The following is a 141,659-nucleotide window of genomic DNA, read 5'->3' as shown; positions in this document are numbered from 1 at the left end:
GCAGAGGGAAAGCATGTGCAAAGGCCCCGAGGTGGATGGCTTGTAGGGGAATAATAGGGCAGCTGGAGTAGTGGGAGATGACGGAGCCCCTGTTCGCACCTATGCGCACCCCTTGCACATGCCTGCTCACACGCCGTTGCACAGTCCCAACCCCACATGCCCCCTTTCACCCCTAAGTCCACACACCCCAAATAGGCATGCACACAGCGGGGTGCAGAAGCAAGGGCCTGCATGTGGAGTGGCTCCCAGGCCCAGGCGCGTTCGCAGCGTGCTCCACGCCCACTGGGGGCCCGGCTGCGCCATGTGGAGTCTGCACGGCCTGTTGACCCACAGCGCCCTCTAGTGACCAGTCCTGCTGCACGCGAGCGGTCACTCCGTGGAGCCCTGAGCGGAGCCAGCGACCCTCTCTGCTCCCCTTCTCCGCTGTGTTCCCTGCCTGCACTTCCTCCCCACTTCAGCCAGAGAGAGCCTTCCAACACACAGGCTGGCTGAGCCCCACACCCTGCCAGGGCTCCTAAGTGGCGGACCGCCCCCCAGGCCAGCCACTCCCAGCCCAAGCTCTCCTCCCTGAACCTTTCTTTGCAAAGGCTGTTCCTTCCGCTGGGAATGCTCTTCCCTGCCTTCTCCAAGGACTCACTCCTACTCCCCCTCAAGGCTCAGTTCTGAAGCCGGGAGGAGGTTCTCCATGACACCGCCCCCCCCCCCAGGGCCAGACCTAGCCCCCCTGGTCAGGGACCCCAGCTCTGCTAGTGGCTGCAGCCCCATCTGCCTCTGTGTCCGACTCATGCTGCTCCAAAGCAGGGGCTGGCGCTGGGTCCTTCTGGCCAGAGGCGGTGCTTTGGGGCAGTAGGAAGCTGGCCTGGAGGAGCTAGGAGGGGGCGGGAGCCTCTCACTCAGGGTCAGGCTCTGAGGTTGCAGCTACAAAGAGGAAACCACAAGGAAGGGCGGGTCCCACCTGCTCTATTTAAATTGCTGCTCCTCTGGAGCGTCCGAGGGTAAATTCACACGAGTTGGATGGCTCCACTAGCAGAACTGCGAGTGCCGTTCTCAGAGCACCTACTCTGCTGATCTGTGGAAGCACAGCTCTTGCGGCCTCACTGTAAGGCAAGCAGTGAGGGGTAAGGATTCTGCTTTGGTCACTGCCGTGTCCCCAGCACACAGCAGGTGCCAGTGAACAAGTGGGGAATGGAGGAAGGCTCACCAGACCCCAGCAAGGTGCCTGCTGTTATCACCTCCAGTTGTTAACAGCTGAGAAAATCGAGGCTGAGCGAGGTGCCACCGCCGGGAGCAGCCGCACCGTGGTTAGGTGGAGAGAGCTCTCCTGGCCTCTTCCTGCCCAAGTGTCCATTAACATGGTCTCCAACACCCTTCTTCTGAGCGAAACAAGTTGCTTTCCGGAGAGATCCAAGATCTGTGCTTCCAATGGAACCCTCAGGGCTGTCCTGCCTGATACCCTGCAGAGTTGCACAGAAACCTTGAGGCTGCCCCGGGACCCTGTCCAGGTGCCCAAGGCCTGTGGGCATCCCAGGAGTCCTGGCCTGGAGCTGGTCTGCTCTGGGTCCTCATAAAAGCTCCCACGTGGCCCTTGCTGCCCAGGAGGCGCAGGCAGGTGTTGACTGTCACCTGCTGCACCCCAAGCCCAAGACTTGACATGACCCAGTGAGGCCAGTGTGGTTAGACCTTCATCTAACAAATGAGGAAACTGAGGCCCGAGGCTTCAAGCAGCTTGCCCAGGTCCCACTACCAGGAAGGATGAAACCGGGCATTTAACGCAGATGGTCAGAACCGCCTACTATGTCTCGGCATTTTCCTGGAAGGCTCACGCTTGTTATCTGGACTCCAGAACCTCTGTGTTCTTCTTATCACCATGGTGCAGGGAGAGCACAGCGCAAACCCAGAGACAAGCAGCTCGCCCCAGATCACATGGGCGGGGAGGAGGGGCCGGGCCACGCGGCTGAGGCTGACTCCAGACTGCGCGCGGCCCAGTGTCTGCCAGCAAAGGGCTGTTTTCAGGTGTGAGGGGTGACCTGGCCCCCCAGGAAGTAGCTGAGTGACCGTGAGCCAATCGCTGGGCTCAGCCAGGCCATGGCGATCCTCACATCCATTCTTATCAGCGTTTCTGTTTGCTTTAAGCCACCCCCAAGCCTGGGCTTACATCCCTCCCACGACAAGGGTCTCACTTCTCACTGGCAGTGTCTTCCATTCCCAGGAGACTCTGACCATTACCATCTTCTTCCTTAAGTTATGCTGAAGTTTGCCTCTTGGAGAGCCCAAGCTCAAATCCATTCAACTTATATTTGCTGAGCATCTGCTTCTGCCTGACACCGTGGAGACAGTGAAGAGACGCTAGACGGTTCCCTGCCCTCCTGGAGTAGATCTTCTGGGGGAGGTTGAGAAGGAAGGCAAATGCATTGATGAAAGTAAATGTATTAAATAATATCAAATAGTGATAAGGGCTATAAACAAAAGTAAAGCAAGGTGATGTGGCTCCGTTGGATGGGGTGGCCAAGGAGGTCTTCCTGGAAAAGGTGTCTTCTGAACTCAGACTTGGATAACAAAAAAGAGTCGTGTGAAACTGGGAGTGGAAGCTGACTTCAAATAGCCCATGGCACACAGTAGGTGCTCAGAGAGAAGGGCAGGGGGACTTCTAGTTAACCATGAACTGAACAGGGATATTCTCCCTTCCCTCCCAAAACCCCACTAAAATGACAGTAAAATAAAAAAACTTTAAGGCACCAACTTGTATGGACAAAAAGAACAGGAAAGTCAATGACAGAGACAAGAGGAATCTCCAAAATTTTCAAAGCTGGAAAATGACTAGAAAAATGGTAACCAACTTAACAGAGTGGTGGAAGTGACATCAAAGTCTGCAGGGGAAGGAGCCAGACCACCGACACGACAGCCCTCGGGAACATTCACCAGGGCCCTCTGGACGTGGAGGGGCGGATGGGGGTGGAAATGACATTAGTTAAGAGTTTGTAAAAAAAAAAAAAAAAAGGCAGTTACGCCTTCCAGCCTCTCAGAGCCGAAGGTCGTGTCTCCAGGCTGAGAGGAGCCCCTGGGTGCCCAGCGTCATGTCTCCAGGCTGAGAGGAGCCCCTGGGTGCCCAGCGTGGTACAAGAAGAAGCCAAGGCGATTACTAACTTGTGGGAAAACAAATGACACAAAATAAAAAATGTCGCCGTAAAACCCTGCACAGCTCAGCTGGGAGCAATATTTACATAATCATAACATCGTACACACCAAACACTAATGCATCCAAAATCGGGATGAAGTGCCAGCGGGCAGTTGGGGGAGCAGACGTGCAGGGATCCAGGTATGAGAGAACTGAATCCTCATCTTGTGCAGAGCAAAGCCATCAGACACTGTCAAGATGGAAAAGAGAGAAAGAAAAGAAATAGCAGTATAAGCATGTGACTGCTTATGAGGAAGCGTGAGAAACAGGGAAAGCAGAGGGCAGAGGGCTGGAGGCGGCCACACGGGACGCCAGCTGGCCGGGCCTGGGTCTGCCGGCACGCCACCACACCCCACGCCTGGAACAGAGCCGGGCTCACAGGAGACGTTCAGGTCCCATCTGCCCAGGGGTGTGAGCAGGAGGCTGCCGTTTTCTGTTGCTGTTCTTATAAGCCTTGTGGTGCTGTTAATAAAAATAACAAGTAAACTTTAAGGAAAAAAGAAAAGGCCAGTGTGTCCAGAGTGCAGCTCTAGCAGAAGGGGAGGGGAGGAGGGGTGGGAGGACGTGAGGTCAGAGGTCAGCAGGCCCAGGTCGTGGAAGGCCAAAAATGGAATATTTTTAGAGCATGTTGTGTCATTCAGGGTCTCTCCAGCCTGCCAGCCACACACTCAGGGAAAAAGGTACAAGTCACTCCCCAGAGCCACGTGGACGAAGACAGAGTGGCGGCTGCACTGCTGGGTCTGGCACTGCAGCCACACCCCGCGTCCCTCCCCGACAGCCAGCTTGCCCTGCGGAGTCCAGGCGGCCATCTGGCTGGGGGCGCCCAGTCACACGGCACAGAGTGGGCTGGGACTCCAGGGCCTGGCGGGGTCCCTCCTCTCCAGGGGTCACGGCCCCACCCAGGCTCGAGGGGGTGGAGGGGCCCCCAGGCCGGAGTTGGCTGCGAGGCAGGCAGAGGGGCACGTGTGTCCACGCCTGGTCCTGGCAGGTCCTGGCAGGCCCGGGTGGGGAGGCTGCTGTGTGTCCACTGCTGGCCCAGGGCCTCGCTGAGGGGCCTGCAGGGAGATGTGGGGCTGTACAGCCACCTGGACGCAAAGTCTGGCCCCAGACCTGTCCTGGTCGGTCCCCTGTGGCGTGCTGTGACAAATGCCATGGAGCAGAAAAGTGCTATGAGGTGTCCGTCTTCTCAGAGCACCTCCCGCCTCCCCAGGCTAGCGTGCGTGTCTCCTCAGGAGAAACCTCCTGGGCCCAGCTGTGCCCCGAGGGCCAGGCCTGGCCGGGCACTGCCCAACCCTGGGCTTGGGAGCTGCGCCTCCTGCAGTGCGCTGGCTGCCACCTCAGGCTGCTCCTGTGCCAAAGGCTCAGCCATCCCGCCGCCTTCTTTCCCATTCCCGCGTTCTTCAAATGTTCCTGTCTCCAGACCCTTTCCAGCAACCGACAGGTCTTCCTCGGATAAGGGGAGAAAGGGTGTTCACGCGGGTGATCTTGGGAAACTGCCATCTGGAGGGTTGCAAACATTCTTGGGTGGAAAGAAGAATTTGTCCCTGCAGGGGAGACGGGCTGCGGGAATTCATTTCCTCCCTGGCGCCCAGGGCGCACACTGACTCAGACCTCTGCTGGGCCGGCGGCCAGGATGCCCCCAGCACACTTAGCAGCTTCCTTTGCCTCCTAAGCATACATTTCCACTGCCCTGGCTCTGGAGGTATTGTCTGTGCTTGGGGGTTAGAGAGCCAAGACGTAGCAGGAAGGATGTTCTGTCTTGCAAACTCAGAGGTGTCCCCCGACAGGGTTGTTCTGTGAATGACTTAGAGCTGGGGCTACAGCAGGCCGAGCTGCCGTGGTGACCTTGTCCTTGGCAGCTGTGCAGGGGCAGGGAAGGAGGGCACCAAGCTTGCCCTCGCCTGGGGAACCACATGCCCAACACGTGGCCTCTTTCGCTGCTGGTGGGAACTCTCCCTTCTGCCAGCAGGTGTCTGCCTTCCTTGAGCCATGGGGAGTCTGCTAAAGCTGCAGCCTGGTCCGCATCACACGGTGGGAATGTAGGAAACACTCCAGCTGGTCGGCCTGGTGATTTCTGGGCATTGGTATTACAAGAAATGTGTTTGTCTTCTGTATGCTTTTTCTGTCAAACATTTCTACAAGAATCATGTGTTATTTTTAATATATATTAATATATAATATTTTAATATGTTAATAAAGTCAACCAATATAATTAGTTACCTTAATATTTTAATATAAACAAACAAAATGTCATCATTATTTTTAACTCTGCCTATTCTTTACAACTCAAACCCTGCCTCTTACTGGCAGCCTTCCTGGATTACCCAAACTAAGATCTTTACAGGACTTGACCCCTCCAGTGACTCCAGACCCCGGTCTGGAGTGTCCGGGGCTGGGTGTGGGGAGTGGTCTGTGGGAGGCAGAGGGCCGCAGCCAGTGCTCCCCGATCCCGGCCCAGCCCCGCTGCTCCACAGGGTGGAGGGGCACAGTGGCTGTAGGGTTGACAGTGGGCCGAGTTCCAAGCCAGCGTTGCCTCTGCAGCCCCCGGCCCCTCACAGGTCCCAGCAGATATGTGGGGGGAGGAAAGATGACCAGAGATGGAGAAAGTCGCAGAACACCCCCCCCCCGCCCCGCTCATCTCCTGCTGTATTACAAACCCCCCTAAACTCAGTGGCGTGAGCGACTATGTTCCAACACTCAGGGCACAGCAGGGGCGGCCCCTCTCTGTCCCGTGGCATCTGGGGCTGGATTCCTCTGGGGACCCCTTCCCTTCCGCAGTGGGCACCTGGGCCGGAGGACTCCAGGGCTGGCTCAGCTGGGCGTGAGGACCGGAGCACCCACACGTAGCCTCTGTGTCTGGCCAGGGCTTCCTCACACCAAGCACGAGTGTCCTAAGAGAACCAGGCAGGAGCCTTGTGGCCCTTTCACACAGTGTCACTTCTGTCTCATTCTATGGGTCAAAGCAGCCATCTAGTTCTAAGGGGAGGAGACATAGACCCAACCTCAAATCGGGAGGAATGACAGAGAACTTGCAGCCATTTTTTTAAAACCTCCGCACTTGTTCTGCAATTTATCGTGAACAGTGACCATTCACAGAGCCACCTACAGCACTTTGCAGTGTGTCAGCATGTCTCCCAGGGCAGGGCCCTTGGCAGGGACTTCCTCCTCCAGTGAAGCCAGAGCAAGTCCAGAGGGGACAAGTGTGGGAAGGAAGGTGGGGGCAGGATCTGAGAAAGGTTCGGAGGCCTTAGTGGCTCGCTGGAAGAGGATAGAGGCCACGAGAGGAGGCCAAGGAGATGGAGAGCCTCCAGGCGTTCTCTGGGCTCAGGAGGAGGGTGCTAATCACAAAGATAAAACCGGGCAGGGCAGCAGGTGTGGGGAGAGAAGATAGCGAGCTTAGTGGGGAACATGTTGAGTGGAAGGGTCTGTCAGCCACCTCATCTTTCTAGGCTGAACGCCAGCACCACCTCCCCCAGGAAGCCTTCCCTGCTGCTCCAGGTAGAGTTACTGCTCCCTCCTCTGGGCTCCTGCAAATGCTGTGCTGCCCTTATCACACTGGATCAGAGACCACAGGCCCAGGCCTGATGTATCTTTGGGTCCCCTGTCGGATCCAGGGCAGGAGAAGGGCACTCCCAGGCAGAGGGGCCCGCAGGTGGGTGGAAAGCCAGCATCCCTCAAAGGTGCTGGCCGCTTGGCCTACCAGTGTCCCCCCCCCGGGGGAGCAATGGGATTTCTTAACTGCTCTGAGCCTCAGTTTCCTCCTCTGTCAAGTGGGGGTTTTATTGGTCTTCCCTTTAGAGTTGGGGTGAGGATCAGCATGTGCCTGGCACAGAGGCAGAGCTCATTGAGGCCTGGCCATGCATTCAGCCCCTCCTGAGGCCCCAGGGCAGGAGGAGGCCTTGGGATCCAGGCCAGTGGCCGCCTAGGCTCCCGAGCTGGATGCGTGGGCCCCTCTGAAGGACAAGCCTCAGCCAGGCACCTTCCCTCGGGGCATCCAGTCTGACAGAGACGGACAAGGGGAGGGCTGGTGGGAGGCACCCACCTCCCAAGAACTCGTGGCAGCCAGATTTAATTTAACTCAATTACTTTAATTCAAAATGTGACAAGGTAGAGAGTGAAAAGTGCCCCCACTCTGTCCCCAGCCGCCTGGCGCCTCCCGGGACTTGGCCGTGTGTCCCTGCAGGGGAGACACTGTCAGCTCTTCTCACTGTGCTGCACAGCCCTCAGTGACTTCACACCTCCCTTAGATCCTGGGTGGCCTTCCCTTCAGCGGGTGGAGGGCTGCCTCACCCCTTCGCGGCTGTGCAGTGTCCACAGACTGGCTGCCCCGGCGCCCTCAGCTGGCTCCTGTTCCCAGGCATCTGGGCGCCTTCCAGGTGTTTGCCTCTACAGGGAACATCCTCGGGCGAACACCGTTTCCCACACGTGCGAGTGTCTGAAGAAGACAGTCCCAAAAGGCGGCTGGCGGGGGCACAGGCATCGAACATGGCCGGCCGTCCCCTCGCGGGGCCCCACACGGGGCTGAGGCAGCTGTTGCTTCGGCGGGGAGGGCAGCGGGAGAAGCCGCCCTGCGTGGGTGAGGGTACAGAGATGGGAGCAGGATGGGCTTCAGGATGGGGGGAGGGCATGGGTGAAACGAGGACAGCAGGACCGACTCTCGAGAGGTATTGCGATGGCCAGTGAGGACGCACATGAGCCGCTGACCGCACGCAGATGGGGCAGGCCCCACGGAGGGGAAGAGGCCGAGTTCAGTGTGGGCTAGCGGCCAGGCATTCAGGCTGACGCGACAGGGTGCCTGCGTGCAAATCCTGCTCTGCCACCAATTCACTGAGTCAGTTGCTCGGTCTTTCTAAGCCTTAATTTCGTCTTCTGTGAAATGGGGCGATATCGGCACCTGCCAGGTGATCAGTAAATAGTCCCTGTCTGCCTCCGGCTGGTCTCTGCTCAGTCCAGCAATATGTGCGAGCAGGTGAATGTTCGATGAATGAGAGTGTGAGCAAGTGACGATGTCTGTGCAAGAGGACCTGTGGTCACATCTCAGTCCCCCCTCTCCCGGGCAGTGGGACTTCGAGCAGCCACACGGCCTCTTTGAGCCTCAGCTGTCTCATCCGGGGCTGCCGTGAGGCTGGAGTGAGGGGACATGTCTGTGCACAGCCGGCATGCAGGGAGCGTGGGTGTGGGCTGGGGTGGGGAGGTATGTGGCTGTGTCCCGCAGAGGGCAGGAAGGGTGAGGCCTCCGGGCCCAGCCAAGCAGCTGAAGCCAGCTGGTCAGTTTTGATAAACGAATATTATAAACAACAAACAACACAGAGCTGTCCCGGGCTCCAGGAGAGGCTGCGTCTCCCTCAGGGAGTTCCAGAGGAGGGGACCCGAGGGTGCGACTGTGGCCCCAAGGACCCTCTCTGCAGGTGCTCCTGAGAGTTCTGGGCTGAGAGGCAGGAGGTCCTGGCTGTCCACAATGACAAAAGAGAGGAACCAAATAACAGTAGCACCGAGAAAAGCCATGACATGAGCACTCACTCATGAGCATTTATGACGCTACCGAACCCTCAGAACTGGCCCAAGAGGACGTATTTGCAAAACACACCCCAGATAAAGGGCTTGTACCCGAAACAGACAAAGACTTCATACAATTCAAAAGTTAGAAAACGAACAACCCGATAAAAAATGTGCCAAAGGTCTGAGCAGACTCCTCAGCAAAGGAGACATCCAGATGGCAGGTCAGCCCATGAGAAGACGCCTGGCACCCTCCGTCGGCAGAGGAGCGCAACCAAGACTGGAGCGAGACTGCACTGCACGCCTTCCAGAACGCCGACGGCTCCCGGTGTCAGCAGGCTACGCAGAACCCAGAACTCTCACACCTTGCCGTGGGGACACAAAATGGTACGACCACTCTGGCAAACAGCTTGGCAGCCTCTTGTAAAATTAAATGCGCTTGTACACCTGCCTACAACCCAGCCGTTCCACTCCCAGGAGAAATGAAAACCTATGTTTAAACGCAAAAAACCTGTATGCAAACACTCAAAGCAGCTTTTTCTCATTGTAACTAAAACCTGGAAAGAACCCAAATGTCCATGAACTTGCGAACAGAAGACAAATTAGGGTGTTTCCACCCACGAAATACTCCTCAGCGACAGGGAGAGGAACAAACTGCAGACACGGCAGGGCCCGGGGCGAGGCCCCCATGTGCTCTGCTGAGTCCAAGGGGCCGGGCCGCAGGGCGACGTCCGGGTGGTTCCATCCATGTGCTGCTCTGGAAAAGGCACACTCCGCGACACGACACAGACCAGTGTCGCCCGTGCTGGGCAGCGAGTAACCGCAAAGGTGCATGAGGGGGATTCGCGAGAGAGGCAATGTCCTCTCTGATGCTTGTGCTGGGTGGTACATAACCGTATACATTTTCCAAAATTGTGCAACTTACGCTTAAACGGGTGAATTTTGCTGTATGTAAATTATACCTCATTAAAGCTGAGGGAGGAGGAGGGAAGCCTGTTTGATGGAGAAGAAAAGCCCTGAGAAGTTGGGGCCTTTCCTGCTGTGTTACAGACAAGGAAACTGAGGCTCGGAAGGGTGACGCAATGGCTCCAAGGCTTGTGGCAAACCCTGACAGGAGGGGAACACGGAGCCGTGCGGCGAGGCTGGGGGAACAGCAGCTAGATGGTCTGGGGCTGCAGAGCGAGAAGGCTTGAGGGGGCCGATGGCCCTGGGGGGTGGCCTGGGTGGGCACGGTGGCTGGGGTGCATAGACTTTAGCAACTGCAGGGGCACAGGCACACGTGATAGCACCCACTGTGTCCAGGGCTGTGGGTCGGGCGCTTTCTCACATGCCACCTGCCATTAACTTCTCACCCAAAGCTGTGCTCAGAGACGTTAGGTGAGTCCTTCAGGTCACACAGCAAAGCTGGTGACAGAGCGGGGCCTGCTGAGTCCAAAGCCGGTGTTCTGGCTCTGGGGACAGAAGGGAAGATGAGAGGCCCTGAGGACCAGCTTCCGTCTCCAAAGTGATATGCAATTAATCAATTCATTTCTTCCTTCTGGGCCCCACTCTCTGCCTCTGTGGAACGGAGCTAAAACAGCATGGCTCACAGCGCTCCCCTGGGAGAGAACACAAAGCACAAGAGGGTGCCTCAGCCTCGCCCCACAGCCCAGCACCTGCCTCTCACGGGTGAGGGGACCAGTGAGGACAGGAAACAGCGGCCAAGAAAAGGACACTCCCTGCTTCTCTTTAGGCCTCAGTTTCCCCAACTTACAGTGGGAATGAATTGGGCTACATGACAGGTGGCAACTGGGGGCCATTTCAAGCACCCACATACATTCTGTTTCACCCCCATGGTTGCTTTCTTCCCCAAATTTTTATTATGAAAACTGTCAAGCGCACAGGACGCTGGAGCCTGGGGCAGGCGGTTCACGCCTGGCCCCGTGTGCTCCCCGCCGCGTGGAGACACAGGCCGCCTTCTGAAGCATTTGACGTAAGTTCCTGACATCATAACCTTTTGCTCTTAACCCCTCAGCATGTTCCCCTGATAACAAGGACTTTCTCCTCGTAAGCACAGTGCGATGACCCCACCTAAGAAGAAAGCTGTCACCCCATAGCCATCATACGCACGGTCCAGTGCCCCGTTATCCCCAAAATGTCTTTTATGGCTCAATTTTTTCTTTGAACTAGGATCTAACCAATATTCACATATTCTATTGGTTTTATCTCTTTTTTCCCTGCAATTTTTTTTTTTGAAAAAATTTCCATCTCCAGAAAAATGGGCAGAACCCTGCAATGAATACGCATGTGGACTTCATCTGGTCCATCACCTGTTAACCGTTTGCCAAATCCTCTCTCTCCCGCAACCATTTGAGAGTTAGCAGCATATAATTGTGTTTTTAAATCAATTGCCCACATTTAAACACTAGGAGATCTCACTTTATTCTCTGATTTCCAGCTCCTCTGACAGACAAGAAGACCCAGAGCTGATCTCCCACGTGACACCGTCAGCTGGACGAGCAGCTGCCCCTTTGGACAGGCAGGTAGTCCCTACTTTGCCACATTCCACACCACTCCCTTTTGTCCGACACCCAGCCCATCTCCCTCAGCCCTGGAACCTGTCTGGGCTCTGCCCCCACCACATTTTTGACCTTTGATCTACTCCAGATGACCTCTGGGGCCTCCAGGGCTGCTGGGGAGGACACCGTGCCGCCCTCGGGACACTCCTGTGGGTCAGGCCCGGCCCTGCAGCTCTTCCTCTGCCCGGCGGTCAGACTCTGGACTGAGCCTCAGCGTTGGATCTCAGCCCCACTACCCAGCGCCAGTCTCTGCAGAGCCTAGTGCCCTCGCTTGCGTGGTCCCTGCTCTCAGAGGGGTGTGGGGCTGGAGGAGGCCGAGCTCCTGGAGCGCCCGGCACAGCGCCTGGCGTGTCAGGACTCTGTGTCTGTCCACACAGTCTCTACCATTTCAGAACGAAGAGCACACAGCACACATGACAGGGGTACAGACTTTTTCCTCAAGGTTTCAAGGAGGCTGTGTTTCCAGATAGCGCGCACACAGCGAGTCCACAGGGTCTCGCGCTGTGGGAGGAGGCTCAGCTGCGTCGCAGGAAGGGCGGCATCCACGCGTCTCCCTGAGACACTGTCTCCGGCCCACGGTGACAGGAGGCCCCTGTGGGCGCGTGGTCACGGCGCAGGGCGATGGATGCTCCACAGGCGTGAGTCAGGCCTCTTGAGCCCCCGTGACACTCAGGCCGATGCGGGCATAAAGCAGAATGGCTTCCCCGTCATAGGTGACACGTGAACAGACCGTAACACGTGAACACGCCCTACTCGGTGTAAGTCTTCTGAGATGCTAACAGTGCAGTTGAGCACAAACACCTGCACAAACACTTTCGTCTCAGGGCAGCGAGCAGCTGGGAACTGACCTCAGTGCCCAACGACCGGGGCTGCTGAGACAATCCCCGTGTCCTTAAGAGGGAAGGAGGAGCTGCTGAGGCACAGATACTGCATTGAGAGATGACTCGAACAGCCACAAGAAAGGACTCCGTCAAGAGACCGGTAGGGTCTGTCGTCTGTTGAGGACACTGCAATGTTCACTCAGCAGGAGACCATGTGGCCACGGAAGAGCGTGGAGGCACCACGGGCACCATGGGCAGAGCTCCAGGACACACACTTAAGTGACACGCTTAACTTTTGGGTTATATGCCAACTTTTGGGTTAAAAATGGGAAGAAAGAAAATATATTTGTGTTTACTTGGGTTTATGTGCGGAAAACGGGCAAACTTCTTAAGAAACAAGTAAAGCTGCTTCCATGTGTGGTGGGGAGGGCAGGCAGGAAGGAGCGGGTGAGCCAGACGGGCCTCGGTGCCCACACGCCTTCTGTTCTACTTTCCCAAACGTGCATATATTACCTAATCAAAACTTAAACAGAAAATATTCTTAAAGAATGATTCTGTGGCTTTCTATACATTAACAAAGGAAATTGTTCATAGTATATTGTTAAATGGAAAAGAAAGACTACAAAACAGTGAATACGATTACATTTTTGTTGGAAAAAATAGTATCTGTGTGTAAAGAGCTCCAGGCGAGTAGCTTGGCCTGCCTTATTCATGAACATGTTCCCAGAATCCAGAGCACATAGTGGGTCCTCAGTCAACACTGAACAAGCGAGTGAATGAATGAATGAACAAACAAGATGTCCAGAAGGAGACACAGCCAAACTGTGAACGCTGGTAGACTCTGGGGGTGGGTTTATGAGGGATTTTAAAATCGTCAGCGAGCACCTCTCGCACGTCCAACTAGGAAAGGACAGAGGGGCAGTGGAGGCCCTGCGTGGGCACCAGGGTGGCTGGGTCCAAATGGGGCAGGGGCGGGGCTCCCTGGGAAGAACACTGGGCTAGTGACCAAGGCAGGCAGCCACCGACCTGCCCACCTCATTCCACACAGGCCTGGCAGAGCAGCGGTCCCAGGGGGAGGGAAAGTGAGGCCCAGAGAGGGACTGCCACTGGCCCTCGGTTGCACAGGAGGGCCTGCTCAGGTCTCAGCCTCCAACATCAGGACGCTGGGACATCAGAAGTTATTCGTACTCCTTAACTCTATTTCACAGATGAGGAAAAAGGCCCAGGGGTGGAGAGTTAGATGGACCAAGAGCAAGGCCCTGGTGACATGGTTCAAATTCTCAGTCTGTCACTTAACCTCTTGGGCTCCTCCTCCTCGCGGGCTTCAGTTCCCACTCCTACAATGGGGAGGTGGCATCGCGGCCCAGCCCACGAGCTCCCCGCACGGCCGGTGCCCAGGGGCTGGCGGTGCCTGAGGTTGGCCTTTAGGACTCTGAGGTCAAGCTCCGCCACCTCCCTGGAGCCCTATAGTGGTGGGTCAGAGCATCTGAAGAAGTCCACGGAGCCTGTCAGGGTGCCCTGCAGGGACCGTCCCACTCTTGGGGAGAGAGCAGGGAGAGGCTGGGCTGGAATCTGACTCTGCCCTTGCCAACTGTGCGACCCAAGGAAGTTACTGAACCAGCTCTGTGAAACGAGGCTGCCAGCAGCCACTTCCAGGCAGCGTGCTGGGAGGCCTGAGGAGCTCAGGACAGTGGGCACAGGCCACCATTGTCACTGCTCGTCTGGACTAGAGCAGGGGCCCCACGGCTGGTCTTTCCCGTCAGCAGTCCATCCCCATGCGGCGGGCGGAGCCACACACATAGGCCGTTCCAGCCGCCACACAGGCTGTTCCAGGTTCCACGGAACAGAAGGCTGACACGCACAGCGCGCACAGATCGCAGAGGCGTGATGCGGGTGGAGGGCAGATACGGACACCCTGGAAAAGCCAGAAGACGGGGCAGAGCCAGGCGGGGTGGGCTGGGGGAGGGTGGAGGGGGCGAAGGGGATCAGGGCTGGTGGGCGGTTCTATAACTTGGTTGTGGGGGTAGCTACACGTGTCAAAACCATGTGCCAAAAGGGGTCATTTTTACTGTGTGTAAATACTACCTTTAATTTTTTAATTAAAAAAACACAAACAAAAACCTCAGCCATGATGGGTGCACTGGACTTCATTTTATTATTCTCTCTGTTTACGTGTGTTTGAAATTTTCCAATATTAAAAAATAAAAACAAAACCTAAGATCACGTCCCTGGTCTGCTCGAAACCCTCCCATGGCTCCTCCGGGCTCAGAGTGAAAGCTGGAGGCCCCACTGTGGCAAGCGAGGCCCCTCATCCGCCCTCGGGCCCCTCAGCCCCTCCCCACTCCCCTGGCTCATGGGTCCCCAGCCACACTAGCCTCAGTGTGTTAAATACACCTCAGGGCCTTTGCACTGGCTGTTCTCTTGCCTAGAGAGCTCTCTCCCGACATCTCCTGACTCCCGACCTCACCTCCTTTAAGCTTCCCATAAAAAGAGCCGACATGTCAGTCAAGGTCTGCCCAGCCACCTTGTCTGAAACCCCCAGAAGCACACCCCCCATCGGCTGAGTCTCTCTCCAGGGCACTTCTCTCCACGAGATGGACCATGTGTTTACTGCCCTCTCTCCTTATTGGCTCTCCCTCCCCTAGAATGTAAGCTCCTGCCGGGAGGGAATGGTGTCTGTCTTCTTCACGGGTGTGCCCCCTAGAACAGTGGCCGGCACAGAGGGAGTGCTTGATACACGTTTGCTGTGTGAGGTATTGATTGACTGAGTAAATGATATCCATGTACATTCGACAGGTCTCCACACAGCCCCACCAGGCCCGGCCACAGGAGCTTCCAGCACCCACGGCCCATCTATCAAGACAGTTGGGACCCAGCTTTGCTTTCTCACCTCAAGAACCACACATTCATTCAGCAACTCCTCCCCAAGGTCTCCTCCGGGACCAGCATGCTTTCGGTCCATCAGCAGTCCTCAGGCAGAGGAGAACCACGCCAGTGGGAGGCCACTTCACACTCGCTGGAAGACCGACAGCGCCAGAGGTGCCCCTCCACAGTGTAGGCGGAGTACGAAATCCTACAACCACTTCGGGAAGAGATCTGGCAATTTCTCATAAAACTCAAGGAACGTCTGCTCTAAGACCCAGCAACCGGCTCCTGGAGCCACCCAGGAGGAGCGCGCCAATACAGGCACCAAAAGACCCGGTAGGGACCGTCCCCAGCCGGCTGACTCATCCCAGGCCAAACCCAGAAACAGCCAACGCCCATCCCCAGGCGGGCAGGAAAGAAATCGTGGCCCACGCACACGATGGAATACTACTGGGTAACGAAAAAGAGACTTGCAACAACACAGATGAATCTCACAGGTGAAATGGTGAACAAAGGAAACTGGACAATAAAGTGCATACTACACGATTCTGTTTATATGAAGCTCTAGGAAAAGCAAATTAGGCAATGATGCTAGAAGTCCGGGAGACTGGTTGCCTCAAGGGGTGGGTCACTGACTGGAAGGGGCTGAGGGGAACACAAGCCTTCTGTCTCTCGATCTGGGTGATCATCAGGTGTCAGTAAATGTTAAGCTTACACCTTAATCAACAAACCAGTAAAACGTAAGGTATAGTCATGCGATTCAGTGCGCAGCTAAGATGTGAGCAAGTGGCTGGGGGCGGGGAAGAGCTGGTCAAGTCTCCTTTCAAAAAAGATTGGGCCCCCGAGAGTCCTGTGTGTCCTCAGGCAAGTCCCTAACCCTCTTGGGACTCGATTTCCCCATCTGCAGAGTGGATCCAGGGACTGCAAGCCCTCTTTGTGCACTTCTGCCTCTTTTGGGGAGAGACGGCATTTCACCCCTATCCCAAACGAGGCTTCTCGGCATAATGCCTGCGCAGCAGCCACGGCGGCACAGCGTGGGATCCGCGGCCCCCATGCTCCCAGGGCCCCTGCTGTGCGCGCCCTCACGAGGCCTTTCACCGCCCTGGGCCTCTATCTCCTTCTCTGTCAAACGGACTCAAGCACTCCCACTTCTCAGGCTTGTGATGAGAATTTTCAGCGAGCGAAGGGCGTCCTCACTGAGCGCTCCCTGTAGCTTCCCAGAGCTTTGCTGTGCACACACGCGGTGCACGCGGCCTGCGCTTAATACATGGCGGCTGCGAGGGGATGCCTAGAATTCCTCTACAGGTCGTTACGTCTTCTGCAGAAAGGCTCCGTGTGGGGTCCCCAAACGTGCCTGTGGGTCAAACTCAAGAGGCCGAAGGGGCCGAGGGGAGCGGCGCGAGTTATTTTGTTTGGAGTTGGAGGGAACGCGGCCTCGACACGCGCGGCCCCTTTAAGAGTCGAATGGAATGTATCAAAACAAGGCTGCCGTGAGCACGTGACCGCACAGCTGACCCGCGGCCGGGGCTCCGGGGACCCCGCCCCGCCCCGCGCCCCGCCCCGCGCCCCGCCCCGCGCCCCGCCCCGCCCCGCCCCGCCCCCCGCCCCGCCCCGCGTCCGCCCCGCGCCCCGCCCCGCGCCGCGCTCCCGGCGGCCCCGCGCCCCGCCCCGCGCCGCGCTCCCGGCGGCCCCCTGCCCCCGCCCCGCGCTCCTGGCCGCGTCCGCCCCGCCCCGCCCCGCGCCCCGCCCCGCGCCCCCGGCCCCGCCCCGCGCCCCGCCCCGCGCCCGCGTCCGCCCCGCGTGCTCCCGCGCCCCGGCCCCGCCCCGCGCCCCGTCCGCGCGGCCCGGAGCCGGCGGGTCGGAGCGCGCTGCCGCGCAGATGGCGCACGCGGCGGGCGCCGGGCCGCCGGGCGCGCCGGAGCAGGGCAGCCCTATCCGCGTGGAGCACGACCGCCGGCGCCGCCAGTTCACCGTCCGGCTCAACGGTAACGCGGCGTCCGCCGCCCGCCTTTGTTTGCGCGCCGGGCGGCCGCCCTGGCGGGGCGCGCAGCCGGGAGGGGCGCCGCGGGCGGGCCTGGGAGCCGGGCTGCCCCGCGGGCCCCGGGGAGCGCGCCGACTCGCGGGCGGGCCGGGCCGGAGCGGCCGCCGGGCGGGCGGGCGGGCGGGCGGAGGCAGGGGCGGGGCGGCGCCGGTCCGCTGCCTTCAGCCCCCGCCTCGGCCGGGGAGCCCGCACCTGCGCAGGCCCGGCCGTCTCCCGCTGGCGGACACCGGCGGAGGGCTGCTGGTTGAGAGCCCGGCGAGCGGGGCCGCCCGCCCTCCCCTTCCCTCCCTGGTGCTGCGCGGCTTCTTGCTGCCCCGGGACCCTTCCCCGCACCGAGGCGGAGGAGAAGCCTGTGGGCAGACCCGGGGCGGATGGAGGGGGCCTCTGCCCGCGGGGCGGTGTCGCCGGCGGACCCCAGCGGCTGAGACCTCGGCCAAGTTGTCTCGTCTCCGTGTGCCCCAGAGCTGCCATCTCTAAAGCGGGGCTGACACCTGTGCATCCCTCTTGGCTAGTGGTGAGGACCCACGGTGGTCAGTGAGGACTTAGGACGGCGCCGGCAGCGCTTAGTAAGTGCGGATAAACGCGAACTGGTCATTAGTTTTCAAAACACAGAGAAAGCAAAGTCTTCATTTCGTATAAAGAAAAGTTCTCCCACTTTCTAGCCCACACACCCGCACCCTAAGAGGTGTGGAGGATAGAAAATACGACTATAAAATCGAGGACTGTGAAGTCCCTGAATCCCGCACCTGTTAATAACTTTTTCTTCCCACCCAGCTGGGCCCCCTGTGGCAGTGTCCCAGCTGGAAGGGCCCGCAGACGCCTCTGTGCCCATTTCTGAGAAGGGAAGGCAGAGACCCAGAAAAGGAGATGCTTGCCTGAGGTCAGGAGTACGCTGGGACAGGCTGCTGCCACCTTTCTCAGACCCCCGTGTGGGCTGTGCTGGCTGTTGAGCTGGGCCTCAGCACACACCCATTACAGCATTCGTGTGATGTCGGCATCACCACCCCACATTACAGATGAGTAAACTGAGGCTTGGACCACAGGGAAGAAGTGACTTGCCTTCTTGCATCATGAAGTGCCAGAGCCACAACTCAAACACTGTCTTCTGTCCACGTGGAAGCAAGTCCTTCTGCCACCATGGTGCTGGCCATGGCCCAGCTGGCCGTGACACGAAGGGCCCTGGCCACTGTTGTGGGGAGGGGCCTTGTGGATTTTCAAATCCTCTTTTCTGAGGTTCCAGAGAGGCCTCTGGTTCCCTTGGCTCAGGAGGCCCTATACACTCACAGAGACAGGAGAAAAAGGGACTGTTTGGGGTTTTCTTGCCCTCTTCCAAACAGGGAGAGCAGAGGACACCCCCTAGGCTTGTGTGGTTGGGGCTGGGCTCCCAGCTGTATTTCCAAACTTGCCCCCTTCCGGAACCTGCTGCCCAGATGGCTGGCTGTAAGGTGGACCGGGATCCACAGGGACGCCCGGGGCAGTCCGCAGGGCCGGGGCGGTGCAGCCGGGCCCAGCCCCGTCTGCGTGGGGCCGAGAGAGGGTAGTCTGCGTCTGGGCCCCACCCTGCCTCAGCTGGGGAGGGGACCCGCCTGTTGGTGTCTCCTGACTAGTTGAGCCTGGAGGCCGGCTCTTGTGTCCCTTGAGAAGTGAGCACTGCGGCTGAGAGGTGCAGTGGCCCTGGGGCTCCCGGCGCAGGCCTGTCCCGGCCGTCCCCATGGCAGAGCGAGGCTCATGAGCCACCGCAGCCGCAAGGGTCGATGTCTGAGCAGCTGCGTTTGCGCGGTCCTTGTCGAGGTCCAGGCAGGCCCCAGGCACAGAGGCGCTTGCTGTGTCCCCATGGCACTGCTGGCTGCAGTGAGGGGAGCTGCCCTCCCTGAGTACAGTTGAGGAGACTGAGGCACGGCGAAGTGACTCATGCACCCAGCGTCCTGCACCTCGTAGGTAGAAGAGCTGGGATTCGTTCCCTAAGTCCTTACTGAGCACCTGCTGTGTGCCAAGCATTATTCTCGGTGCTGCCGACGCATGGGACTGACAGTCTGGACAGTGCTGGACAATGAATAAAGTGTAAAGTGTCCTAGGAAGCAAGGGCCTGGTGAGTCAGAGAGCAGGGCGGGGGAGAGCATGTCGGGAAAGGGCTGCTGTTTAGAATCAGGTGTCCAGGAGGGCCACCCTGGGAACGTGGTATTTAGGTAAAGACCTGAAGGAGACAAGGAAAGGCGCTCTAGGGAGAAGAGTGTTCCAAGTGGAAGGAGCAGCCAGTGCAAAGGCACTGTGGTACTGGTGTGCCTCAGGGAATGGAGGAATGGAGAGAGGAGGATCATAGCAGATGTCGTCAAGAAGTCATGGGGACAGATGGTGAGGGACATTGTGAGGACTTGGCTTTAGCTCTGGTACCTGGGAGGGTCCTGAGCAGAGGATGGACAGGATGTCCCAGGCTCCCTCTGGCTGCTCCGAGGGAAACAGACTGTGCGGGGCAGGACAGAGCAGGCGGGTGGCTACTGCACTAGTCCAGGCCGTGTGAGTCGGGGTGGGGAGAAATGGCCCGCTCCTAAACTGAGGTTGAAGGAAGCGTGGGTAGGTCTTGCTGACACGGGGTGTGAGAGACACTGCAGCTCAGGCTTATCTGACCCCCAAATCCAGGTTCTGAAATGCTGGCTTTCATATCACCATTTCATAGGTGGGGAAACCAGGGCCCGCAGCCAGCAGGCGGCTAAGCCAGGATTGAGCTGTGGGCCCTTCTCTCCCCTCCCCACCAGGGCTGAGTGTCCGCCTGCTGCAAGGAGGCTCACTGCGGTGCCAGAGCCCCATGCTCTGTACCCTCCACACCCCGTCTAGCAGGTGGGAAGACAAGGCCCCAGAGGCAGCAGGGCTGAAAGTGCAGTGGCCGGGCTCCTGGCGCTCAGATCCCGCTCCTGGGTGTGCAGCCCTGCTTGAGCCATGTGGCTACCCCTAGGGACCTCATGCCCCGTAGCAACGCCTGGAGCAGTGTCCCTGCGCAGAGGGCAGGAGAGCGTGCCTGGTGTGACAAGGAGACCAGCTTGGTCTGTGGGTGGCCTTTCCCGGATGGGCCCCAGGGTCTGCCTGACGCGCCTCCTGGCTGGGCCCCTTGAGCTTCTCCAGGCCCTGGCCCCTCTGCCTAAGCCACCTCTGAGCCACCGACACAGTGCCCTCCCAGTGCAGGTGCTTCTGAGGCCTGCCACCTGCTGCCGCGCTCGTTCTCCGTCTGCTGCCCAGCCCCCACGGGGAGCAGAAGGGCTGGGTTCTGCTCTCCTCTGCCTCAGGCTTGTCCTCTGTCAGTGGGTGTCTGAACCCACTGGCCCTCCTCTCAGGGCCGGTGCAGGCAGCGTGGGGATGGTGGCAGTCAACGCCCTCTGCGAAGACCCCACACCTCCCACCTAGAGCCCTGCTCTTCCTCCCTGGCTGTCAGGGAAGATGGGTTCTCAGTGACCACTCCCCCTGCTAACTTCCTGGGGCCTTTGGTCCTGGGGTTGGGGCCGGCGGAGGGCCCTGGGGTGGAGAGACCCAGGGAAGGGTCCTTCTAACGAGGCCTTCGGCTCAGAGGTGTTGGGACTGGTCTGTGGTCACCTGGCAGAGCTGGCACTGGAACCCAGGGCCCCACCCTGCCTTCGGCTTGTTCCTGCAGCCCCCGAGTGGCAAGTACTGACCCCCTTTGCTAGTCTGAAGCTTGGGGTTCTTGGCAGCTCATGGAATACAGCCCAGAGGGGCCTGGCATCCAGCCAGGCCATGCCCAGGGGCTCTACCCACAATGCCCGTATGAGTGGAGATAGCAGTATCCATGGGCCGAGCCACTGGTGGCGGGATGACGCTGGTGCAGGGTGAGAGAGTGACCCGTAGCACTGTCCTTGCCTTCTGCTGACAGTCAGGGAGGCCTCGGAGGAGGTGACATTTGGGCTCACCTGGATTAATGAGGAGGAGGCAACCCTGGGGGAGAGGCGCCAGGTGGAGAGAGCCACCCAGCGAAGGCCAGGGAGCCAAGAGCTGTGCTGCCTGAGGGGCAGTGGGGTGGCCCGAGCAGAGAACAGAGGGGTCTGACTTGGCATCCACGGGCGGATGAGGGGGCCCGTGGAGAGGTGAGCAGTGGCTGGATTCCGGGCATGTTTTGGAAGTTATGCCCGTAGACCTGCGAAAGGATCAGGTCAGAGTCTGAGAGAAAGACAAGGCAAGGAGGACCCCAGGAACTTGGCCTAAGCCGCGGGTGTCGGCCGTGTCCTGGGCTCTCCAGGCAGGTTTCGGGGAGGGGAGTCAGACCATGTCAGGTGTGGGCAGTTGGGACTCGGTGGCCTTTGTGGACCCTCCAAGGCTGAGATGCCAGGCCATAGGCCCAGCACTTGGGGGTTATCTCCTGGGGGTCCGGTTCCTCCCCAGCCCAGCATGGTGTGGTCTGGCCAGTGGGGGGTCATTAACTTGCTTTTCTTTCCCGCGTCGCCCGTGTCCACCCTGGTGGCCCCCCTCCACTCTGAGGGCCCCTGATGCCTCTGCTCCTCTTTCAGCCAGGAGACCCTTGTCAGTGAGCTCGGCCTGTCTGCAGCCAGCCCCACACACCGCCGAGCTGTGTGACGCCTCTTGGAGCCTCAGTCTCCCAGTCTGGAAACTGGGCTCTAAGAGCCGTCCCCGTTTGGGGGGTTCTCCTGGGGATCAGTGTGTGCAGAGAGCTGAGCCAGGCTGGCCGTGGCGGCCCTGGGCCAGCTGCAGCGCTCCTGGCCTGCCTCCTTGCAGGCGGGGTGACCCGGGGCGGCCAGCGTGCTGGCAGCGGCAGCCTGCAAGTCGCCTCGCCCGCGTATGCATCTGGCAGCGGGAGAGCAGCAGCTGGTTGGGGACAGATGCTTCTTGGGTGTCTGCCCTGGGCTGCGAGCTGGGGGTGCAGGAGTGTTCGAGCCCACGTGACCACAGGGAGCTAACAGGGGCGAGGCGGGGCAGAGAAAGCCCAGGCTGTCCCGGAATCTGATCCGTTGACAGCCCGAGTGGCCATTCGGGAGCATTGCTTGAAGGAGGGAGTAACGAATGGACAGAGGAACACTAGCAAGCTCCAGGCCCTACTCCATGATGGCGGTGGGGCAAAAGTGGAGGTCTTCTCAGTGGCCTGCAAGGCCCCGCGTGGTCTGGCCCCAGCATCCCCACCATGGCTTTCTACTGCTCTCCTCCACTCATTCGGGTCCAGCCCTGCCGGCCTCCTCACTGCTTCTTCTACCCCAGGGCCTTTGTATGTGCTGTTCTCCCCACCTGGACTGCTCATCCCCCGCATCTCCTCTTGGATCCCTCACCTCCTGCAGGTCTTTGCTCAGGAGAGGCCTCCCCTGTGCACCCTCTCTAAAACAGCAGCCTACCCCCACCTTCTCTGCTGTCTTCTCTCTACCTCCTCACCTGCAGACCCTGTATTGCATACGATCACATTACTTATTGTCTGTCTCCCTCTAAGAGGGAGCATTCTGTCGGTTTTCTTCACTGCTATGTGCCCAGTACAAAGACCCTGCCTGACACATGGGCCCTCAGTGAGTTTGGGGTAATTAAATGGCCAGGGCAGGCAGGCAGCTCCTTCAGTGACTGGTGACCGGGCCAGGCCCAAAACAGCCTGCCCCCCGGCCTCGTATCCTGGGTGAGCTGGATTAACCCAGCAGGTGCGGGAGCTGAGAGCCGAGTCCCATGGTGCACAGCTGGGCCCTGGCCAGACGGTGGGCGCAGCCGGCAGAGGAGCAGTCAGGCCGCGAGGAGGGGTGCTGGGGCCCCGCAGCTGCGCCTGCGAACGGGGGAGGGTGTTCCTGGCAGACCGAACCGCAGGGCAAAGGCCTGCAGGCAGAGCGGGGGCGTGTCGGGTACAGCAGTGGGAGGGAACTGGGCTCCGGGTCTGGACACCTGGGCGCCGGCTCACCTCAGACCTGCTATGGGACTTGGTCTCTGGATCTCAGTCTGCCCATCTGGAAGAGGGGAGGTGAATTGAGTCTCAGTCCTGGAGCTTTGGGGCGAGCCAGAACTCCTCCTAACTGGGGTTGCACCCTGTCCGCTTTACCGTGAGACCCTGGACTGGCCACTGTATCTCTAGCCTGTCATTCTTCCCCTTGGCAACACTCTCCTCAGGCTGGGAGCCGGGTGGCATTCAGAAGCAAATTCTCTGTGTTGCTTTAAAGTGAAAAAGACACGACAATTTGCTTTTAAAAATCAGGGAAAGACAGGTGACCTTGACGTGCTTTCTTTTAGGGACAGTGACTTGTCTGCTCTAACCGCAGAGCCTTTGCGCTGGCTGTGACCGCCCAGGACACTGTCCCCTAGGTGTCACCCAGCCCCCTCCCCCGCTCCAGCCCTGCCACGCCGCCCTGAACCTTTTCCTTGTCCCTTCTCTGCCTGCTCTCCGGTTGGCTCCACAAAGACAGGGCTGTTTGTCTGGCTGTCCATTGGTGTGTCCCCAGTGGCTGAGTGGAGTGGATGGATAGATGGACAAATGGACGGGGTGACGGCTGCGTAGGTAGATGGGCAGGCGGATGGGGGACGGACAGACGGATGGATGGATGGTTGGATGGATGGACAAACAGGGAACTAAAGACTTTGGTTGGAGGAACGCCAGTTAAATGTTTTTCCCACAGGCGTTCAGGGTGCGCTGGTGAGCTCTGGGCTGGGCAGGCCTGTTTGTTCCCTGCTCCCTGTGCCCGGTGGCACTTTCCCGGGGGGCTGCTGTTGCACTGTCTCATCCACGGTGTCCACGGTACGGCGGTGGTCCTGACGCAGCTCACGGCCTGCCCCCTTCTCTCTTCGGGCTCCAGTTAAGTGGGGGACTTGCTGAGCCCTGCTCTGCAGCCAGCGCTGGACCTCGACCCCACATCCTTGGGAGGGCGCTCAGATGGGGACGCAGAGCTGGGCCGTGGAGAGGGTGCTGGGGGCCCTGGGACGGTGAGACTGATTATACAGCGAAGGCTCGCCTGGGGCCTGTGTTCTGGGCGCTGCTCTGAGCAGCTGAGGGAGGTGACCCCACCGAGTGCTCCGAATGCCGCCAGGAGCGTTTGACTTTATCCACGCTTCGGGGATGAGAGCACTGATGCTCAGAGAGGTTATTCAGGGTCCGCCTCCAGGGTCCGCTGTCCGCCCCTGCCACCGTGCCTCTCAGGCCTCACCTGTCCACTACCCTCCCGCAGGATGTCACGACCGGGCTGTCCTGCTCTACGAGTATGTGGGCAAGCGCATCGTGGACCTGCAGCACACCGAGGTCCCTGACGCCTACCGTGGGCGTGGCATCGCCAAGCACCTCGCCAAGGTAGGGCTGGAGGTGGGGCGGCGCTGCCCTCCCACTCAGGAAACCGCGGCCCTGGCGGCCGACCGGCCTGTTTGTCCGAAGCGCAGACGGGCGCCCGCCTTGCCAACAGGTTGCAACTGGGAGCGGGCGACTGTCAGGCAGCCCCTCTGGGGCTGGTGGCGGGGTTCTGGGCCCAGGCCCGGGTTCTCAGAGTTCAGCCTCTGGGCCGCTGACACCTGCTGTGAGTCAGGAGCTCATGGCTGGGCCCCAGTGCCTGGCAAGTACGTGATAGGTGCTCAGGAAATCCTTGTCGAACGAGTGCGTAAATGAGGATTCAGGTAAATTGGCTCCTGCCCCACTCGCTGTCCTCCTCCTCTTCATCCCCAAAGGACCTCAAACCCCAGGCCGCTGGGAGAGCAGGTTTGGGCTGAGGGAGGGCATGGCGGCCAGGAGCAGAGTGGCCTGCATTCCCCAGGGGCCGGCTCTCCCTTTGTCCCGCTCACCACTTGGGTGTTGCTTCCCTGAGCGCTGCCCGCCTGGGGCCTGAGGCCGCTTCTCCCGTGGCCTCTGACAGCACCTTGCTGGGCCTTCAGTTTCTTTTTCTGCACCATGGGAGGGTAGCCTGGAGTCTTGTCACCAGAGGGTCTCGGGTTGTAAACCCTGGGGTTAGGTGTGGACCGTGGAGAGCAAAGGCGGCTTGGGGCTGTTGGAAGGCCAAGTGGGCCAGCCGCGGACGGGCCAGCTTCGAGGGTGCTCAGTCCAGCTGCTTCCTGCTCATCAGACCAGTAACCCACCAGGCTGTCCTCTGCTTCATGTTGGCAAACATTTATTAAACACCAGCTGTGGGCAAGGCCCCAGGGCAGGGAAGGGCAGCGGACCGTCCTTGCGCCCCATTTCTGGAGCTCACTGGAGACGAGGATGACAGCTGTGGACTAATCCCACACTGGCCCCCCTCCCCCGTGTCTGTGGGAGGCCTACGGTCACTCAGTGGGGCCTCTGCTGGTGTGGGACGCCCTGGGGGTTGTGGGGCCCTGGGCAGCCCTAACCCAGCCTGCAGGGGTGGGCCAGGAGGCCTCGGAGGAGCTGCCTGGGAAGCAGGAGTGGGGAAGGGACGTGTAGGCAGGCACCCGAGGCGCTGAGACGGGAAAGGGCACCTTGTCTTGGAGACAGGCGGCCAGGGTGGGCAAGGGACGGACAGCACACGCAGCAGGGGCGGTGCCCGCGTTCAGTCCTTGCCCGCGTGCCGCTGGGTTCTCTCAGCCCCCCGGCAGAGGCCACCTCCCGGGGCCTTTCGTGCAGGTGCTCTGGGTCTGGTCCTGGCTCGTTCTCTTCCATGCAGAGTGCTTCAGGCAGTTTACGAAAGCCGTCTGCCTCAGTTTCCTCAGCCGGAATATGGGGTGGGGACAGCACCTCCACTGCAGACCGGGTGGAACAAGTGGCTCTGGGCAGCCAGCTCCCGCCCTCGGAGGGAGCAGCCTGGGAGGCGTGGGGGCTGGGCTGCCGGGAGCCCAGGGCCAGGCTGCAGGCGCTGACCACTCTTCTTTCTGCCCGCTGCCAGGCTGCCCTGGACTTCGTGGTGGAGGAGGACCTGAAGGCCCACCTCACGTGCTGGTACATCCAGAAGTACGTCAAGGAGAACCCCCTGCCGCAGTACCTGGAGCGCCTGCAGCCGTAAGGCGGCCAGCCTTCTCCTCACGGCCTTCGCCCCGGCCCTGCGCACTCTCAGGAAACCTGGTCCCCACGGGGACGCTTAGAGTTATTTTTGTAAGGACTCGTTTCTGTAGCCCCTGGAGGCGGCTGGCCAAGGATGGGCAGAGGTCCAGCCCCCATGGTGAAGGGCCGGCCAGGTGGCCACGGCCCCAGCAGCTCCCACTCTGCAGACACTGACCAGCTTCTCCGAAGGCCGCCCTGGCCTGTTGTGGGTGGGCCTGGGAGGGCCCGAGGCCGGGGCTGGCACATGGATGGGGGCCTCCCTGTCCTGGGTCCCACCTGCTGTTTCCTGCTCTGTGATTGGCATGGGGGCTGATTTGGGGCCCCCTGCCGCCACTGCCTCTGTCTGTGTCCCTTCTACAGATGAGGAGGGTGCTCCCCCAGCCGAGAGGAGCAATAACAAGCCTTGTGTGCCAACTCCCGAGGGCATGGTGCCAAGCTGTGGCTGCCCCCTCGCTGCCACTTCTCTTCTGCCGACTCATGTGCCCTGGGGTGGCTATGGCAGGGGCAGCCCTTCCTGACGTGCGAGGCCAGGAATGGGCACCAGCCTGGGGTTGACTGTGCACACGCACACACATGCACACACACACTGGACGCGAAGTGAGGAGCCGTGCGTCGGTGGAGAGGTTGGCAGGGGAAGCACTGAGTGTTTTCTCCTTGGTACCCGTTCCCCTAACTCCCTGCCCCCTTGTCCGTCAGCTCTACAGGAACCAGGGTCCCCATCGCCCTTGTTTGCCCGTCTGCCAGGAGCCAGCTCCAGGTGCAGCCGCAGTATCTTGGGGGTGTCCCTGCCCCTCAGTGCCTATTGGGCACCCTGTGGGTGGGCTTCCTCAGAGAGGACCCTTTGAAGCTGGGGTGGGAGGGAGGCAAACTGTCCTCAAAAGACCAGCCTCAGTGTCCAAGCAGAAGAATTGGTTCTGTGCTCGGAGGGACTCCCCCTGCAGCTGGTGGGTGTCAGCAGCGTCACCTTTCATGGCGAGCTTGTGGCTGGGCATGTTCTGTTGCCTGTCGGGGTCCCAGGGCCCCTCCCAGATCAGCCTTCCTGGTAATGGCCTGGGAGGTACACCCCAGCCTTTCTGAGGGCCCTGCGGGCTTCCTTTGGGGGGCTGATTAGGGCTCAGGGCCCTGACCTCCTGTGCTCCGTTCCCCCAAAGGTCAAGTCCGGGCCTGCCCCTCTGTGGGCTGAATGGGAACCCAGGAGTTGGGGTCCCTTTGGAGCTAAGATGTCAGTTAACAGTGAGTCCCTGGCCCTGGCTGGGGGTGGGTCCGGGAGGTGTGGGTGCTGGGGCACCGGCTGCCACGATGACCTTTCCCTTGGTCTGACCTCTGCCCCAGGCGTTCGCCTGTGGCCTCCTCTAGTCTCACCTCTTTGCTCCCAGTCTCAGCACTGAGCTGCCACCACGCCCTTTGTGCACAGACACCCCCCCCAGTGGCAGGAACATCTCAGTGTACCAGCACCTGCAGAGGCCTGGCAGCCTGCCCCATGGGGTCCCCGAGCCCCAGAGAGTCACCCAGCATCCCCCACCCCCCACCATGTCCCAGTCCCCAGCCCCGGTCTAGCCTCCAGGAATTTCCGAGGGGGCCGAAGACACCCCCACCCCACCCCTTCCCACGGGGCTCCCCAACTCTGTGTGCAAAGGACTGTTTGAGGGGCCAGGGAAGTTGTGGGGCCTTCGCCATGCCAGGACTCCTAGGCCAGGAGGACATCACCGTCAGGAGGTGGGTTCAGCTGCTGGGTCCCTTCCAAGGCTGGGGCTGTCGCAGTCCCGGCACAGTTTAAGGAGAGTGAGTTGTAGGCCCGAGAGGACGGATGGGCCAGCCTGGGGTCTGCACCTTTTCCCTCCCACCTAGGACCCCCTCCCCATCCACACATCCCTCCGCAAGGTCAAGCACACACTCCACATGAAAACTTCTCCCAGTGACTCAGCAGGCTGGTGCTGTACCTGCTGCAGCCTCTGGGGCAGGATGACCAGGTTCCAGGAGGGGCTACCGTGGGGGGTGCCCTGTAGTGGCAGCACAGGACCCCAGGGGAGCCAGGGCAAGCAGGCTGTTGAGCAGAGGGCCAGGTGGCACCAGGGGGGACCGTCCGCATCCCCACTATGCCCCAGCCTGAACCTGTGTTCTAATGGCAGGTGACTGGCTGGCATACACATGAAACACTTAGTACTTGAACGTGGAGGCACAGGGCGTCTCGGGGGCCCTGTGCAGTCCTGGGCCCAGGAACAGCTTGTCCCCAATTCTTGCAGCTGCAACCTGGGCCTCCTTGCCTCGGGCCGCCTTGAAGTGCTGCTGCCCCCGCTACAGGGGCCGGCTGCTATGGCCAGCCTAGCCCACAGGTTCCCACAGAGCCTGTCAGCAGCAGCAGTAATGGCGTCTCCCAGGCTGGGGCCCTGGGTCCACTGCAGATGCCCTCCCTGCAGCCCCAGCCAACCTTTTGCAGCTGGCCTGCCCCCCTGGTGCTACCCTGTCTGGTGTCTCAGGGTCACCTCCACCTGTCCCCAGCATGCTCCAGGAGCCCTTGCTCAGGAGACAGATCACCTGGGGCTGTTTGTGCCACCGGTGGGGGCCAGATGCCACTTGGGGACCCACTGGGGGCCCCTCCCAGCACATCACCCCGAAGGCCCCACGCTCTCCTGCCACATCTCGCTTTGTGGGTTTCTCTTTCTTGCCTGGTCAAATCAGTGGTCACTCACGTGCCTTCCCTACTCAGGACTTGTTCCAGGTGGTTCTGGGCCGAGGCTGGCCTTCAGACCTCCCTTCGTTATTTTTCAAACTCCTGAACAGACTGCATGACATACATTTCAATAAAAGGTGTGGCCCAGTGTGGCTCTGGGACTGCTTCTAGAAAAGGGGCGGCGGGCACTCGCGGCCGGGTCCCCATGCCACCCGGCTCCTCCCCACGCCTATCTGATGGCCCCCATTTACTGACGAGGAAACAGGCACAGGAAGGGTCTGGGCCCACAGGGTGTGAAGATGGAGGGAGAAGGCAGGCCCTGCGGCTGGAGCTTTCCCTTTTTTGATTGGCAGCACAACCCCCCTCCTCAGGAGAGGAAGCGAGGCTCTGAGGGTCACGGGGCCTGGCCAAGGTCTCACGGCAGGACGGCGGTGGTGTCAGGATCTGGGGACTTTGCCATCTGCGCCCGTTCGCGTCCTTCACTTCTGCCAACTGGGGCCCCACACCACAGCCCCCGCCTCCTCCCCAGGGAAAGGCCCCTCCAAGGCCACAGTCACACTCTCGCCGCCCGGCTCCAGGTGCCTGCCTGCGGAGCAGTGATACCAGGCTGACGGGAAGAGGCTGTCACATCGCGTCAGCTGCTGCTCTTGGACTTGTCCCTCTCCCCCCAGAAAGCCTTCCCTTGGGGCCTCTGGTCCAGTGGAGGGAGGTGGCTGCCCCTGCAGGCCAGTGGGGTGAGTGGACACGGGTGCCCTCCAAACGCCCGGGCTGCCAGGGAGGGAGGGGCTCCCGGCTGGGCTTCCCCCCCAGTTCCCACCCTGGGGATTACAGCGCTGCCTGGACGGAGGGGCGCGCGGCCGCCTGGTTCTCACGGCGCTCTGCGAGACGCCACTTGTTCGGCCTATTTTACAGATGGAGAAACGGAGGCTCAGAGTTGGGGAGTCGCTGGGTGGAGCCCACGCAGCTCAACAGCAAGGGGAGCACGCCGCGCGAGGCCTGCCCTCTGTAAAGTGACGCGCAGCGCGTCACGAGGTCCTGTGGCCACTTTAGGTGACCGTTGGTCTCGCAGGGCGATACGTGGTGACACTTCCAGCAGCTTCCCCGCCCGCTTGGAGGGCGGCCGTGGTTCTGCCTCAAGCTACAAGGTGCGTGGTGAACCACGGGGGGGCCTGGTGGGTGTGGCAGAGGGAACACTGTGTGTGAAGCTGGGGTCGTGGCGGGAATACTGGCAGACGCCCAAGCCTGTGCCTGTGCTGTTCCTGCCTCAGTTTAGGATTCTCGGATTGGCTCACGTGCACCCACATGCCCTATACTATTCTTGGGGCTCCACTCCTTCCAGGTCAGGGCCCTCAAGTCCACGTCGCAGGTCCGGCTCTGGGTTGGGCTTCCAGCTGCCCCTTTGTTAGGACTCCAGGACGTCAGGGGTTCTTTCTGCGTCACAGCCGCTGTCGGCTTTGTCCCTGCACTTGGAGCTGAGTCCACGGGTTTCTTTCTGCTGGCTCCGGGGCGGTCTGAGCAGCCACCCCACCCAGAGGCTTTGCAGGCCTGTTGTCACCATTACAGTCCTGGTGACGGGGCAGCCACCCATCAGTCTCCCAGGCTTTGCCTTCAGGGGGTCCTCACCCTGGGCTCTCAGAATAGGTGGGATGTTAAGTAGTGGTTTTGCCTCTGCGCACTGTGAGCTCCCAGGGCCCCACTTTCTCCGGGCAGTGAGGTCATTACTGTGACCCAGTCAGGTCAGATCCCAGACCCCAGGTTTCTGTGTTTGAGAGACCGTTCGTCAGAGGCCATTCCTGCCGCCAAGAACAGTCGAGAAAACAAACTGCCCTGGGTGCTTTGAACAGAGGGTGTTCAGTCCAGGGCACTAGGCATGAAAGCAAGGATGGAGGAGCGAGAGCAGAAGAGGGGTGACCCGAGTATTGGCAGATGCAGGAGCAGCTGTACACGTCGGCATGCAGAAACTCTGCTTTACTGATGCGGGGTCGGTGAGCCGAGGAGTCGGAAGAAAGATTTCTTGGACTCTCAAGGTCTGGCAGTAGTGCTCTTTTATTTAGAGAACAGTGTGGGATAACATGGGGACAGGACCCATGGGCAGTCAGAGCTGCTGCTGCTGCAAACATGGGTGGAGAGTAGGGCTGAATTTAAGGCACAGGTATGTGAGTTATCTCTTTACAAGACAAAGGAAAGAATATGTAAAAAGTTAAAAATGGTATCAGTGCCAGCAGGGTCTGGTTATTGGGTGGTCCTATAACTTTTAGATAAGAATCAAACGGATTAAGTAAATGGCAGAAGCCACCGCTTAAATATTATCCTCAGCTAAAGACAAAGGAGGATGTTGGGGGGGGGGAGGTCAGTTACGTGAGGTTGCCAGACAGTAAACAACTGAAGTCCTTGCCTTCCCCATTAAGAGTTTCCAGAGATAAGGCCATCCTGCCTTCCTCCTGCTGCAGAGGGAGACACCCCCACAGATGGAGACTTCCTTCACAAATGCGAACGTCTCTCAAAGGACAAGCAAATTCCAGTCCACAGAGCCTCCCTCTCATCTGCAATTTTTAAAGTAACCAGCCTAAATCCTCATCATTTACTCCTCGGCTCCTGCCAGGGCCTCCTGGGGTCGGGGGAGGGAGGCATCTGGACACCAGCAGACAGATGGTTGGGATAAAATAAACCGAATATTCCTGCCTGCAGGGGAGGGGCATCCAGCCTTGCGCCGGTGCGTCCACACCGGAGGCTGGGAGCTGCTGACAGAGCGGACAGCCCTGCTGCCAGAGGCGTGGTGGCTGCGGCCACAGGTGGCAGCGGGGCACCCTGAGCTGGCCGGAGGGTCGCGGGGACTGGCCGACCGTGAATCGGGGAGTCTTCCCCGTGAGGTCGGGGAGGACCTTGAGAGGCGTCCTTCCGCAGGCCGTCCTGGCGCGGGGGGAGGCTCGATGAGGACGTCACGCGTGTCGGGCGGGAGCTGGCCTCTCCGCGGTCAGTCCGCAGTCGAGGAGGAGACTGGGGAGTGAGAATTCATTGGTGTTTTTTCTGCCTTCTGAGGCAAAAAGGCCAACCCAGTGCGTGGACGTGGACTCGGAGAGAGGGTGAGGGCGTCTGCTGAAGTCGGCGCGGCTGGAAGCGGAGAGCCAGGCGCTGACCCGGGGCGCTGGCGACTCAGGCCGCCCGGCTGGGCCTGCGCCCCCCTCGCGGCAGGTGCGGCAGGTGTGCGCGGGGGCTGGCTCCAGCCGGGCGAGTGCGCGGGAGCGAGGCCGGCGCCCCCCAGGCTCTGTTCTTCCCATCCCACTGCCGGACGCAGTCGGTGACAAGGCTTTGGGGACGGTGAGCCAAGTGGCTGTGGAGAACTCGGGTCCCTGAAGCGCCGCAGGGCAAAGAGCCACCTGCCAACAGCAAACTCTCATTGTGGCTTCTTGCGTGAGTGGGGGGCACGTTTCTCTCGTGTTTTAAGCATTCTACATCTGGCGGTCTGTTGGTTGCACCGGTAGTGTCCTGAGTAACCCCTGGAAGCACAGCGCCTCCATGGCTTCCCCGAGATGCGCAGCGCTGGCCTGGAGCTCCGGCGGCGGGGACCTGGACGTGCAGCCCACAGAGGACAGTGGAGACTCACGTGATGCAGGGCAGAATGTTGGCTAAAACTGTAACCTGGGGACCGGCCCAGTGGCGCAGCAGCTAAGTTTGCACGTTCTGCTTTGGCGGCCTGGGCTTCGCCCGTTCGGATCCTGGGTGTGGACATGGCACCGCTTGGCACGCCATGCTGTGGCAGGTGTCCCACATATAAAGTAGAGGAAGATGGGCACGGATGTGAGCTCAGGGCCAGTCTTCCTCAGCAAAAAGAGGAGGACTGGCAGCAGATATTAGCTCAGGGCTAATCTTCCTCAAAAAAAAAAAAAACCCTGTAACCTGTTAAGTTCATGCATTCCGCTGCGGCACCCCGGAGTTTCGCCGGTTCAGATCCTGGGCTGGACATGGCACCGCTCATCAGGCCACATTGAGGTGGCGTCCCACATGCCACAACTAGAAGGACCTGCAACTAGAATGTACAACTGTGTACTGGGGGGCTCCGGGGAGAAGAAAAAAGAAAAAAGATTGGCAACAGATGTCAGCTAGGTGCCAATCTTAAAAAAATAAACAAAAGAAAGAAAAATAAGAGGCTAGAGGAAAAGTTAAAAAAACAAAACAAAACTGTAACCTGCAATAACTTGAAGGGCAGACCTGGGACGGACTGAGCCTGTGGCTCCAGGGGATGTCGGCACCAGCTGGCTATTAATGCGCTTTGGCTGTTCCTTCGGTGTATAACGGGGCAGGAGAGATGTCTGCAAGCAGTTTGCAAACAGAAGAAAGGGTTTGAGGCCTTGCAGTCCTGGAAAAGGCAGTGGCTCCTGGACCCCAAATAGCAGGAAAGAAAACTGAAAAGGTTTTAAGCAACAAAGGCCCATGAAAACATTCTCGGTTCTGCAGACAAAAGCCTCAGCCCCAGGGCAGAGATCAGACCCGGCGTCAGCTGGGCCCCTGAGCAGCCTGAGATGCTCCGCAGCAGAGTGGAGTGCCAGGACTCGACTGGCCCAGGCCCAGCGAGTGGAGCAGGCCCAGAGGGAGGCCCCTGGGTCCGGAGGGAGCCGCGTTGGAGGAAGCCGCCCGTGGTGGGCACTGCGCCTCCGTTTCCTTCAAGTTCAGAGTGCTGGGAACTCGGATTGTGGTAGACTCCAGGCTGCTGTGGAGATGGTAGGATCCGGGGCCGCGCGTAGACCGCTGCCCAGGCCACGGGGCGGCGCAGAGGGGTAACAGGCAGCGTCCGGCCGGACCCCTGGAGCCTTTGGCGTGGCCAGAGTGGAGAGGGTGCTGGAAGGCGGAGGCTGGGCCCGGGTGGGGCGGGCGCAGGCTGTGTAACAGGCCCTGGGTTGGCTGGCAGGGGCGGGGCGGATGTAGACTGGGGTCTGTCTCGGGGAAGAGGCCTGCGTGCGTGTTAGGGCACGTGCGTGTACCCATGGCCCCAGGCTCCCTCCCCACACCGCCAGCCTGGGCCATGGCCGGCACCCCTCCCCTGACCTCTGGTCTGTACGGCTGCTGTGCCCTGTGGGCTGCTTGCCACACAGGAGCCAGCCGGACAGGCCTTCCTAAAGCCTCTGTCAGACCACGTCACTCTCCCGCTCCAGCTCCCCACGGCCCTCCCATGCACTAAGGGGAGAACCCAAGTGGCCTGGTGCAGCCCTGCTCCCCTGTGTCCCTCAGCTCTGTCACACTTCAGCTGCACTGACTTCATTTTTGTTCTTCAAATCCTTCAAGCTTGTTCCTGCCTCAGGGCCTTTGCACATGCTGTTCTCTCTGCCTGAAATGTTCTTCCTCCAGATATTACTACAGTTTAATCTTCTTTGTCATTTAGGTCTGTTTTAGCTAGACATGTATTCAACTGCTAGAAAAACCCAGCTCACAGTGGCATTTATGTGTCACAAAGTCTGGAGGATGAAGTCTGTCCTGGTGCACAGATGTCACTGAAGGCCCAGGCTCTTTTCATTTCCCTTTATGTCATCTTCAGTATGTTAGCTTTCGTCCTCATGCTTCTAGCCTCATGGTCACAAAATAGCTGCTGCACCTCCAGGTATCACATCCGTATTCCAGGCAGGAGGAAAGGTGGATACTGCCCTCCCTGACCTCCCCATCTAATGTTGCCTCCTTGGGCACTCTTTATCCTATTACCCCATGTTAGTCTGATCTTATATCACTACCTGGAACTTTCTCACTTGTTTCCTAGCTTGTTGACCATCTCCTGCCACTGCAATCAAAGCTCCACTAGGGCAAGACCACACCCATCTTGTTCAGCCTTGTTCATTACTAAAACCCCAGCCCTGGCACAGTATCTGGCACGTAGGAAATGCTCAATAAATATTTGTTGAATGAATGAATAATAAAGTCCCCTAGCTGGCTTGGTGCCAGAGTCAGGACTCAAACCCAGACCTTCCACCTCGTGGACCCAGACATCTCCCAGTGTATCCTCGGGCCTCCCGGACTCTGCGAGGACTCCAGGCAGTCACAGGCAGCAGCCCAATCCACCTGCAGGTTCCAGGCGTGTGAACAAGGAGCCTGTTCTGAGGCCTGGGGGCAGGGGGAGAGGGAGTCGCGCCCAGCGGGCTTTGTGGGGTGCCCCTTGCTCATAGTGGGCGGCCGTGTCTCCTCAAAGGCCAGCTGGCCAGCAAGGCGATCCGGGCAGTGCGAAGCCCGGAGCTAAAGGGCAGCCCGTCTCCCGTGGGCGGTGCCTCCGCGTCAGGGGGGCCAGAGGAGCCGTGATCTCTAACTGGAATTGAGGAACATTTTCTTGTTTCTGCCGGCCCACGAGCCAGACATTCCGTGTACGTCGTCGTGTAAGAGTTTCCTTTATAAATAACCACGTTTCAGCTCACAGAGTGAACCTACTTACAGAACAAGATGAAGAGTGTTCTGAGGGTCTGGCGCAAACGGCAGATCCAGGTCCCTGCTCCTTTCCTACTGGGGAGGCGAGGCGCAGGGAGGGGGCAGCCACCCCAGGGCCACTGCAGCACTTGCATTACCGAGGCTGGGCCCGGGCCGCTCACTCCCCATCTAGGGGAGTCCTTGTCCTTTAGCGAAGGGGCGGTGTTTTCTGGCTGCAGCCTCCAGAAGCCTAGATGCTCGGCCGGGAGATCCCGCGGCTGGTCGCGCCAGCCAGTCCTTCCCAGGGCAACGTGTTTTAGGTGGAGGGTCTGCCTGCCAGAAACGGCCCTGCTGGACGAGATCATGGTCCTCTCCTTGGGCCTGACGGGCGGGCGGGGCTGGGGGTGCTGCTACAGACTCCCAAGTCTGCCCCTGCTGGTGCCCTCCTGGCTCCCCAGTGACAAATGGCAGCACGGCAAGCCCAAGCCCAGGGCACAGGCCCCTCTGCGCCCCTGCGGCGCCCACGGGCCACAAGGGGCAAGCACTGCTCCCGGGGCACTGGTCCTCTGAACCCCCGCGGTCCCAGCGAGCTGGCCCTGTGGCTCCTCACACAAGGGGGACTCGCACGCAGCTGGCTCTCGGTGTCGGCTGAAAGAGGCTGTTGAGTGGACAAATCTCGGAGAAAACTACACTTTTTTTCCTGATTAAACAAAGGTTAAATGTAGCAGATCAGACCCCTTCCAACACAACTTGACCTCTGCGGGCTGAGGGTGTGAGACAAGCTTCGGCCCTGGGTTTCCCAGGCACGCAGCCTGCACGCACAGCACCCCTCTCACCTGGCCCCAGAATGGGTGGAAAGCTAATCTGGAGTTACACCGAGGAGAGCAGTTCTGCCTGACGCCGCCCAGAACACTCGGGAACAGACGAGGCAGAGCGTCCACCGGGAGCAGTGCACTTAATGGCTGAGCAGTGGCCTCATCTGCGGGCGGCGGGGCCAACTGGGCCTCCCTCAGCCTTTCGTGGGCCCATGTCTCCCCTCACCTGTCTCCTCACCGGACCCCACCAGCCCTAAGCTCCTCAGAAGACCCCTCCCCTCCATCTCCTCCCTTAGATCCCGCTTGTCAGCCACAGATGTCCAGGTCGGAGGCGGCCTCCACCCACCCGCTCCCATCCCCCCACTCGGGCTGCTGTGCATCGGTGTGACGTGGACGCTATCAGCACAGTTCTGGTCCTGGCTATCCCAAACTGTAAGGCAAACTTCTGGAGTGAGAACCAGGGAGCCTCGGGCTGGGATGAGGGGGTGTGACCCCTAGACAGGAGCTGGAGAGATGGCAAGTTGACCCCTTCTACCGAAAGCTGACCTTAACTTTCAGGCAACAGAAAGAGACACAGACACAAGAGCCACAGGGCCAGGGTCAGAGGCGGCAGCTGCTCCTCCCTGGGCTGCAGCATGGGAGCCTCCCCTGGGTCCTCTGCACCTCGAGTCCCCAGCCCCGCCCACCCGGGCCGGCCTGCAGGGACTCCCGCCTCAGGCACCTGCCCGGTGGCCGCAGCAGAGTCTTTTCTTCATGCTGAGCTAATGATTTACCCCCATCACTTTGTAGCGGTTGAACGGTGATCCTCCAAACGACATGTCCACGTCTGAACCCCTAGGATCTGGGGGTGTCGCCTCCTTTGGAAAAGGGGTCTCGTAGATGCAATGAAGTGAAGGATCTTGAGACGAGGAGGTTGTCCTGGATTACCCAGGTAGCCCTCAATCCAGCAAGTGTCCTTGTAAGAGAGAGGCAGAGGGAGAGTCGAGGCAGAAGACGAGGCCACGTGGCCACAGAGGCAGGGCCTGGAGTGACGCGGCCACGGAAGGCCACAGTCTCCAGAAGCTGGAGGAGGCGGGCGGGACTGCCCCGGAGCCCTGGGTGGCAGCCCTGCCTGCACCTGTGTTCAGACTTCTGCTCAGTGTCTGTCGTTTTCAGCTGCCTGTTTGTCGTCCTCTGTTACGGCCGCAGGGAACTAACGCTGAGAGCACAGGTCCTGGGGCCCCCCTTGCAGCCCCGCAGAGTGAGTCTGACGCCCCCACGGCAGCCGTCCAGTGGGGACGGGCCTCTCCCGCTTGCTCTCCTTCTCCAGGCGGGGGGCCCAGGCCGCCTTCGCCTGCCTCCTCCCCACCAGCTCCTCTTTTGTTCCAGGCGCTCTTCCATCTCCATCCTGAGACCAAATCAGACAGAGAGACTCAGTCTCAACCGCCCCTTCTCTCCTCCTTCAGGCGAGCAGCTGCCCTCAGGGGAGGGCGAGGCAGGAGAGGGAACCTCAGCCAGGAGGCCAGGAGCCTCCCGGGGGGCTCCCAGGTCCTGGCTCGGAGCCTGCTCTCTTTGCAGACAGCCACTCCTGCTGCGTGCCTCCCCCGCCTCGGGCACCCCTGCCCGCTGCTGTTGTCAAGCACCCCGTCACCTGGCTTTCATGTCCCTCCTGCTCCAGAGGCAGAGCTGGGGCCGCCGCCCGACGCCTGAGGGGTGACGCACCACGGAGCCCAGGAACGCGGGGAGTGTGACCCAATGGTGAGTCCTCAATTTTACTCCATTTTAACTTATTTAAATGCAATTGTTAAAACCGATACTCAATTCAGTTACTGGAAATCTTTTTTTGAGTATGTTTGGAACAATGGGGTACATGAATCTACTTGTCAACCGTAAACTTAATGAGATCGAAATACAGATCAAGTGTTCCTGATGAAAGCTCAGTGTCCTGATGGAAACGTGTCTAAGTGTGAAAGAACACAATGGGTTTTGAAGACTTAATATGGAAAAAAAAGAATTTAAAATATCTCCTTCATAAACTCTAACGTAATCAAAACGTAATCTAAATGTAATCAATCTAAACATGTAATCAAAAATTGATTACATGTTGATAGGATAATTTTTTAGATACACTGGGTTAAATAAAATACACTATTAAAACTCACCTGTCTCTTTTTACTTTTTAAAATGTGGTTACTGGAAAACTACACTGTGGGACTCTCAGAGTCCGTCTCCCCTTCATCTCGGCCCCGCAGAGGGCACCTGGCACATGGTTTACAGAAGCGAGCGAGTGCGTGGGGCGGCCAGCTTGTGATTCTCCACAGCCTGCCATCTTGGGGGACGGGGTCGGGGAGGGAGGCGAGCGAGGGGCCCAGAACTCTTTCTTGGGCTAAGGCAGATGTTTAAAGCTGGATTTCACTCTCATGGTCACTGTTTTTTAATTGAGGTGAAATCCACATCACATAAAATTAACCATTTTAAAGAGTACAATGCAGTGGCGTTTAGTACCTTCACACTGTTTCACGACCATCACCAATACCTGGTTCCAGAACATTGTCTTCATCCCCGAAAGAAACCTGGACCCATCAGTGGTCCCTCCCCACCCTCCCTGCTGCTGGCACCACTATCGACTCCCTGTCTCTGTGCGTTTCCTATTGTGGACATTTTGCACACAGGGCATCATGTGCTATTTTCCCTCTTACGTCTGGCTTGTTTCACTTGGCATCCTATTTTCCAGGTTCATCCACGTGGTTGCGTGTGTCAGGGCTTCACTCCTTCTTATGGTTCGATAATATTCCATGTGCAGTGGGCCCCATTTTGCCTCTCCTTTCATCCATGGATGGGCATTCGGGGTGTCCCGCCTTCTGGTGATAATGAACAGTGCTGCTGAAGCATGGCTGTGCACAGACCGGTGTGAACACGACGGTTGACGGTCACCTTTGTGCTCTCTGAAGAGGCCCCACCACGAGGCACTTCTGATTCTGCTTCCTGTGACAGCCGGCCTTCCCTTTCTTTTGACCCCTAGGCATCTGGTGGCCCATCCTCCTTGAGGGGGCCCATCGCTCTCTGTGTCCCGCCACCTCAGGTGCCAGGGCAGCCTTTCCCCTTCAGACCAACCCAGGGGACCCAGAGCAAGCATCCTCGCCCCAAACCAATCTTTCCCCACGACCTCCACCTCCTTGTAGGCTGGAGGTCCATGACAGTCGCCAGGGTGCGGGTGATGTGGAGGCTTGATTCATTTTGTGGCCTCTGTCCAAACTGGGAAAGTGTGTTCTGGGCTGAACTGTGTTCCCTGAAAATCCATCTGTTGAGGTGCTAAGCCCCAGTATCGCAGAATGTGACTGCATCTGGAGACGGGGGCTTTACAGAGGTGAGGAAGCTGAAATGAGGTCATGGGGTGGGTCCTAATCCACTCTCACTGGTGTCCCACAAGAAGGGATATGGACACCCCAGGGATGTGTGCGCGCAGGTGGACGACCATGCAAGGACACAGGGAGGAGGCGGCCGTCTGCACGCCAGGAGGGAGGCCTCGGAAGGAACCCGCCCTGCCAGCACCTGGTCTCAGACTTCCAGCCTCCAGACTGTGAGAAAACAAACTTCTGAGGGTGAAACCCCCAGTCTGTGGTCGTCAGGGCAGCCTTAGCAAGCCCATGCAGTGACTGCTTCAATGCCCCGTGAATAGCCTAAACCTCCCCCTTTCCCTGGGCAGCCCCAGCCCCCGCTTGTGAAAGCAAGACACTGACAGCAGTCTCACCCACCTCACCGGCCTGTCATGAGGGCCGCACGTGCTGGAAACTGGGCTATAAAAAGGCACAACTATTATCAAACCATCTTTGCCTTCCTCATCACACTCTGGCGTGACTAACTTGGCCCAGGACCCTCCTCGTACTAAACCTGAAATTCCCAGGTCCCCTTGTGTACCCCTGCTGTGTGTTTGCCCTGACCCCTGACTTAGGGGTGGCCACGCGGCTGCTGGCAGGCAGGGTCTGGGCCCTTTCTTCCTTATCTCCAGGGCTTTTCCGGGCCTGGCGCAGAGCAGGTGTTCAGCGAGGGTGTGATGACGAGCAAGTGACACCCCTCCCACAGTCCCCACGACTGTGGACGGGGCTCCCCTACTCTTGCTGACTGCCACTGGGCCCTGACGAGGAGAACGCTAGGATGAACTGGGGGCAATCTGTGCCTTTCCCAGGCTCGTGCTGGACGACTGCAGCCATTGCTTTATCTGGCAGGTGGTGGGCATGTGCTCAGGGCTCCCCAGGAGCATCGCTCTCGCATGCTCCCAGGGCCTTTCCCGCGTCCAAGGGGGGACGTTGAGGGGCAGGATGACTGAGGCTCCCCAGGGGCACCTTGGAGGGACACTGGCTGACTGCACTTGGGCCAACGATGGGGCTTTTGGGCCACTGAGCACTGTGAGGCCAGCTTCTGTCTCAGCAAGTGGACAATGTCTGCTGCCGGATTCTAGGAAGGGTTGTTTCCACATTTTATTGCTGTGTAATGAGCCACCTCGAAATACAGTGGCATAACTCATTCTATCCTGCCATGGTGTCTGCAGGCCGGGAAGCCAGATGGGCTGCAGCAGGAGGCCTGTCTCTGCCCCTCAACGTTGGGGGCTTTGGCTGGGAGGTCATGAACGTCTTGCTGGCAAAGCTGCAGGGCAAGAGGCACTGTCCTGTGTGGTGGTGGGAGTGGGGGCAGCTCGACAGGATTCATGAGAAGCACACGTGCCCTGCCCTCTGACGCAGCGGCTCTCCTCGGGACAGGCCCGCAGCAAGTGCCGGCGCATTCCTGCAGGTCTCTGAGACAGGAGAAGCCACTGCGGGACTGGCTGACACAGCCAGGGCCTCTGAACACGGAGTGTCCCGGACCGTGTGGACGGACCAGACGTGTGCTGGCAGCGACCCTGGAAGGCACAGGTAAGAGGAAAAGAGTCAGAGCAGTGTGCACAGGACGCGCCCTGTGGGTACAAGGAATCAGTTTGTCAGTCCGTGTGTGCACGCACCTGTGTGTGATCAGCTGCAGAGGATGCAGAGCGCAGCACCATGTGGCCCAGGGCTGAGGACCAGGGAACACGAAGACAGGACAAGGGAACCTTATCTTCACTGCATATTGTTTTGTAATTTGAGTTTTATACCATGTGAATATATTACCCATTCAGAATTAAAATTCCATTTTTAAAATGCTCATTTTTGATGCTTTTAATCATAAGTTCAAACCTTTCTATAGAAATATTATACCAAAGATGTTTTCGGAGGATGTGCCTTTCCCAAACGCCTACTGTTGCTATGAAGCAGAAGAACAGGCATGACTTGTCGAGTACACATGCATTTCTGCTCCTCAGAACGGTCCTGCAGGGTGGCTGGTGTGGGAATGGTGTCTGCTGCCTTCATCCCACTTATCTTTCTAGACTCTTCTCTGCAGCCAGGGCTGGCAGCTCGTGAACTACGGTTCCCAGACCTCCAGGGCTGACTACGGTGGGAGGCACTGGCAGTGGTTCGGAAGATGGGAGGGCGGGAAAGCCAGCCCAGGCTGGGCTTCTGTGGGCACCTCAGGCCACAGTAGTGGCAGCAGCTGCATGTCAGCAGCGCCCCCAGCAAGTGCAGCTCTGGTTCCTGCTCAGGCAGCAGGAAGCACGGTTTCTGGGAAGCACTACTTCTCCTTTTGCTCCTCCGGCCTGAGGGGCCAGTCCCCACCAGGGACTGGTCTGTGGGTGTCCTTATTGCCCCCTGGCTTCTCCTGCCCTCCCAACACCTCTGCAAACAACGCCTTGTATTAGATTCCCTCTGTTTGAAATAACTAGGGTGGCTTTTTCTTTCCTAATTAGACACTGATTAATATAGGTAAAATTATCCCCATTTTACAATTAAGAAAATTGGAATTCAGAGAGAAGTGACTTAACCAAAGGGAACTCCGTCCCTGTCTTCCTCACTGTGCTCCAGCCACCCTGGTCCCGTCGCTGGAACACACATCAAGCTCACTGTACTCCAGAGTGTTCACACCTACTCCTTCTGTGCGGAACATTCTGTCCCCTGCTCTCCACACGCACGCTCTTTCTCTTCACTCAGGTCCTACGCCACGTCGCCTCTTGAAAGAGCCCTTCTCTGGCGACCCGTAATCTCCACGCGCTCTGCTGCATCACCCTGCTTACGTTCTTCTTCGTACTTAGCATTCTCTGAAGATATTTACTCACTCAGTTGTCTTCTTGCTGGACTGGAGAGCTCATGAGACCAGGGCAGCATGTGTCCCCTCAGCGCCTGGCACTGAGTGTGCGCTCAGTGATTGTTTGCGCTCAGTGATCGTTTGCTGTAAGAAGGAATGAACGAGAAGGGTAGTCGGGAAAGTGGCAGATTATTCTGAGCGCCATTCAGGACCTGCCTCGCCTGCTGGCTGCCTCCAGGCCACCGGGAGCCTCCACTGCGTGGGAGCCCACAGGAAGCCCAATTTCTACCATGCAGGTTGTGCCCTCGGTGGCTGCTCAGTTGCTACATGCTGAGTAAATCACCCTGCCTATGAACCTTCCAGAAGGTGTCTGTGCACGAATAGTGATCAAGAGGCAACTTCTGGGGATCTCAGCTCCAGTGAGCAGACTGGAAGCAGATGGCCTGTTAGAAGTCAAGTGCAAGAGCTGGGGGGGATGGGAAGAGCATCCCAGGTCCACAGCATTTGAGCACTTACGCTGTGTGTGCACCAGACACGGGCCTGGGACCTGTCCTCCTAAACAACGACAACAGTTCCGGGGCTCTTCCTTAGATGCACCACAGCACAGTGTAACCCTGTAACCAGACAGCTCAGGTTCAAATCCTGCCGCTATTCCTGACTGGCATCGTGACCTTGGCAAGTCACTCAGCTCCTCTGTAACTTGGTTTCCTCATTGGAAATGAGGAACCAAAGCATGGTTTCCTCTCAAAATGAGAATGTTGATGATAACAGTATCACCTTCATAGGGTTGTTGTGAAAATCAAAAGAGTTAAATCAGGGGCCGGCCCCGTGGCCCAGTAGTCAAGTTTGCACGCTCCACTTCAGTGGCCCAGGGTTTCGCCGGTTCTGATCCTGGGCGCAGACATGGCACCCCTCGTCAGGCCATGCTGAGGTGGCATCCCACATGCCACAACCAGAAGGATCTGCAACTGGAATATACAACTATCTACTGGGAGGCTTTTGGGAGAAGAAGAAGAAAAGAAGAAGAAAAAAAGAAGACTGGCAACAGATGTTAGCTCAGGGCCAATCTTTAAAAAAAAAAAGTTAAATCACTTAAAATATTTAGAACAGAGCTTGGCATGACATACCTGTCAGTGGCCATTGGTACCTTGTATGCTAAGTTCCATACCTGTATCATCTTATGTAACCCTCCTAGCAGTCCTGGGAAGGGAGGCAGTAACATTACCCCCACATTACAAACAAGGACGCTGTGACACCGAGGTTAGAAAAGCAGTCTTGGATCCAGAGCCTGGAGCCATGCTTCAAACCCAGCTGTGCCAGAATCCCTAGGAACCCTCTTAATCACACCAGTCCAGAGAAAACAGACCTATCCATAGGCAGTGCCAGGGCAACATGGTAACATTGTAACTCTAGCATGCCTACACACTGGCGCTTGGAGGTGGGGCTGTGCGACCCCACAGAAAGAGGAGGCCCTGCCAGGGGATCAGACAGGCCCAAGGTCCAGGAGCATAGCTGCTCAGAAGGGCACTCTAGGCAAAGCATGGAACATCCGAGGACCTACAAACCCTCTGACTCTGCTAGCCTGGCAAGTTCCAGGCAGGAAAGGGGCTGTTGAAGCTGGAGAGGTAGACAACCTCCGAACCACGGAGGGCCTTCTAGATTGTGCTAAGGAGCGTGAATTGCATCTTGTAGGTAATGAGGGACACTTACAGCTCTAGTAGGATGTGAGCTGGAGGGAAATCCTAAGGACTCCTCAGCGATGAGAGCCCCTCCTGCCCTGGCTTGCCCAGTTCCACTAGACTTGGGTGCTGACAGCGGGCGCCCAGCTTCTTCCCGTCTCTGAATCTGGAGGTTTCGGCATATGAGAGCTGCTCCAGCACTCAACGTCAACTATGACGTCTAGTAACAATGTCTGCGGAAAGCAGGAGAGGGACCAGAAGTTTCAAAACTGCAAAGGATCGCCCCCGAATAGGCCCCAGGTCTGAGGGAGCAGCATCCGGGACCACTGGGCCCCGTGTGGTCCACCCTCCCTGACTCGGCAGCAGCGTCCGGGCAGGGCTTTGCCCCGCACACGCCTCCAGAGACATCGAAGGATGAGAGTGTTCCCTTCACCGCGGCCAGGACAGAGGCGGGACGAGTGCGGGGACTGGAGGGGCCTAGTGGCCCCACCTAAAACGGTCTTTTCTCTAGGGCAGAGCCTATTTCTCTCGGAGGAAGGGTCGCATGTTGTTCCTCCTCTTCCTTGCTGTCCGCCTCCTCCCTCCAACAGCTCGCCCGCCGGGGCCCCCGCGGCAGCGGCACCGCGGCTGAGTCCCTGGGGAGCTGGGGGAGTGGAGGCGAGTAGCGACCCCCTCCGAGCGGGGCCGGGCGGCGCCTCCAGCCCCCGGCGACCTCAGCGAGCACAGCGGCCGTGAAGGGCAGGTCGGGCCGCCCCGCAGAGGGCGAGGCCGAGGGGCAGCCGGGCGGGCGGGGCCGGAACGCGCTGAGCGCGGCGCCCTCTGCGGCGGGGCGGACGGCGGGACGCTCCCGCGCGGCACTCTGGGAGTTGTAGGCGCTTTCCTTTCCACGCTGCTTCGGCTCCGTGCTCTCGAATTCCGAGGACGTACAAGCGGGTGGGCGCCTGTGATCCCAGGCTGTGAGCTTTGGGGATCGTAATTTCTAGAAACGTGCAGTGAACAAGACTGTTGCCGTGGCATCCTCCTCTCTGCCTGGTTTGAGGACTGCATTTCCCAGGCGACCTAAGGAGGAGGGGCTTCCGGCGCGCGGTGCATTGTGGATATCGTAGTCCCGCGGGGCTCGGTCTCGGCCTCCCGGGCTGTCCGGTGCCGTGGTCCGAACTACATTTCCCTTCCGCCCGCCCTCTCTCCCGAGGCCGCCTTGGCGCGAGACATTGGCGAGCAGAGTGTCTCCAAGATGGCCGCTTGGGGAAGGAGGCGTCTTGGCCCGGGCAGCAGCGGCGGCAGCGCCCGAGAGAGGTAAGATCCAGGGCCGTGTTGCTCCTCTGAGGGCGGGCGGCTCAGGAGCCGGGAGCCGGTGGGGCCTCCGGAGGTTGCAGCGCTCTCCCTGCCGTAGCCCCCGGCTCCCCCTTCTCGCCCGCCCCCTCCGTCCGCCCGCCGGGCACGCGGGGTTCCAGCCCGGCCGATCCGGGATTGATTGGGAGCTGGCGCCGCTCGGCCTGGCCAGAGCGGCCTCCCAGAGTGCTCAGGAGAGGGGGCGACGGCGGGCCGGGCGAGGCGGGCCGCCGCCGTGCAGGGTGGGGGCCGAGGCCGGGCCGCGCGTAGAGGACCTGGCGCCCCGCGCAGGCCCCAGGGACCCGCCTGGCTGCCCGCGGGCCGAGCGGCGTGCGAAGCTTTCTGCCCGCCTGGCCCCGCGCGTGGTCGTCTCGGCCGCGGCCCCTGACGCGGCGAGGAATGGCTCCCGGGAAGGAGAAGGAAGGGGAAGCCTTCCTGGAGCGGGCTGGCCGCGGGGAGGGCAGTGCAGGCTGCACGTTTACCGGGGGGGAGCCTCAACCTTCGCCACTTGGGTCTCCCGGGCCGGGAGCCGGCCGCTTCCTCGAGGGGCGATTCTTGCGCCCCTGCCTTGGAAGTCCTTTGGAGTGACCTTCCCTAATGAATGATGTGTGGGAAGGGAGCGAGGAGCTGGTTTCTTCCAAGGTGGGTGTCGATTTGGAGAAGTGATTTCTAGAAGATGAGATTTCGTGTTTCGTATTGAATTTACAGTTTTTGCTTCTGGAAAGCGATTTCAGCTACTAGAAGCGACTAGAAGCTGTTCAGCCACCAGAAGTTTGGGAAAGGATGTGTGTTGGTGGAATCACCCGGATTAAACTGTCCTATTCTATCATGGTATAGCAGAGGGCAGGCAAGGTTTGTGTTGGCTTTTTTTGTCTTTGTGGTGAGGATTGCTAAACAGAACAGTTCTCTTTCTCTCCCTTTGTCCCGTCCTCTCTGTCTTTCTCAACTATTCTGCATTGTTCCTTTTCCTTGACTGATTCCATCACATCTTCATTGCTGTTGCCGGCCGCTGGTTTTCGCAGCCCAGAAGATTCCTGTTTGGTGGCTGCGATAGACCCCGTTAGCTTGCATTTTATTCTTGAGCCCCGAGTCATCCAACATCGTCTGTTCTGCATTTCCTCTTCCTTGGAAAAGCAGTGAATGGCAAGCAGATATTTTTGTTTTTCCATCTCCCACCTGATATTTCTTAGATTGGGCAATAGAAGGAAGTTAAAGAAGTGACCTCGATGATTTCCAGACGGCCTTAAAAACTAGCAAACATTTTCAAGATCTTTAATGCAAACAATCCTTTAGTAATAGGAAATGACCTGTTTGGAAAACTGAGTATGAGAGAGAAAGGCATTCTTCCTTACTGGATAGAAGCAACGGAAAGGCCCCGTGGAGAGGTCCAGGCATCATACAGGGCGATGCCAGCAAAAGTGAAGCTGTTACTGATCTAAGAAATTAGATATTGGGGATTTTTTCTCTCCTTGGTTCAAGATGAGCGTTAATTCAAAACAGAGTTTGCCAGTCAGCTCATAGGCAGAATGCAGTCCTTGACCGTTGACCCTCACTTTTTAAGAAAATTTAAATTAGTTGCCGATGCTTATAAATGGAAAGATTTCACATAAAACTCTCCTCCGAAAGCTGAGCAGGGCTGCCTTTTTGGTCAGGACATGTGCTCTTCATCGTTCCTCACCGGGCAGCTTGACTTGCTGCCACCCAGTCTCCTTTGGGGCGCAGGTGGCAGCCTTTGGCCTGGAACTGAAGGTGCTGCTCACACATGCAGATGTTGTGTGTCAGCCAGGAATGGGGCATCTGGTTTTGTGGTTTGGGTGGCGCCGTCTCTTCTCCTTCCAGATAATGTGGGGTGGCCAGGGGTACCCCTGTTTTTGCCTTTGCCGTGGGGCCCTGGCTGGGCTCTGCTGGAGGAGTCGCGTGTCTGAGCCCAATTTCCCTAAGGTTCTCCCACACTGAGCAGAGGATCAGAACATAACCCACTGCTGGCCAGCTAGCTAACTTCTGGGCACACCTCCACTCCTGCTCAGCGGGTGGGGACTGTTCGACTGGGGCAGGCCGGATTAATTGATTGCTCAGCACTGTAGACCCTGAGGCCTGAGTATATTATTGGCTCTTATGACTGAAGTAGGCTGTTTGTGTGTCTCTTAAATGACTTTGTTCCCTGTCACATTTGTGCTGACTCCAGTCTCAGCTCCACGTTGTGACACCACTTTCCTGAGGTGCTTTATGCTGAAGCTGAAGGAAACATTGTCTGGTTCGGGGTGGGCCTGAGCAGAGCGATGCTTTGGGCAGACTTTCCAGATTTGCCAGCGGCTGCAAACTGCGAACCGTGCCTTGTATTTAAAGGCCCTGCCTGGTGCCAGTTGTCCACAAGAATTAGTGTCATCAGCTGTGTGTTAATGATGGTCTAGTTTAGAATACACAGTGTGTGGATTCTTGCTTTACCCGGTTCTCGAGTCTAGAGCTGTGTTAATTCAGTAGCCACTAGTGACATGTAACAATTAAATGTAAATTAATTAAAACTAAGTAAAATGAAAAATTCAGCTCCTCAGTCACATTAGCCACATTTGAAGTGCTCAGCAGCCACACGTGGCTTGTGGCTTGTGGCTACCATAGTGGATAGCCCTGATGTAGAGCATATCCACCAGTGCGGAAAGTTCTGTTGATAGGGCAGCGCCGGTCTAGGCCAGAATAGGAGAGGGGTGGGAAAGTACAGTGGTGGCTGCTTGAGTGTTGATTTTTCGCTACTGCATTAAATCTAGAGAATCAACAGTGTGTGTAACGGAGAACATCAGACTCTGAGCTGTAACCTGAATTCTTGTCCAAAATTCAGCACACGGGCAGTGAGCACACAAAACAGATTGCCCCTTGTCCCACTGGCATCTTTGAGACACACTTGCCCACCTAAGAAGGCGCAGTGCAGGTACCTGTGTGTTTTGCCACTTGGGTGCCAGCATGGACCAGCTCACAGACGGTCCTGCCTGTCCCATTGGGCCGCTTGTCTTCACTCCCTCAGGACCCCTGAGCATCCCTGAGTTCTCCTTGATTGGTGCACTGTGAGTATAGCCACGTGCTCTGAGCTCCTGCCTGTGTCACCATGTGAAGATTACTTGATCTGATGCTGACCGTGCTGTGGGACAGCAGCACTGTTGAAGGCCTGGAGCGTTTCGAGGGCCGGGTACACTGGGCCGAATACTCAGGGTTTAGGGTGAAGTCAGTTTTTGTGGCTTGCCCCTCCTCTGACTTGTGCAGCCAGTTTTCAGGCAGCCAGTTCTGTGAGATGCTTCCACATCTTTCTGTGCCATGCTTTATTCCCCAGACCTTGGTCCTCCTCTTTGACAGCTTTGCTTTAATCTGTGGATTGGACTAGCAGGGTCTTGGATGGCCCGTGGAGGGTTTAGTTTGCAGTCCAGCTGAACAGATGGACCGCAAGCCATCTGGGCAGGTGGCTCACATTTCTGGGGTGACATTCCCCTTGTTCTGATCTGATCCTTTCCGTTTAGAGCTGGGGACCCTTAGGGGCTGGGTATTTTATTTCTCTCGAAAGATTCCCATTCTGGCTCTTGTGGGTATTGGAAATCCTTCTTTTCTCCGGGTCGGGATGAGCCACGCAGGGACAGCATCTTCACCCGTCTCTAGGTGTGCAGCCCTCAGGATTGTGGGTCCCGCTCAGCTGGCTGCCAGAAGGTCGAGTCGCACTTGGCTGGGCCACACACTCCAGTCCTGGAAGTTGGGTACTGTGGGTTAGATCTGCTGGGCTTCATCCTTTTGGGTGTGAGTTTCTGTTTTCCTGGCCTCACTGAGCAGTCTGGATTCCAGCTGCAGTGACTTGGGCCTCAGCGCTTCAGTCCTTTAGGCCACATTCCATTTCAGGCCTAACTTTTTGAAGAAGGAGGGGATGATATTGTGTCCAGGGAGGTGAGGAGGAGGCTGAGGCCAAGCCTGAGTTGGACTTCTCAGGCCTGGTGGACACCAGGTCTGGGTGTATGTGTGTGTGAGTGTGTGTATGTGCACACGCATGCTCTTCTGAGTGAGGGCAGTGGGAGGAGGTGGGAAGTACTCCACAGAGCGAGCACACACAGGGACCTCCCAGCTGCCACTTTGTTCTGTCCCTGGTGCCAGCAGCAACTGCATGGGCCACCGAATTCTTAGGAAAGCCAATAATCCCCTAGTAGTCATAACAGTTCTTCAGCTCAAGGCTGTCCAGTAGGACTTTCTGCCGTGACACAAATGTTCCGTATCTGCACTGCCCGTTAGGGTAGCCATTAGCCACACGTGGTTGTCGTGCATGAGGAATGCAGCTTGTGTGTCTGAGGAGCTGAATTTGTTATTTCACTTAATTTTAATTAATTTAGATTTAAACAGCCACATGGCCTTGGAGTGGGGTGGCACTTTGCTGCTGTCATTTTGGCTTGCACGGTGGCCCCACCCAGTGAGCGACTGAGAGGGAACTTGAGTCCAGGCCTCTTGGCTCCCACACTTGGGGCGCTGTGTTCTTGCTCCCAAAGCAGAGCTGCCCTGTCACCAGAGTGCAGAAGAGGGGCATGCCGTCCTGCGCAGGCTGTCTCTGAAGCAGGTGAGCATGGCAGGGCCCTGTGGAAGTTCCTTGGCCTGTGTGGAACCCTCCCCATTATTCGGGGCGACATACCTGTCCCTTTCCATCCTGACTGGCCTAGAATGTTACTGCTTTCTTTGGCTCCTGAGGAAGCAATTTTTCATTAGCCAAAAGTGGGTTTCCTCTGCCTGGGGCTGGAACTGGAGTCCACCCCTCACCTGTCCCAGGCGGTCAGGGACCACACGCTCTTCAGGCAGGAAGCAGCCTGACATAGGGGCCTAGTTTAATTTTTCAGCCACCAGTTTTCTTAATTATTGTAACTGTTTTTCTTCTCCTGTCACTCTTCAAACATACTTGCAGTAATCCCTGTTGGGAACCTGTCACATTCAGGGCCCGTGCTGGGGATCCTGTGATGAAAACGCAGTCTGTCTTCAAGGAGCTCGGGATCCATGTCCTTCTGTATTTCGGACGGGAGCTCTCGGCTCAGTCCCGCCCGTGAGCCCAGAGCCCGCTCCCGGGAGTGGGCCCAAAGCACCTGCTTCCTCTACAGTCGGATTTGATCTTCTGGTTGTAGCATGACCAGAAGACAATGGCAGCTGGGGCAGTGCTTGCTTCAGTGAAACAGGGCAATGGAACTCTCCTCCTGGCCCTCACGGGCAGGCCTGCAGGGGTGTCAGAGCAGAGGACCCCTCAGCGCCGAGAAGCCGCCTGTGCCCAGACTCGGCTGCAGTGGCGGCTCGTTCCCCGCGAGCGTGGGCTTCTCTGCCAGCCCCAAGAAGCTGCTGGAGCTGGAAGTGGGCTGCCTCCTGCTCCCCTTGGCTGCGGAGGGCGCATGGCTGGCTGGTCTCTTCACCCCAAAGAATACAGGGCTGTTGAACAAGATTTTTGTTTTTAAGAAAAAGCTTATAATTAATTTTCCCACTACAAAAGAAGCACGTGTTTATTTTTATTTTTTTTGGAAAATACAGAAAAACGTGAAGAAAACTAAAATTTAAAAGTCACCTGTTAGGCCGCCATCCAAAGAAAACTATTGTTGACCCTTTTTCCTGTATAGCACCCTTTGATACTTCCCCCCAGATATTTTGTCTTGGACTTTTAAAAATTATATGTTCAACACATCAAAAGTGTGTTTCTAACATGTGAAAAGTCACAAACTTGCTACTAGACGGAAACCATGCTGAATGAAAGAAGCCCGTTACAAAGACCGCACGCTCTCTGATGGCGCCTGGATGAAGTGCTCAGACGAGGCGCGTCCGTGGAGGCGCGTCCGTGGATCGGCGGCTGCCAGGGGCTGGGGAGGGTTGGGGAGAATGGGGAGTGACGGGGTTTCTTTTCCGGGTGATGAAAATGTTCTAAAGTTGATTGTGGTGTTGGCTGTACAACTCCGTGAAGATGCTGAGCCACTGAATTGTACACTCTAGTGGGTGAATTGTATGGTATGTGAATTTGATCTTAATAAAGCTGTTATTTAAAGAAGTACAAATCCGGGCCGGCCCTGTGGCCGAGTGGTTGAGTTTGTGTGCCCCACTTCGGTGGCCTGGGGTTCGCAGGCACAGATCCTGGGTGCGGACCTACACACCACTCAGCAAATCACGCTGAGGCGGCGTCCCACATGGAAGAACCAGAATGACCTACAACGAGGGTACACAGCTAGTCTGGGGAGAAAAAAAAAAGAGGAAGATTGGCAACAGCTGTTAGCTCAGGGACACACTTCCTCATCAAAAAGCATAAACAAAAAAAGTTAAAAAGTATAAATCAAAACCACAATGAGAGACCACCTCACACCCATCAGGATGGCTACTTTTTTTTTTGAGGAATATATCATTGTTGTAGGTCATTCTGGTTCTTTGTGGGACATCGCCACAGCAAGGCTTGCTGAGTGGTGTGTAGGTCCGCGCCCAGGATCTGTGCCTGCGAACCCCAGGCCACCGAAGGGGGGCACGCAGACTTAGCCACTCGGCCACAGGGCCGGCCCCAGGATGGCTACTATTAAAAACAAACAAAGCAGGAAATAACAAGTGTTGGCAAGGCCGTGGAGAAATTGGCAGCCTCACGCCCTGCTGGCGGGGACGTAAAATGGTGCAGCTGCTGTGGAAGACAGTGTGGCGATCCCTCACAAAAGTAAGAATAGCATTACCATATGATCCAACAATTCCACTTCTAGGTACACAGCCAAAGGAAATAAAAGCAGAGACTCAAACCGGTATCTGCACACCCATGGCAGGATTATTCACAACAGCTAGAAGGTAGAGACAACTGGAGTGTCCATTCACGGATGAACAGACAAAGAAAATGCATGTGGTCTGTCCACTCAGTGGAATGGTCAGCCTTAAAAAGGAAGGGAACGCTGACACACGCTCCAACGTGGATGAACCTTGAGGACATCACGCTGAGTGAAACAGCCAGACACAAAAGACAGACACCGTATGATTCACTTATGATTTACCTAAAGTTGTCAAATCCATAGACAGAGAGTAGAATAGTGGGGGTGGAGTGGGGAGGGAATTGTTGTTTAATGGGTACAGAGTTTTAGTTTTGCAAAATGAAAAAGTCCTGGAGATTGGTTACACGGTGTTGTGAATGTGCTTGACACTGCTGTACTGTCACTTAAAAATGGTTGATAGTAAATTTTATGTGTATTTTACCATAATTAAAAAAATAATAATAATAAACCTGTGTGCTCACCGCTCAGCTTAAGAAGTCGAAAACTAGCGCTCCCCTGGCCCACGCGGCCCTCCTGCAGGCAGAGGGCACCTGTCATTCCGTGCTTCTCTTCACAGTTGCCAGTGCCCCATCCCTAAACAGTGCCTCCTTTAGCCCCGGGCACCAGGCGTCGGCTGTACCTGAACATGAGCGACTCCATCCTCACTCTCGTGGAGAACATCACGATTTCTCTCTTCTCTTGTCAATAATCTTTTGCTCTCACCAAACAGTGCTGCTCTGAACATTCTTGTGCCGCTCTGAATTTTGGGGAGGTGTCCCCAGACTTTGGGGATCCCACGTTTGAGGCTACTTCTGTAATCCCAGGTTCCTTTGAGACTGGCTTCGAGATGGTGTGGAGAACCATGGGGCCGGAGTGTAGGCAGGCTGCCGGCTGCACACACAGGGGGCCCAGATCTGGGGGAAACGGACTTTGTCCTGTCTATTCCTCATGGCCACCTTTCCACTGAATGCCTGCGTTCCCAGGGGATTCCTCTGATGACTGCTCCTCAGGAAAGAGAGGGGAGACAAGGGTCTCAGGCCGACTGGTGGGAGGCAGGTTCAAGAGCCCCAGTCGCAAGTGGCCATGACCCTGAGGCAGCGTCTGAGCGGCCACTAAAGCTCAGACATGCTGCCGCCCTGCCCCCCAGGCTGGTTCAGGGCCCACAGGCACAGCGGTCTCTGTGTGGGCACACGGTGTGGAGAATGACCCTGGTCCGTAAGGACCACAGAACGTGCCCAATTCTGAAGGTTCCAAAGGGGCCCCCTTTCTTTCCAGAGCCATTCCGTTCCTCTCCCCAGTGACAGGCACAGCTCTCAGGGATTTGTGTACCCACCCGGAAATGCCCTGTGCACGTGAAGTAAACATGCGCTAATACAGTGCCCCGTGAACACTGCTCCATACTCGCCTCGTCGCTTTACTTCTTGGAGACTTCTCCGTCATCAGTGTGCTCGCCCGCTCTCCCCCTCTCCCGCGCATGCTCTCCCTCTCTCTCTTTTTAACACAAACTCTTTTTATTATGCTCTCTTATGGGTCATTTCATACCTGCAACGCAAAGCAAAAATACAGCCCCTTAGGAAGCCCAGGGCTCACAAGATTCCAACTGGCTATTCCTTACTCTTGTTCTTAAATCTGCTTTTGTGTACCAGGGTTCAAGTTCGGGGCTGGCTGGTGATACTCTGAAATGGTTCAAGGCAACCTTCTACCTGGGTTCTTTCCTTAGTTGGATTCCATTTGACCTAGAAAGAAAAAGCATGCCACACACAGTGGGTGCTGGCGTAGCCGAGCAGTGGCGGACGCGGCTGTCCTGTGAGGACTCAGCCAGCAGGCTTGTGAAGTAACAGTTTGTCAGCCGTGAAGAGCTGAATCCGGTGGGCTGGGCAGCCTGTAAAGCCTAGTTTGCAGAGGCAGGTGGCGCCCCAGCTGCTGCAGCCAGGGGTGGAAGGTGGGTGCTGACTGCTGGCTGGGGTGGCCTCTGACAAAGGGGGCCCCTCCTCCTCGTGTGTCTGTGTTGAACCTTGGCGTCTGCTTCCTGTCCATCAGGTGGAATCCTGGAGATCACTTCTCCAGACTTCAGACCTCGCCCTTTCCCCGTGGGAACTGCGAATCCCTCTCCTGAGTTGGGTGTAGTGGGTTTGGCTTTGAGAGCAGAACTGGTGAGTCTTAGGGCAGTGACTATGACTTCACCTGTGAAGTGCCTGCAGTGCGGCGTCTGCTCTTTTGTTTTCACCCTGTGGCTAGCTGGCTGCTGGTGATGGATCGGCGTGGGGTAACCTGCGCCGTAAGGCCTGGAGGCGCATGGAAGCTGCGGCAGGCCTTGGCAGGCCCGGGGTGCCTGCGCTGGGCGAGCCCCGTGTCTGCACACACTCAGAGCTGTGGTGTGGTGAATGGCTCCCGGCGTCCATTTGCCATCACTTCTGTGCTGTCAGGGCTGACTGTGCACCTGAGAACAGCAGTGAGATGGGAGCCCGGAGGGTACTGGCCTTTCTCTCACTTCCAGGCTCCATGGGCCCCATGGACACTCCCACTAATCTGTGTTAACAAATGATGGCAGCTCACCGAGCCCACTCCGCCTGAGGAGTTGGAGCGAGCCCGCCCCCGGATGGGCTGGGAAAAGGCGGGCCTGGGGGCTTTGGCTTCCGGCTGGGCTTGCAGAGGCATGGGCAGCAGGGAGCTGGGAGGGCTTGGTTGACAGAGGGTGGGGCTTCAACTAGCATTTTCTCACCACATTTGGGATGGCTAGTCTGCCGCGCAGAGAAGGGCACTGCGCGAAGGTAGATTTGGGCTTTGGCAAGAACATTCTGTAATCCAGCTGTGACACCCACGTTTACTTTGAACGTAAACGTGGGCCAGAAAGTGTGCCTCGGACGCTGACAGCGAGGCGGCGTCCGACCTCGCCTTGACAGTCAGCAGGACACAAAGCTGCCCTGGGAGCGCCTCCTCTTCAGGCCTCCCCCTTCCCCTCTTTTCTCTCCCCTCTTGTCTCTTGCCTGACAAACTGGAGAACACAGCAGTTCTCTGGGCCAGGAATGCCCCTCCCCGCCCACACACTGGGCGACAAGCAGCCTTAGCAGTGACTGTCATCCTCCTGCGACTCGCCCGGTGAGGGAGCCCCTGCCTCTAGGTCCGCGTGTTCGCCAGCGGGGCCTTGGCAGTGCCGAGCCTGCGAGGAGCCGCTGATGCCACCTCCCTCTGAGTGAAAACCCCATGGGGGAGCCCCACAGAGGCCCTTGGGTGGCAAGCCAGATTTTCCTCATTTCATCAACTTGCGGTGGATTCCTACAGAAAGAGTCGCTAACCCATGCTGGAAAGACGGCCCTGGCCACACTGCACTGTCGCGAGCTGCTTTGGCAGCATCCTCCGGTCAGGGGGCTTCTTGTCCAACCCCCAGGGAATGACTTCTCGCCAGTGCGCCTGGTTAATTAGGGCCTGTGGTTTCACCGGGAGGCCTCCCTGAGCGCGGCTTCATCCTGGTTCCCCTTTTTCAGGGGCAGAGCTCCCTCTGCCGAGTCCCAGCCAGTGCCTTTGTTAAGTGCCCCCGTGCTCCTCCCCTGCGCTGGGGCACAGTCAGCCCTCTACCTAGGACTTTTCACTTCCGATTTGACCACAGGAGAGCATTAACCAGGCATTTATCCCATTAGAGGGAAAGCCTGCCTCCTAGATTGGCTTATTTGTTTGCTAAAAGTAGCTTTTATGGCCCCGAGTCCCGCCTGAGAGGAGGGCCTGGAAGGAGTGCTCGCTGGTCTGGCTCTCCGATCACCTGTCCGTTTCCCTTGACGTTTGCCTGACAGTCCAGTCCCCACCACCCTCAACAGGGCACTGTTTTCATCTGTGCAGGAGGGCTGGGACCACCCTCATGCTGGGCGTAGGCGTTTTGGGGGGGACCTTGTTGAAAAGCCTTTGCTGGCCCCTAGTGTGCACGGTCCCTGCCCAGGAGGCTCGGAGCCAGCGCCCAGTGGCTTTACACTCAGCAGCCGCTTGGTGGCCATGCCGGCTCCGCCAGGCCCCTGGGCCTTGTGTCTGTGAGCATGCAGGGCTCAGGCGGGTGCGCCATGCTCAGCTGTGTGTGCCCAGTGCGCCGCTCCAGAGCCCTGGCTGGAGGGCTGTGGACTCGGGCGGGGGAGAGGTGATCACGAGGAGCCAGATGTGAGTCCCGGGGCCTCGCCTCCTGTGTGACAGTCTGACCGCTGGAGCCTAGGGGTTGCTGAAGGGGCGAGGCTGCTTTTCACTGAGGCGTGTGAGCAAAGATGGCTCTGCGCAGCCTGGTAATAATAATACAAGTTAAAACACCTGGCCCAAGCCTCCAGAGCCGTGTCCAGCAGTGTCCTTTCAGGCTGGATAAAGAAGGCTTCTTATCAGATGAACAGAAGACACAAAGCAAGGGGAGGCGGCACATGCTGGGCGGCAGTGTAGACACTCCACCAGCCCTGGGCAGGCTGGGACCCCCCGGCCAAGACGACGGGGCCTCTGCAGGGCTGTATGTAGGTCTGCCCATTGCAGGGGTGGGAAGTTCCCCCTGGAGAGGCCTCCAACTGAGAATCCTACAATGGCCTAAACTGCCCCCTTGGCCTGTGGTCACTGCCAGGTGGAGCCGGGTTGCTGTCCGGGCGCGATGCAGTGCCAGGCCTTCCAGAAGGCCGTGACTTGTCCTCCGCTAGCACAGGTCCCAGCAGCCCTCCCTGGGCCAACTCAGCCTCTTGAACTGGGTCTTCGTGAACATTGCTTCCTACGTGTGTGAGCAGCGTTTCCTGGGCCAGCAGGGGCAGCATGGGTGAGAACATTGGGCCTCATGTGACCCCCCCCCGCCCAGTGATTTCAGTCACTGCTGTTCCTGGGGCCCTGTCTTTGCTCACCCAATCAGAGGGCTGCGTTTTCTGAGCAGTGAGCCAGGTTCCTGGGGCTGCCGGCCTGGGAAGGGCCTTGGGGGCTGTGGGCAGCGTGTCCTCCCTTGAGGACCAGAGGAGTTTGTCCTCAGTCCCCCAAGGCGAAGGTGACCCCACTTGCCTTCTGTTCTGCAGGCCAAGGAGGACTACTTGTGAACTGTGCCAAGGGCACGGTGTTTGGCGTTATCTGTCTCGGGTCTGTTTCCCTCGAAGGATCCTCCTGCAGTTGCCCTGATGACCCCAGGGCAGAGCTCATCCTGCCCACCTCAGGCTTCGTTCCGTCCGTGCTCATGTGACTCGGGGCGGAAATCATTTTCTCAGGGCTCCTCTGCTGATGCACAGATCTGTCAGTCCATGCTCTAGGCTAACGGCCAGGCCCGGGGCCTGTTGTAAGTTGTCATCTTCTTAGAGGTTGGGTCCTCCTTTTCTGTGTCTTTTTATATTTCACTATTTTATTCTTTCAGAAAAAATAAATTCCTTACTGATTATCATGTACACAGAGTCTAAGGGAGATAAAAACATGAGTGAGGCATGCCCACAGGAGCTCAGGCCCTCTGCAGCCTGAGGCCCAGCCTTGCCCTCAGGGCCCTTCCCGTGCGCGCCCGGAAAGACGCAGCAGGTGCTTCTCAGCCTAACCATCTCCTCTCTCTCCCGCCCTCCGCCGCCAGGGTGAGTGTGTCAGCCACAGACTGCTACATCGTGCACGAGATCTACAATGGGGAGAGCGCCCAGGACCAGTTTGAGTACGAGCTGGAGCAGGCCTTGGAGGCGCAGTACAAGTACATCGTCATCGAGCCCACCCGCATTGGCGACGAGACCGCCCGCTGGATCACCGTGGGCAACTGCCTGCACAAGACCACCGTGCTGGCAGGCACTGCCTGCCTCTTCACGCCATTGGCCCTGCCCCTGGATTACTCCCACTACATCTCCCTGCCTGCCGGCGTGCTGAGCCTGGCCTGCTGCACCCTCTACGGGATCTCCTGGCAGTTCGATCCCTGCTGCAAGTACCAAGTGGAGTACGACGCCTACAAACTGTCCCGCCTGCCCCTGCACACACTCACCTCCTCCACCCCGGTGGTGCTGGTCCGGAAGGACGACTTGCACAGAAAGAGACTGCACAACACGATAGCCCTCGCCGCCCTGGTGTACTGTGTAAAGAAGATTTACGAGCTCTACGCCGTATGACTGCCGCCAGCGGGGAGCCGCAGACCAGCCACGAGAGACCGGAGGGCTCCGACGCCGCAGCCCCAGCCTTGCTCGGAGGCAGCAGACCTGGGAAGGTGTTTGGTTTCATATTTGTTATTTTAAATACTACCACAGATCAGTGTACCGAGGGTTTCAGCTCATTACACTAGGACGCGGGTGTCTGTCACCCCCGGGGCCTGAGGCTGTGGGAGTCTGCCTGGGCGGCGGGGTGTTGATGGGAGCCACGCAGAGGGGTGTGAACGCGCTCGGGGGTTAAGTGTATTGTTTAACTGTACCATTCAGAGCCAAGCAGAAGCTGTCGACTATTAAAATGACGAGAATTTCAGTGGCAGGTGTGTCCTCTTTCCCTCACTGTGCCTACAGCGCTGCTGCACGCTCTGCTCTGGGGGCCGCGTGCAGTGGAAGGAAAGGCACGCTCCCTGCCCCTTGCTGCAGCCTGATGTCACCACTTGCAGCAAGAACAGGCCTTTGAACAGTGGTCCTGGGGCCAGACCCCTCCCAGAGCAGTCTCACGTCTCCCCTGGGCCCTGTTTGCAAGGCCAGCACTGCTCAGAACTGTTCAGGGTCACGTAAGGATTGGGAAGGAGACCCAGGGGCCAGTGCATCTCCATTTGGGTTCACGTGAGGACATGGGGTCTAGGACCTCTTGTCTAGAAATTCTGATGTAGGAAGACACAGAGACTAATGTCTGTATTTTTCTGAAAGCGCTGAAGCTGTTCGTGATGTGGACTGAGCTCAGCCCACTGCCCGAGCCAAGGGGAGGGCCGAGAGCAGCCTCCGCGGCCGCACTCCAGCCTGGCGCGCCTGCACCTCTCCCACACCAAAGGGCACACTGTGCACTGTCTCTCACATTCCTTTTAAGGCTCTGGATAAATGGGAAATTAAGGCTCTGGATAAATGGGAAATTATCCCCTCCACAAAGAGGCCAGGCCCCCCTAACTGCAGCCTTCCTGAGACCTCTGCCCTCGGTCGTCCCTGAAGAGCTACACAGCACGGCCGTCTGAAAGGCCCGTCTTTAAGAGACAGCCAGATTGATTTCTCTCCTAGTTTTAAAGGATGCACCAGGAAGAAGTGACACCAGGGAGTGCCGAAGGGGTGTGAGAAGGCATCAGAGGACTCAAGGGGGTGGCTGGACCAATTTTTATAGGGGGAGATCCAGAGCTTTTAAGATCTCAGAAGGGACCCATGGCCCACAAAGAGTCTGACAGAGTTTAATTCCAAGGGCGCTAGAGATCACTCGGTGAGTGCGGGCTGCTGCATGGGGTCAGGCACACACTGCTGTTTACAGAGCAGTCTGGCCTTCTGGAACAACAGTAAACTGGTAGTGATCCCAGACAAACAGACCTTGTCTCAACCATGCAGTGCCCACAGCCCCTTGGGTGTCTGCTGGCTCCCAAGCCTGCTGGGCAGGAATGGTATGTGTTTTTGCAATAAACAGCCCAGATTTGGAAGGGGAGCCCCATGCTCTGCCTGCAAATCAGATTTCATGGGGGAGGTGGTTGGAAGCAGACACGCAGTGGCCATCTCGGGTCATCTAAGCAGAAGCCCTCACCAGAAATAGAAGTCAGGTGCAAACCGGCTGGCTCCAGTGCCGTGAACAGAGTGGTTCTTGTTGGGCGGACTAGCCGAGATTCTGCGGTGCCATCTTAGTTACACGTCCCTGCCAAGGAGGTGAGGACATGGTGCTGCTGTGGGCCACAAGGCGGGGGTTTGTGCTCCAGGCCCCTCTACTTAAGCAGCGCCGAGTCGGCTAGGAAGGAGAGTGGCAGAACACCTGTGTCTGGATGGCCTTCCCTTCTGTTGGCGCCGGCTCATCTCTGCCCCCTTCCCACTTAGACGTTGCTGACAAGTGGGTTATGCTCATCTGTGACATGCCACAGAGCTCTTGAAGAAACAGCACAAAATAACTGCCAGTTGAGAGCAAAGGCCACGTTAGCTGGGTCCTGTGAGTCCTGTGTGTCCACGTCAGTGAGTGGATCGTGCTCTTCATCTAGTACATGAGCCTCGGTTTAGCGGCCCGTCTCACCCTAATTTCAGAGACGAGCAGAGAGCCTTCGTACAGGCCAGCCCGTCAGGCGACGGAGAGGAGTGGACCTGGCTTTGTCTCCTTGTCAGCCCATCAGCTCCCTCCAAAGTGATCACGCTGGCTTCGCAGCCATGGCCCCTGACAGGCAGGGACAGGAGCCACCTTCCTTGGGGCCTGCTGGAAGTCAGGGGGTGTGCCAGGCAGCATACACTCTGTCATCTGGCCACCGTGAGCTGCGGCCACTCTACAGCGAGCACACCAACGTGTAGTGCTGCTGTCTGGAGAAATGCATCTGGTGGTGGTGGTTGAGACTTTAACTTTGGCACGAAGCCCAAGAGAGTCTGCTCTGCCCTCGGCCCAGGGAAACAGCAGGCGGCTTGCAGAGCAGAGTGGAAAATGCCTCTGAACTTTATCTGAAGGCAGAACCAATTGAGAAGCGTGCCTTTACACCAACCCAGCAGAATTCAAGGACGAAAGATAGGGGAAAACAAACCTTTGAGGACAGAAAAGAGAAACTGGACCAGCAGCAACACCACTACCCCTGGTGGCAGGTAGTCATCCTCAAACACTGGCTTGAAACTCCACAGCGAAACGCTGAGGTCAGGTCCTGGCCCAGCTCCCTCTTCGGGATGCTTGCGCACAGCGCGGGTGGGCGCCTGCCCTCAGGACGGCGCTGCGGCTGCATCTAAGTCACCAGTGCCAGCGGGCTCCCCAGGCCCGCCCTTGCCCAGCTCTCCAGGGAGGGTGCCTAACGCCAGAGGCCCCCAGGAGGGCTCTAGGTACAACGTGGACATGGAAGAACACGGAATCGCTGGCCCTTTTAGTCCTCTTCCTAGCCTCTGAGGCCAAAAAGAGCAGCTGTGTGATGTGAGCACATCTTCAGTGCTTCTCTGAGCTTGCCACCCTCCTCAGGAGCAGCTGGGCCTCAGACTCAGCCTTTGGCAGACAGCCGGATCTAGCTAGATTTTAATGGTTCTGTTTGTGTTAGAGTATTTTCTATTTATATGGTAGAATATAAAGTTCTAAAGTAAGTTTTAGAAAGTGAGTTCTTGAAAACGTTAGGTAAATAAATAGTGGTAGTGGGATGCGGCTCATGTGTGGTATCTAGGTGAGAGACCCTTCATGTCTGCTCCAAGCTCCACGTACCCACCCACACCTGAGGCAGGGTACAGTGGGCTCCCAGCCTCTGTCACATGGCCCCCAAACCACCAACCTCAACAGCATGGGGATGCCATCTTTTGAGGATGAGGTGCGCGTTGCTAAACCTGCACTTCTCAGAGGGCAGTGGGTCACGTCATCTCCAGCTGTGGACCATTTTATTTAATGCAGAGGAAAGGACAGCACCTGGCCATGGCCCCTCTGAAAGCACCAGGCAGCAAGTGTCCAAGGATAGAGTTCTGTTATTCCCATGTAGAGGGCCAGGCTCCGCTAGCACTGCCTCTTACCGAGGCCTGTTAGGCGCTCGGCAGTTTGACTCGGCCTCAGACGCAGGCCAGGCTTTGGCGTGGCTGCTGCTGTCTCGGGTCCAGCTCTCCCCTGGCTCTCAGCTCTGATGTGTACACTCAGGAGATCTTTCTCTTCCACGTCACGGGGAGGTAGACAGTCTGTGTGGAAAAGGAAAAGCCACCCAGCATGCCTGTGTCCACATTTCGACCACAGGCTCCTGGAATGTCCTGGCCATGTTGGGAAGTGGGGAAAGCCACCAGATCTAACCATCCACTCCTGTCCCCATACTCCCAGGTAACTCAAGAGCCTTTGATGCCCCAACTGCAGGCTGGCTTGGGCCATTTTTATTTCATAGGCAGCTGTTTCAAATACAAGCTCCATGGACCAGAGTTAGGACACAGTGTAAGATGCCAAGGTGCTGGGAGCTTTATTCCAATTTGGGGAAGCCTATACACTGGACTCACAATTTCCACTTTCCACTGTCAGCTTCAATCAGAGGAAGAGTTCCATCCTACACTTGAGATCGGAAGTTGACTTACTCAATGAACCGCAGCCATGTATTTTTAATAAGTCAGAAAGGTGGGTGCAGGCATCCTTTCTGGCTATGCCCCAACAGTCACAGCTAACAAATGGACTGCTTCTACCTGGGACCAGACGCTGTTTTCGACTCCCGCCCGACTGGGCTTCTGAGTCTTATTTTCTAGAGGACACAGAGGACCACGCAGGATTCTCCTCTCCCTTTTGGCTGCTGTCTCCTGAGTAAGTTCATCTTCTGCCTGGAGTGGCACCTGGTCCTACAGGGCTGCGAGTGAGAGCCGACAGGGAGACTGGGGAATTCCTTTCAGGCACTAAAGCCGGCATCACTTGGGATGTGTCAAATGACTGATCCCGTATCAGCCCACTGTGTAGTGCTGAATGAGACACTGCAGGACTCTGGACATGGGTAAGTGACGAGCCTTTATGACAGCCTTCTGCCTTGAGTGCTGAAGGTGGGCCCTGCCAAGACAATCAGGTCAGAGGTCTTGGATAAGTCAAATGTGAGAACAACTGATGGGCTGACGTCAGGATGTCTTCTATTTCAAGACTGAAACGTGTTCTAGGAGCTGGCAGAGGCGGGAATTCGAAGGAGGTGTGGTTCTCCTAGTCCTTGAAGAGCACAACTGCCTGTTCCATTCACTGGTTTCATATCCTTAGAGTTAAAACCCAGCTCCGTATTTATTCCTTAAGGGTTACCTCTCTCCCCTGGGAAGAAGCTTGTTGCCTTTTTTGGTTCCCATTCTCTGCCAGCAAGGGCCTAGCCAGGGACCTGCAGGAGAAGTGTGTCTCCGTCCTTCCCACCCCGGAGACCCATACCCAGAAGTCTCAGCACACGGTCCTTGCAGAGCAGGTGCTGCCCCTCCCCGGCTCTGCTGCGGCTCTAGCAGGTCTTGGATTTCCGCTCCTTTCTGGCCCGGGAGGCCATGAGGCTGAAGAAGAGCCCAGGAGCCAGAGTTCGCAGATAAACGGCCAAGGAAGGCAACAGGTCAGCCAGGATCACATCCTTCTTCCTCTTCCCCACGGCAGCCAGAACATCTCGGGCCACCTCCACAGGGCTTCGGCCCTGGGCTGTTTTCTCATCCATAACTAAAAGAAACAAAACAAAAAAACCCCACGTGAACTTGGAAGCAGAAGTCACTCTCCTGAGAGGAGCTGACATGGGCCCACTGGGTCGGCTTGCCAGATTTGCCGCTAGGAAGCTCTTCACCTAATCAGTCGGGAAGCAAGCAGTACGCCCCATCCCTGACTCTTCTGTGCTCCAAGGAAATGAGGAGCCATTCTGCAGTGCAGCGCATGAGTGGACGTAAGGGAGATGTGGGTGAGACGTGGGAACAAGGTCGACGGGGCCCCAGGCAGTGCTTAGAACTGGTGGGCTACGACAAAGGACGAAGGCCAGCCCAGACAGGGTCTCAAAGAGTGAGCCCCTCACACCACAGCTGAGGAGTCTCCTGACCGTGGGAGTTTTCACCTTCTGGACCAACCGCTGACTCAGGATGCTGTACCATCAAATTTGTCTTGGGTAGCTTGGCTTGAGGTCAGAAGACTACAGCCCCATGTGCACCATGAGCTCACTGAAGTGAAGGCAAAGAAGTGGGTGGGGAGCAGCTGTCCTCTGTTACCCGGAGAGGAGACAGGAAGAACTCCATGTCTGAGGGGTCAGAGGCAGCAGCGGGGCGTCTGGGAGGCGATAGGGTGGTTAACAGCAACTGCCGCTCCTTCCTCCCTAGTAACCTGACACATGTGCTGACAAGGTAGGACCAGTTGGCAGCACAGAGAGGCCACAGACCATCTGAAACAAGTCCTAAGTTGTCCAGACTGCCGAGCTTCCTCACCAGTATTTCTCACTGTGTTTTTGTTAACAGAGACGAACAGGAGGTTTCTGATTGTTGCTTGTTTTTAACTGCCACAGAGGGAATTTTTAAAAAGATTCTTCTATAAATAGGTATCAACCTCTCTGGCTCTATGTCTTTGTATGGTTTCTGGTGACTTGCTGAGTAAGGGAGCAGCTGCCACCCAGGGCACGGGCAGACCTGCTCAGGCCTGGCTGGGGTGGGGCATGGCAGGAGGCCCTGGTGAGTGCCACAGCGCAGGCCAGGAGACCACACCCAGGGAGGCGGGACATGGCAGGATGGCACTGAAGTGGTGGGCAGGCCCCGTCCAGGTGCGGAAGAGCAGCGCTGACTGGTCCTTGCGTGGCCTGAGCCTGCGTGCTGGGGCCTGGCTGTGTGGCCCACTAGGGCTGACCAGCTCAGCCCCACACCGTCTTTGGTTGAAGCAAAATGAAGGTTCTGAGACTGGCACACCCAGCCTCACCCCAGAAGACGGGGCTCTTTGTTTTGAGTACCCTGAAATCAGTCATTGCTCAAGCATACTGAGCGACTCATACTTTCCGTGAGGGCTTCACTGTGCCTTCATTTTAATTCCCTGAGAAGAGGTTAGTTGGCAGTCTGGCAGCATGCCAGCTCGGGGACCTCCTTGGCGGCCCTCACGGTCCTGGGCTACAGGAGCCCTGCTCCCATAGCTGCAATGGTGATGCTCAGCTAAGCACGGTTCGCGGCAAATGAAGATTATTCAACAGGATATAAAACCAATACCCATACGTCAAGTTTTTTAGTTTTAAAAATTATATTCCAAATGAAAATGACCAAAGAACCGTCAGGTAAGAGCTGTGTGTCTCACTGTGGTCAAAAGCTTTCCCCAGAAGAGAAGAGAAAGTGGGGCCTCACCTCCATATCTGGAGCCGTCGGCAGTGACGGCGTTGAGGGAGAGGCTGGTGTGGATGTAGCTGGGGCTGATCACGGTCACCTCGATGCCGCACTGCTCCACCTCAGCGCGCAGGCAGTCGAAGAAGGCCTGCGTTGCGTGTTTGGAGGCCGCATCTGCAGCGTTGGTGGCACAGAAACAGGTGAGTGAGCTGGTGTGGGCCAGCGGGGGACAAGCCAACAGTCCTCCTCACTCACTGCCTCTTGTTTAACAAACTGATTTTATAAGCAAAGACTCCAGTGTTGCACCCATCTTCCCTCTGGTTTGGAGGAGCGCGGTGTGCCCCTGTTCTTAGAGACGCCCTCAAGGAGGTAGGAGGGGAGGAGCGTGAGGGCTCCAGCCTTTCAAATGGTTCAGAAAAATATTACAAATTTCATATACATATATGTGTGCATTCACACACAGAGAATATGAGAAAGCAAATGCAGTAAAACGTGAACAGCTGGGGAATTTGCATGAAAGGGACATGGGAGTTCTTTGTACTGTTCCTACAACTTTTCTTTAAGTCTGAAAGTATTCCATATTAAAAGTTAAAAAAAAAAAAATGCCTAGTGGGTAAAAATTGAGATAGTACAGAAGGATATAAAGTGAAACAGTGAAAGGCCCCCTTGCCTTCCAGTTCCGTTCTCCAGTGGTAACCACAGCTAATGGCTTCTCAGGACTTGTTTATACGTCCTGTGTACATACATGTGATTTTACACATAAGGAATATTTTTTTACAGAAATGAGCTGTAAATAGTGTTCTTTATCTGGTAACACAGACTGGGAGCCTCTGTGCCAGCCACGCAGCCCTGCCTGCTCCTCTGTGGTTGCCAGACACAGAGCCAGCCCCATCAAGGGACCTTTGTGGGTGGGCTCCAGACGTCGTCCCTGAGACTGTGCTGCCAGCGAGCATCCCTGTGTGCCCGGGAGTGTGTGAGATCTGCCGGCCTATTTCGGACTTCGTTTGACAGGCTTCCATCAAGTGGCTTTTCATCAGGAAGAGCTGTTGAGCTTGCTCCACCTGTGCAAAACAGAGCCACCTCTGCTCTTTAGCGATGGCCTCACACCTTGGCGAAAGGTGCTCTGAAGGGGCCGTGACCCTAGAGTGGCATTCCGGGAGGCACAGCATCTCCACGCAAAACCAGTTTCCTCCAATTCAGAGTTCTAAATGTTTTAGCCTTAGGAAAAGGGCATCTATCGGCCAAAAAAGCAGGAAGGAAAAAAGCAAGGAAGTGTCCAGCCAGTCGCAGGAGAAATCTAGCAGCGTCTGGGCCCGCTGCAGGGCTTTTCTGGGGCCAGCTCCTTTGGTTTGGATCAACTTGCCAGGGGCTGGATGGTAGTCCGTGAGCAGGTGTGTAGAGAGAACTGTTCCTATCAGCCGTGACTCCAGGGTAAAGCCCAGGTCCAGGACTCAGAAGAGCGAGTCGTCCTGGGGTCCCCAGAACAGAGGGCTGCATCCTGACCACCGGTCTCCCGGAGGCCTCAGGCTGTAGGGCCTCGCCAGGCGGTGCTGACCCACACCCTCCTCACCACTGTGAGCAGGACTCAGCCCCTCCTCTCTGCAAGGCACACGCGAACCACACCCTGGGAGCATCTCGTGTGGAGCTGCTCTCCCATTTTACAGAGAAGACTGTTGCTCATCAGGGGGAATCCGCGCGCCCAGCAGGTACTGCCACATTTTGTCTGGTTGTTACAAAGCGCCAGACCAACCGTGTGTGACCACTGCAGTCACAGCCCAAACAGAGAACAAAATCCAGTGAGATGAGGTCAAGGTAAAGTTTGGAGATAATTTACTCCAAAAATACTATATATCCTTTCCCCCAACTTACCTACTGTTAACATTTTACCTCATTTGCTTTGTCATTTGTGGTTCTATAGGTATTTGTCCCTGAACCATTCGAGCAGCCTGAGATGGCTGTTCTGTGCTGGGGCTGAAACAGAACGCCGGCACACGGGCGGCCCCAGCACGGATGCGGCACACCACCATCTACGGAGGACTCTTCATCTCCACTGTGTCGTTCCATCTTTAAAACAGCTTCGTGAAGCGTGTATAATGGCTCATTTTCCAAGTAAGGAAAGGGAGGGCCAGACCAGTTAAATAGCTTGCCCAAGGACATACAACTAGAGCCAAAAGCTAGAGCTGGGTCCCATCTTGAGAGAAACAGCGTTTGTTACATCTCCAACCCCGAGAGTTGGCTACACCACATCATCCAGCAGGATGGAGTTACTGTGCTTTCAGAGCGTCCTGCTCCCCTTCCTGCTCTGACAAGTCTGCACTACTGGCAGGGGGTAGGAGCAGACGAGGCTGCTCCAGTCAGCATTTCTTTTCAGAGGGTGGAGCAAAGAAAGGAGTCGTGGGACAGTTTGTGAAGTTACCTTTAAAATATCTTAACAAAACAAAACTAGATTCTGTTTGCTTGCTGGTGCAACATGATGGCAGACAGATGAATGAAATGATAGCTCAAAATGTTGGCATGGCCACCCACACACATGGAGGTGAGGGGGTGAACTGGAAGTCAATCTGACAGTCTTAATTTTTTGGTCCTAATAGTTCCACTTTCTGGAATTTATCTTCCCCAAATCCTGCCGTGAGTGCCCAGAGATGTAAACATTTAAGGATGTTCTATGAAGCCCGTCATTCATTGTTAATGATCAAAGCCTGATGGGGAAAAAATCAACTGCCCAGGAAAATGGTTAAATAAATTATGTTACATACATTCAAAGAACACTTAAAAGGCTTAGGTAAACCCATATATGCTGAGGTGGAAAGACAGACTGTCAAGTGGAATAAGCAAGCCAAAAAGCAGTACACACAGTGTGACCTCGCTTTTGTGTGTTTGATCACATGTAGAGAAAGTGCGGAGGCGTCTGCCGCGGAGGGATGAGGGACGCGGTCTGGGGGAGGACACGTGCGAGCACCTCGCTCGTAGCACTCACAGATGCCTGTGTCCCCAGCGGCCCTCCGAGGCTAGGAGGCCCCGTCTCCATTGTGCAGATGAGGACTGGGGTACAGAGGTGGGTCGCCTCTCTGCAGGTGGGACACTTGCAGAAGGTCACATAGAGGAGGGGTAAGAAGTGGAGCCGGGACCGTGAACCCAGGCATTCTGCTCAGGAGAACACATTCTGATGAAGTTCCTTCACATCCTGCATTGAGTGTTTCTCTAGTGTCTGAATTCTGGATCATAAACATGTTATTTTTATAATCAGAAAAAAACAGAAAAAAGAACATCTGGGGGCGAGAAGGAAGTACTCACACGCTGACCGAAAAGGAAGGCTGATCTTGCCCTGGATGCTGCTGATGGCGACGACATGGCCCTGTCGCCTCTGGATCATGGAGGGCAGGAGCGCTAAGGAAAGGAGGCGGAGGCTGTGAAGAGGCCTCCCCGTCTGGGCGCCGCGCTCAACACTGAGTGGGGGGCCCCGCTGAGGAGATGGGGTCAGAGCAAGGGGGGCGAGTGGTGAAGGGGAGGACCCGTTCCGCTGGAACTCTTAGGCCTCCTGCCCCAGTAGACTGCCAGTGGGCTGGGCGGAGGGAGGCAGACAGAAGCCTAATCTCCACCCACAGTCAGCTCAGTTCCCCTTTCCTAGGGAGACCCACACCCCTGGAGTGAGATCTGTGGCTCGACGTAAAATAGCCCCACTTTGTAGAGGTTTGCAAACACCATTAGAAGGAAATGGTGGCAGTGCTATACAAATGACGCTGTCACTGAGGAGAGCACCTTGACTTCAGGTGGTATGCAGATAAAGTGCAGACACAGCCTAGAAATGCGAGCACCCAAGTGTAATGACAACACCTGTCCCAGAGTAAAACAGAGGATGGGGACAGGTGACATTCGCTAGAAAGGAACCAAGTGAAGTAAAATAATACCAGCACATCTGTGCTCTTTTTCCTTTTAATCCAAGATTGTTACCTTTCGTTAGAGCAATGGGGCCAAAGTAGTTTGTCTCCATGACTCTCTTGTCCACGTCCATGGTGGTGTCCACGATGGCACCGCGGTAGCTGACCCCAGCATTGTTGATGAGCACATCCACATGGCCAAAGCACTGCAGGATCTCGGCTGTTGCTGCAACTATGGTCCCAGGGTCTGTGAGGTCGAAGGTCACCGTGTAAGGACTGTGTGTCTGCACCTGGTCAGATACAACAGAAACCAAATGCACCATCAGAGCGACAGGCCATGTGAGCCACATGTCTCTGCTGTTCAGAATCCTGGGAGTGGTCCCCTGGGCATGAAATGACATAGGCTGCAGCACCTCTCTTCCGAAGAAATGTGGCCTGGAGGACCCCCCGACACCACCCCAGGCTCACACCCGACCTGGGCAGCTTTTCTACTGAAATGAAAATGACTGCTAGAGCCAGACCATAGTTCACAGGGCAGGGATGGTGTATGGTATAATCACTGTAGCCCATTACCACAGGAGCTATCAATCACAGCACCCCCTGGGGCCTTGTGCCAGCACTGTGCTGTATGTTGTTATTACATTAAATAGTGCCCCCGTTGAGAAGTGCAGTCCTTCTCAGGTTAAGTCACTTTAATTTATCATGACACATTTCTTATATATCCTCTATGTGCCGGACACTGGGGACACAGCAGAGAGCAAGACAGACATGGTTCCTGTCCTCCTGAGGCATGCAGTCTCGTGGGGCAGAGGGATGAGTTCTACACCTGTAAACAATGCAATGAAGAAGTCTAAGCCTAGAGAAATGAGTACCTGAGCAGTCTAGCTTAGAGGGCTTCCCAGTGAAAGTGAGTTTAACAAGCGATCTAAAAGATGAGGGTTGCGAAATCAGAGATGATGGCAGAGTAGGAAGTGCCAGGAACCCATCTCTCCACCTGGACAGCTGCAGTAGCAGAAACTCTCTGAAGTGACTATTTTGGAACTCTTGAGACTGTGTGAATGCTTGCAGCTTTCAGGGGTGCTTAGCTGGCAAATTATAGATAATTTTGGTCAATTTCAGTGTCAGCTTGGTGGTGGCTATCCGCTCCCATCCACCTGGCCCTGTGGCAGGCAGCTGTGGGAAAGGAGACCCATGTTTCTGGTGCAGCTTGAGGGAGCCAAGGTGGGCAACAAGACCTTGTCTCCCAATATCAGGGTGGCGCTCTGATGACGGTTGCAGTCCTAATCACTGGGCACAGCATGCAGGCAGGCTGTCACTGTTTTAACCACCACTGGCTGAAGTGACTTCCAGTAGGTGTAAATGAATTGCCTCTGTTCCTTTGGTTTTCAATAAATACATCCCTAGAAAATACTCTTGAGGAAGCCCAGATGATGGACTTACTACACAAAGACTTTAAAACAACCATCTTTAAAGATGCTCAAAGTGCTAAAGGAAGACATGGACAAAGGCAGGAAGTTGATGTATAAACAAAACAAGAATATCAATAAAAAACAAATTATAAAAAAATTCGGGAGCTCAAAAGTACAATAGCTAAAATGAAAAAATACACTAGAGGGGTTCAAAAGCAGATTTGAGCAAGCAGAAGAATAAGTGAACTTGAAGAGAAGACAACTGAAATTACCAAGTCGGAGAATAAAAAGAAGACAAGAATTTAGGAAACTGAACAGAGCCTAAAGGACCTGTGGGACAGCATCAAGGGAACCAACAGACACACTGGGAATCTGAGGAGGGGAGAGAGAGGGGTAGAAAGAATATGTGAAGAAATAATTGCTGACAAAATCCTCAATTTAATGACGAACATGAATCTACACACCCAGTAAGCTCAATACCAAGTAGGATAAACTCAGAGCTACACTAACACACCTTATAATCCCACTGGCAACAGATAAAGAGAGAATCCTCAAAACAGCAAGAGAGAAGCTACTCTTCACTTCAAGGGTCCTCAATAAGATTATCAGCTGACTTCTCATCAGAAACCCTGAGGCCAGAAGACAGTGGGTTGAGATATCAAAGTGCTGAAAGAAAAATTATCAACCAAGAATTCTTTGCTTGGCACAACTATCCTTGAAAAATCAGGGAGAAATTAGGATTCCCAGATAAACAAAAATTGAGGGAGTTTGTTACCACTAGACCTGCCCTGCAAGAAATGCTAAAGAGAGTTATTCAGTTTGAAATTGAAGCTAGACAGTATAATTTAAAGCCAGATGAAGAACTAAAGATCTCCAGTAAAGTAAATACAAAAGCAATTATAAAAGCTAGTATTTTTGTAATTTTGGTTTGTAACTCTACTTTTTAATTTTCTACACAATTTAAAAGACAAATGCATTTAAAAACTATTACTGGGCAAGTAGCGTATAAAGATGTAATCTATGACATGAATGGCAGAAAGGGGACAGGAGAGAGGTGTATAGCAGCACAGTTTTTGTCTGCTATTGAAGTTAAGTTGGTATAAATTCAAATTAGATTGTTATAACTTTACGATATTTAAGGTAATCTCCATAGCAACCACAAAGAAAACAGCTGTAGATTACACACATAAGGAAATGAGAAGGCAATCAAAGCATTTCAGTACAAACAAATCAACTAAACACAAAAGAAGACAGTAATGCGGGAAATGAGGGGCAAAAAAACTATAAAACATATAGAAAACAAACAGCAAAATGGCAAAAGTATGTCCCTCCTTAATAATAATTGCTTTAAATGTAAATACTTTAAACTCTCTAATCAAAAGACAGGTTGACAGAATGGAGTTTTTTTTTTTTAAAAAAAGACCCCACTATCTGCTGCCTTTAGGGGCTCACTTTAGATCTAGAGACACAGACACAGGAAAGTGAAGGAGTGAAAGACAGCCCACGTCACAGCAACCAAGACAGTGAGGGTAGCTAGACTGTATCAGACAAATGGTCTTTAAATAAAAAAAGGCTACAAGAGACAAAGAAGGATATTATATAATAATAAAAGGTACATTACAGGCTTGAAGATAGAACAATTGTAAACACTTATGTACATAAAAACAGACCCTCAAAATACACGAAGTAAAAATCACCTGAACTGGGGGCAGAAACAGACAGCTCTACAGTGCTATTTGGATATTTCACTACTCCACTTTCAATAATGGATAGAACCACCAGACAGAAGGGCAAGAAAGAAACACATGATTTCAACAACACTATACACCACTGGACCTAACATGTATATAGGACATTCCACCCAACAACAGCACAATACATATTCTTCTCCAGCACACGGAACATTCTCTGTGTAGGCCACAAAACAAGTCTCAGCAGATTTAAAAAGACAGGTATTGGGGCCGGCCCTGTGGCCAAGAGGTTAAAGTTTGGTGTGTTCTGCTTCGGTGGCCAGCTTCACAGGGTTGGATCCAGGTGGGGACCTGCTCCACTCATCATCCATGCTGTGGCTGCGACCCACATACAAAATAGAGGAAGACTGGCACAGATGTTAGCTCAGGGCCAATCTTCCTCAAGCAAACAAAAGATTCAATCAGTAACCTAAAATCTCCTGACAAAGAAATGCCCTAGACCAGATGGCTTCATTGGTGAATTTTACAAAACTTTAAAAGAGAATTAACACCAATACTTCTTACAGTCGTCCAAAAAATTGAAGAGAGAACACTTCCTGATTAATTCATTCTGCAAGGCCAGCATTACTCTGATATCAAGGCCAGATAGAGACACCACAAGAAAATTACAGACCAATATCCTTTATGAGTATAGATGCTAAAATCTTCAACAAAATACCAGCAGATCAAATTCAACAGCATATTAAAAAGTTTATTCAACGTGACCAAGTGGGATTTATCCCAGGAATGCAAGGGTGGTTCAATGTAAGAAAATCAATCAATATAATATATCATATTGATAGAACAAAGGAAAAGAACCATATGATCATCTAAATTGATGCAGAGAAGAGATTTGACAAAATTCAACACCCTTTCATGATAAAAACTCTCAGAAAAGTAGGAATGGAGGAGAAATTCCTCAACATGGTAAAGGGTGTTTATGAAAAACCTACAGGTCCCATCATGTTCAATGGTGTAAGACTCAAAGTGCTCCCTCTACGATCAGGAACAAGACAAGGATGCTTTTGCTACAGCTACTCAACATCATACTAGAAACTCCAATCAGAGCAATTTGAGGAGAAAAAGAAATAAAAGACACCCAAATTGGAAAGGAAGAAACAAAACTATCTCTATTCACAGATAACATGATTCCATATATAGAAAATCGCAGAAATCCACAGAAAGCTTTTAGAGCTAACAAATCAGTTCAGCAGAATTGCAGGGTACAAGATCAACCCACAAAATTCAACTGCATTTCTATACACCAGCAATGAATAATCTGAAAATACAACTAGGAAAACAAACACATTTACAATAACCACTAAAAGAATTAAACATTTAGGAATAAATCTAACTAAGGAGGTGAAAGATTTGTACACTGAAGACTACAAAACATTGCTAGAAATTAAAGCAAGCCTAAATGGGAAGGACATCCCATGTTCATGGACTGGAAGACTTAACATTGTTAAGATGGCAGCACTAGCCAAAGCGATCTGCAGATTCAGTGCAATCCCTATCAAAACCCCAATGGCATTGTTGGCAGAAACAGAAAAAAATCATCCTAAAATTCATAGGGAATTTCAATGGCTATTCAGGAATAGCCAAAACAATCTTGAAGACTAAGAAGAACAAACTTGGAGGACTCACACTTCCTGACTTTGAAACTTACTACATTAACTAAAACAGTATGGTAGGACATAAGGACATATAGACCAATGGAATAGAATAGAGAACTCAGAAATAAACTCTCAAATACATGATAAATTGACTTATGACAAGGGTGCCAAGACCATTCAAGGGGAAGGAACAATCTTTTCAACAATTAGTGCTGGGAAGACTAGATCTCCACATGCAAAAGAATGAAGTTGGACCATTACCTCACACCATATACAGAAATTAACTCAAGTGCGTCAAAGACCTAAATGTAAAAGTTAAAACTATAAAACTCTTAGAATAAAACATTGGGGAAAATCTTCATAACACTGGATTTGTCAACAACCTCGCAGATATGACACCAAAAGCAAAGGCAATGAAAGAAAAAATAGATAAGCTGGGCTTCATCACAATTGAAACCTTTTGTACATCAAAGGACACCATCAAGAAAGTGAAAAGACAATCTACTGAATGGGAGAAAGTATTGACAGGTAACATCTCTCATAAGGGATTAATATCCAGAATATATTGAGAACTCCTAAACTCAGCAACAACAACAAAAACAACAACCTGACTGAAAAATGGGCAACGGACCTGACAGACATTTCTCCAAAGAAGATATACAAATTGTCAACAAGCACACGAAAAGATGCTCAACATCACTTGTAATTAAGGAAATGCAAATCAAAACCACAACAAGATACCACATCATACTTCTTAGGATGGGTATAATTGAAAAAAAAGAAACAGAAAATAGTAACTGTTGGTGAGGACGTGAAGAAATTGGAACCCTTGTGCACGGCTGGTGGGAATGTAAGATGGCACAGCTGCTGTGGAAAACTGTTTGGCAGTTCCTCAAAAGATTAAACATCAAACTACCATAAGACCCAGCAGTTGCACTCCTCGGATGCATCTAACAGAATGGGAAGCAGGGACTCGAGAGATATTTGCACGCTCACGTTTGCAGCCGTGATTCACAATGGCCAAGAGATGGAAACCCTGGTGTCCGCCAGCAAACGAGCGAATACACAAAATGTGGTATAGCTATACAATGGAATGTTGTTCTGCTATAAAAAGGAACGGGATTTTGATACATGCTACAATATGGACGGACCTCAACGACGTTATGAAGTAGCCAGACACAGAAGAACAAATACTGCGTGTTTTCACTTACACGCGGCATCTAGAATAGGCAAATTCAGAGACAGAAAGTAGAATAAGGTTTCCAAGGGCTGGGGAGGTGGGGGGAAGAATGAATTATTATTTAATGGGTACAGAATTTTTGTTGGGAACGATGAAAAGGTTTTGGGTATAGATAGTGGTGATAATTACACACATTGCGAGTGTATTTAATGCCACTGAGTTGTACACTTATAAATGGTTAAAATGATAAATATTATGTTATATATATATTTTTCCACAATTAAAATTTTGAAAATCATCTCCAACCTGCCCCCTTATCCCCCGCCCACCAAAGAGATGAGTCAGCATTAGCCAGGTGAGGGGGGCGCATTCACAGGAGGAACTTCTTAAGCTCGCAGTGCTAGTAGGCGGTGCAGTCAGGATGTGAACCGTACAACAGCTCCTCCTCAGGCCCTGGAGCCCGGCTGCCGTGGAGACCGGCTGCCCTCCCCATACAGTGCGACCGTGTGGACACCCTGCACGTCCCGCAGCCCAGGAGTGGGCTGCTATCTCCTCAGATGCCTGCAGAGGATGGACTGCACGACTTTCCCACAGAAAACACACCCCTGGGCTCACCTTGGCGGCCTGAGAAGCAGCGAGTTCTCTGGTGAGCTCGTCCAGGGCCTCCCTGTTCCGGCCACAGAGCACCAGCCTCGCACCTGCAGCATAGAAGACTTTGGCGCATTCTAAGGGAAGAAGAAAGAGCCTTGACAGCAGGGGAAATTCAATGCCTTTCTTCCCCAGTGCAGGTCAGTGCAGACTTACCCAGTGTTTCCCAGTATGCACTTGTCTCTTCATGCACGCCACACAGGCGCACTAGACTGCTGTGGACCAGGCACGAAGTGAGTGGTAAATGAGCTCTGCTGCTGCTTTAGAGAGCTCATGCTCAGTGGTGTGACAGACACCCACAGGCAAGAGGAAGCTAGGGACTGGCAGACGGGTTTGTTAGGCACTATGCTCAGCACTTTCCATAATGATCTTTAGCTCTGAACAACCCTGTGAGCATTATCCCCATTTTCACAACCGAGGAAGCTCAGGGAGGTCAAGCAACGTGCTCGTGATCAGGCAGGGCCAGCTACTGTGCTGCTGTGGTCTGCCGAAGCGTATGTTCTAGTACAAGCCAGGCTGCTTCCCAAGTCACTTGAACGCAATAGGGACCTGTCTCCTAGGGGTACTGACATCATTCTGTAGAAGCAGAGTGGGCACAGGGCTCTGCCGAGAAGGGGTGAAGAGGCCTGAGGGGCTGTTTCCCCAGAAAGAACTTGAGGTAAAGGGAGCAGAGTATGCTAAGCAGCTTAGGGACAATGGGCAGGTGCAAGTGGAGAGTAACAGCCTTGCTAGGCTGGGATATGACACAACTATAGTTTCAAGACTTGAAGCGTACTGAGTGCCTCCAACAGCAAAGGTCTGGTGGCTGCATTTCAAAAGGCCCCCTCCTGCTGGGTCGGAAGGAAGGGGACCAGGTTCAGCTGAGCCCACTACCACATCTCAGGTGACCGTTGATGAAGACATCAACTAAGACCATGGCAGGGGAGAGTCCGAAACTCTTTGGACACCTCTGTCCTTTTCGTGGTGAGAAAAGAGACTCAACTCACACCGGGGCAAAGCAAAAAGAGGAGTTAATCAGGAGGATTCTGGGATAGCTCCGGAATTAAGAGAAAGAGCGGAACATCCAAGACTTGGGAGGGACAGTGGTGGCTGCCCAGAGCCCTGGCAACAGGAACCAGCCTCTCTCAATGCCTGCCGGTCCTTTCTCCACTTCATCCCCCAGCCTGGCTTCTCCACGAGATGGAAACGGGGCTGGGGCAACCTTGGGCTCACATAACACCAGTCCTCTGCCAGACAGGAGAGGGGCCGCTGACTTGTCTCCTCCAAGCTCCAGGGTCAAAACCCCAAGGAGGGGCTCTGAGCAGCCGTGGCAGGGGCAGCCTCACTAGGACCACCCCAGCAAGAGTCCCACATAAGCTCCCTGAGGCTACGGCAGAGGGGCAGGGAGGGAGACCACCAGACCCCGGGGCTAAGCAGTACAGAGGGTGAGGTCCTCTTGCTTCTTGCCTGCCCTGCCCCTAAACATGTCCTAACTAAATGTTCAGTGCCCTGAAAGCTTACAGTTTGTGAAGGGCAGGTCAGCCCAGTGGTCAAGGGACTTGAGCTAGACTTCCTGTGTGTAACTCTGACTTCCAACACTTACTGGTTCTGTGATCTGGGGCAAGTTAGAACCTCTGTTTCTCACTTTCCTCTTCTGTAAAATGCAGATAAAAATGGCCCAGGGACCGAATGAGTTAAAGTAGATACAGCACAGTAGATACAAAGCACTACAGAAGAGAGCACTACTTTTGCATTTGTATTTGTATTTCTAAGCTGCCTTTTAAAATGTCCTAAAAACTGACTGTTGGGGAGAATTGAAATGCAAGGGCTGAGAGCACTGCCCATTCTCACCCGAGTCTCGCCTCCCTCGGGGGCCCACAAGCTGGTCTGCGCAGACCCCTGGGACCCTTGCTGACCTCTGCATCCCAGATCAAATCTTAAGAGGCCGAGGCAGTCAAGTGGCATCTTAGTGCCCACTAAGGGACAGGCCTGCCCTGGGAGCCACGCGGCGAGGAGTCGAGGAGGTTGTAGCTTCCAGGCAGGATGTGCTGGTGTGACAGCTCTTCCCCCACAAAAGTGTCAAAATTCCTTAAAGCCGGAAGAGTTCAAGACAGGATGGAAGAAGAAGCCCCAGTGCCCTCCAGGAAAGGAGGGAGCATTCTTTGACCTTTGGCGTCTGGGTCGGCTCAGGGTGCGAGGCCCTCTCCTCTCACTCTGTGCCCCTCCCTGTAGCTTCTCTCACAACTCTCACTGCATCCCCAGGGCAGCACTGCCTTGCATGGCCCCAGATGGAGTTTTCCAGAAGGAGGTGCTAAGGAGACTCCATCAGCACATTTTCAGGCGTGCTGTACCAGCCCCTGTGAGGATCTAGTTGGTTTGCTCATTGTCTCGTTCTGACAAAGGACACAGACCCAGACAGAGCTTCGGTCCCTGCTCCGCTTGTCCCTGGTGTTCTGGCCGGGGTCACAGCCTCCACCCTGCCTGCGCAGCTGTCCTGCTCAGCAGAGCGGCAAAGCCCTCGCGGGCAGGGCAGGGCTGGGGGTGGCACCCAGACACAAGCATTTCTCAAGCCTTCCTGCAGCTAGAACCGCCCATCCACCTACCAGATCCTTCCCAAAGATTCGGAATCTCCGGCCCTGCTGGCCTCCCCACTCCATTTCATCTTGTCCTGACCCACACAACAGACACTTTGTGAGGTACCACCAAAGGGTGCAGACCCGCAGAACCAAAGGTAGGAGGGGCACGCTGGTCTAAACAGCTTCTGGAGAAGGGTCGCCTGCATTCTGCTTAAACTTTGCTTCCTAGCAGAGGCAAAAAGGGAGGAAACTGAAGTTTGTGCAGGGAGTGACAGAAATGCAGACAGACTGCAAGGGTTCCATTTTCCTTTCTTGAAAAAGCTGATACACGGAGGCAGGAGGGTCAAGGGAAAAAGGAAGATGGTCCCAAGGTACCATTTATCTAGGGCTGCCAGACGGCTCTCCAGTGCTGCCAGACTACTGGCTTATAAATCAAGATCGCTGTTCACGACCTCAGGGCTTAGGCTGGCTAAAGTGGGCATCCAGAACATTCCGGTCCTTTAGTCAATGGTTGTACTGTTTTACAAGGATAAGCTCACGTAGCTTAAATATACACAATAGGAGACAAAACAGGAGAAGTGCAGAAAGCTGTCTGAAGACTCGTCATATAACCTCAAGCTGCGGAGGGCCGGCGTGGCGGGCACAGCTGCCAAGGGCAGCGGGGACTCCTCCCCATAGAAGCTGAGGGGCAGCTCACCGTGGGAGTCATCAGCAGAGGGTGTCTGTACCTGAGACACTGGTTAAGAATCTGTTCCTGTTTTATCTGCCTGGATATACGGAGTCCTGTTTCCCTAGGATGTTAAATGGGGCAGAACATAAGTAGAGTGATTTGGAATTCAGGAAATGGCTATATTATATACATATACAGGTTTTATTTTTTTTCAATTACACTTTCTATTCCCTTCACAATCTTGGTGTCCAGAAGAGGAAATGTGGAATAATGAAGAAGACAGTGTCCTCAAATGTCCCCGATTCAGAGCGCCTGCAACTCACCTTTCAATCTCAGCCAACTCTCAAATACTCTTCAAGGACTTTAAAAAAATGCTTCTCTCTGAGATTAAGAGAAGCAGCTGCTGAGTACCCTATATTTAGTAGCTGAGTAAGGCCAAAGGGCCAACTGTGGCAAAGGGCCTGGAGGCAGCTAGCCCCATGCAGGTCTGGGTATCCAATGCCAGACCCAGGGCTCACCCCAGACACCTCACCTAAGCATCAGTGGTGTATAAACAAGTCCACGCCACCCAAGCCTTCCCAGGCTCCCCCGGCCGAGGGCAAGCCACTTACCCTGCAGACAAGGCCTTGTCTGCTCCTCTGCGCCCCCGTCACACCAAGTGCGCCCCTGCACAGCCCTGCCACTCCCAGCCCTGGGCTGCCTTGCAGCGCCCTCCCTGCTGGCCCACGCCTGCCTTTTCCCTGCCATTCCTGCAGGTGAGGCAAGACTGGAGGTTCTGGAATCAGGGATTGGCTTCACACTGTCCAGCCAGAGGTCCTAAGGCAAGTCATGCTTTCTCTGAATCCCGGCTGTGGGGACCCAGGGAGACCACTCATGCACCAGCACAGAGAGGTGTGGCTCCCCACCAGGCCTGCTGGGGACATCCGAGGCTGAAACGCAGCATAGTGCGTAAGCCCCTCCCCCCCACCCCTGCACACGCCTTGCAGGAGGGGACCGCTCTGCACGTCTGTCCCAGCACTTGGCCCTGAGCCTTGCACGTCAGACACTCAATCAGGGCAGGCGTGTACGTGTGTGCAAGGGAAGCGACGGCAGCTCGGCACACTCATCTGTGGGGCGGATGCAGGTGGCTGACCCAGGCCTCTGTCCCAGCACACAAGTCCTGGGACCTAGAAGCTCAAAGTATTCACCAAATTAGAATGGAACTAACCTGGAGAACCTGGGTAAGGGACAGCTGAGGCATTACTTATTCTGTTTCCAACCCCGCCAAGGCTGTGCCCTGGGTGAGGCTGGAGGCACAGGCCAGTGAGGGGACGGTGTGGAGCAGGTGACAGCAAGGCCATAAACGGGAGGCTGGCTGAATCCAGGAAAAGGCATGCTTTGTTCAGCCCTCACAGAAGTAAAAACACTTTTTAAATTGGTTGTCCATATTTGAAAATTGGGAGCCTTCACATAAAAATCCCTATTTCTACAACCAGCTGGAGCTGAGTAAGGTGCCCCCCGGTGGGACGTGCAGTATCCCGTTTTCCACAGTCTTCCTCACTGCCTCTGCCTCCCAACGCTGATGCTGAAAGTCAGGGACCATCTCTCATTGCACTGAAGCTCTTGTTTTTTCCAACTGGACCAAGGACAGTGACACACTCCTGTTCCCAAGTCACCCAGCCTGCTTCACTGATCTGCACCTGCTCTGGTGATCCCCGTGCAGCTGAGCTGCTCCTCACGCCGGAGCCAACCCCCCTGCCCCTTGGACCTACCTCGCCCCAGTCCCGAGGTGGCGCCTGTGATGACCACCACAGCGTTCCGCAGGTAGGCCTTCATGCGCAGCCGCTGCAGCAGCTTGAAGAGGCTGAAGATTCCCACACAGCCACACAACAGGGGCAGGATGGCCGTGGAGGTGATGAAGTCCATGACCCCTACCTTCAGCAGACTCTTCCTAGAAGAACCGAAACCAAATGAATTAGTGACAAAATGAGAGAACCCAGGAGACTTGCCAACCCTCTTGGCCCTAGTGTGACACAGAGCCCAGGGCCCTCTTGTGAGGACTTCAGTTCTGAGCCCAGCAGTCTTCCTTCCACGCCCCAGAACAAGCTACGACAGGCATTCAGCATAGGACCAGGTACCTGGTGAGTGTTACCAGAGGTACTGGCCTATCAGTGCTCACCAGATTCTCTTTGAGAAACTGGTTTTGAAGAACTTAGGGAATACCCATTATCATTTTCACTCTCATTTGTGAAACTAGAAAATTTCTTTTTAAAAGAAAACCTTACCAATCTATATACTCCGCCCTGGGTAGATGGATATTTCTGGGTGGGGTGACCCCTAGATGGATCGGCGATGGCCCACAAGCGTCCTCTTGTCCACAGGTCTCACGGACACCCAAAGGGAAGCTGGCAGACAGGGCTGCCATTAGCCATGCACGGGCGCCGACTCCGGCTGCAAGCGGGTTGCCCTGCTGGGCCACTGGAGCACGTGCTCACCTCACGTGTGCGGTGAGTCGCACCAGCCAGAGGGACCGGGACCCACACGGGTGCTTGTGCAAGAGAGCCCAGTCAGCTCTGAAGAAACATACCGCTTCTTCCCCACGGCCCCCACTTTCCTCATCCCTCCAAGCCTGCCCCTTCCTCATCACTCCCCCATGCCTCTGTGCCCAGAGAAACAGCTAAGAGGGGACACAGGGTTAAAGGAGGGTCAAGGGCACTAATGAGGAGCAACACCATGTCGGTCCCTTTGAACGAAATGCTCTGTAAGGCCACTTGAGAAGTGCGCAAAGTCTATTACACAAATGTCCACCCACAGTCCACCTCCAGGACCGGGACATGAGGAGCACAGTAACCCTCTTTGGGAAAGAAGAGGCTGGCAGCCAAGGGCAGAGCTCCTGCAAAGCAGCCTGAGCTCTCCACTACTCACCAGATTGACAGTGACCACCTACTGAGTGCCACACCTCCTCAACAGCACACCCTGCAGACAGCGTCTCACTCCCTCACCCAGGACAAGGGCGACTCTGTGGGCACCACGAAGCTGCGACCCGCTGAACTCCAACCCAAATCCACCCACATCCTGAGCTGCTTTGATCCTGAAGTTTAGGTTCAGGGCAGGCCAAACGGTTCTACTGCAAAAGGGTTCTGCTCTGATTTGAATTATCAACTCAACTAATTTAGTATTTAGTTTAATTTTTCACCTACCTTTCCAAATATACCTAAATTCTTGTTCATCATAAAAAATTAACAACTTTCTTGGACAAACTTCTGTAAAACTGACTGTTTCCCATCAACCTCCACTTAATCTCCTTCTGAAAAATGCCCGGACACTGTCTGCTAAGTGGGTCCACTCCCTCTCGCCCCGCATTGTGCCAAGCCTACACCTGGAGGACTTGGCAATTCAAGGGGTTTCTAAAATGCCAAGCCCTTTCCCTGGGTACTACTGGCACCATCCCTTCCCCCAACAGGAAGCTCAGGCAGGTGTTCTGGCCTACAGGCCAGGCCAAATCCCAGGGGAGATGCCAGGACCCAAGGATCCTTTCCGTGGCAGGCAACAGCGCCCCTGCGTTCCGTGGGTCTGCGGGTGCTGTGCAGGGCCCTCACAGGGCCCAGGTCCTGAAGAGTGGCAGGGTGTGTGAGTATTTCCCAGCCCGGGGCAGGAATGATTGCGGGTTTGATGGCTTTACCAGAAAATTACAGCAACTGACAGAACACACAGGTAGGCCCCAGGGTCACTAGAGCTCAGAAGTTTCATGTGATAAACTTGGGGGGTGTCAACCAGCAGCACGGCTACTTGGGAAGCTTCTTCCCTACTGCGATCCCAGATCCTTATACTAGGCAGGTTCCAAGGTGGATCTGCCTGCCTGACCCAGAATCACCTGGGGCCCAGCTGCCGTCCAGGGTGACCAGGGGGCGGGGACGCTGCTCATGAAAGGACAGCGGGGCTTGGCCTCTGGGCTGCGGCCCGGAGCTCCACTCGTCAGCTGGTGGAAAGGGCTCTGCCCACTCCTCCGCAGCCCGTGGAGACGGAGCGCGGGGGGCCCACGCCTTCAGACCCACACGCTGGGGCAGGGCCAGGACTCCAAGCACCAGCGTGCAGCTGCTGCCTCCCAAAACCCTGAGGTTTCAGAGACCACCTGGAAAACACAAACAGACTGCAGCAAGACGACCGCAGTGCAGCGCCTATAAGGGTGACCCTTGGCCAGCTGGGTTCACAGCCCGGCCCGCCCTCTGCCAGCAGGGGTAAGGGGCCGCACCACTTTGGGCCCCAGGACCCTCATCTGTAAAATGAGGGCATGCGAGTACCCACCTCCAGTTTGTTATGAGGTCAGACAAGTTAATACATGGAAATGCGTGCACGGCCCTGGTGAGGTAAGTGCTCAGTAAATGTAGCTGCCACCAGCACCATCATGACCCACGGCTAGCTCAGAGCTACTGACCCGGGAATTAGTTTCACGACAAACAGATTTCTAAGGTTGTCTGACGAAGTCCCTGATTTATGAAAACTGGTTTCTTCCAAATAAAGGAAACTCATTAAAGATACAGTTCACTATAGTTTGCTTCTTTTTTTAAGATTTTTTTTCCTTTTTCTCCCCAAAGCCCCCCAGTACATAGTTGTGTATTTTTAGTTGTGGGTCCTTCTAGTTGTGGCATGTGGGATGCCACCTCAGCATGGCCTGATGCGCCATGCCACGTCCACGCCCAGGATCCAAACTGGTGAAACCCTGGGCCGCGGAAGCAGAGCGCGCAAACTTAACCACTCGGCTGTGGGGCCGGCCCCTGTAGTTTACTATTTATATCTTCATAAACCTTTTAATTAAATTAAGAAATGGCGGGGGGGGGGGGGAAGAAAACCAAACCCAACTTTGTCAGAAGAAGTCAGGATCCCATATCCCAAGGTTTGTACTGGAAAATGTGGCTACCATAACAGTCATCAAGGCCAGCACAGCAAGGAGAACAGACACGTGCCCAAATGTCCCTTTGACCCTTTTTTCACACTCAGGAAGGAGCAGGATGAAAATAAACCCACCCAGCAAGGCTCCCCACTGCAGACACAGGCTGCACACCGTCAGACAATTTCAGCTCTCAACAAACTACATGTTCATGCCCCTATTTAAAACCCAAGCCAGCAATCTACAACATGAAGAAAAGAGAGAAAACTACACACCGTCTCGTATGCTTCTGGGATTCCTTGAGCACCTGACACGACATCGCATGCCAGCCTTGGTCTCCTGGCCCTGGGGACCACTTTGCCCGAGGCAAATATGGCACCAAGTTAGTGGGATCCATCCTCGGCCCACGGGCCAGCCTTCTGTGGGGAGAGCGCACATCTGCATTCAGTCTGGCAAGTTTTACAGAATCAGAATGTGAAGTAAATTAGAACCCAGTGCCGACCTTGCCCAGCGAACTCGGGGTCATGGTGGTGGGAAAAGACACTCCAGAGCAAGCTATTTATTTGAGAGGATCCGGTTCAATTTCAGGGTAACTTTCCTGGAGTTACATTTCCAGATGAGGCTGGTCAAACTGGCAATCCCCACTCTGTCGGGGAGTTTTTCAAATTCTTCAAGACCTCCAACTGTTACTCAGCTCTGCAGTGCACGTGGCCACACCAACAGGCCCCTGGGCCGCTGGGCCTCCCAGGGCTCTCAGAGACAGCTGCGTCACTCCTTCCTGTCTCACCCTTGGCACTGAGAATGGCCAAGAGACACAGAGATAACCCCACCGTCTTGCTGTGGTGATTAGGGGCCTTCTCTGAGCAAAAGGGACAGCTCCAAAGTGGAAGAAAGGAATCGTGTCCTGGACGGCCACATTTCCAGATTAGGAAATAATCTCCTATGTAAAGCAGGGTCAAAGGGGACCTGTTTTCTTTGAAAATCACATTTAAGAAGGACTTTAATATGTTTATAAATTTTGCACTTTATACCAAAATGCTTCCTAATTGCTAGTTTCAGATGTAACTGGGAAAGCAAGATTGAAGGTATAAAAAGGAAGTGGGAAAAAATCTTGCTCAGGATTTCCAGCATTTGAGATCAGCTTGTAGAAAGAAGGGAGAGGAGCTGGCCCCGTGGCTGAGTGGTTAAGTTCGTGTGCTCTGCTGCAGGCAGCCCAGTGTTTCGTCAGTTCGAATCCTGGGTGCGGACATGGCACCGCTCATCGAGCCACGCTGAGGTGGCATCCCAGATGCCACAACTAGAAGGACCCACAACTAAGAATATACAACTATGTACCGGGGGGCTTTGGAGAGGAAAAGGAAAAAAATAAAATCTTTAAAAAAAAAAAGAAAAGAAAAGAAAAGAAAGAAGGGAGAGCGGGCCCAGCACCACTGCGAGCCAGAGCAGAGAACTGCGAGCCAGAGCAGAGAGCAGGATAGATCCATGGAGAGAGAGGTCAGAAAGGGAAGAAGGTGAGAGCCCTCCTCGAACAGAAACCACAGACCACATGTGGCCTGGAAGTACAGAGTGCTGCCTAACAAATGTGCGCGCGCCCCTTCCCGTCTGCTCTCTAATCGACAGGGAATGACTGAAGCATGACCTTACGCTAAGGAGCCCCGTCAACTGGCGGGAGGAGCCAGAGCTCGCATGCTCACCACTCAGCCTGCCTGCTGGTATTTTCATGTACTACCCACTACAGGGCTCCAGACCTAAGAGAACAGCATGCTGTCCCTCCACGGGTGAGTGCTACGCGGGGCTGGGCAGCCAGAAAGTTCACGGGCTCTCATCATGGCTTCAGAATTCAGCTGCACCCTTATTTTCCACTGAGAGGCTCTTTAAAGAACTTTCGGGACCTCAAACGAAGAACAAGACTGTCACCAAGAAATCAGCTCTGAGCAGAAATGTCACCCTTTAGGCCATCTATTCCATTCCTCATCCACTGGCCAAAATTCTACACTACATTCCTAGGATTCCTTTATTCTCTCAAGCAGTTATAAAAATAAAATAAACTGAACCATCAGTGGAAAAAGGTTGATGGGATCTACTCAGAGACGACACATAAAAATTAAATCATTGACATCACCTCTGAAAATCAAAGGAGGGGATCTGAAAACCCTCCAGAGTTCAAAACTAAAAATGACTTCAGGTCTGTAAGAAGAATTAGTCACGAAATAATTTGCCATGTTACACACAAGAAAATCAGGCTAAAGGGCAGAGGGGTTCCAGCAGGATGCTGAAATCATGCGGCAAGGAGTGGCTCAGTGTCACCAAAAGCACTGAGGATCCCGTTCCCACAAACCCCAGCCATACTTCTATTTCGTAACTGACGACCAGCTCCAAACAGCTGGTCTATTAAAGGCGACATAAGCTATGACATAAGCTTATGACTCTGAAAACATATCTGAAAGCACTTATCTATTTTCAGAAAGGAAAAGCAGAGCAAAGCCGCTCTCTTTTGCTTGGAAGCATAGGAGAAGCCGCCTTCGACTGGAAAGAAAGAACAATGTCCTACCTCAGAGGGCAGCTACTGTGCCAGTCGAGGGTCCTGGCGCCAGTGTCTTCTCTGGTCTTTTGACCTGGGGCAGAGTGACTAGACCAGAGGCCAGAGGAGACCCTCAGGTCAGCAGGCCCTCCTGGAATGCTGGCCCCACCCACAGACCAGCGGCCTGTGGGGTCTATTTTTGGAAGCTAGCCTTGGGGCCCGCAGTTTAAAGGGGTGCAGGCTGGCATTAGTAAAAATAAAATCAAAGGGAAGGCCAGAGACTACTTCAGACCGGACGGCTGAATGCCCAGTCCTGGGAACACAGCCGCACTCAGGCGAGCACTGCTCTCCAGTGGGACGCCGAGCACACGCTGGCTGCACAGCAGCCCCGCCAGGGAGCGGGGAAAGGCGCCAAGCACAGCTCCAGACGTGCGGTGCGGGCTGCCGACACAAGAACAGGGTGCTGGAGGCAAACTGCTTGTTACGGGCCAAAGTCTGAGCTCAGTTTTTAAAAACAGCACTTATGATGGCTACCTGGACACCTTGACCCAAAAAAACAATTTTGGTTTCTAATATGCTTTGTAAAATGGATTTAGTATTAGTGGAAGATGCTGGAGTGATCTCACCCTCTTTCCTAGAAAACACACAAGAGGCCCAGGCCCCTGACAGAAACCAGACAAGGCACTCACTGTCGGGGAGAAGCAGGAAAAGCACCCCGTCAGCAGTGGGGAGCTGGGTTCGAGTCCACCCTGTCGTGTACTTGCTGTATGACATGGCAAATTTACCTCCATCTGCAACTAAGTGTCCTAATTTCAAAATGAGGATGACTATTCCAATGAGAAAACATATGAGAAGCACTTTGTAAATGCCACAGTCCTGAACAAATGTGCTGCTAACTCATAGACTGAAAAAAGGCAATTCCCAGAGAGCACTTCAGAAGGGACCTGAGCAATGACAGCCAGGTGGGCAGCTTTAAGGGCTATTCATGTTTAAATATGTTCGGGAAAAAGACCAAACTTACTGCTTTAGATCCACACCTCCCACACTGTGGTTCATCTCAGGTCCTGATGTCGCTCGCTCATCCATTCAACCACTATATATCAAGTGTGGCTGGCACCAGGCCCCGGGCCAACATAGGGGGGCAAGCGATGAACCAAGTAGACATGGTTTCTGACCCTCAGAGCTCACAGCCTAGACCAAGAGACCGACAATGAACAAAGAAACAAAAAAAGCAAATGATCAGAATTGCGAAAATTAAAGAAAAGATCCCCGTGAAACCACAGAGTAGCAGCCTGTACAAAGGGCAAGCCTTGCCTGAAGCTGGACTTCAAAGTCAAAACCATGCAAGTCACCATTCTGCCCACACAACACACACACGGCCCAGGGGAACTGCCAGCTTGTGGCTCCTGAATTCAGATTATTGTCTTAAAAACTACATAGAACAATATCAATCAGACAGACAAGGGAGCAACGTACATATGAAGTCAGGGGTCCAACGTGTTTAAGAGGAGCTGCTGGAGCCCAAAGCCAATGTCTAATGGGAACCACACACAGGCACCCACTGCAGAGACTCAGGCATGGAGCACAGCGCCTCTCTCTCCACACACGGGCACCCACCGCAGAGACTCAGGCATGGAGCACAGCGCCTCTCTCCACACACGGGCACCCACCGCAGAGACTCAGGCATGGAGCACAGCCTCTCTCTCCACACACGGGCACCCACCGCAGAGACTCAGGCATGGAGCACAGCGCCTCTCTCTCCACACACGGGCACCCACTGCAGAGACTCAGACATGACGCACAGCCTCTCTCTCCACACACGGGCACCCACTGCAGAGACTCAGGCATGGAGCACAGTGCCTCTCTCTCCACACACGGGCACCCACCGCAGAGACTCAGGCATGGAGCACAGCCTCTCTCTCCACACACGGGCACCCACCGCAGAGACTCAGGCATGGAGCACAGCGCCTCTCTCTTCACACACGGGCACCCACCGCAGAGACTCAGGCATGGAGCACAGCCTCTCTCTCCACACACGGGCACCCACCGCAGAGACTCAGGCATGGAGCACAGCCTCTCTCTCCACACACGGGCACTCACCGCAGAGACTCAGGCATGGAGCACAGCCTCTCTCTCCACACACGGGCACCCACCGCAGAGACTCAGGCATGGAGCACAGCGCCTTTCTCTCCACACACGGGCGCCCACTGCAGAGACTCAGGCATGGAGCACAGCGCCTCTCTCTCCACACACGGGCACCCACTGCAGAGACTCAGGCATGGAGCACAGCCTCTCTCTCCACACACGGGCACTCACCGCAGAGACTCAGGCATGGAGCACAGCCTCTCTCTCCACACATGGGCACCCACCACAGAGACTCAGGCATGGAGCACAGCGCCTTTCTCTCCACACACGGGCACCCACTGCAGAGACTCAGGCATGGAGCACAGCGCCTCTCTCTCCACACACGGGCACCCACTGCAGAGACTCAGACATGACGCACAGCCTCTCTCTCCACACACGGGCACCCACTGCAGAGACTCAGGCATGGAGCACAGCGCCTCTCTCTTCACACACGGGCACCCACTGCAGAGACTCAGACATGACGCACAGCCTCTCTCTCCACACACGGGCACCCACTGCAGAGACTCAGGCATAGAGCACAGCCTCTCTCTCCACACAGGGGCACCCACTGCAGAGACTCAGGCATGACGCACAGCCTCTCTCTCCACACACGGGCACCCACTGCAGAGACTCAGGCATGGAGCACAGCCTCTCTCTCCTCACATTCACGATGGAGCACAGTCACCCACTACCGCTGCTACAGTGCAGAGTCATTCAACAGATAATGACTGAGCACCTACTGTGTGTCAATTCTTCCAGGCTCTGGGGTACAGTGAGCAAAACAGGAAATAATAAATCACTGGGCTCATGGAGATGACATATCAATGGGAGAGACAAACAATAAAAAAGATAAGCAAATAAGGGGCCGGCCTGGTGGTGCAGCAGTTAAGTTCACACGTTCTGCTTTGGCGGCCTGGGATTCAGCGGTTGGGATCCCGGATGCGGACATGGCACCACTTGGCAAGCCATGCTGTGGTAGGCGTCCCACATATAAAGTAGAGAAAGATGGGCACGGATGTGACGTCAGGGCCAGTCTTCATCAGCAAAAAGAGGAGGCTTGGCAGCAGTTAGCTCAGGGCTAATCTTCCTTAAAAAAAAAAAAGGCATACAAATAAATAGGAAACTATGGCCCATCCAAAGGAGAAAATAAACCAATAGAAACTGTGACTGAAAAAGACCTGAAGGTGGATCCACCTGACAAAAATATTAACACAACTGTCTAAAGATGCTCAAAAAACTAATGAAAGATAAAAAGAAAGTCAAGAAAATAACGTACAAAAAAAGGGAAATATCAATAATGAGACAGAAAACCTAAAAAGAAACCAAAAGGAAATACTGGAGCTGAAAAGAACAGTAACTGAAATGAAAAATTCACTAGAGGGATTCAAAGGCAGATTTGAGCAGGCAGAAGAATCAACCAACTTGAAGACCGGACAATGGAAATCATTGGGAAAAAGTGAAGAAAAGTGAACAGAGCATAAGGACCTATGGGACATATCAGACCAACATCTGCACTTAAGTCTCGAGAAGAGAGAGAAAGAGGCAAAGAGTATATCTGAAGAAATAGCAGCTGAAAACTTCCCCACTTTGATGAAAGCTATGAACTCCAGGTGACGTGTACTCAAACGGTGCCACACTGAGACACAGCATAAGCATAATCAGACTTTCTAAAGGCAAAGATGGAGAGAGGAGCTGGAAAGCTGCCGGACACACGTGACTCATCACACACAAGGGATCTGTAGTGAGATTATAAACAGATTTCTCATCACAGACTTTGGAGGCCAGAAAGCAAAGGGCTGATATATTAAAGTGCTAAAGGAAAAATTGTCCACCAAGAATCCTACGTCTGGCAAAGCTGTCCTTTGAAAGTGAGGGAGAAATTCAGACATTCCCAGATCAACAAAAGCTGAGAGTTTATCACTAGACCTGCCTCACAGGAAGTGCTCACGGAGTCCCGTGGGTGAGGTGAAAGGACACAGGGCAGTATCTCAAAGCCAGAGGGAGAAATAAAGGCCTCAATAAAGGCGAATAATGCACAATTACAAAAACTGAATTATTATAAAATGGCTGTAACTCAACTTTCTGTTTTCTACATGATTTAAGAGACTAATACATGTTTAAAAAAGCAAGTTTTAGTCTAAAAGCTAGTATTATTGTAACTTTGGTTGGTAACTCCAAATCTTGTTTCCTACATAATTTAGGAGATTAATGCATTGAAAATAATTATTAGTTTAGGCTCTTGGGCCCACAATGTATACAGATGTTATTTTGTGACATCAACAACCAAAAGAGGTGGTGACAGACCTATAAAGGAGTAGAGTTTTTGTCTGTTATTAAAATTAAGTTGATATAAATTCGAATTAGATTGTTATAACTTTAGGATGTTAAATATAATCCTGATGGTAACTACAAAGAAAATAGCTGTAGCGTAATACAGAAAAGAAAATGAAGAGGGAATCAAAACATTTCATTACAAAAAAATCAACTAAAACAACAGAAGACAGTAACACAGGAAATGACGGACAAAAAAGCTATAAGGCATAGAGAAAACAAATAGCACAATTGCAGAAGTAAGTCCTTCCACAGTAATTACCTTTATAAGTAACTGGATTAAACTCGCCAATCAAAGGACAGAATTTGGGAGAAGAGATCAAAACACATGATTCAACATGTTCGGCATTCATACGCCATCGACAAGAGACTCACTTGAGATCCAAAGACACAAACAAGTTGAAAGTGAAAGGATGGAGAAGGATACTCTTGGCAAATAGTAAGAGACAGCAAGGGCGAAAAAAAGAGCAGGGGTGGCTACACTAATATCAGACAAAATGGATTTTAAATATATGAAGCAAAAACTGACAGAATTCAAGGAGAAATAGACAGCTCTACAGTAAGAGTTGAAGACTTCAATTCCCTACTCACAATAAAGGATAGATTAACCAGACGGAAGACAAGCAAGGAAACAGAGGACTTGACGGAATAAACCAACCAGGTGTAACAGACATGCAGAAACCTCCACCCAGCAACCCGGGCATACACGTTGTTCTCAAGTGCACAGGGGACAATCTGCAGGATACACCACACACGAGGCCACAAGGTAAGTCTCAAATCAGTTTCAGTATTAAAGGATAGATATGACACAAGGTACCTTCTGCAACCACGATGGGATGAAGTTAGAGACGAAAAGTAAACCTGAAAAATTCACACTTTATGTAAATTAAAAGACACACTATTAAACCACCAATGGAATAAAGAAGAAATCACAAGGAATATTAGAACTTACAGGTCAATTAAAACAAAAACACAATATACCACAACATGAGATACAAAAAAGCAGTGCTATGGGAGAAATATATAGCTATAAATGCTTACATTATAAAAACAGAAGATCTCAAATCAACAACCTAACTTTATAACTTAAGAAACTAGAAAAAGAACAAACTAAAGCCAAAGCTAGCATAAGGAAGAAAATAATAAAGATTAGAGCAGAGATAAATAGAATGGAGAACAGAAAAACGATGGAGAAAAATCAATGAAACCAAAAGTTGGTGTTTTGAAAAGATCACGAAAATGGACAAAACTTTAACTAGATGGACTAAGAAAAAAAAGAGAGGAGACTCAAATTACTAAGATCAGAAAAGAAAATGAGGCTATTACTACCGATTCTACAGAAACAAAAAGGATTATAAGAGAGCACTATAACTATATGCCAATAAATTGTATAACCTGCGTGAAATGAATAAATTCCTAGAAACACAAAACCTACCAAGACTAAGTCACTAAGAAACAGAAAATCTGGAAAGACCTCTAACTAGTAAGGAGATTGAATGAGGAATCAAAAACCTCCCAACAAAGAACAGCCCTGGACCTGATGGTCACTGGTGAAATTCTAACAAACATTTAAAGAATTCATGCCAATCCTTCTTAAACTTTCCCCCAAAACTGAAGAGAACACTTCCTAACTCATTCCATGAGACCAACGTTACCCTGACACCAAGAAAAAGACACTGTAAGAAAACTACAGACCAAAAAGTTATCCCTTTTGAACGCTGACACAAAATCCTCAACGAAATACTAAGAAATCGAATTCAGCAGCAAATTAAAAGAATCATACATTATGACCAAGTGTGATTTGTTCCTAGAATACAAGGATGGTTCAACATATGAAAATTAATCAATGTAATATACTGGCATCAACTGAAGGAAAAAACACACAATCATCTAAACTGATGCAGAAAAAGCATGTGACAAAATTTAACACCTTTCACTGATAAAAACACTCAACAAAACAGAAATACAGTCATGCATCACTTAACAACAAAGACGTTGTGAGAAAAACATCATTAGGTGATTTCATCATTGTGTGAACATCATAGAGTGTAGTTACACAAACCTGGTTGGTGTAGCCTACTCCACGTCTAGGCTCTATGGCGCTAATCTTATGGGGCCACTGTTGAATATGCAGTCCATCCTTGACCAACACATCGTTATGCAGCGCGTGACTGTAGAAGGAAATTACCTCAACATAATAAGAGACATACATGAAAAACCCACAGCGGTCACACTCAATGGTGAAAGACTGAAAGCTTTTCCTCTAAAATCAGGTACAAGGCACGGATGCCCACTTTCACTACTTCTATTCAACACAGTACTGGAAGTTCTAGACAGAGCGATTAGGCAAGAAGAAAACCAGCAACTAAATTGCAAAGGAAGAAGTAAAATTACCTCTGTTCACAGATTCTATGATCTTATATGTAAGAAACCAGAAAGACACCACAAAAAAGCTATTAGAACTAATAAATGAATTCAGCAAAGTAGCAGGATACACAGAAATAAGTTGCATTTCTATACACAATGAACAATCTGAAAAGGAAATTATAAAACAATTCCATTTACAGTAACAGCTAAAAGAAATATTTAAGAATTCACTTAACCAAGGAGGCGAAGACTTGTATGATGAAAACTAAAAAATATTGCTGAAAGAAATTAAACAAGACAAATAAATGGAAATGCATTCCATATTCATGGAGTGGGACACTTAAAATTATTAATTTATTAATAGTAATAATTAGTAACATTATTAAAATGTCAATACTATCCAAAGTGATGTATAGATTCAATGCAATCCCTATCAAAATCCCAATGATGTCTTTTGTGGAAATAGAAAAACCCATCCTAAAATTCAAACGCAATCTCAAAGTTCCTCAAACAGCCAGAACAATCTTGAAAACTCACACTTCCTGATTTCAAAACTTACTGCAAAGTTAGTCATCAAAACACTGTGACATTGGCATAAAGACAGACATACAGATCAGTGGAATAGAACAGAGAGCCCAGAAATAAACCCTCGCATATACAGTCAAACGATTTTTGACAAGGGCGCCAACAGCGTTTATTAGGGATAGTCTCTTCAACAAGTGGTGCTGGGAAAACTGGGGATCCACACGCAAAAAGAGTGACGCTGGACTCTTACTGTATACAAAAATTAACTCTGAATGGATCAAGGACCTAAATGTAGGACCTCAAACAATGAAACTCTTAGAAGAAAATATAGGGCAAAAAGTTTTACAACATCGGACTTGGCAATGTTTTCTTGGATATGATCCAAAGGCACAGGCAACAAAACAAAAACCAGACAAACTGGACTTCACGAGAATTTCCAAATTTTGTGCATTAAAAGACACTATCCACAGAGTAAAAAGGCAACCAACAGAATGGGAGAAGATATTTGCAAATCATATATCTGATAAGGGATCAATATCCAGACTATACAGAAAACTCCTAAAACTCAGAAACAAAAAAAAAAAACCTGATTCAAAACTGAACAAAGGACTTGAACAGACATTTCTCAAAAGATATACAAATAGCCAATAAGAACAGGAAAAGATGCTCAACATCACTAGTCATTAGTGAAATGCAAATGAAAACTACAGTGAGGTACCACCTCACACCAATTAGGATGCCTACCATAAAAAAAAAAAAGGGTCAGCCCGAGTGGCCTAGTGGTTAAGTTCATCACGCTCTGCTTGACAGCCCAGGTTCAGTTCCCAGGTGTGGACCTCCACCACTCATCTGTCAGTGGCCATGCTGTGGCAGCGGCTCACATACAAAAAGAGGAAGATTAGCAGTGATGTTAGCTCAGGGTGAATCTTCCTCAACAAAAAATTTTTTTAAAATACACACACACAGAAAATAACAAATGTCGGTGAAAATGTGGAGAAATTGGAACGCTTGCGCACTGTGGATGGGAATGTAAAATGGTATAGCCACTGAAAAAACAGTATGAAGTCCCCTAAAAAGTTAAAAATAGAATTACCACATGAGACAGCAATTCCACTGCTGGGTATATATTTGAAAGAATCGAAGGCAGGGTCTCAAAGAGATATCTGTACACCTATGTTCATAACAGCATTATTCACAGAAGATAAAACATGGAAGCAACCTATGGGTCCATCAGCCAATGAATGGATAAGTAAAATGTGTTATAAACATACAATGGAATATTATTCGGCCTTAAAAAGGAAGAAAATGCTGACACCTGCTCCAACATGGATGAACCTTGAGGACATCATGCTGAGTGAAAGAAGCCTGTCACAATGGGACAAACACTGTATGATCCACTTATATGAGGCACCTAGATCGTCAAAGTCACAGAGACAGACAGTAGAGTGGGGGTGGCGGGGCAGAGGGAGTTATTTCTTAATGGATACAGAGTTTCAGTTTTGCTAGAGGAAAAGAGTTCTGAGCCGGTAGTGATGGTGGCACAAAATTATGAATGTATTTAATACCACTGAACTGGTTTTATATTATGTGTATTTTATCACAAAGAAAGAAAAAAAATTAAGTATGTTATTCACAAAGGATTAAACATTAAATGCTGTCTAATTTCAAGTAGGCTCATGGTTAAAATCAGATGATTTTATAGTCTAACAAGGTGCCGCCTCAGTTTCCTTGCGGGTTTGTATGCGCCATCTGCCTCTGCCCTGTCCCTCTCTCTCGGACAATCCACCCTACTGTAATTTATTTAGGATGATGGTTCACCCTGAATTTCAACTTATTTTTAGAACTGAAAAACACTCTTGTGAAATTTCAGTAGAAAATGCCCTTGACTCTCAAGCAACTTTTATATTGCTTCTACTTGAAACTTGTAGTACACTGACATGATGCCAGGAAACAAACAGGAGGGAATTTCACACACTGCAGGGACGGAAGGAAAAGGAAAGCATGACAACCTGAGAGGGTTTTCCACAGCCAGCGTCTCAGCTTGCATTTAATAATAGCCTACCGAGTGCCTTTGAGCGCTCTTCCCAGCGACCCAGCAAACAGCTCCCCGAAGACACGGCTCCCCTCAGGACGGCCCAGAAGCAGTCAGTCTATCTGTCACCCGCTTATCCCCATACATAACTTTTTTCCCCTTATTTCTCTCAGAGCCTTTTCAGGCTTAAAAAAACTATTGGCAAATTTCAGAGTCTATATTAAAAGAAAAACAACCTTAAACTGAAGATGTCTTTCATATATTCACCATTGTTACTGGCAGAGCACAGGGCTCTCTTTTCAAACTGCATTTGAAGAAGTCACTAAGGACTGTTCCGTAACAGAGCGCCGTGGGGTCCTCACTATTACTCTCCCCTCCTGCTCCCTAAAGCCACTCCGCTGGGACGCTCCTGTCAGCCTACATCAGCCTGCCCCTCCTCGTGATGGTCTGCTTTCCTCTTGGTCACCCCCGCCATCAGTGACATTTTCAGCTACCGACTCACTGTCACTCTCTCCAGCACATTTCCTGTCACCATAATCCTTGGCCATTCCACATCCGCAGGGGTGCTCCTACCTATGCCTCTCAGTTCTGTGACCGCCTGTCCTCCACTGTCTTGTTTCCACCCTACTCCAGCCACTCACTCCCACAGTCACACACACGACCTCATCATCACCAATAACAGCCACCCTTTATAACCTTCATGTCAAACATCCCATTCTGGCCAACTGCTTCTCCTTTAGTGAATTCACCGTCATACATATTATATCTACACATTGATCATATATAGCACTATCAAATGGTGTTATAATTACTGATTTAACACAATCTTAGGACTTTTACAAAAGACAAGAAAAGAGCAAAACGTATTTATACAGTCTTTTACAGCTACCCACAAATTAACCATTTCCAGTGCTCTTTATTTCTACCTGTGGATACAAGACACAGTCTGGGGTCATTTCCTTTTGGCAGAAAGGACTTCCTTTGGTATTTCTTGAAAGTAAGTTTGTAACCAATAGGTTACCTCAGTCTTTATTTATATGGGGATATCTTTATTTTACTTTCACTTTTGAAGGATAGTTTTAAATATAGAATTTAATACAGAATTTGGGGTTGACAGTTTTTCTTTGAGTATATAATTCCACTGCTTTGTGGCCACCATTGTTTTTTCAATTATTTAATTAATAAACTTTAATTTTTAGAGCAATTTCAGGTTCACAGTAAAACTGAGAGGAAAGCAGAGTTCCCATATGTCCCCTCCCCGACACATGCACAACCTCCCTACTATCCACATCGCCCATCACAGGGCGACATTGGTTCCAGTCAACGAACCTACATGGACACATCACTATCATCCAAAGTCCATGGCTGACACTCAGGTTCCCTGTTGGTGCACATTCTGTGGGTTTTGAAAAATGCATAATGACATGTGTCCACCATTGTCGTATCACATGGAATAGTTTCACTGCCCTAAATATCCTCTATGCTCTGCTGTTCATCGCTTCCTCCTCCCTAGCTCCCGGCAACCACTGATCTTTCTACCATCCCCACAGTTCTGCCTTTCCCAGAATGGTGTACACAGATATCCCCACTTTCTGAAAGTTCACGTGACACCACTTGAAAGATGTACATTAGTACCTGTTTTTGGTAACTGAAAGAAATCCGAAGAGGATTTTTGCTTTTACAAAGAAAGAGGAAAAGCAAAAATTTCTTCTTTCCTTTATGCCATTTCAGCTTACAAAAGGGTTCATAGGAACACTCTATTTTCGGATAGTGGGGGAAACCTGTAGTTAGAAACATACAGCATGTAACCTTTTCAGACTGGCTTCTTTCACGTAGTCACATGCATTTAAGGTTCCTCCATGTCTTTTCACGGGTTGATAGTTCATTTCCCTTTAGCACTGAATAACATTGCTTTGTACCACAAAAAACATCTATCACACTCCTGGATGTACCACACTAATTACCTAGCCACCTACTGAAGGGCATCTGGGTTGCTTCCAGGTTTTGGCAGTTATGAATCAAGCTGCTAAAAATATCCATTTGTAGGTTTTTGTGTGGACATAGTTTTCAGTTTACCCAGGTAAACACCAAGGAGTGCAAGTGCTAGATCATACAGTAAGAGTATGTTTAATTTTGTAAGAACTGCCAAACTGTCTTCTAAGGGGCTGTGACATTTTGCATTCCTACCAGCAATAAATCTGACTTCCTGCTGCTCCACATCCTCGCCAACGTTTGGCGTTGTCAGTGTTTGGTTGTTGGCCATTGTAACAGGTGAGTACTTGTATCTCACTGTTTTTCTTTTCTTTTCTTTTTTTTAGGATTGACACCTGGGCTAACAACTGATGCCAATCTTTTTTTTTTTCCTGCTTTATCTCCCCAACCCCCCCCCCCCCCCCCCCCCCCCCCCGCCCCGTACACAGCTGTATATCTTAGTTGCAGGTCCTTCTAGTTGTGGGATGTGAGATGACGCCTCAACGTGGCCTGACGAGCAGTGCCCTGTCCTCGCCCAGGATCCGAACCCTGGGCCTCCGCAGTGGAGCACGCGAACTTAACCACTCGGCCACGGAGCCGGCCCTCACTGTTGTTTTAATCTGCAATTCTCTAGTGACATATGACGTGAACAACTTCTCATGTTTTCTTGCCATCTGTATATCTTCTGTGCTGAGGTGTCTGTTCAGGTCATTTGCCCATATTTTAATCGAGTTGTTCATTTTCTTATTATGAGTTTTAAAAGTTCTTTGCGTATTTTGGCTAGCAGTCCTTGATCAGATGTGTCATTTGCAAATATTTTCTCCCAGTCTGTGGCTTGTTTTCTCATTTTCTTGACACTGTTTTTTGCAGAGCAGAAGTTTTTAATTTTAATGAAGTTCAGGTTATCAATTATTTCTTTCATGGTTTTTGGTGTCATATCCAAAAGGGTATAACCATACCCAAGGTCATCTAGGTCTTTTCCTACATGATCTTCTAGAAGTTTCATAGCTTTGTGTTTTACATTTAGGTCTGTGATCCAGTTTGAGTTAATTTTTGTGAAGGGTATGAAGTCTGTGTCTAGATTCATTTTTTTTTTGGATGTGGATGTGTGGCCCAGCACCATTTGTTGAAAAGACTATCTTTGCTCCATTCTATTGCCTTTGCTCCTTTGTCAACAATCAGTTGACTGTATTTATGTGGGTCTGTGTGGGGTCTCTATTCTGCTCCATTGATGCATTCTTTCACCAGCACAACACTATCATGATTCCTGTAGCTTGACAGTAAGTCTTGAAGTCAGGTAGTGTCATCTTCCAACTTTGTTTTTCTCCTTCAATATTGAGCTGGCTATTCTGGGCCTCTTGCCTCTCCTTACAAACTTCAGAGTCCGTTTGTCAGTGCTTGCCTGGAATTTTTACTGACATTATATTGAATCTATGGATCAAGTTGGGAAGAACTGGTAACTCGACAATATTGAGTCGTTCTATCCATGTACATAGAGTATCTCTCCAATTATCTTGTTCCTCTTCTATTTCATTTATCAGAGTTTTGTCGTTTTCCTCATACACATCTTGTACGTATTTTGTTAGATTTCTACTTAAGTACTTCATGGAGGGGAATGCTAACATAAATGATATTGTGTTTTTAATTTCAAATTCCTCTTGCTCATTGCTGGTATATAGGAAAGCAATTGACTTTTATATATTAACTTTGTATCCTGCAACCTTGCTATAATCACTTATTAATTCCGCAAGTTTTTCTGCTGATTCTTTTGGGTTTTCTACATAGATAATCACATCATTTGTGAACAAAGACAGTTTTACTTCTTCCTTCCCAAATAGTATACCTTTTATTTCCCTTTCTCATCTTAGTGCATTAGTTAGGACTCCCAGTATTATGCTGAAAGCAGTGGTGAGAGGGAACATTGTTGCCTTGTTCCTAATCTCAGCAGGAAAGCTTAGAGTTTCTCACCATTAAGTAGGCTGATGTAGCTGCAGGTTGTTTGTAGACATTCTTTATCACATTAAGGAAGTTCCATTCTATTCCCAATTTATTGAGAGTTCTTATCATGAATGGGTATTGAATTTTATCAAATGCTTTTACTACATCCATTGATAGGATCATATAATTTCTCTTCTTTAGTCTATTAATGCGACAGATTACATTAACTGATTTTTAAATGTTCAACCAGCCTTGCATGCTGGGATAAATTTTACTTGGTCACAGTGTATAATTCTTTTTATACATTGTTTGATTCAATGTGCTAATATTTTGTTGAGGATTTTTCCATCTATGTTCATCACAGATATTGGTCTGTAGTTTTCTTTTCTTGTAATGTCATTGTCTGGTTTCGGTACCAGGGTCATACTGGCCTCACGAATGAGTTAGAAAGTATTCCCACTGCTTCTATCTTCTGGAAGAGATTTTAAGAATTGGTATAACTTCTCCCTTAAATATTTAGTAGAATTCACCAGTGAACCTATGTAGGCATGGTGCTTTCTGTTTTAGAACATTATTAATTATTCTGTTTCTTTCATAGATATAGACATATTCAGATTGCTATTTCTTCTTCTATAAGTTTTAACAGATTGTGTCTTTCAAAGAATTGGTCTATTTCATCTACATTATCAAATTTGTAGGCATAGAGTTGTTCATAATAATCTTTTATTGTCCTTTCATGTCTTTGGGCTCCACAGTAATGTTTCCTCTTTCACTTCTAATATAAGTAATTTATGTCTTTTTTTTTTTCCTCCCTTAGTTAGCCTGGCTAGAGGTTTATCAATTTTATTCATCTCTTCAAAGAACCAGCTTTTGGTTTTGTTGATTTTCTTTACTGATTTCTTATTTCCAATTTCATTGATTTCTACTCTAATGTTTATTTTTCTTCTGCTCGCTTTGGATTTAACTTGGTCTTCTTTTTCTAGTTTCCTAAAGTGGAAGCTTAAATTACTGATCTTATATCTTTCTTCTTTTCTAATATATGCATTCAATGCTATATAATTCCTTCTAACTACAGCTTTTGCTACATCCCACACATTTTGATATGTTGCATTTTCATTTTCACTTAGTTCAAAAGATTTTAAAATTTCTCTTGAGATTTCGTCTTTGACCCATATGTTATTTAGAAGTGTGTTGTGTAATCTCCAAGTATTTGGGGATTTTCCAGCTATCTTTCTGTTATTGATTTCTACTTTAATTTTATTGTGGTCTGAGAGCAGACATTGTATGATTTCTCTTCTTTTAAATTTGTTAAGCTGTGTTTTATGGCCTGGACTGCGGTCTATCTTGGGAATGTTCCGTGAGCTTAAGAAGTGCATGTAGTCTGCAGTTGTTGGACAAAGCGGTCTACGCGTCAATTATATCCAGTTGATTGATGGTGCTGTCGAATTCAAATACGTCCTTATTTTTTTTTAATTGAGTTAATGATAGGTTACAATCTTGTGAAATTTCAGTTGTACATTAATGTTTGTCAGTCATGTTGTAGGTGCACCACTTCACCCTTTGTGCCCACCCCCCACCCCATCTTTCCCCTGGTATCCATTAAACTGTTCTTAGTCCATAATTTTAAATTCCTCATATGAGTGGAGTCATACACAGATTGTCCTTCTCTCGCTGGCTTATTTCACTTAACATAATTCTCTCAAGGTCCATCCATGTTATTGCAAATGGAATGATTTTGTTCTGTTTTCCAGCTGAGTAGTATTCCACTGTATATATGTACCACATCTTCTTTATCCATTCATCTGTTGATGGGCACTTAGGTTGCTTCCACGTCTTGGCTATTGTAAGCAGTGCTGCAATAAACATTGGAGTGCACAGGACTTTTGGGATTGCTGACTTCAAGCTCTTTGGATAAATACCCAGTAGTGGGATGGCTGGATCGTATGGTAGTTCTATTTTTAATTTTTTGAGGAATATCCGTACTGTTTTCCATAGTGGCTGCACCAGTTTGCATTCCCACCAGCAGTGTATGAGGGTTCCTTTTTCTCCGCAACCTCTCCAACATTTGTTGCTATTAGTTTTAGATATTTTTGTCATTCTAACGGGTGTAAGGTGATATCTTAGTGTAGTTTTGATTTGCATTTCCCTGATGATCAGCGATGATGAGCATCTTTTCATGTGCCTATTGGCCATCAGTATATCTTCTTTGGAGAAATGTCTGTTCATGTCTCCAGCCCATTTTTTGATTGGGTTGTTTGATGTTTTGTGGTTGAGTTGCGAGAGTTCTTTATATATTATGGATATTAAGCCTTTGTCAGATATATGACTTGCAAATATTTTTTCCCAGTTAGTGGGTTGTTTTTTTGATTCAATCCTGTTTTCATTTGCCTTGAAGAAGCTCTTTAATCTGATGAAGTCCCATTTGTTTATTCTTTCTATTGTTTCCCTTCTCTGAGAAGGCATGGTGTCTGAAAAGATCCTTTTAATACTGATGTCAAAGAGTGTACTGCCTACGTTTTCTTCCAGAAGCCTTAAGGTTTCAGGTCTCACCTTTAGGTCTTTGATCCATTTTGAGTTTATTTTGGTGAATGGTGAAAAAGAATGGTCAATTTTCATTCTTTTACATGTGGCTTTCCAGTTTTCCCAGCACTATTTGTTGAAAAGACTTTCTTTTCTCCATTGTATGCCCTCAGCTCCTTTGTCAAAGATAAGCTGTCCATAGATGTGTGGTTTTATTTCTGGGCTTTCAATTCTGTTCCATTGATCTGTGCATCTGCTTTTGTACCAGTACCATGCTGTTTTGATTACTGTAGCTTTGTAGTATGTTTTGAAGTCAGGGATTGTGATGCCTCCCGTTTTGTTCTTTTTTCTCAGGATTGCTTTAGAAATTCGGGGTCTTTTGTTGCCCCATATGAATTTCAGGATTCTTTGTTCTAATTCTGTAAAGAATGTCATTGGGATTCTGATTGGGATGGCGTTGAATCTGTAGATTGTTTTAGGTAGAACGGACATTTTAACTATGTTTATTCTTCCAATCCATGTACATGGAATGTCTTTCCATCTCCTTATGTCGTCATCCAATTCTCTCAGAAAGGCCTTGTAATTTTCATTATATAAGTCCTTCACTTCCTTAGTTAAATTTACCCCAAGGTATTTTATTCTTTTTGTTGCGATTGTGAATGGTATTGTATTCTTGAGTTTTTTTAATGTTGGTTCATTACTGGAATATAGAAATGCTACTGATTTATGCAAATTGATTTTATACCCTGCAACTTTGCTGTAGTTGTTGATTACTTCTAACAGTTTTCCAATGGATTCTTTGGGGTTTTCTATATATAAGATCATGTTGTCTGCAAACAGCGAGAGTTTCACTTCTTCCCTCCCTATTTGGATTCCTTTTATTCCTTTTTCTTGCCTGATTGCTCTGGCCAGGACCTCCAGTACTATGTTAAATAAGAGTGGTGATAGAGGGCATCCTTGTCTCGTTCTTATTTTCAGGGGGATGGCATTCAGTTTTTGCCCATTGAGTATGATGTTGGCTATGGGTTTGTCGTATATGGCCTTTATTATGTTGAGGTAGTTTCCTTCTATGCCCATTTTGTTCAGAGTTTTTATCATAAATGGCTGTTGGATCTTGTCAAATGCCTTCTCTGCATCTATTGAGATGATCATGTGGTTTTTATTCCTCAGTTTGTTGATGTGGTGTATCACGTTGATTGATTTGCGGATGTTGAACCATCCCTGTGTCCCTGGTATGAATCCCACCTGATCATGATGTATGATTCTTTTGATGAATTGCTGAATGCTGGTTGCCAAAATTTTGTTTAGAATTTTTGCATCTATGTTCATCAGTGATATTGGCCTGTAGTTCTCTTTTTTCGTGGTGTCCTTGTCAGGTTTTGGTATCAGCGTGATGCTGGCCTCATAGAATGTGTTAGGAAGTGTTCCATCTTCCCTAATTTTTTGGAATAGCTTGAAAAGGATAGGCATTAAATCCTCTCTGAAAGTTTGGTAGAATTCCCCAGGAAAGCCATCTGGTCCTGGGGTTTTATTCTTTGGGATGTTTTTGATTGGTGTTTCAATCTCTTTCCTTGTGATTGGTCTGTTCAAATTGTCTGCCTCTTCTTGAGTGAGCTTTGGGAGATTGTAGGAGTCCAAGAATTTATCCATTTCCTCTAGGTTATCCATTCTGTTGGCATATAGTTTTTTGCAGTGTTCTCTTATAATCTGTTGTATTTCTGCAGAGTCTGTTGTTATTTCTGCTCGCTCATTTCTGATTTTGTTTATTTGAGCTTTCTCCCTTTTTTTCTTTGTAAGTCTGGCTAGTGGTTTGTCAATTTTATTTGTCTTCTCAAAAAACCAGCTCTTTGTCTCATTGATCCTTTCTACTGCCTTTTTCGTTTCAATAGTATTTATTTCTGCTTTGATTTTTATTATTTCTCTCCTTCTGCTGACTTTGGGCTTCATTTGTTCTTTTTTCTCTAGTTTAGTTAGGTGTGCTTTAAGGTTGCTTATTTGGGATTTTTCTTGTTTGTTAAGATGTGCCTGTATTGCGATGAATTTTCCTCCTAACACAGCTTTTGCTGTATCCCATATGAGTTGGTATGGCATGCTATCATTTTCATTTGTTTCCAGGTATTTTTTTATTTCTTCTTTAATTTCTTCAATGATCCATTGCTTGTTCAGTAGTGTGTTGTTTAGTCTCCACATCTTTGTGCCTTTCTCAGCTTTTTTCTTGTAATTAATTTCTAGCCTTATAGCACTATGATCTGAGAAGATGCTTATTATTTCAATGTTTTTAAATTTGTAGAGGCTTGCCTTGTTTCCCAACATATGGTCTATCCTAGAGAATGCTCCATGTGCACTTGAGAAGAATGTGTATTCAGCTCTTTCAGGGTGAAGTGATCTATATATGTCTATTAAGTCCAATTGTTTTAGTTTTTCATTTGGCTCCACTATTTCCTTGTTGATTTTCTGTCTGGATGATCTGTCCATTGATGTGAGTGGGGTGTTGAGCTCCCCTACTATTATTGTGTCAAATATGTCCTTATTGATTATCTGCCTGCTGGATCTGTCCATTTCTCATAGAGGGGTGTTGAAGTCTCCAATTATAATACTGGATTCATCTACTTCTCTTTGTAGTTCTATCGGTTTTTGCCTCATGTATGTTGTCACTCTGCTGTTAGGTGCACACACATTAAGGAATGTTATGTCTTCTTAGAGTAATGATACCTTTATCATTATGTAATGTCCTTCCTTAGTCCTGATGACTTTCCTTACTCAAAAGTCTGCTCTGTCTGAAATTAATATAGCTACTCCTGCCATCTTTTGATTAGTGTTAGCATGGTATATCTTTTCCTATCCCTTTATTTTAATCTATATATGTCTTTATATTTAAAGTGGGTTTCTTGTAGACAACATATTGTTGGGTCTTAATTTTTGATCCACTCTGACAATCTCTGTCTTTTAATTGGCATATTTAGACCATTTATGTTTACAGTGATTACTGATATAGTTAGATTAGTATCTACCATATTTGTTACTGTTTTCTGTTTGTTGTCCTTGTTCTTCATTCCTGTTTTTATCACCCACACTTTTCTACCTCTTGTTGTTTTAATTAAGCGTTTATATGATTCCATTTTCCTCTCCTTTCTTAATATATCAATTATGCTTCTTTTTATAACTTTTTTACTGGTTGCCCTAGAGAATGCAGTCTACATTTACAACTAACCCAAGCCCACTTTCAAATAACACTGCACCACTTCACAGGGAATGCAAGTAACAAAATACTCCTAACTCACTTCTCTCGTTTCTCCTATCATTGCTGTCATTCATTCTGCTTACACATAAGCATACATATGTGTGCAGGTATGTATATACATAGAGTACAAATGTTTTTCTATTCTACACACACACACATATACATATATTGAATACATTGTTCCAATTATTATTTTGAGCAAATTGTGAACTGTTAGGTGAATTAAGAATAAGAAAATAAAAGTTTTTACTTTATTTTCACTTATCCTTTCACCAACACGCTTCCTTTCTTTATGAAGATCTGAGTTTCTGACCTACATCATTTTGCTTATCTCTGAAGAACTTCTTTTAACATTTCTCACAAGGCAGGTCTACCAGCAACAAATTTACTCAATTTTTTTTTTTTTGTCTCAAAGTATTTATTTCTCCTTTACTTTTGAAGGATAATTTCCCAGGGCACAGAATTCTACACTGATAGGCTTTTTTCTCTTAACACTTTAAATATTTCATGCCACTCTGTTTTTGCTTGCATAGTTTCTGTGGAGAAGTCAGACGTATTTCTTATCTTTGCTCCTCTCAGGTGTTTTTTTTCTTTTGGCTTCTTTTAGGATTTTTTTTTAAAGATTGGCACCTGAGCTAACAACTGTTGCCAATCTTTTTTTTTTTTCCTGCTTTTTTCTCCCCCAATGCCCCCAGTACATAGTTGTATATTTTAGTTGTGGGTCCTTCTGATTGTGGCAAGGATTTTTTCCTTATCTCTGACTTTCCGAAGTTTGACTATGTTATGCCTAGGTGTGGTTTTTTGCAGCATTATCTCAATTGGTGTTTTTGAGCTTCCTGGATCTGTGGTTTGGAGTCTCGGATTAATCTGAGGACATTCTCAATCACTATTGCTTCAAATATTGCTTCCGTTTTGTTCCTTCTTTTCCTCCTTGTATTCCCAATGTGCATATGTTACATCTATTGTAGTTGTTTCACAGCTCTTGGATATTCTGTCTTTTTGTTTTTTAGTTTTGGAAGTTTCTATTGTCATATGCTCACGCTCAGAGATTCTTTCCTCAGTCATGCCCAATCTACTACTGAGCCCGTCAAAGACAGTCTTCATTTCTCTGAGAGTGTTTTTCATCTCTAGCTTTTCTTCTTTATCCTTTCCTAAATTTTCCTTCTCTCTGCTTACATTATCCATCTGTTCTTGTACGTTGTCTACTTTCCAATTAGAGTCTTTATCATGTTAATCCTAGTTTTGTTGTTTTTTTAAATTCCTAGTCTGGCAATTCCCACTTCCCTGCCATATCTGACTCTGGTTCTCACGCTTGTTCAGTCTCTTCAAACTGTGCTTCTTGCCTGTCAGCATGCCTTGTAATGTTTTCTTAAAAGGCAGGCACGAGTGACGTCAGCATCATGGCAGAGTGGACTTGCCTAGGACTCTCTCCCCTCCAAAATACAACGAAAAGGGACATTCATACTCCAACAGAGGACATCCTAACTCAAGACAGAAACATCAAAGAGACACACAGCCACACACTGGAGGGCAGAGAGGCTGGAGGCCCCCTTGGAGGAGCTGGAACAGGGCAGGAGAGATCTGTGCTCTCTCCCCTAAACACTGTGATTGCGACTGCAGGAGACCTCCCAGAAGGAAGGAATGGGGAGGGGACATTCGTTTGCGGGAACATCAAGGACCCCGTGGGTGCATGCAGCCTAGAGGGAAGCCCTCTACTGGGGCAAGAGCCCTGGGGAGCACCTCATCAAGCCAATACCACAGGAGAGAAGACAGTGAGAGCAGAATGGGAAAGCCCAGAGTGCATGCAGGATAAAGCACCTCTCCCCCAACCGCACCGTGCCCACTCCACTGCCTGGGATCTTGGCTGAAGGCAGAGGGCTAAGAATACGTGGCTCTCGACTCCCACCCAGTGGAAACAGGTGGTAACTGCAACCAAATAACATCAGAATGTGTAAGAACCAAACCACCTCCTCTAGCAATATCAAAAATTATATCAAATCTCCAGACCAGAGAGAAAATGACAAGTACCCAGAATTCAGGCCGGAGGACACAGAAATATGTAATCTAAATGACAGAGAACTCAAAATAGCTATCATCAAAAAACTCAACAAGATAAAAGACAATCTAGAGAAACAATTTGATGAGTTCAGGAGCAACTTCACAAAAGGGATTGAAACTATAAAGAAGAATCAATCAGAAATATTACAGATAAAAGACACAATGCAAGAGATCAAACAAAATATGGATTCCCTCCTTGCTCAAGTGGACATCATAGAGAAGCATATCAGCATAATCGAAGATAAACATGTTGAAATGCTCCAGACCGAGGAAGAGAGAGAACTAAGACTATAAAGAAATGAAGAAAGTCTCGAAGAAATACCCGACTCAATTAGGAAATGCAACATAAGAATTATAGGTATTCAAGAAGAAGAAGAAAAGGAGAATGGAGCAGAAAGCGTGTTCAAAGAAATAATAGCAGAGAACTTCCCAAACCTTGGGAAAGAGATGGAAATCCATGGAGAAGAGGATTCCAGATCTCCTAGATATGTCAACGTAGAAAGACCTACTGCAAGGCACATAGTAGTAAAACTGGCAAAAATGAATGACAAAGAAAGAATACTAAGGGCAGCAAGGCAGAAGAAAATAACCTACAAAGCAACCCCTATCAGGCTTTCAGCTAATTTCTCTGCAGAAACCTTACAAGCTAGGAGAGAATGGAATGACACATTCAAATCTTTGAAAGATTAAGTTTTTCAGCGAAGAATACTGTATCCAGAAAAATATCCTTCAGATACAATAGAGAAATAAAAAATTTCCCAGACAAACAAAAGCTAAGAGAGTTCTTAGCCATGAGACCTCCCCCACCCCACAAGAAATCCTCAAGAAGGCTCTCATACTTGAAAAAAAAAAGGGAGAAAAGGGTCACAAAACACAGAGTAAGGAGATAAGTTGGTAGACAGAATCAGAATAGGATAGCAAATACTCAAGTACAGCATTAAGCTAAAGGGAAGCAAAACACCAAAAACAAAGACAATCCTGTCATTTTAACCACAAACTCACAATACAAGATGGAATAAGATGTGAGAAAAACAACTTAGGAGGGGAGGAGGAAAGGGACTGAATCGATTTAGACTAAGGAAACAATAATCCATCAGAATATGGACTATCTTATACACGAGATTCTGAATAGAAACCTCAGGGTAACCACTAAACAAAAAAGCAGAACAGAGACACAAAGAATAAATAAGGAGAAAACAAAGAAACACCAGATAAGAAACTACATAATTCAATGGGTAGACAAAAACACACAGGACGAGAAACAAAGGAAATGCAGGTGAACCAGAAAGCGAGTCATAAAATGGCAGCATTAAGCCCTTATATATCAATAATCACCCTAAACGTAAATGGACTGAATTCTCCAATAAAAAGACACAGAGTGGCGAGATGGATTAAAGAACAAGACCCAGCAATATGCTGCCTCCAGGAAACACATCTCAGTTCCAATGACAAACACAGGCTCAGAGTGAGGGGATGGAAGACGATACTCAAAGCTAATGGCAAACAAAAGAAAGCAGGCATCACAATACTTATAGCAGACAAACTAGACTTCAAGATAAGACAGGTAAAGAGAGATAAAGGGGGCAATATATAATGATCAAAGGGACACTCCATCAAGAATAAATAAGGCTTATAAATATCTACCTGCCCAACACAGGAGCACCAAAGTTCATAAAGCAACTATTAACAAACTTAAAAGAAGATATTAATAATAACACAATAATAGCAGGGGACATCAACACTCCACACACATCAATGGACAGATCATCCAGACAGAAAATCAACAAGGAAACAGTGGAATTAAATGAAAAGCTAAACCAGTTGGACTTAACAGACATATACAGAACACTCCATCCAAAAACAGCAGAATACACATTCTTCTCAAGTGCACATGGAACATTATCAAGGAAAGACTACATGTTGAGAAACAACACAAGCCTCAATAAATTTAAGAAAATTGAAATAATAACAAGCATCTTTTCTGACCACAATGCTAGAGAGCTAGAAATTAATTACAAGAAAAAAACTGATAAGGCTGGCCCAGTGGTGCAGCGGTTAAGTTCGCATGTTCTGCTTCTCAGCGGCCTGGGGTTTGTCGGTTCGGATCCTGAGTGCAGACATGGCACCGCTTGGCAAAAGCCATGCTGTGGTAGGCATCCCATGTATAAAGCAGAGGAAGATGGGCATGGATGTTAGGTCAGGGTCAGTCTTCCTCAGCAAAAAGAGAAAGATTGGCAGTAGTTAGCTCAGGGCTAATCTTCCTCAAAAAAAAAAAAAGAAAAGAAAAAAGAAAAAAGCTCAGGAAGGGACAAAGATATGGAGACTAAACAACAGGCTATTGAACAAGCAATGGATCACTGAAGAAAGTAAAGGAGAAATAAAAAAATTCTGGACACAAATGAAAATGATAACATACCAAACAAACACATACGGGATGCACCAAAAGCCTTATTAAGAGGTAAATTAATCACAATACAGGCACACCTTAACAAACAAGAAAAATTCCAAATAAGCAATCTCAAACTACACCTAACTGAATTAGAGAAAGAAGAACAAACAAAGCCCAAAGTCAGAGAAGGAGAGAAATAATAAAAATCACAGCAGAAATAAATGCTATTGGAAAAAAAAGGCAGCAGAAAGGATCAATGAAACAAAGAGCTGGTTCTTTGAGAAGATAAATAAAATTGACAAACCCCTAGTCAGACTTACAAAGACAAAGGGAAAGCTCAGATAGACAAAATTAGAAATGAAAGAGGAGAAATAACAACAGACACCACAGAAATACAACGGATTATAAGAGAATACTATGAAAAACTATATGCCTACAAAATGGATAACCTAGAGAAAATGGATAAATTCTTAGACTCTTACTACCTCCCAAAGCTGAATCAAGAAGAAACAGATAATCTGAATAGATCAATCACAAGTAAAGAGATTGAAACAGTAATCAAAAGCATCCCAAAGGATAAAAGCCCAGGACCAAGACAGCTTCCCTGGAGAATTCTACCAAACTTTCAGAGAGGATTTAATACCTATCCTTCTCAAGCTATTCCAAAAAATGAGGGAAGACAGAACACTTCCTAACACATTCTATGATGCCAACATCACTCTGATATCAAAGTCTGACAAGGACAACACAAAAAACGTAAACTACAGGCCAATACTGCTGGTGAACATAGATGCAAAAGTCCTCAAAAAAATATTGGCAACCTGAACACAGCAACACATCAAAAAGATCATACACCATGATGAAGTGGGATTCACACCAGGGACACAGGGATGGTTCAACATCCACAAATCAATCAACGTGATACACCACATCAACAAATTGAGGAATAAAAACCACATGATCATCTTAATTGATGCAGAGAAAGCATCTGACAAGATCCAACAGCCATTTATGATAAAAACTCTTAACAAAATGGGGATAGAAGGAAATTACCTCAACATAATAAAGGCCATATATCTTAATATCCTTAATATATAAAGAACTCTCGCAACTCAACCACAAAACATCAAACAACCCAATCAAAAAATGGGCTGGAGACATGAACAGACATTTCTCCAAAGAAGATATACTGATGGCCAATAGGCACATGAAAAGATGCTCATCATCGCTGATCATCAGGGAAATGCAAATCAAAACTACACTAAGATATCACCTTACACCCGTTAGAATGACAAAAATATCTAAAACAAATAGCAACAAATGTTGGAGAGGTTGCGGAGAAAAAGGAACCCTCATACTCTGCTGGTGGGAATGCAAACTTGTGCAGCCACTATGGAAAACAGTATGGAGATTCCTCAAAAAACTAAAAATAGAACTACCATACGATCCAGCCATCCCACTACTGGGTATTTATCCAAAGAGCCTGAAGTCAGCAATCCCAAAAGTCCTGTGCACCCCAATGTTTATTGCAGCACTGTTTACAATAGCCAAGACATGGAAGCAACCTAAGCGCCCATCAACAGACGAATGGATAAAGAAGATGTGGTACATATATACAATGGAATACTACTCAGCTGCAAAACAGAACAAAATCATTCCATTTGCAATAACATGGATGGACCTTGAGAGAATTATGTTAAGTGAAATAAGCCAGCGAGAGAAAGATAATCTGTGTTTGACTCCACTCATATGAGGAATTTAAAACTATGGACCAAGAACAGTTTAGTGGATACCAGCAGAAAGATGGGGTGGGGGGTGGGCACAAAGGGTGAAGTGGTGCACCTACAACATGACTGACAAACATTAATGTACAATTGAAATTTCACAAGATTGTAACCTATCAATAACTCAATAAAAAAAATTAAAAAAAAAAAATAAAGGCCATATATGACAAACCAACAGCCAACATCATACTCAATGGGCAAAAACTGAACACCATTCCCCTGAGAACAGGAACAAGACAAGGATGCCCACTATCACCACTCTTATTCAACACAGTACTGGAGGTTTTGTCCAGAGCAATTAGGCAAGAGGAAGGAATAAAAGGAATCCAAATAGAGAGTGAAGAAGTGAAACTCTCACTGTTTGCTGACTACATGATCTCATATGTAGAAAACCATAAAGAATCTATCAAAAACTATTAGAAATAAGTAACAACTACTAGTAAAGTTGCAGGGTACAAAATCAACTTACAAAAATCAGTTGCTTTTTTATACTCTAAAAACAAACTTACAGAAAGAGAACTCAAGAATACAATTCCATTTACAATCGCAACTAAAAGAATAAAGTACCCAAGAAGAAATTTAACCAAAGAGGTGAAGGACTTATACAATGAAAACTATAAAACATTACTGAAAGAAATTGATAATGACAAAAAGAGATGGAAAGAGATTCCATGCACATGGATTGGAAGAATAAACATAGTTAAAATGTTCATACAACCCAAAGCAATCTACAGATTCAGTGCAATCCCAATCAGAATCCCAATGACATTCTTCATGGAAATAGAACAAAGAATCCTAAAATTCATATGGGGCAACCAAAGACCCCAAATTGTAAAGCAATCTTGAGAAAAAAGAACAAAGCTAGAGGCATCACAATCCCTGACCTCAAAATGTACTACAAAGCCATAGTGATCAAAACGGCATAGTACTGGTACAGAAACAGGCACACAGATCAATGAAACAGAACTGAAAGCCCAGAAATAAAACTGAACATCTATGGACAGCTCATCTTCGACAAAGGAGCTGAGAACATACAATGGGGAAAAGATAGTCTCTTCAGTAAGTCATGTTGGGAAAACTGGACAGCCACATGGAAAAGAATGAAAGACCACTATCTTACGCCATACACAAAAATAAACTCAAAATGGATCAAAGACTTGAAGGTAAGACCTGAAACCATAAAACTCCCGGCAGATAATACAGGTAGTACACTCTTTGACATTGAACTTAAGAGGATCTTTTTGAATATCATGTCTTCTCAGACAAGGGAAACAAAAGAAAAAATAAACAAGGGGGCCTTCATCAGATTAAAGAGCTTCTGCAAGGCAAAAGAAACTAGGATCAAAACAAAGAGACAACCTACCAATGGGGAGAAAATATTTGCAAATCATATACCCAACAAGGGGTTAATCTCCATAATATATAAAGAACTCACACAAGTGAACCACAAAAAAACAAACAGCCCGATCAAACAATGCGCAGAGGGTAGGAGCAGACATTTTCCAAAGAAGATATACCGATGGCCAATAAACACATGAAAAGATGTTCAACATCACTAATCATCAGGGAAATGCAAATCAAAACTACACTAAGATACCACCTTACACCTGTTAAAATGGCTATAATCATTAAGACTAAAAATAACAAATGATGGAGAGGGTGTGGAGAAAAGGGAACCCTCATACACTGCTGGTGGGAATGCAAACTGGTGCAGCCACTGTGGAAAACAGTACAGAGATCCCTCAAAAAACTAAAAATAGAACTACCGTATGACCCAGCCATCCCACTACTGGGTATCTACCCAAACAACTTGAAATCAACAATCCAAAGCAACATATACACCCCCATGTTCACTGCAGCACTATTCACAATAGCCAAGACGTGGAAGAAATCCAAGTGCCCATCGACTGATGATTGGATAAAGAAGATATGGTGTGTGTGTGTGTGTGTGTGTTGATAATATATATATATATATATATATATATATATATATACACAATGGAATACTACTCAGCCAGAAAAAAAGGCAAACTCATCCCATTTGCAACAACATGGATGGACCTGGAGGGAATTATGCTAAGTGAAATAAGCCAGACTGAGAAACACAAACATCATGTGGAATATAAACAAATACATGGACAAAGAGAACAATTCAGTGGTTACCAGGGGAACGGGGGTGGGGGTGGGCAGGTGGGTGAAGGGAAGCACCTATGTGGTGACAGACAAGAAATAATGTACAACTGAAATTTCACATTGATGTAAACTATTATGACCTCAATAAAAAAAAAAAAGGCAGGCATGATGTACTGGTTCAAAAGAACGGCAGTAAACAGGCCTTCAGCAATGCAGGGGTAGGGAAAGCATTCTGCATTTCCACGATTAGGTCTTGGTCTTCTGGTGCCCCTATGCCCCTGGACTGTGAGCCCATGCCCCAGTGCTTTTCAGGTTTTTTCCCCTCCTTGGGTGAGACCGGATGGCGAGAGGGAGCTGGAGTTGAGTATTTCTACGTCCCCAGGTGGGTGAGGCCCTGGTAAAACCGTTTCTCCTGAGGGAGGGCCTTGTTAACAACAGAATGCTCTGATGTATTTCAAAATGGTTACTTCCCCCCCCCACCAGCAGCACAAGGGGATTTTTCTCCAATGTTCACTGTGAACGCCTGGCAGAGCTCCCACAGGTAAAACACACACAAGCGTGGGGCCCTCTTTGGACTGGGTCCCTCTGGAGTTTCTCCCTCTCAGACTTGTCCATACTGAGCCTCCAGCAATCTGCTACTTACAGTTCAAGTCCTGGTTCCCACAGAGGTTTCTGCTCCAGGAAGTTGTGCTTCTCTTTATCTGCCTGTCTCTGTGATTTTGGGGGCAGCAGTTTGCCCTGTAGCCTCACGATGCTGACAGATCTAATAAGAATCAGTTGACTTTTCAGTTTGTTCAGCTTTTCACTTGTTAGGACAGAGGGCGACATCTAAGCTCCCTACATGCTGAACAGGAAACTGGGAGTTCTGACACCACTCTTCACGACGTCAGCCATTAATCACACAGTTGTTCCCCCATTAAGTGACGAGTTTTTCTCTTACTGCTTCTAAGTTTCATCTTTGGCTTTCAATGGTTTTACTCTGATGTATCCAGCTGTGAATCTTTGTGTCTATCCCACTTGGAATTCGTTGCTTTCTTAGACACAGAGGTAAGTGTTCATGGCAGCCCGAGTAACAGCCCCCAAAGACGCCCACGTCCTAGTCCCTGGACCTCTGAGTGTGTCACCTCACCTCTACAGTAAAAGGGACTCTGCAGATCTGACCACATTAAAGATCTGGAGAGGGGAGACGATCCTGCATTATCTGGTGAGTCCAATATAATCACAAGAGTCCTCACTAGAGGGAGGCAGGAAGGTCGAGTCACACAGTAAATGTGACAAAAGGGGTAGAAGTTGGAACAAGGTGAGGAAGGGGCCCGAGCTAAAGAATGCCAGTGGCCTGCAGAACCTGCAAAAAGCAAGTGAACAGATTCTCCTCTGGAGCCTCGGGAAGGAACACAGCCCTGCTGACACGTTTATTTCAGGACTTCTGACCTCCAGCACTATAAGATGATAAATTTGTGGGGGTTTAAGCTACTGTTTGTGGTAACTTATTACAGCAGCAATGGGAAACTAACACAGGGTTTTTCATCAGATTGGAAGGTTTTTTGGACATTATTTCTTCAAATATTTTTTCTGCCCCATTCTCTCTCCTTCTGGATCTCCCAACTGCAGGTAGACTTGATGTTGTCCCACAGATGTCTGAGGCTGTTAATTTGTCTCCAACTTTTGTTTTCTCTGTTCTTCAGGAACGATCGGATCATGTCTATTAACCTTTTTCAAGTTTACGCATCCTTTCCTTCACCATCTCAAATCTGTTGTTGAGTGTGTCTAAAGAGTTTTCATTTATTATACTTTTCAACTCCAGAGTTTCCACTTGGTTGTCTTTTATATGCTCTGTCTCTTTATTGAGATTATCTGTTTGTAGAATCAATGTCATACTTTCCTTTAGTCCTTTAAACGTGGTTTCCCTCAGTTCTTTGAACACATCTATAAGAGCTGTTCTGGAGGCTTTGTCTGCTAAGCCCGACGTCTGGGCCACTCAGCTTCTCTTGACTGCTTTCTCCCCCCGAGTAGAAGTCACAGTTCCTGTTTCTTCAGGTCTTATGAATTCTTTTGTTGAATATTGGTCATTTTAGATATTACATTGTAAATACTCCAGATTCTGATTTTCCCTTAAGGAGACTGGTATCCTTGCTGGGCTTTTTATTTGTTTAGTAACCTGCTTGTACTAAACCTATGGATTTCGTCTCACCCACAGTAAATGGCCATTGATGCCTCTGCTCAGTTTTTTTCTTATTTTTATTCATGATTTATTTTTTTGAGGAAGATTAGCCCCAACATCTGCCGCCGATCCTCCTCTTTTTGCTGAGGAAGACTAGCCCTGAGCTAACATCCATGCCCATCTTCCTCTACTTTATATGTGGGACGCCTACCACAGCATGGCTTTTGCCAAGCGGTGCCATGTCTGCACCCAGGATCTGAACAGGCAAACCCCTGGCACTGAGAAGCAGAACATGTGAACTTAACCGCTGTGCCACCGGGCCGGCCCCCGGTCCCCTTATTTTTATGCTCGGATTCCTACTGGGTAAACTCTATATCTGAATATCTTAGTGGCCAACCAATTGCATGTCAGAGTTTGCATCCAAACTCCTCAAAAAAGTACAGCTTCCACCCTTTGCAGATGGACCTGTGCATGGAACAGGAAGCATATCCAAAGGTCAGGCAATTTTCAAATCCTGCTCAGTTTTTACTTCCCATCAGACCCTCAAGATCTCCTCTGTATGTACACAAGGCCATCCCGGGACATGTGCATGGTCTGGGCCCTCTCGGGTCAACTACGCTCATACGTGTAGCTTCCCCGTCATTGGGGATGTGTGGGAGTTTATCACGCCTGTCTATTGCTGTCTCACTCACAGACTTCTATCAAATTTCTAGCTAGTCGACTGGTCCATCGCTTGCCCAATTAGGGCCACAACCTCAGACTGGCAAAGCTGCTGGCTTTCCCCACTCACTTGCCACCAAGATCACTACCCTTATTGACAAAGCTCCTGGGTGTGGTTTCTGCTGTCTCCTTTGTTCCACACAGTTCGCCCCGTCAGCACTGAGACTGCTGGTCTTCACCACCTGCCCTGTGCTGGCTGAACTACTGCACTGACGGAGCTAAGGGGATGAGAGGGGAGCAGCCCCAGGCAAGAAGGCCGCAGACGCCCCTTGGTCATACCTAATATTCAGTGGTTTTTCATGAACAAATGCTTCTCAACTTGTATGTGTTTGGTTAATTTCCAGACTTCTGAAATGGTTGTTTTCGACAATTTTGTGCTGTGTTATAGTTGGTTTTGAAGAGCTTTGCCAACCTTCCCTCTCTGCCATACCAGGACTTTTTAATAGCATTTTTTCTATTGCTGGAAATAAAAACTCTGATAAAAACAAACTTAAACAGAAATTATATCTCTCAAATCCTATCTGAATGCCTTATCATCAAATAGTGCATATCAATCAGGGACTTTCAAAAGACATCCCTTGTGAGATGTTATCTGTGGGGCCGGCCCCAGGGGCCGAGTGGTTAAGCTCACACGCCCTGCTTCAGTGGCCCAGGGTTTCACAGGTTCGGATCTTAGGCACAAACACTTGTCAAGGCATGCTGATGCAGTGTCCCACATAGCATAACCAGAAGGACCTATAACTAGAATAAAACACCATGTACCGGGGGGCTTTGGGGAGAAGAAGAGAAAGAAAAAAAAGGAAGATTGGCAACAGTTGTTAGCTCAGGTGGCAATCTTAAAAAAAAAAAAAGATGTTGTCTGTGCCAAGTTAAATTTAAAATGTTGAAGGAAAAAAGCAATTATCCTTAATTTCAAGTTTATGGGAAGAAGAAAAAGATACGAGATCATTGTGAAACTTTCTTCTAAGAATTCACATTTCCTCACTTGATCCAGCGCCCTTGGCCTGGTGTCAGCCGCCACAGTTGGTCAGCCACACCTTCCTTCTGACACAATACAAAACCAAATTTTGTTTCTTACAATTCAGTGTTTTTTCTCCCCACTAAATAATTTCTCTTTAAATTTAAGTCTGTCTTGCTTTTTGCCTATGATCAAGTTGCCACCTACCATTTTTCTATTGAGATATAAATGAGAGGTGTGAATGATAATTTCACGTTTATTAATATAGCAAACCGGAACCAGGCAGACCCTGGTTCAAATACCAATAACCAGACTAAGTTTGTGAGTATCTCTGGTCAACTTACTTAATATTTCAGCCAGTTTCCTCATCTGCAAAATATGTCTAATATCTGCCTTACACGGTTGCAGGAAGGATTACAAATGATAGCAATTATCACTATAATTGCTGGGTTATCTATCTAGAAAGATGGTAGGTAATGTCAGAAAGGGTGAAGAGAAGGAACAAAGAAAACAGACAAATTAATCTTCTTCCTTGCTGTGCCCAGGTCATCCTAGGATGGCCAGACTAACGAGATCAATTTCCTTCTCTCTCCTCATCCGCCAGTGAACAGCAAAGCAACCTTCCCTTTTTCCTCCCCTTTTCATTGAGATGCTTCTACACAGTGCCATATTCTACCACATGCAACGTACTAAGAAATGTAACAGACGTTATCCTATAAAGTGGCAGTTGAATGTTATTTTTTTAAACAAACTTTTTGGAGAGTTACTGTCGAAGAAGCATTATCTGAGAAAAATTAAGTACCAAAAATTTTATACTCATATATTGAGATTTTGAAAAACCTACTAGAGTGGTGGGGTTCTCTACCTTTTCTCAGTACAGATTTCCTTGAAAACCTGAGTACTGCTGTCTTTGCTCATACACAGTTTATACAAGTAAATTATGAAGGATCCCAGGAGACCCAGACAGTCCTTGACGCCCATCTGTGCAGCCGAGTGAGAACGCCTGCCTGTGTGGGACGTCCTTCTGCAGTGTGCACGCTCGCCTCTCAACCTGAATGAACCAATAAACCTGAATTTTCATCAATCTAGATTGCTGAAACGAGGCCTCAAGCACTACAAATGACACGCAAATCACTCCAGCTCCCATGTGGTGGGGCAACAGATTTGGAGTCAAAGTCAAATGTCCAAATGCTACCACCATTTACTTCTTGTTCCACGCTAGAACTTATCCACTTTGGACCCCAATTTCCCTACCCATAAAATACAGTTTCCAATTTAACAACTGCTAAGCACTACTCACATAAGCCTGGAAAAATTTACATCTTCCTTCAAAACTCAGTGTTCCCAGTACACACACGACATCACTCAATAAGGGCTAACCACAGCAGACAAGCTCTGACGACGGGCAAGCGACGTTCAACCAGCTCAGCTGCCATCAGCAGACGTTTCCCTCCAGGAAGCAGTTTAGTGGCAGAGTCTCAGCTCACCGTGAACTTAGGGAAATGGGAGAGCTCAGAGAGAATCAAAAAGAATTTGTTGAATTTCCTACCTTGGTGGGTGGCAAGACGCTTCCAACCTAAATTTACATGCCATTCAATTTCGATTTTCATCCCCACGTTTATAGCCTTCCAGAATATGTCAACAGAGAGTTCATTTTTGCAATAAAGTCATAACATTACCTACCAAAGAAAGGTCTCACATATGTATAACTGGTGTTAAAAACAAGACAACAGGCCGCAAACGAAGTCACTTATGCTAAGCCAAACTGAGACTTAATCACAGTTTCAGCTCTCCCAGAAATGGACTCTTAAACCAGGCCATCGGGAAGCACCTGGTCAGCACTAGTGAGGTCATCTGCCTCACAGACCCCTACCGCCCCCTCAAGGAAGTGACCTCACCACAACCAATCCACTTTCTGCTACTTTTTCTACCGTAACTTCCTTGTTCCCACTCCCTCCTGCTTAGAGAAGTCTCTCATTTCGTCCAGCTCCTTGGAGCTCCTTTCTACTTGCTACATACAGACAGGATGCTGCCTGATTCACGAACCACTGGATAAAGCCAATCAATCTTTAACATTTACTCAGTGGAGGGGCTGGCCCCATGGCCTAGTAGTTAAGTTTGGCACACTGCGCTCCGGTGGCCTGGGTTTGGCTCCCGGGCGTGGACCTACACCACTCATCTACAGGCACGCTGTGGTGGGGACCCACATACAAAATAGAGGAAGACTGTGACAGATGTTAGCCCAGGGCGAATCTTACTCAGCAAAAAAAAAAAAAAAATTACTCAGTGAAATTTTGTTTTTGAACACTGGGTAGGAGTGAGAAACAACATTATTGCCATTAAGGAAGACAAAACAAGTCCTGGGAGGGTTAACTACCAGAGAGTCAAGAGTTTTAGCGGGAAACCAGAAGGATCTGGATCTACATTTTTCTTTAAATCAATGTACAAGAAATTATGGGCTAGATCTGACCACTTGAGGGCGTCCTAACCATGCACAACTACATGGAACCTACTTAAAAATCATCTCCAGGGGCCGGCCCGGTGGCGTAGTGGTTAAGTGCACATGTTCCAATTCTCGGTGGCCCGGGGTTTGCCAGTTCAGATCCCGGATTCGGACGTGGCACCGCTTGGCAGGCCATGCTGTGGCAGGCATCCCACGTATAAAGTAGAGGAAGATGGACACGGATGTTAGCTCAGGGCCAGTCTTCCTCAGCAAAAAGGAGGATTGGCAGCAGTTAGCTCAAGGCTAATCTTCCTCAAAAAAAAATAAATAAATAAAAATCATCTCCAAAATAATCTCCATACTGTGTATGCTTCAGTAGAACATTTTACTGTGTTGTAAGTATAAGGAAATTTAAAAAATTGACTTTTCCCTTTTGCCAAAAGAGAGATCTTTTTTCCTCCCTTTTTCTTAAGGGCATTTCTTTGAAAAACCCGTACTTGTAAATCCTTCCTCCTACCCTTTCATATGTACGCCAATCTCTTTAAAGCCTAAATAAGCTAGCTCTAGCTACTGGTAAAACCCAGGCTTTGCTTCTGAACGGCTTGTGACCCATCCCCTAAATGCCAGCATCAAGGAGGACAGTGCCTCGGCTCCATCCACGGGAGTCTAGCGAGGCGCCTCGGCCACCTGCTCACAGAGATTAGAGAGCTTTTACTTTTCCTTCAGATAAGGCAATTAACTAGCACAGACGGCCACCCCAATGACCAGGTGAGTTTAGGATCGGCTATGAAAGCTCGGACAGCAAATGGTGCTGTCAAGTCTTCTTACAGAAGCACACATTACCATTAACCTTGAGACCGTGTATGGAATGGACTGTAAATGGTGGGACCTTTTTGGTTTTGCAATCTCGTTAGCAGATTACCTGTGCTGCATCCCAGTCTAGCTTAATAATTATTCAATAATAGAACTATTTTCTTTCCACATTTGTGGGACCATTTTCTAGGCTGGCAGATTTTAACTTTTCCCTATCATAAATGTAAGAAATTCTACTCTCTCTACTGGACCACCTCACTGCCACTTTCCTGTCTTGATGGCTCCAATACGGGAAAAATCCTCCTCCCTGAGCAGAGCTGTTACAGCCTGACCACTCCTGCCCTCCAAGTGCCAGGTGCTCTGCATCACTGCCTTTGCCACATCTCCCATGAATCCTCTCAGAGATGTCCTATTCACACTGAACCAAACTCTCCCGCCAGGATTTCCTGTCTCACAGGCCAGAAAATGAAGAATGAGCCCTGACACCTCCCTCTCCCTTTTCACCCCACAGTGAACCTATTACCAAGCCCCGTTGATCTTGCCTCCAACATTGCTCTCAAATCCATCAACTCCTGCCTCCACTGAGGGGCCGAGCGGTCTTTTACAAACACAGACCTGCTGGCGCTCCTCCTCTGACCGAGACTCTTCAACGGCCTCCACCACTCTCAGGACCAGCCCCAGATCCTTGGCGTGACCTATGAGGGCTGCGTGGGCTGACCGCTGCCTACCCCTCCAACCTCATCTCTCTCACTCCCTCCCTCACTCCCCATCCTCCAGTCCCAAGTGGAAGCTTAAGCTCCACAGGGACAGAGGACAGAGACCACGCCTATTTGCTCATGCTACATTCCTAGCCATGTCTAGGATTTTCGCTGTCTTTTCCATAGACAGCTTTGCTGCAAGCATTTTCGAGGCAAACATTTTCACCACATAATTAATTGGCCGTAAGGCAATTTTGCTGTAAAAGATAAAACAAAAAATAAAGAGGGACATTAAAAAGGACACAACAAAACATGAAAAATGAATAGCAAAAGACTTTATTGCAAAATGCAAAATATTTGAATACATTTAAAATGTGTGCAGATTTATGGCAATACTGTGCAAACAATCGATTTTATGTTGTGGGTTGTACCTAAGTGCTTGTCTTCGAAATCTTTTGTTTATAGCATTACACTGTTTTTGCTTGAGGTAGCTCCTCATTCGGCATCACACTTTTTCTTTTTCGCTAAAACGTCTTCCATCATTGAGAGAGGCAGCAGGTTCCCAAGCCCAGCCTGCATGTTTGTGACTGAGCGTGGCGCTGCACTGTGAAAGCCTTCTGCACTGCTGTCTGTTCTTGGCTCACTGTCACATGTCTGCAGACAGACATTCCAAAGTTCCATGGGAAACGTGGGTTCCACTCTGTGCCACTGTATACACCATTAAGCGCTAAGATTTATACAGCCTGCATCAGTGGAGAAATGAAACCAAACTGTCAACCAGTTATTTTCTCTTTTATGGCAAAATTGCCTTACGGCCAATTAGTTATGTGGTAAAAAAGTTTGTAGCCAAAATGCTTGCGGCGAAGACGTCTACAGCAAAGATGCTTATGGCGAAAATACTTGGAACCTCCCCTAGCACAGGGCAGATGCAAGATAAACAGATGCTGAAGAATACTGCTGATAAAACTGGAGCGTCTTAAACGGAAGGCAAATAAAACATCAACTAAATCATGCATCGTAGAGAAAGAGTGCTCTCAAACATGTTTGTATCCTAGGTCGCTAACACAGGGCTTGGACCAGAGCAGAGCTAAAAAACGTCTGCTAAACCATTTGGCAAACCAAACACAGATACGATGAAAAACAATACTGGCACTCCTGTCTATTCAGCTTTGCAGTGCAAATGACCAATGCAGATTAAGTCTCACATTTAGGCATTTAACCCTCCTCTCATCGCCAGTCCCCATCCTGTGGTCTAACCAGAGGTCTAACCACGTTTGAAGGAGACTGGACTCTAATCAGAGCTGAAAAATATACATGGTCTGTGGCATTGATTATATCTTCTGAGAAGCAAATAAACCAAAACTGGGGAGCAGTACTGCTCTCGGGATAAGAGCCCTACCCACGTTTTCTGTCTGACCCTTTAGCCATGCAGATCTTTCAGTAACAAGACACCAGCGCCTCCTATTCTCGAGGCTTCACACATGTCCTTCCCTCTCCCTGCAGCTCTTCATGCTTCTCCTTGCCCAATTTAACTCCAACTCAGTCCTCAAGGTCTCAGCTAAATTATTATTTCCTCAGGAAAGCCTCCCCTGTCTCTCCTCACTCCCTCCCGCTGCCAATCACCCCATTATATATTTTCACAGCACCCTCCACCGTCCTCCACAGCACGTACCACAAGCACCACAATCGTAATTAATATTTACTTTGTAACTCTTTATTTTCTATCTCCCTTGCTGGACTTAAAAGCATCTTGAGGACGGGCTGTGTCTGTTTTGGCCATCACTGTATCCCCCACACTTAGCACACTGCTGGTACAGAGAAGGTGTTTGGCAAATACCCGTTAACTGAAGGAAGGAAGGAATGAAATACATATATAAGCACTAGCTTTGGGAGTGACATGGAATTGGCTCTGCTCTGACTAGCTCTGTGCCTTCAGATAAATTTCTTACCATCTCTGAGCCCATTTCCTTATCCATAAATGAAGATAATTGTTCGCACTTCACAGAGTTATTGTGAGGATTGAGAGAATCCACTAAAATGCTTAGCATAGTGCCTGGCACATAATAAACACTCAATAAATATTAACTATTAGAGTTCTTAAAGAGTGGAGAAAAAGAGGAGTGTATCCGGTGGGGATGGCACACTGCATGCCCCTGCCTAGGGCACAGAGCTCCGTTTGTGCAAACATATAGTTGCAAATCTGAATGAAACGAGTATTTTCAGTGTACTATAGGAATGTACGTCTAAAAGAACGCTGAAATAGATCCATTTATGAAGCCAAGAATACCTCTGGATGTGAAGTGATCTTGCATTTATGTGGATTGCACACTTGTGTGCGGCGTCAGGTTCTTTCGAAGCAAAGTACATCAGGAATCCAGTACTTCGGGGCAGCAGAGTTCCAAACCTAGGCTTCAGGACCTAGAGGACCCCAGCCCAGCTGTGCTGACCTTAGCCCAGGACACGTGGATAAAACGACAGGCTTTTGCCTTGAAGACAATTGCTCTTCCCTCCCAGCAAGAACCTCCACACCGTAAGGAGAAAATGTCCCTTCCCTCTGGTGTTCTCCAGCACCCCCTGGTCCCCTCCTCCCTCTTCTTGGTGCATTCTACATTCCCAATATCCCCCTTTGACTTTGTTTTTGTCCTCTTTGTTTTGTCCTCTTTTTGTCTCTCTTAGATTTTCCAACTTTGGACACATCATCTAACTTCTCTGAGCCTCAATTTCTTCATCTGTAACAATGGAACTAAAACAGTACTTCCCTCTTGGCTACATGGCACAGTATATGCCATACAGTAGCACATGGTAACTCCTGTTTTACTGTTCCTACCACATCCCTAATCAATCTACAACCCAGAAGAAAATTACAACAAAGATCCTTTCCAACAGTACAAACGGTTCTTTCAGAGTCTGTCTTTTCTACAATAAAAGAAACCCCCACCCACCCTGCATACTGGAAGAAAATACATAATCCCAAAGAAGCTCCAAATGTCCCAAGGCAAAGTAATTTAACAAACTAGATAGCCCTGTTTCCTAAAAAGGATTAAATCTGCAAAACACAATTTACATATATCCATTTTTATAAAGCCCTCCCTTAAAGCAAGCCCTCTTAGGACTACATACACTGCAGTCAGAGGTTCTCGGGGAGCCCCACTACCTTACAGTATGCCATCCTGGGGAATCCCAGCAAGAAGGAGCACTGTCTTACTGGTCACCCTTGACCAAGGCACGGTCACGATCCTAGCCTTTCCTTCCATCTCCATCCCTCTCCTCACAAGCCTCAGGAGAAATAAAAGCCCCACTACCTTAGGGAACAGTGGGGGCCTCTGTACGTTGATAAGCTGTCACAGCCAGGCTCCAGATTACCTTTTCAACGTAAGTCACTTAACAAGGACCTCTTCAAAGGCGACCCCTGCACTAGAATAAGTGGGTTTTACACAGAGGCCCGGTTCTCAAAGCCCGCCTCTCCCATCGTTTGCTGTGTGTCATCTCAGCCTCCAGAGCTCTGCTGAGAAGCGACGGCGCCAGCTCGCACCTTACCCTTCTGTCGCGAGGAGTAAGCGAGATCCACAGCAGTTATTCCGCCGGGTGCTTAAAAGAGGTAATTCCTCTCCCTCTCCTTCTGAAGAACTACATCAGTTGTGCTAATTCTCTGTGTCAGCAAGCTAAAGACTCCTTTCGCCATCTGCCACTTTGCTAGAAACTGACTTCCTCTTTGCTTCCCCTCCACACAGGTTGGGAGACGAGAAAAGCACTTTCTGGCAATTCTACTCCGAGAAGCAAGCACCACGCTCACGGACACAGGCGCATACGGAGCCAGAACTTGCTTCAAAAGCAGCTTCCCAAGTCACCAGACCGAAGGGAACAGAAGGGCAAGCCCCCGGGTACCGTTTGCTGAGCGCCGCCTCGCCACGCTTCGCAACCACAGGGTGGGCGCGTCCGCCCAAGGACAGCCAGGGCGCGGCGGGGCCGGGGCGCTGGGGCGCCGGTCCCCGCGGCCTCCGCACCCGCCGGTCCCACCCGCAGGGCCCCGCGCGCGCCTCGCCGCCGCGCCCCTCCCGCTCGGACGCACCTGCCCGCCGGGGGGCCCATGCCGCCTTCGCTTCGCCTCCCGTCGCGGAAGTGACGTCACCGCCCCGCCCCGCGGCCGCGCCCAATCCCAGCCGCCGCGCCGCGCAGGCCCGCTCGGCGGTCTGAAGCGCGCGCGCCCTCCGTCTTCCGGCTGAAGCGGGAGGCCGGGCGCGGCTTCCGTGCGGTCTGGGGGGGCGCGGGCGGCGGAGTGCGGAGGGAGGAGGGCCCGAGCTCTGCGCAGCCCCGCGCCGCGGGGTCGAGACCGGAGGCCCACAGGGGCGCCGCGTCGGGGCGGAAGGCGCCGTGGGGGCGAGGCTCCCGTCCCGCCTGTGGAAGCAGCTCCTGCAAATACGTTTTTAAGAGACGTGCAGCGGAAGAGGGTGCCGGCCACAGCCGCCCTGCTCCCCGGCGCCGGGCCGCGCGGCGCGCTCGTGCGGAAATGCCGGCCGCCGTGCAAAGCGCCGCGCGCCCCGGTCCCACGGGCAGGTGCCGGGCCGCTGCACATGCGCTGCCGCGACTCCCCTGGTCGTCAGTGTAGCGTGGAAGTGCTCACGAGTACCCGCGCAATCTGGACATGCGGCGGAAACACTAAGTGTTCAGCTACCTTTCCCAATAGTCCGTGCAGCATGTTTGCCTTTGACGGTGTCACAGGCGTTCGTCCGCTCTCCTGGCCCCTCCACTGTTCTGAAAACTCCAGACTCCTATTCGCCAGTTCACAAAATGGGAGTATTCCACTCACAAACCCAACGTGATGCTGAGTCCTTACGGCAGGACGGAGCCAGTTTCTTAGGGTTAATTTTCTAGGCCTGCCAGCCATTGCACTAGCCAACCCACACTTCAGTCCTGCTTGCAGTCACTCTAGAAGCAAGATGATAAATCCCAATGTTTTTGTAGCCAGGTTGAGTTGGATCTTTTGTCAAATGCAAGTATAAGAACTCTAACTTCCCAGCTAGGATTTTATACAAATAGACCCTACTGGTTAGCACAGGACTACAGCCTACGGTGTTTGTTTGGTTTTTTGGAGGTGTTTTTGGTGTTTTTTTTTTGAGGAAGATTAGCCCTGAGCTAACTACTGTCAGGCCTCCTCTTTTTGCTGAGGAAGACTGGCCCTGAGCTAACATCCGTGCTCATCTTCCTCTGCTTTATATGTGGTGTCGATGAAAATAATCCATAACCAATCTATAAATGAAAATTTGGGTGAGTTTATTCTGAGCTTAAATCTGAGGATTATAACCCGGGGCCTTTCTTCCCGAAGGAAGAAAGGGCACCAAAGAAGTGGGGTGCAGAGACTGGTTATATACCCCCAGAGAGGATGTTTCACATAGGATTGAAATGTCTCTTTTACAATAGTCGCGAGACTGCTCTGTCGGCACAGCGATTGATGGAAACAGCAGGTAGGTCTTCTGTCTCAGTGAACACAGCAGGGTGGCAGTCTGTTGTCTCCAGCTGAGTGGTCACAGGTGAGCTGGGTGGTCAAAGGTGAGTGCAGCAATCAGTTCCTAGCCTAAGGAAAAATGCTTATCCCTAAGGAAATGCTAATGTGGGGGGAAGTTGCACCTTTATCTCAAGGGCCTTTGTTCTTGCCATAGGAAATGTCTAAGCAGATATGCAATGTGTGCTCAATGGCCACAGTCAGGCCCTTTTGGAAAAACAAAGTCAGGCCGAATTAGGTTTATACCAAATGGCTTCCTCATATGCTCCAATATATCCTATTGCTTGCCATTTTTATTTGTCAGTGGGATGGCTACCACAGCATGGCTTGCCAAGTGGTGCCATGTCCACCCCCAGGATCCAAACGGGTGAACCCCAGGCCGCCGAGAATCGGAAGGTGCGAACTTAACCGCTACCACCAGGCTGGCCCCCTAGCCTGCGATGAAAACAGGACAGGGGACTTCTGTTCCCCCGAAGATGGAATAGACACACTTTTCCCTATTCCTCTGGCTAGGTACAACTGAAAACCCTGGGCATTATATATAAGACAAGCATAAGCAGACTGAAAGTTCTGCTAGGGACCTCGGGACCTGAGTAACAACATGGTGATGAGTTCCCCGCGTTTCCTTTTTGCCTCATTATCCTAAACTGGGTGCTGGCGGAGCAGGCAACCTGGAAATGCCATTGGGCACAGACAAAACCCCAAGAAGAGCCTGCTGTCTCTAGCCAGAGGACAAGGAAAAGGGCAGCCTTGGAAGACCGAAAAATTAGACAACAATGGCTCTACTCCAGCCAAAACTACAGAAAAACTTCAGCCCTACAACCACCCCTGCTAGCAAAAGCTGAGTGGAAAGCCTCGACTTCCTCCCATGCTAGGCTGTAAAGAGGTGCCACTGTCCCCCTCCCCGCTCCACGGGTGTGGCCAAGTGGAGAGCTGAGCAGTAAGGAGGCTCTCGGCCAACATGGCATTAGTAGAAACCAGAGGGGAACCTGGATTTCCACCCCCACTGGGTGGTAAGAAGGCACTCCTCCCCTCCTCTCCGAGGTATCAGGAGGACCTAAGTGGAGAGTCAGGACCTGCACTACCTTTCAGTGGCAACAAGACCACATCCCACCCCCCGTGTCAAGGGAAACCATGTAGGGAGCAATAACTAGACATCCCAGCCAGGGTGGTGTCGGCAGAAGCTACTGGGGAGCCTGAATGCCCACTTGCACCCAGAGGCAGCAAGGAGTCCCTCCAAGTGTCAGTGAAGGCCAGATTGGAAACCTGCACTTCCAGCCCCACCTGGCAATAGCGGAGAGGAACCTCCCTCCCCATGCCAAGGTGGAATGCCAAAGAGCAAGCCTGCTGAGACACAGGTTTAAATCAGACCCAGAGTCTTGTGAGACCCCAAATCCAGGCTTCCATCAAAAAGCAGTTGTCATAAAGAAATAAGAAAATGTAAGTTTGAATGAGAAAACACAACCAACAGATGCCATCGCAGAGACAATGCAGATGTTAGAATTAACTGACAAGGACCTTAAAACAGCCATCATAAAACTGTTTCAATAAGAAATCACAAACTTATTTGAAACAAATGAAAAAATAGAATGTCTCAGCAAAGAAAATGAAGGACAAGGAAGAATAAAATGGAAATTTTAGAACTAAAATATACAGTAACTGAAATTAAAAGCTTAATGAGAGGCCCAACAACAGAATGAAGAGGACAAGGGAAGAGTCAGTGAACTTGAGGAGAGAACAATAGAAATTACAGAATGTGAACAACAGAGATAAAATAGATTGAATAAAGTGAGTAGACCCTCAGGGACATGTGGGGCTACAACAAAGATCTAACGTTTGTGTCTTTAGAGTCCCAGAAGGAGAGGGGCGAGAGCATGGGACTGAAAAAGTATTGAAATAATGCCTGAAAGTTCTCCAAATTTAGCAATAGACATAATCCTACAGATTTAAGAAGCTCAGCAAACCCCAAACAGGCAAAGCCAAAGAAACCCACGCCAACACACATTATAGTCAAACTTATGAAAACTAACGACAAAGAAAACGTCTTAAAAGCATCCAGAAGGAAACTAGGCATTATTTATGGGAGGAAAACGATTCTAGTGACAGAAGGTCTTGCATCAGAAGCCCAGAAAAAAGTGGCACAACCTTTCTCAAGTGCTGAAAGAAAACTGTCAACCCAGAATTCTACATCCAGCAAAAGCATCGTTCAGGAACGAAAGAGAAACAAGGACTTCTCGTGTCAAGGAAAACTAAGGGAGTTTCTTGCTGACAGACATACTCTACATAAATGGCTAAAGGAAGTGCTCTGAACAGAAAGGAAATGACAAAAGAAGGAATCTTAGAACCAGATTCTAAGATGTAGAAAAGAGAGACCACTGTAAGAGTAAAACTATGGGTGGACAAAATAGACCTTTCTTCTCTTAAATTTTATAAATTATGTTGAATTGTTGAAGCAAAGATTATAATACATTCTAATATGGTTCTCAATATATGTAAAGGAAATATTTAAAACAATTATAAATGGGAGAGGATAAAGAGACATAAAGAGAGGTGAGCTTTCTACACTTCACTCAAACTAATAAAATGTAGATACCAGTAGACTGTGATGAATTACTTATATGTAATAAAGTCCCTAGAACAATCAATCAAAAACCCAGACAAAGAGATATACTGAAAAATACTATAGATAAATCAAACTGGAAGTCCAAAAGCGGTCAAATAAGCCACAGGAAGACAGGAATAAGATACAAAAGAACAGACAAAGCCAAACATAAAATGACAGACAAACCTTGACATTAAGAACTACATTAAATGAAAGAGGGCAAAATACAAAAAGTAAAAGAGATGGGCAGAGCGGATATGAATAACATAATCCAGCTCTATGCTGTTTACAAGAAACTCACCTGATTAGGTAGGTTGGAAGCACAAGAATGGAAAAAGATAAACCATGCAAACAATCAAAAGGAAGCAGGAGTGGCTATATTAATATCAAATGAGATAGACTTCAGAGCAAAGAAAATTAGCAAGGACAGAGGTACATTACATAACGTTAGAACAGTCAATCCGCCAAGAAGACACAGCAATTCTAGATCTGTGTGCTTCAAACAACAGAGGTGCTAAATATGCAAAGCAAAATCTGATAGAACTGAAAGGACAAATGGACAAATCTGCAATTGCAAGTTGGAGACCTGAATACTCCTCTCTCAGTACTTGATAGAATAAATGAAAAGTCAGCAATGATATGGAAGGGCTCCACAATATGAGCAATCAACAGGGTGTAATTGACATTTGTAGGACACGTCCCAACAACAGAAAACACCTTCTTTTAAGCTCTCACAGAACATAGTCCAAGATAGACCATATCTTGGACCATAAAAAATAACCTCAACAAATTTAAAAGAATTGAAATTATGTAGAGTGTGTACTAACTACAGTGGAATCAGACTGGATATCAATAAGAGAATGATAACAGGAAAGTCTCCAAACATTTGGAAGCTGGAAGCTAAACAACACACTTTTAAATAATCCATGGGCCAAAAAGATAGTCTCAAGGGAAATTTTTAAGAAATACATTGAACTGAATGAAAATGAAAATACGATATATCAAAACTTGGGGGACACAGCTAAGGGGGTGCTCAGAGGGAAATTTCCAGTGCTACATTTACATTAGGAAAACGAATAGTCTCAAATCAAACAGACTAAAAATAAGCCAAAGAACAGCAAAGTAAAGCCAAAGCAAGCAGAAGGAGGGAAATAATAAGGATAACAGAAATCAATGAAAACATTTTTTTAAAACAGTAGAGAGAATTAATGAATCGAAAGCTGGTTCTTTTAAAAGACAAATAAAATTGACAACCTGTATTATGTTAAGCAAAACAAGCCAGATAGAGAAAGACAAACTCTGTCTGATTCCACTGATATGTGGAAGATAAACAAACACATGGACAAAGAGACGAGATTAGCGGGTACCAGGGGGAAGGGGGCTGGGGGGTGGGCACAAAGGGTGAAGTTGACCGACGAGTAATGATGTACAACTGAAATTTCATAATGTTGTAAACTATCATAACCTCAATTTAGAAAAAGTTAAAACAATTGATGAGCCTTTAACAAGACTGACAAAGGAAAAAGAGGGAAGAAACAAACTACTAGTATCAGTAATGAAACTGGGTATCGCTACAGATCCACACACATCAGAAGGCTGATGAGGGAAGACCGAAACTACTTACAGATTGGACAACTTAGATGAAATGGACCAATGCCTCGAAAAGTACAAACTACCGCAACTCACCCAACATGAAACAGAGAAGCTGAATAGCCTTTTAACTATTAAGGAAACAATTAAAGGCCCCCCAAAAGAGAAATGTCCCGGCCCTGATAGTTTAATTGGAGAGTTATACCAAATATTTAAAGAAGTAACACTAAATCTACAAATGTCTTCCAGAAAATAGAACACTTCATAAATTCTTCTACAAAGTCAGTATTACCCAGGTACCAAAACCAGACAGAGACAGTACTAAAAAGGAAGAAAGAAAGAAAGGTAGGAAGGAGAGGAAGGAGGGAGGGAGGAAAAGATGGAAGAAAGAAACCTATAGACCAGCATACCTCATAAATATAGAGGCAAAAATTCTTAACAAAATATTAACAATTTGAAGTCAGCAATATATAAAAATAATCATACACCATAACCAAGTGAAGTTGATCCCAGGGATGCAAGGCTGATTCAATATTTGAAAATCAGTCAATGTAATCCGTGGTACTAACAGGCGAGTGAAGGAAAAAAAATGATCATATCAATTGTGCAGACAAAGATTTTGACAAAATCAAACACCCATTCATGATTAAGAAAAAACACTCAGCAAACTAGGCATAAAAGGGAACTTCCTCAACCTAATAAACAACATTTATGAAAAGCCCGCAGGTATCCTCGTTCCTAACGGAGAAAGAACAACAGCTTTGCCTCTGAGATTGGGCAGGGCAAGGATGTCGGCTTTCACTGGTGCTATTCAAGACAGCGCTAGAAGTCCCAGCCAGTGCAATAAGGCAAAGCATGGAAATAAAGGGCACACAGATTGGAAAGGAAGAAAGTAAACTCTCCCTATTTGCAGATGACATGATTGTATGCACGTAGAAAATTCCAAAGAGTCGACAACTACTAAAAAACCTCCTAGAACTACATAAATTCATTAGAGTCCCAGGATACAAATCAACATACCAAAAATCAATTATATTTCCATATACTAGCAACAAACATATGAAAATCAGATTTAAAAATACTATACCATTTGCAGTCACTAAAAAAAATGGAAACACTTAGGTGTAAATATAACAAAACATGTACAGGACTTAACATGCTGAAAACTACAAAACGCTGATGAAATAAATCAAAGATTAACTAAATGCAGAGACATATCACATTCATAGATTAGAAGACTCAACATGGGAAAGATGTCAGTTCTTTCCTAATTATATGTGTAATACAATTCCTATAAAAATACTACCAAGATTTTTTTGTGGATATAGAAAAGATTATTTTAAAATGCATATGAAAGGCAAAGGAACTGCAATAGGTAAAACAGTTTTGAAAAAGAATAACAAAATGGAAGGAGCCACTCTACCTGATTACGCATCTTGTCATACATCTCCAGACTCTGTGATATTGAGGAGGGATGGATGCATAGCTCAAGGGGTTAGAATAGAGGCTCAGAAGTAGCTCCATGCAATTATGTCTGTCTGATTTCTGAGAAAGGTAAAACAACAACTCAGGGGAGAAACAATAGTCTATTTCAATTAATGATGCTGGAGCAGTTGGATATCTATAGACAAAAAATATAAAAAATAAAGAACCTCAACTTAAACCTCACATCGTTTATAAAAATTAATTCAAAATGAATCAAATTTAAGTGTAAAACATAAAATTATAAGACCTTTAAAAGATAACAGGAGAAAAATTGGGGGAATTAGGGTTTCATGAGGGGTTCTTAGACATGACACTAAAAGTACACTCCGTAAAAGAAAAACTTGATATAGTGGACTTACACTTCATTAAAGTTAAAAAGTTTTGCTCTGCAAGATACCCTGTTAATGGGCTGAAAAAAACTAACTATAGATGGGAGAAAATATTTGCAAACCACATATCTGAAAAAAGATTCATGCCTAGAATACATAAAGAACTCTCAAAACTCAACAGTAGACAAATGGACAATTCACTTTAAAAATGGACAAAGACATGAAACATTTCATTGAAGACAACATACAAATGGCAAATAAGCGCATGAAAAGATGCTCAACATTATTAGATATTAGGGATATGCAAATTAAGACCACAATGAGATATCACCACACACCTATTAGAATAGCTAAAATAAAAATAGTGGTAATGCCAAATGCTGGAGTGGATGCAAAGAAAGTGAGTTTCTCCTACATTGCTGATGGGAACATAAAATGGTATGGCCACTCTGAAAAACAGTTTGATAGTTTCTAAAAACAAAACAAAACAAAACAAAAACTAAACATACAACCCAGTAATTGCATTTATCCCAAGGAAATGGAAACTCATAAAGAGACCAAAACCTGAACAGAATTGTATAGAAGATTTATTTGTAATAGACAAAAACTGGAACCAACCAAAATGCCCCTCGTGGTTAATCAAACTGTGGTACATCCACACCATGGAATACTACTCAGCAAAAAAACGGAATGAACTATTGATACATACAATACTTTGAATGAATCGCAACAGCGTTGTGCTGAGTGAAAAAAGCCAACTTCAAAAGGTCACACACTTATGATTCCATTTATATATCATTCTTGAAATGACATATTAGTGGTTGCCAGGGAGTAAGAACGGGTGGAAGGAGTGGTTGTGACTATAAAGGGGTAATAGGAGGGAGATCGTAGTGATGGAATAGTTCTGTATCTTGATTGCATTGGTGGTTACACAAATCGACACGTGTGACATGGAACTGCACACATACACAAACACACACACATTGTGAGAGTCCTGGTTTTGCTACTGTACTAGAATCATGCTCTACCCTGCTCTATACTACCCTTGAAACCTCCTGTGGATCTATAATTCATTCAAAATAAAATTTAAAATAAAAAAAAAAAACCCACAAGGCAGATGTTGAATTTCTTAACACCTCCAAACCTCAGGCTTCTCATCCTTAAACTAGAGATAAAGTGTGAGACCAAAGGTAATAACACTTGTAAAGTGCCATGTAAGTTATTACTCGATAAATTGTAGCTGTTGTTTTCATTGCTGTTGGTGGTGGACTTGTTGGAATACAAGGATGCATACCCACAATTTCCTCTGATGAGGGCAGAAAAAGAAAAATGCTTCAGGGGTAACTACACAGGTTTTCTAAAGCTCTAAGGAGAAATTTTCTGTTAGTGACAGGAACTCTAAGATGACCCCTACCGCCACCCCATGGACCTTTGAATAAAATCTATTTCCTTCTGATATGTGCTTTGCATGATACTGCTCTGAGGCTGAGGGATGAGACAAAGGACCCCTCCATGCGTCCGGCACCGAACTGAGCTGCAAGGAAAGACCACCACCTTCCCGAAGCACGCGGGGTGGAGGCCACGGTGGGCAGCACCTGCACGCACACACGTCGCACCGTGGCCTCTTCTGCGCGGGACGCACTGCTAAGTACGCACGTGATGCTGAAGCTGCCAAACGGTCAGAGGAACACCTGGAAAGTGCTGACAGAAGAAAAGCGATGCAGTAGAGGACGTTGCTGGTGTAGGACCAGAGAGCAGGAAGCTGAGACACAGATGTGTCCTCTTATTTGTGGTTCCTGGGAAATGTTCAGCTTCGGGGCAGGAAGGGGAGTTTTATTGCTGCTCACTGGAACTCAGGAGAAAAGGAAGTGCTGGTGGCTGCAGCACAGAAATTGTGACTCTCAGAAATAAGAAAGCCTATATTTCCTCCCCAGGAGGTAGGACTGATAAAATTTTTTAACAAAAAAGTCCTGTAGGCGTATTCTAACAAATAACGTCTACACTGTATTTCTCCAAATCCTTAAGCGGATATAATATTCAAGAGGATTATCTGTAAAGGCTGAGTGTCAAATAGAATAAACATTTTAATAAAACTTATTTTTCCAAAGGAAGCTGGTGGCATTTGAGGCTAGAACTGTGCTGTCCAATACAACAGCCACTAGCCATATGCAGCTATTTACGTAAAAATGAGTTAAAATTAAATAAAGTTAAAAATTCAGTTCCTCAGTCACACTAGCAACATTTCCAGTGCTCAGTACAAATGTGGGACATTTCTGGCATCTCAGAAAGTTCTATAGGACGGCCCTAGAGGAGTCACAGTGAAGGCACATTAAGCTTGAAAAACAACCCCTCTGTCATGTCTACCAGTATTTCTACTCCTGTTGAAGACATCTGTGTGTCAGACAGCGAGCTGATGTCAGATGGAAAACAGTTAACTCTCAGACACTGGGTTGAGCCTGGAGCCAGAGCATACCCCTGGAAGCAGCTACACGTGGGCTTTCCCAGTGATGGAGACAGCTCTGCAGCCCACGTGGCTGTCTCCACTCCACAGGGAGTAAGTTGTCCAACTCAGAGTCCTGAGGACACAAAAGCACCCGCCCCCCCCCCCCCCACCCCCGCACACACACACACACGCTGCCTCAGACATGCGCAAACAGTGCAGGAGACCTCCTAAGAAACCAATTCCACTTTATGCTCACCAGGAACTGTTGGGGTTTTGTTTGACAATATGTCAATTTAATGGCTGCTACATCTTAATCCTGGCTTGAGGAGAGAGGGTCTTACATGCTTTTCTCTTCTACAATCCCAGGGCTTTCACTTTCTAAGCTGCCTGGTGTACTTAATAAATGAAAGAAAAATCCCAATACAGAATTACAATAGTGATGGAATACTTTTAAAGTTTCCCTTTAACAAATCAATGATTTTAACACACAAATACACTGTGGTGTCTCGTGTTGTTTATAAGACAACTCCAGAATTCGTGGGAAAATCTACTGACAGCTGCCCCAGAGATGGTGCCAGGATAACAGTGTAGGTGGCGTGAGGAGTGACATTTTTCTCTCTCCCGTCAGCGTCTCTGTGACTCTGGCCTCACATGGCAAGGAAGTCAGAAGTCTAAACCTGGGCACTCTTTGGAACAGGAGCCCGGGGCTCGGGAAGGGCAGCCATGCTGCAGAATGGCGCGTCCCCAACTCTCCGGGCAGCTGGTGCCGGTGCTGCAGGGCTGCCCCACCCCCCAGACATCTGGGGCGGGCCCTTCAGCTTCCATTTTCTCCTGGTTCCCAGGAGGCGTCAGCATTGATATTCCTGAGAAGAGTGACTTAACTTGTCTCTCCCTTCCTTCCCTTCTTGCCAGTGTCAACACAAATAGTCCATAGTCCATCTATAAATGAAAATTGGGGTGAGCTTATTATGAGCCAGATCTGGGGACTAGGTCCTTCTCCGAGGCAGGAAGGGCGCCAAAGAAGTGGGGTGTACAGTGTGGTTATATATCATCTTGGAACAAAGAGCATACATCACATGTGACAGGAATGTCCCTTTTAGAATAGTCACGAGATTGCTTCACTGGCACCGCAATTTGGTGAACACAGGTGGTCACAAGGTGAGCACAGCAGGTCAGCAATCAGTCCGTAGTGGAGGGAGAGAAGCTTATCCTTAAAGAAATGCCCGTGTGGGGGAAGTTACATCCTGATCTTTAAGGACATTGTTCTTGTCTTTGAGACATAGGAAATCTTTAAAGCAGATGTACATCGCATGCTCAGCCACCAGGTCAGGCCCTTTTGGAAAAATAAGGTCAGATCAAATTAGTTTTAACCCAAATGGCTTCCTTGTATACTCCAATATATCCTATTGCTTGTCATTTATTTATCACCAGCTACCGTGCATTTTAAGCTCCTCTTTTTAAAATTGTGTATAAATAACTCTGGTTAAGCATAGTAGATTTCTTCCATTCTTCCTGTTCCCTTAAGGAAACAGCTTCATAAAGCCATTCCGCTTCCCCTTCACTGTTAACAGAGGGCATTGAAGGAGGCTACAGAGAGAGCTGGTCAGTTCAATTTTTCTCTATTCCTTTAGCACAGATTTATCCAAAGAAGAGGCTGCGGGTTTCTGAACGTGCTTGTATTGCTGAGGTGGTCACATCCCTCTTTAAGACAAATAAGCTTTGATCTCAAGGTTTCTCCAGGAAGGAATTGAATGGTCAAGGCTTAAAAAGCTGCAGCATCTGCCATTTAGCACCTTAGGGACTTTGTGCCATCAAGAAGGTATTTCGGGTTTTTGAAAACATGTATGATCCTCAAACTTTCTGTTTAAGGATCTATAAAAGCCTATTTGTACCCCTACTGCCCACATACAGCCCCATCAGCCATGGTATGGGGCCTGGGACATTTCTGTGTTAACTTAAACTCGTCTGATCTCAAAGATGAAATGGGAAGTGAGGGCTCCCACCATTGCCTGCTGAGGAGGATGTGGAAGATCATGCAGTGAGAGCCCAGGAGCCTGCAGATTCAGCTCCCTAGAGGCCAGGACTTCAGGCCTGGGCTTCGTATATTGCAGGTGCTCAGGAGAGCACTGACAAGGCATCCTCCCCAGTCAAGTTATCTCTTGTGGAGAAATGCGCCTCATTTCCTTACTTTCCATTTCCTTTGTGTTCATTCAACAAATTCATAGGGAACTGCAAGGGACCCTGACTAGCCAAAACAATTTTGAAAAAGAACAAAGTTGAGGGGCCAGCCCAGTGGTGCGGCGGTTGAGTTTGTGTGCTCCACTTCGCCGGCCTGGGGTTCGCTGGTTTGGATCCTGGGCACGGACCTACCCACTGCTTGACAAGCCATGCTGTGGTGGTGTCCCACGTATAAAGTAGAGGAAGATGGGCATGGATGTTAGCTCAGGGCCAGTCTTCCTTAGCAAAAGAGGAGGATTGGTGGCAGATGTTAGCTCAGGGCTGGTCTTCCTCAAAAAAAAAAAAGTTGGAGAACTCAACACCTCCTGGTTTCAAAACTTAGTATAAAGCTATAGTAATCAGGGGCCAGCCCTGTGGCAGAGTGGTTAAGTTCGCGCACTCCACTGCGGCGGCCAGGGGTTTCACTGGTTTGGAACCTGGGCATGGACATGGCAACACTTGTCAGGCCACACTGAGGTGGCGTGCCACTTGCCACAACAAGAAGGACCCACAACTAAAATATACAACTATGTACTCGGGGGATTTGTGGAGAAAAAGCAGAAAGAAAAAAGATAGATTGGCAACAGTTGTTAGCTCAGGTGCCAATCTTTAAAAAAAAAAAAAGCTACAGTAATCAAAACTGTGTGGTACTGGCATACAGATAGACATTTAAGTCAATGGACTAGATTGAGAGTCCCTACGTAAATCCATACATATGTGAGGAGTTGTACCAAGAACAATGATATTGATCAACCAGTTGAAACTGGATGAGATTAAGAAGACACTTTCGTTTCTGTATCACGTGTGTTCCTGTTCTCATCCTCCTCTGAGGGTCCCCTCCTACATCTTCTCTTCCTCTGTCTATTCTGTACCTTCACCAAGGATCTGTCCTTGACCTTGTATCTGTCAGGGTAGGCTAGGTTATGCTGTGGAAACAATGACCCCTGTGTTTCAGTGGCTTACAACAGAAGTTTGCTTCTTGCTCAGGTACACGTCCACTGTGGGCTTGCTACAGTCCTACCCCTCAATTTCTTCATTCTAGGACCCAGGCTGTTGGAGAAGCCTCCATTTGGAACATTACTGATCTTAAGGCAGAAAGAAAAGAGACATGGGAAACCACACAGTGATTCCTATAGTGTCAACACTTAATTCTGGTTGGAAAGTCCTAACACAGTTTGGTGGAATTTTAATTTTCATAAATTCAAACAGGCCTTTGTCCTGTTTGGAAGGGGTCAGTGGATCAGAGAGAGGCAGGAGAGGAAGGAAAATGACAGGTTTCCATAAGAAACGTGAGCCCTGAGTTCATCAAGAAAATCACATAGCAGTTGTCAGTGGGCACCTTTATTTAATTTTCCCCATAATGATAACGACATCATGCTTCTGCCTTAAATATGTAAGTCTCCTTCTTACAAGTCTCGTCTTTTTCCCTAAAGGGGGAGACACAAAGTCCCTTCAGTCACTGTATATAAATCTCTGTGATGTGAATTCCTCTCCTATTTCAGTCAAGTCAGGGGTAGTCTAGTCTGTACCTAAATGCTAGGAGGTTAATCACCACCGTTATCCTTATCAAAAATCACTGGGGAAAAGAGGAATCAAGAAAATCGAGATTGATTAATTTACACGAATACAAGCAAAGACAAAGCATGCATATTCAGTACAGATTTGGTTTTTTTTTCCTTTTTCTCCCCAAAGCCCCAGTACATAGCTGTGTATCCTAGTCGTAGGTCCTTCTAGTTCTGCATGGGGCTCCACTACAGCACGGCTTGATGGGCGGCACAAGGTCCACACCCAGGCTCCAAACTGGCCGCTGAAGCAGAGCGCACAAACTCAACCACTCGGCCACAGGGCGGGCCCTACAGTTTTCATTACTATAACTCATCAGAGGCCATGAATAGTATTTATAACTCCTTTCACTTCCTGTTCCATGTTACCTCTACCCTCAGCCAGCATCTCAGCTGAGTAGGGGTCTGTACCTGGTGGGTGACTCAAAATTTTATTCCAGAAGGATCTAAGCCCTTAGGGTCTCATTTCTATTAGTTGGCTAAAATCTTCCATTGACTTTCTTTCTTTTTTTTTTTTTTGAGGAAGATTAGCCCTGAGCTAACTGCTGCCAATCCGCCTCTTTTTGCTGAGGAAGACTGGCCCTGAGCTAACATCTGTGCCCATCTTCCTCTACTTTATACGTGGGACGCCTACCACAGCGCGGCTTTTGCCAAGCGGTGCCATGTCTGCACCCGGGATCCGAACCGGTGAACCCTGGGCCGCCGAGAAGTGGAACGTGTGCACGTCACCACTGTGCGACCTGGCCGGCCCCCTTCTATTGACTTTTACTACTGGACATTGAAACACCAAGAGTCACACATACCCACTGTGAGAGCACCTAGGATCCGAACGTGGTCTTCCCTGCCCACATTTCGCAGCAGCAACACATTTCCCTTTGGTAATCAGGATCAGTCGCCCAGGCCAGAACAGTAACTCCCTTAATGGTCTGTTGGTTCAATGGAATGGCTAAAAATAGCTGGGAGGTGGTCTTAACTTCAGTTAAATCAAATAATTGCTGCGTCCCCTGTGGAAGCATTCTTCCATTAGGAGCTAGGAAGCTCTCTATCCTCACTGAGCCCAACATTATGTGGATCAGAAGCAAAATTTTTGCAAGTGAATTATTACGTGTAAGAACGAAAGCTTACTTCACATCCATTTGGATGACTACGATAAAAAAAAAAAGACGAGTGCTGGTGAGGATGTGGTGATGAGGGCACCGCTGATGGGAATACAAAACGGTACAGCTTCTGTGGAAAACAGTGGGTTTTTAGGTTCCTCAAAAAATTAAAAATAGAACTACCATATGATCCAGCAATTCCACTTCTGGACATATACTCAAAAGAATTGAAAGCAAAGTCTGGAAGAAGTATTTGCACACCCATGTTCACAGCAGCAGTATTCAGTATAACTAAAACATGGAAGCAACCCAAGTGTCCATCAACAGATGAATGGATAAACAAAAAGTGGTAAATCCATCCATTGGAATATTATTCAGCCCTTAAAAGGAAGGAAATTCTGACACGTGCTACAACATGGATGTGCCTGGAGGACATTATGATAAGTGAAATAGGCCAGTCACAAAAGGACAAATACTGTATGATTCCACTTATACGAGGTACCCAGAGCCAGAAAGTGGAATGGCGGCTGCCAGTGGCTAGAGGGAGAAAGGAATGGGAAGCGAGTGTTTGATAGTATGGGGTTTCAGTTTTACAAGGTGAGGAGAGTTTGGAAGATAGCTGGTGGTGATGGGTGTACAACAGTGTAAATAAATTTAATGCCACTGAATTATACACTTAAAAATGGCTAAGATGGTACATTTTATCTTCCCAGTATTTTACTGCACACACACACAAAAGGAATGATAGGAGCCACTTCCACTGCCACCTGTGGTTTCCGGCCTCAGGGTTCTGGCTGGAGGAGAGAAACAGCCCCATATGCTGATCATTGGCTCTACATATGTGCTGCATCCCATAAGACAGCCTCCAACTTTGCAGACATTCTCTCTCAGCTGGCACGCAAACTAAGTCTTTTATAGGCCATACCAACATTCTAAAAGCTTTTCAAAGATGCTGAGGCTCCCACACCAAGGTCTTTCTCAATGCCCTGGTGAAAGGCATTCTCTGTGCGCCCTAGAGGACATGTTGGGGGAGGCAGTTCAGGCAAGTCGCTTACCTGAAACTCCCTCTGCCATGTTAGCTCTCTCAGCCTGGGCTCTGTCCTCGATATCCGTGGTTCTCAAAGTGCAGTCTGGACCGTGGCGACATTTGTTAGATTTAGAGCCGTTGGGCCCCACCACAAACCTGCTGCGTTAGAGCCTCTCGGGTGGGGGCCAGGAGCCTGGGTTTCAACACGACAAAGAGCAACCAGTTAACGTGACACTGGGCTTGTTCCGCCTCTCAGCCTCACCGAGGGAAGGCTGAGATGAACTCAGGTTGTAGCCAGCCAGCCAAACAATCCGTTAGAGCCGCTTCCAGCTGCTCATGCTGATACATTAAACCCAGAATTTCTAGTAAATGAACCCATACCCCTAAATTCTGTCCAATCCGACAAACTGCTCTGTTCTCCTTGATCTATCTATTGCCCTTAAAATCCGTTTCCACAGATTTCCCCAGATTTTAGCAGATGTAAGTTGGTAAAGTCTTATAATTCTTTCAGTGTTGGTGACTAAGCCATTTCCTGTGGTATCAGACACTGTCGTTAGCTCCTTGGGGCGTGCTGGGGTCTGACTCTAGTTAGGGACTGAAGGCAGTGAGGAGAGATGGAGGTGGGTCTGGAGGAAACTCAGTGAGCCAGCAACTGCCTCAGACGAGGTCGCTACATGTGCTCCGAGTAAGAAAAGCCTTGGCTTGAACATGGGTTCAAGGGCCTCAGATTTACCCAAATTCACCCGGTATCTTCCTCCTCAGTTCTTTTCAAGTCATTGCAAAGGATCAGTTAAAGCTGTTGAGGGGCCGACCTGGTGGTGCAGCGGTTAAGTGTGCGCGTTCCGCTTGGGCAGTCCAGGGTTTCCCGGTTGGGATCCCGGGTGCGGACATGGCACGGCTCATCAAGCCATCCTGTGGTAGGTGTCCCACATATAAACTGGAGGAAGATGGGCATGGATGTGAGCTCAGGGCGAGCCTTCCTCAGCAAAAAGAGGAGGATGAGCAGCAGTTAGCTCAGGGCTAATCTTCCTCAAAAAAAAAAAGCTGTTGAAA

At 50.4% G+C, this 141,659-nt stretch overlaps 3 protein-coding genes and 1 long non-coding RNA gene across 50 annotated transcripts; 2 read left to right on the top strand and 2 right to left on the bottom strand.

The window, feature by feature from the left end:
• The first annotated feature begins 16,727 nt into the window (after window positions 1–16,727).
• NATD1 (N-acetyltransferase domain containing 1) lies at window positions 16,728–28,729 on the top strand. Its single transcript, XM_070563741.1, has 3 exons — window positions 16,728–16,900; window positions 24,096–24,214; window positions 25,752–28,729. Exons 1-3 carry the CDS (start codon window positions 16,795–16,797, stop codon window positions 25,866–25,868), a joined length of 342 nt encoding a protein of 113 aa, XP_070419842.1. The 5' UTR covers window positions 16,728–16,794; the 3' UTR covers window positions 25,869–28,729.
• Window positions 28,730–40,205: 11,476 nt separating this feature from the next.
• Window positions 40,206–44,437, bottom strand: LOC103563091 (uncharacterized). Its single transcript, XR_547804.2, has 4 exons — window positions 44,075–44,437; window positions 43,616–43,817; window positions 40,749–42,049; window positions 40,206–40,649 (listed from the first exon to the last, which is right to left on the bottom strand). It is a non-coding gene; the product is annotated as an uncharacterized lncRNA (long non-coding RNA).
• Window positions 44,390–58,085, top strand: TMEM11 (transmembrane protein 11). 2 transcript variants are annotated; one of them, XM_008538316.2, is made up of 2 exons: window positions 44,390–44,880; window positions 57,223–58,085. In XM_008538316.2, the coding sequence occupies exons 1-2, from the start codon at window positions 44,819–44,821 to the stop codon at window positions 57,737–57,739; spliced, it is 579 nt and encodes a 192-aa protein (XP_008536538.1). In that variant the 5' UTR covers window positions 44,390–44,818; the 3' UTR covers window positions 57,740–58,085. The 2 variants fall into 2 exon arrangements, with proteins under 2 accessions (XP_008536538.1, XP_070419841.1); XM_070563740.1 differs by lacking the exon at window positions 44,390–44,880 and adding an exon at window positions 45,149–45,558.
• Window positions 58,086–61,085: 3,000 nt separating this feature from the next.
• On the bottom strand, window positions 61,086–125,300 carry DHRS7B (dehydrogenase/reductase 7B). Of its 46 annotated transcripts, none has more exons than XM_070563691.1 (11): window positions 124,824–125,285; window positions 92,066–92,174; window positions 88,543–88,759; window positions 86,570–86,739; window positions 83,303–83,446; window positions 79,912–80,090; window positions 74,903–75,012; window positions 68,426–68,642; window positions 67,769–67,861; window positions 64,496–64,648; window positions 61,086–62,855 (listed from the first exon to the last, which is right to left on the bottom strand). In XM_070563691.1, the coding sequence occupies exons 4-11, from the start codon at window positions 86,632–86,634 to the stop codon at window positions 62,650–62,652; spliced, it is 1,167 nt and encodes a 388-aa protein (XP_070419792.1). In that variant the 5' UTR covers window positions 86,635–86,739; window positions 88,543–88,759; window positions 92,066–92,174; window positions 124,824–125,285; the 3' UTR covers window positions 61,086–62,649. The 46 variants fall into 46 exon arrangements, with proteins under 46 accessions (XP_070419792.1, XP_070419794.1, XP_070419818.1 ...); XM_070563693.1 differs by having other exon boundaries at window positions 88,413–88,759; window positions 124,824–125,263; XM_070563717.1 differs by lacking the exon at window positions 83,303–83,446 and adding an exon at window positions 82,014–82,271 and having other exon boundaries at window positions 88,413–88,759; window positions 124,824–124,899.
• Between the last annotated feature and the right edge of the window lie 16,359 nt (window positions 125,301–141,659).

The sequence above is a fragment of the Equus przewalskii genome, chromosome 10 (assembly GCF_037783145.1).
Source record: "Equus przewalskii isolate Varuska chromosome 10, EquPr2, whole genome shotgun sequence".
Classification (NCBI taxonomy): domain Eukaryota; kingdom Metazoa; phylum Chordata; class Mammalia; order Perissodactyla; family Equidae; genus Equus; species Equus przewalskii.
This window is presented reverse-complemented; position numbering and strand designations above follow the sequence as displayed.

Coding starts and splice junctions, on each gene's coding strand:
- NATD1 (XM_070563741.1), top strand. CDS start 16,795: ATGGCGCACGCGGCGGGCGCCGGGCCGCCGGGCGCGCCGGAGCAGGGC. Junction 16,901..24,095: donor GTTCACCGTCCGGCTCAACG/GTAACGCGGCGT, acceptor ACCCTCCCGCAG/GATGTCACGACCGGGCTGTC. Junction 24,215..25,751: donor TCGCCAAGCACCTCGCCAAG/GTAGGGCTGGAG, acceptor GCCCGCTGCCAG/GCTGCCCTGGACTTCGTGGT.
- TMEM11 (XM_008538316.2), top strand. CDS start 44,819: ATGGCCGCTTGGGGAAGGAGGCGTCTTGGCCCGGGCAGCAGCGGCGGC. Junction 44,881..57,222: donor GGCGGCAGCGCCCGAGAGAG/GTAAGATCCAGG, acceptor CTCCGCCGCCAG/GGTGAGTGTGTCAGCCACAG.
- DHRS7B (XM_070563691.1), bottom strand. CDS start 86,634: ATGGATGAGCGAGCGACATCAGGACCTGAGATGAACCACAGTGTGGGA. Junction 68,643..74,902: donor CTGCTTCTCAGGCCGCCAAG/GTGAGCCCAGGG, acceptor GTATCTGACCAG/GTGCAGACACACAGTCCTTA. Junction 67,862..68,425: donor CCCCATTGCTCTAACGAAAG/GTAACAATCTTG, acceptor TCCTTTCCTTAG/CGCTCCTGCCCTCCATGATC.